The sequence below is a fragment of the Ursus maritimus genome, unplaced genomic scaffold, assembly GCF_017311325.1.
Source record: "Ursus maritimus isolate PB19 unplaced genomic scaffold, ASM1731132v1 scaffold_2, whole genome shotgun sequence".
Classification (NCBI taxonomy): Eukaryota; Metazoa; Chordata; class Mammalia; order Carnivora; family Ursidae; genus Ursus; species Ursus maritimus.
In genome coordinates, this window is record NW_024424452.1 from 93061368 (window position 1) to 93205546 (window position 144179).

Sequence of the window (144179 nt, forward strand, 5' to 3'; positions counted from 1 at the left end):
TTTTAAAGAGATTACTGGGTGGCAGTGTGAGGTTAGATGTGACAGCAGCGAAAGAGAAAAATAAAACAAGCTGTGTAGCAAAAAATGTAGGCCTTCAAACAGGGCAGTAGTGGGGAGTAGGGAGAGTTTGCAGGGATCAAGAAATTACTTGGAGGTCAAATTGGCAGTACCGGGTGGGTGACTGGATGGCGAAAGGGAGGGAGGAATCTAGAATAGTCTCCAGACTTCTGGCTTGGAGGATGAGGTCATCAGCTGGGGTAGAATAAATGGGAAGAGCCACGGATTGGCAGTGGTGGGGAGAGCCAGAAGATGGCCAGTTCTGAGGTGGACTTTAAAGTACCTTCGGGACTTCGAAGACGAGACGTGCAGCAGGTACTTGGATATTTGAGGCTGCAGCTTACGGCAGGTCAGGGGCAGAGACGCAGAGATGCTCCTGAGGAGGGAGCAGCACGGACGGAGGGGACCCTGAGTTTAAGAGTTGGCTGTGGGGTGCACTGGGAGGAACTGCTGTTTTCAGGGGGGCATCTGGCCCTCCTGACATTCATTTGCCTTCCCACCTCTCTTGGTACGTCTTTTCCCTCCGACCATTCCTTCTCCAAATGCTTTGCTGGCTCCTCTTCCTCCTTTCCTAAAATGTGGTGTTCCCAGGTGATTTCCCCACCTGGGCTCCCTCCTGTGCGTCCATCAAAGCTTTATCTCCGGTCCAGAATTCTTACGTAGAGTTAAGACCCATGTCTCCCACCACTTTCTAAGAGAAAAGAGGTAGTTAGACTGAGTGTCCAAGGAACCACACAAAGGGCGTGTGGCTCTCCGTTCTGTTTGCTTGCATACAAGACTGTCACTGTGACCTGGAAACTGGCTTTAACTATCTCCTGTCTCTCTGAAAAACCAAACTTGGACATCAGGGGTCAGAATTCAGATCTGTTCATATGCATTGATATGTACCCCACCTTTCCACCCTACTTTAATCCTGTACATACCTTTCTCGAGGTTTTTAACTTCCTTTTATGCCTAGTGTATTGTTTTCATTAGGAATTTAAATCAGACCAAGATAGAGATAAAAATTTAAATATTTCTGATATAGGGGTGCCTGGCTGGCTTAGTCGTAGAGCATGTGACTCTTGATCTTGGGGTTGTGAGTTCGAGCCCCATGTTGGGTGGAGAGATTACTTAAAAAATAAAATCTTTATATATTTCTGATATAGAATAAAAATACCTACTCTGATCATAAAAGAGGAAAAATAGTCTACATGGATCCACTTCTTTAAAACAAAAATCACAACTCTTATTTTGGAGAAAGGAGTGCTTTTTCCTCTGGAATACCTTGTTCCATGATCACTGTTTTAATGATGAAGGGACTCTGAGCTCGTAAGCAAACCATGCCACGACTGAAGCTTTTTATGTAGAGAAGCTGGTTAGAACACAAAACCAAACCAGTATTTTGATAAATTCACTTTAAAATGTTTTCCATACAAGCTCCTTCAAACTAGTGACAACAATATGAACTTCGACTCCCAAGGAGTTGGACCGGATTAAAAACACTGAAAACAAACACGCAGAACCAGGCGGTCTGGCTGTGTGATCGGCATTGGTGTGAGCTCAGTCTGTCGACCATCGGTTGTACCCGCGTTCACCAGGGGCTACGGTGTGGTTCTTTAGTATGTGTCCACTGTGAACTTACTTCTTTGACTTTAAGCCTTTGGCATGATTTCTGCACTATGAGTCTTCAGCATCTTGAAAATTTTCACCGAAGAGATTAAGGAAGTTCCCATTATTCCAGAAGCCACTGGTATGAAAATCATGTCTCTTCTATCAGATTCAACTGTTCAAATTTGTAAGGTTAATGGTCGTCACCTGAGGGAGCTGCATTAAGTGGCTCTCAGCCCATGGCACTTTGCCCTTACACACTCAAGGCAGCCAGCTTGAGTGTGAGTGAACACTCAGTTGCATAACAAGGAAGGAGGGCTTGGAAAACTGGGTACTTTTTTTGATCAGCTCAGGCTTAACAACAATCAGAAGGACTCATTTCGACTTATATAAACACCCTTGTATAGAGACCCACACAGATAGATGCATAAGAATAGAATCATCTCTGTTTTCACAAAGTACTTACAACTTTGATAAGAAAAGTCACAAGTTTATATAAATGCCCATTTTCATAACAATTTGTGAATTCAAAAGTTCTCTCAAAAAGAATAGGAGATACTGCTTTTCATAATCAGTTTGGGATGGGACTACTTTTGATACCATAGGACTAAAAATGGTGTTCTCCCTAGGTTTTAAATTTCTCTTATCCATGAATGACATTTTCTCCGTCACATGCTAAATTCTGCCCATCCTCCCATTAACTTACTATTATTACCAAAATACCTTAAAGCTAGATGTATACATATACAGGTACACATATATTTACTAAATTGACTCATGAAATTGTTACTATTTGACCTTCCCTGATGTATGAAAATAGTTTTCTTCACAGGGGTTGAACCTAATAAAATACAAACTTTAGTTGGATGGCTATATCCCCTTATACATACATATATATATGTATATACTTTATCTCTCTACACACACACACACACACACACACACACACACACACACACCACAATATTTCCTGTTTACTTCAACGGGAAGAATGAAAATCTTTCTCAATACACCAGTTCTAATGTGCTTGCTGACCACTAGTGATTTTTAATGAAAATATTTAGAGATATAGTAATTTCTACAAATTTAGCATTTGACCAAAAAAAGTCTGGTCCAAACTGGGCATATTGTCTTTGAAATCACAGTACCCTGCTATGTAATTGGGACAGCCTATCTTGAAAGATGGCTTTTGCAGGCTTACGGTTAGGTCTAGAATCAGCAGGCCAAATACTAAAATGCTGAAGCGTTTTCAATTCTTCCTGTGTGTCCTCAATAACATTTCACACAGTGCCTACCCTGAGACACTATGCCAAGCACCAGTAAAAGAGATAGGCCCCAGACCTTGCTTTCAAGAAACTTAACATCTTTTAAGAGATATAAAAATATAAATAATGAGAGGATAGTCTAAGTGTTTTAAGTTTCAAACTGGGACAGAGTAAGATGTAAAAAGAAGATAGCACTTGAGAAGTTTTACACTGACTTCAAACATCAGGGGCAAAAAGCCAGCTACAAATGTGTACTGAGCTCAAAGTCAGTCCATATGCTAATCACAGGTGTCCTCCTCCATGGTTCTGGACCCAACAAGCCCTTCATCACCCCAGACACAGGGACTAGAGGTCCTCTAGGTCAGTTAAATCCACAGCCACTTTCAGGAACACGGTGTCATCTTTAATGTAGGTGTTCTTGGCATTCTCCAAAGTGGAGTGGGCCACGAAGCGGGGGCAGCCAGACGCAATGTTCATCTCCCCATCAGGTCTTTTAAAGCTACTGCTGCTGGGGTCAGCCTTGAAGGTCTCCATGATGTGGTTCTTTTTACCACTCTGGTCCAAAAGCATCAGGGTCACCCTCTGCCTGAACGGCCACTGCAACAGGGAGTCGAACTCCCCTCGCATCACCACGAAGTACAGCGACAGGTGGGTCCCCTTCCCGGACCCATCCCCGTTCAGGTACGCTCTAGCACAGAGCCGGTAGCCGCACCGGCTGGTATAGAAAGGCTGGCTGAAGATGGACAGCGTGTGCCCGTCCAGCGCCTCCCTCTTCTTCATCTTATAGTCTGTCACCTTCCAGATGAGCTTTCCGTTATAGCAGGCCCCTTCCAGCAGCTTAAATCGCTCTTCGTTTTTATTCAGTTGGGCTTTATGGATATTAATGTGGGCATCGTGTTTGTTAGTCTCCCCTTCCAGAACAACTGCAAAGAAAAAAAAAAAAAAAGATTCCATAGGCCTTAGAGCTGTCTTTAGAATTTGCCCAAAGTGGAATTTTGATATCGGAACAGAACCAATAAAATTCTGACATCCTAAAAATGAACTGAATTCAATGTCCACCAATGGACCATTTGTATTAATAATTACTGACTCTCGTGTCTTGGCAAGAGTAGCACCAAGGAAACCCGAATGCGAACTCTTGAACTGAAACTGATCAAAGTGCAGGGAAGACACACGCATTGAACTAGTGTGCATTAGCAAGGTGAGCCCCATTATTTAATAACTGGAATGCTTTTAAAGAGCCAAACCTTTTATATTTTTCTGTACTTAAACAATGTTTATGCCACTTCTCTCTCTTCGCTTTCTCATTATCTTCCACTCTCCTTAAAATCCACCACTCCCTGTTTTCTGGAATTTCCTGGCCCATTTCCACCCCTTGCCTGTTCCAGCCCCTGCTCATCGCCCTCCATCACTTCTCCCCCCGAGTGGCCAATATCTCACGCTGTTCTGTTTCACAAATACCAGATTCGACCATTGTTTATCCTGGACAGCTGCTACTCTCCATTTGGCCAGACAACAGAATCATCAAAAGAGACAAGAGAATCATCAAAAGAGAAGTAAAATATGAGACATACCCAGTCTTTGATCATTGGTTTCTAACAGGGTAATTTTCTGTTTCACTGTATCAATCGCTTCCACCAAAGGCCTCAGGTCGAATTTATTTTGCTGCTGGTTGGCCGTTTGTAACAACTGGCGCACTTGAGTTTCTAGCCAAGCAGATTTGTCAATGTGACTGGCGAGAACCTTTCAGTACAACATGGATCATGACATCAAAAAAAATATATTGTTACTATCTTAGTAATTCACTGAGATTGAATTTTTTCGACTCAAACATTTCACATTTAATTAAACAATTAATGAGATGGAAAAGGGACAGTCCAGAAGAGAAAATTCGGTAAGGATCACAGAGAGATGACCCATCTAATAATATCTTCCTCCTCCTCCTCCCGATCCCAGCTCCTGTTCCAAGTCTTTGAACTTCTCTTCATCTGACTTTTACTCCTCCCTCAATTTCTCTCCATTTGGTTCTCTAACCTATCTTTATATTTCTGTTCTCCTGTTGTCTCTCCTCTTCCCTTACAACTTCCTTCTCAGGGGCTACTCTCCGGATCCACTCCTGCTCTGGTAGAAGACCGAGAATGAGCTGGGAGTTGGCCCACCGCTCTGGCCTGAGCACTAAGATGGTACAGAAGTGCCCTGAGGTAAGGCCTGAACTTTTGATTGCTCGCCTTAGATGGAAGAGATTAAATAAACCTAGGCCTATATTACTCCTCACCTTTACCCTTCAGTACCTTACCTCTGACAGGTTTCTGTTAGAAAAAGGTCAAAACTGAGATAGTAACATATGATGGATTTCCTTTTTTTCTTTCTTTCTTTCTTTCTTTCTTTCTTTCTTTCTTTCTTTCTTTCTCTCTCTCTCTCTCTTTCTTTCTTTCTTTCTCTTCCTTCCTTCCTTCCTTCCTTCCTTCCTTCCTTCCTTCCTTCCTTTCCTTTTTTTTTATGTCCTTTTTTTCTACACACACACACACACACACACACACACACACACACAGTATGCTGACCAAGTATGGAAATTATACGGCCTGCATTTTTCTGGGAGAGTCTACATTTCAAAAATACTACCCGTGCCACAGGTCTTAAAATCTTTTTCACTATAAATTTTGTAACTACAATAAAGACATAATTCATTAGAAATGTGTTTATGGTTATTTAACATTCATGATTTGCAAAGTAATTTTTGCTATAGTTTAGTGTTGCTTAAAGCATTTTCTTCCCAAGGGAATTAATAGTTTCACTTTGTTGACTGCAAAATGCAGAACTATAGATACTCTCAATGAAGCAGACATCAAGGGACTAATATTGGCCCAACATTAATTACAACCCCAATTGCCATATACTGTATAAAAGTATTGTATCAATATTAAATTTACTGACATTGTTAAATGTTGGGGTTATGTAAAAGAAGATTTTTATTCTTATGAAATACATACTGAAGTTTGTAGGGGTAAAGGGGCCTAATATATACAGCTTACTCTCAAATGGTTCGGAAAGAACACACACCCACACATACAGCACCAGTGAGATGGAGAGAGAGATGGGACAAAATACTGACAATGGGTGAATCTGGGTGAATACACAGGTATTTTTAAGCACTATCTTATTCTTGGAGCTTTTCTTTACATTTGAAATTCTCTCCACTGAAGAAGTTATAAGGAAAACCTTGGCTATGAGTAGAGAGGCCATTTCTCACCTGGATGTTTGAGAGGAAGCTTCCATTTTTGCCAAACAGCTGTGCAAACTGCTTGAACTCCTTTTCGAATTTCTTTACAGTTTCTGCTAGCTGCTGGATTTTACTTTCTTTCTGCTCTAGGCTCTTATATAAATCAGAAATCTAGTAACAGGAAGGTGAATGAGATCATTTAAATGCACGTATACAAGTTAAAATAATGTAAATATAGCCCTAGGAAAATATTGCAAGTTAGAAAACATTTCTAGAAAAATATATACATATATATATACATTTCTAGGAAAATATTTACCAGTAGGTTCCTATATAATATTTGCAGATACTTCAAAAAAACCAGATCCACAGATTTCTTGTCAGCCTTTTCTATACTTAACCTGCTACGAGGGTCCATCTAACCATTGTGATATCACTTGACTAAATTTACTGAACTGGTTCTCTTCATTCATTCAGCACGCACTGAGTAACAACCGCAGAGTACTGATCACCATACCATCATAGATACTATCTGCACCGTATCAGCAGTAACAGCTGAAATTTGCTGAATGTCTGTCATACCCTCATATTCATTAGCTCTTTTAATCCTCAAAGAACCCCATGAGTTGGGTGTGATTATCAGTCCCATTTCACAGACAAAGAAACAGAGGCAGAAAGCTTAAGTCACCTGCCCAGAACACAGCTAGCTTAGCAAGTGGTAGGCAAAACACGTTATGCTCTTCGAATCCGTAATGTATTTGAGGGAAGTAACCAAAAGCCTTCGTGTGAGCCTGGATCGCTCTTCTCTTATCCCCTCATCTGTTCAATCATCCATACTCAGCAACTTTAACTCCTGACACACAACAAAACAAACACGACTCTTACATCCACTTCTCATTTCATCTCATTTCATCTCAACACCTGTTTTAGCCTTCATTATTTCTCACTCGGGCTGGACCCACAGCTTCCCAACTGGTCCTACACCGTGCCTCGCACTCCCGCCAGAAGGGAAGCTCTTTGGGAACTGGGACGCGGGTCCCACAATCCACAGTAACCCCAGAACTGGCCTGGTGTCTGGCATGTGTGATAAATACTTGTTGAGTGACTGTATGAATGAATGATGCTCTCCCTTTCTTTAGTCTTGTTTTCCTCTAATTTATCCTCCATGCTGTAACCAGAGTAACATGAAGAGAGAAATCTGGTCTTGTCACCTCCCGCCTTCCTTAACCATCCTCAGTGGCCTTCTTTTACAGACCCTACAGGGCCCTGTGTGATCTGCCCCTGGCTACCTTCTCAGCCTCCTGCCCATCCACATCCCACGTGTGCCCAGCAAGACTACACTCTTCTATTGTCCCTTGGGTCCTGCTCTCTCAGATGCTTCCTTCTCCATCCAGAAACCAACAATTTTTCAGCTTCCACTCAAGGGCACTTTCTCTCAGAAATATCTCCTTACCAGTACCAACAACGTAGGTCCTCTCTCAAGTTCCAAGACCCCGACCTCGCTCTAGCATTTCACTTGCCCTCATTACTCTTACTGCTTCCTGGGGTTGTTTTGGTCTTTTTCCTCCACTCCATTGTTGAGGCTACATTTCACTCATTTCTCCAGCCCCAAAGCCTGGCACCCAGGGGACATTTGATACATGTTTTATAAATGTGCTCTCCGGCCCCAGAATCTTCCATTTAGACCCTGAGAGCTGACTTCCACCTNNNCAGACCTATCTCCCTGATCAAAAGCAAACCTCGGTGTCTCCTCTCCCCACCCTCTCCTCTGCTCTCCTCTGCTCCTGCTCCTGTTCCTTAGTGCCCATCTCAGGCAGTAACTGTCCTCTGCCTTCTCGACTTACAGCTTGCAGTCCCGACCTCTCTCAGTGCCCTCTCCATCCCCACAGACACAGCCTCGGCTGGCCTTCTCCAGCACCGCCGGCACCGCAGGCTCCAGTATCTTGCCTTCCCCTAATACTGAGCGGCTTGTCATGCTGGCGCTCTGCTAAGAGTTTAAACCGATTCCCTCATTTAAGCCTCACCACAACCCCATTTATGAATGAGGAAATGGGGAAAAGAGAGGTGAAGTAGCTTGTCCAAACCCATACATGGCAAGTGTGGAGCCAGGTCTTGAAACCAGGCGTTCCGGCTCCGGAGCCCTCAGCCATCCGTGGCCAGGCTCTCCGGCTACATCGTCTAGGTTAGCGCAACATCCTTCTGCCTTGTCCCCCCCCCCCCGCCCCCGTCTCTCACGCTCTCCTCTCCGTCTATCTGTCTTCTATGCTTCCACCAGCTGTCTTTTTTTTTTTAAGATTTTAAATTTTGTTTATTTATTTGAGAGAGAGAGAGAGCACGAGCAGGGTGAGGGGAAGGGGCAGAGGAAGAGGGAGAAGCAGACTCCCCACCGTGCTGGGAGCCCAATGTGGGGCTCGATCCCAGGACCTGGGATCATGACCTGAGCCGAAGGCAGACGCTGAACCGACTGAGTCACCCAGGTGCCCTGCGGTTGTCTTACTTTTTAAAGCCAAACAAACCATTAGCTGACCACGTACTGGTCTCCACCTGCCCCCAGTATCCCGAAGTTCACCTAATGCCACTTTGCTTTTATGAAAGACCTATGTTAGTACCTGTTTTCACTAACCAAAAGAAGTCAAAGAGGATTTTCGCTTTTATGAAATGGTGACTGCTTCTTTGCTTTACGCCCCTTCAGCTTATGAAAGGTTTCATAGGATCGTTCTACTTTCCCATAGTGGGGGAAACCTGTATTTTCCTATTTCAAAAACCTCCATTATTAGCTCCCTATTACTGACAAACATTAGTTCTATCTTTGGCCTTTAAATCCTTTCTGAAACAAGGCAGAATATGAATGAATAAAAAAAAATAATTGAATGTACAGTATCCACAACTTTTTAGCTTACATGGAAGGCGGTGGCAGTGTGGATCCAGCATACCATTCATCAGCTCTCCCCTGTCTCGCACTCAGCAGCCTCACCACCCCAAAACCCCTGTTCCTTGAACCGTCAGCCTCCCTCATGCCTCCCTGTCCTGGCAGGAGCTCTCCTCTTCTGAAACGTCCTCTTGCTACAACATTCAGGCTGACAAATCTCTTCCTTCAAAGCGAAGCTCACATGTGCTACCTTGAAGAGCCTTCCCCAACCCCCGCCGAGGAAGCTGCTGCAGCCTCTGTACCCCAGACTGAGCCCCAGCATGTCCCAGGGCACAGCAACGTCTCTCTTTGCATTTTCATACGTTCTTCAAGGGCAGAAGCCGTGTCCTCCTTCACTCAGAGCCCCTAGCAACTAACCTCCAACCTGACATATGGCAGGTGTTTGTTGAACGAATGAATGGCTGGGTGGATGAGGCGAGTGGTACAGAAAGAGCTTGGGAATGGTTACCAGGCAGCGTGCCCTCTACCAAAGTTACAGGTTAACTGGTCTTTCCAATTTTCTCCAGGATCTCACCTTGAAACTCATATACCTCCTTTAATATGGAACCAGACATCATACAATGGGTTTGAGAAGTCTGATCCTCTGAGATGTTCTAACAGAATAATTAACTTTTATAATAACTACTCAACAGAATCAGCACTTATTGAGGTCCATGACGAATATTCTGGGGATTGTGGCAGGCATTTGCACACACAATTTCACTTGATAATCCCAACTCAGTGAAATAAAGAGGTATGTAGGCATGTATCAGGCAGCAAAGCTTCTCCGACTTCTAAGACTTACTGCAAAATATATAAAACCCATAATGCCTAGAACAGATAATCAACTGTCGTTTCAGAGTAACACTGGTCTAATTCAAAAACATCAAACGCCTACTTATCACCTACCAGGTGCCAAATATTAACCAGAAGGCGTGTGGTTAGGCTGCAGAGAGGCAGTATGGTATTTCGTGCCGAGCACTGGACTGAGAATCAGGGGACATGGGTTTGAGGTTCCATTCTGCCACTTACAACTTACAAACACACCAGAATTTCTTTGAGCTTAGTCACTTCATCGGATGAATGAGAGGGTTGGACCCAAAGATCTCAAAGGCACCTTCCAGTTCTAATATTCTATAATCCTATGAGTCTGCCCGGCCGCTTAGTAGAAAAACACCTACCTCCAGTCGACTTGTACTGAAACAGAGGAGAATGTAAAAATACCAACAGTTACCAATCCCAGCAAGGGTGCTGCCTCCCTTTACACGTGAACCCTTGAATATTTACCTGTTCTTCTAACTGAAAGTTCTTTTCTAAAACCAGAAGCATGTGGTCCCGTAAGGCAGAATGCTCATGCTCCTGCAGGTTCCCCCGTTTATCCTTCAAAGGGAAGAGGAAAGGAAGTCAGGTTGTTGAAAGGCTTAAAAAATGAAGGTGGTGGTGGGATATTCCGCTAACGCAGAGCTGTAACAACTTTGCTTACTGGTCTAAAGGTGGGTTGTAGGGAAAAAGAGCCCCTCCTGGTCCCTTTTCCAGTTCCAGGATTTTAAGGTGCCCATGCGACCATTTTATTTTATTTTTTTCATTCTGAATTTCTTTTTTTTAAATGTTTTTTTATTATATTATGTTAGTCACCATACAGTATGCGACCATTTTAAGTCTGTCAAAATTCTCAAAGCGGATTTCCTTCTGTGCACTGGGAATCTAGGATTGTGGGGTTAAGTGTAGTTATCGTTTCTCAACTAGTCCCACATAAAACCTATCTCCTTGGTGGGTTAGCTTCAGATCAGGGTCAAGCCTAGTTGAGTTCTCTCTCCTACCAAGCACCCAATTCCATGCTGCCTTCTATCAAAGGCCAAAGGTACACAACCTGATGGTAATTCCATCCCACGCAAATTTGTTGCCCTCAAAATCAAATAATATGTTTGCAAGAATAAAGGGTCACTTCTTCCCTAATCATTAAAATACTGAATCACAAACTGCCTATATTACCAGTAAAAGCAAATGTTAGGTGTTCTGGGTGATCTGTGGACCTAAGCATACATTTATCATCAATTTCCCTTCAGTTTTGGATTGGTTCCTCTTCCAGAGAACAAATCTCATCCTCCGCTTTGGTACTGAGGAGAGTTCTAGTGGACGGCCCGACTGTGAAGATTTCTCTCAGAGCTGGAAAGCAATTCTGTATTTCATGCACTAAAATGGTAAACCCTATCTGTTTTACAGCCAAGATAATCACTGGCTTGGTATGTGAAAATGTATGGACTCTTCACTGATTTTTTTTAAAAGGCTTCTCACAATATACATTTTTTTTCAGATAGGTTTTTAAAATAAGAGAAATGTATGCTTATGTCAAACAAAACAGCAAGAAACAGAATGAAAAGCAAAAGTCCCCTTCCCTCCATCTCCACCCCCAATTCCCCAATCTCTCACTCACCAGACTCAGCAAAGATATATACACATTTTTAACTCAATGAGATCATAACCATATTCAATTTTTAAAAATATGTACCTTATTCTTTTTATCAGATGCATGGTATTCCCAAATATAAATATATACAATTATATAGTCAGCACTTTAGTGATGGGCTTTCAGGTTTTTAGCTTTTTGTTTCATTTTGCTATATAAACATCTTTGTGTGAGTGTGTTTGTATATGTGCGTAATCATTGCATACTTATAAAAGAGTGAGAAACTCCTAGCAATAGAGTTATAAGGTCAATGCGTGGATTCACTTTTTTTTTTTAATGAAGACATTTTTATTTTATTTATTTATTTTTTTAAGTAACCTGTATGCCCAGCATGGATGGGGCTTGAACTTACAACCCTGAGATCAAGAGTCATATGCTCCATTGACTGAGCCAGCCAAACACCCCTCACTTTTCATAAATATAACCAAACTGCCCTCAAAAAATTTGGGTATTATAAACTGTATTAATCTTCGTCAGTTTGATGGTGAAAGTTTTATTTCTTGTTATAATTTACATTTATTTAGGAGTGAGATGGAATGTCTTTTTTTTTTTTTTACATCTATTAGTCAATTGAATTTTTTTCTGGAACTACTCATATATTCCATTGCCTCTTTTCTATTAAGTTGGATAAACTATTTACATGTAACAGTTTTTATATATTAAGGAAAATACCCTTTTTGCCTTGTCATATACTGGAGATATTTACTTCCAGTTTGTGGTTTGCCATGTGACTTTATTTATGGTATTTTAAAAAATCATATAAAAGTTTCAAATAATTGTGGTTAAACATCAAAGTTATAGCTTCTGGTTTTGTGTTAGTCATCTAAGACCTTTATTTCAAGAATAAAAAAAAAATTCACTCAACTTTTCTTCTAGTATTTTTATGATCTTTTTAAAATAAACTTTTTATTTGGAGTAATTTTAGATGTACAGAAAGTGTGAAATAATACAGCGCATGATATATCTTAATGCGTAAAACTTTGATTCATTGAAATGTATTAAACTGAGGTAGGACTCAAACTTTCTTTTCTTCTCTTTTTAATTTATTTTATACAATTTATTGACTAATATTTTTAAGGTTTTTAATAGGTAATAAAATACACTTTAAAATATGATTTCAAATCAATTCTGTTTCAAAATACTTCGTGATAGACCAGGGGTACCAGAAAACCAACATTTATAATCATCAGAGGAATCACTCCAGAAAGTCTCAGAATCTGGTAGAGGCAGTGGAGTCCAAATTAGAGAAATTACCATGATGGTTAATTTTATGTCTCAGCTTAGCTGGGCTACGGTGCCCAGTTGTTCGGTCAACACTAATCTAGATGTTGCCATGAAGGTATTTTGTAGATATGATAAACGTTTACGATCAGTTGACTTTAAGTAAAGCAGATAACCCCCCATCGTTTGGTAGGGCTTCATTCGACCAGCTGAAGGCCTAGTGAGCAAAAAATAAGGTTTCCTGAAGAAGAAGCACTTTTCCTCAAGACTATCACACAGAAACTCCAGCCTGCTGGTCTACCCTGCAAATAATCCAATTCGCCAGACCTCTCAATCACATAAGCTAATTTCTTAAAATAAATTTCCATCTATGTATCTACATGTAGATATGTATCTCCTATTGATTCTGCTTCTCTGGAGAACCCTGACTAATAACATTGCCAGCCTTAAAGTTCTTCCAAAGTGAATGTCCTTCTGCATCCTGAATGGGATCAAAGAGTAAAATAAACCTGCTATATAAATTACACAGTGGAATGTAGAGGCAGAAACAAAAAGGCATCCCATACCTTTACAGCACAGCCATAGTGCTTAAAAGGACAGTCTTGTTCACCTTCAGGACACACAGCAAGGTGTTCATCCACCTATGAAACAGACGGCCTCATGCTACCGAAATTCATCACCAGTCTCCAGCTCCCTGAGAGAAGTGTAGCACGCAGGGAACCCCAGGGTGGCTTGGGAAGGAGGGAGGGAACAGAATGGGAAAAGCCATGCTGAGGCCTGGTGGAGAGAGAGCTACGGTAAAAACGGAGAAAAACTCTCAGGGAAAAGGGAAGGGGACACAGAGACGTGGTTATCGTGGGTGTTCTTTAAACCCTGGGCCTCAGCTGGTGGGATGTGATCAAACACACACCACATTGGTTACTAAACCTTTATCTTACATAAAATCTACTCAGAGAATCATTTACAGTTACCTCAGTTCTTGGAATAATCTGCAAACACTTGTTAGGACAAGATACTGGGTACTCGGGACACAAGTTTTCCTCATGATTCTGAAACAGAGAAAGGGTGATGAAACAGAGCCAATCTTTGCTTCCCAGGGTTCCTTTCTATGGCCTCAGAGTGCTGATGCATGTCTCTGGGGGTCTGTGTTGTGTGGCTTACCCTCTACAGGAAGGTACAGCCTAGTTCCAAAAAGGACTAAAGATGGCCACTTCCTTCCCATGAATTCAATTCAATTTTCCAACTATTCCAAAAGAAGGTCAGAGGGCACAGGACTCACAGAGGGCAGATTCTGGGAGACAGCAGTATGGCTCCTCCGGTACATGTAAAAGGTACCCCATGCTCTCTTTCTCTCCTATGACCTGCCACTCCAATTAGATCATAGCACCCTGAGGGCACAGTATCGTCACCTCTTTGTGACCCAGCACCCAGCATTGCTCCTTGCACACTCACACTCAGTAGGTGCTCAAACAATGCTTCTGCCAATGATAAATAAGTAGAATCCTACCAACAAGAAGGTTTTTAGCTTTTTACAGAACTTTCAGATAATTCTTTGGACCTATTTCTGTACAAAAATAAATTCAGGAATGTCCTGATTCAGTGTGACGGCTCACGTAGAATTTAGTCCCATAAAGACTATTCGTTGTTTGTTTGTTTGGGTTTTTTTACCTGTAGATTGATTACTACCACATCTTTTTTGCAATAAAGGCATTTTTCCTCTCGAAAATGGCAATGTGCACTCAAATGTTCTTTCAGATCTTTCCGAAGGACTAGCTCCTGACAGTTCTCATTAGAACACTGCACAGCTTGAAACAGGCACTGTTGGAGGTGGTCCTGCAACAGAAAAAACAGGCCAGTGGGCCCCACTAACCAGGGCAGTGGGAGGGGGAGCCAGCTGGAAGCCTGGAGAGGGAGAGAGGACACGGGGGGCGGGGTCAGCAGGGCAGACCGAGGCCGCGCCAGGCAGCCTTGTTTGATAGGAGTTAGGAGGACAGGGGCGATGGCTGGAGAAGGAAGCACGTTGAGTCTGTTTCAGATTATCTATTAGCTCAGATTCTCAGGTTAGTTCCTGAACATTTTCCTTAGGCTTGCGAATGATTTATCTGTTCTTCAAAGACATTTTTAATTTCTTTTTGCACCCCTGGCACCAAGTACTAATCTCTGCACAGCAGATGGCAAAAGCTAGGACGGAGGGGAAAGAGAGAAGAAAAGCAGGGCATGTCCTAAGTGCAGGAAGGAAGGGAAAGGATTGAAGAGAAGAAGGGGGGGAGGGAGTGGGAGCTGTTCCAGAGTGGTCAAGAAAAGCAGACGGAAGAAATACAGGATCCCAGGCCCAAGAGAAGCTGGGAATGGTCAGGCTGTGGTCAAAAAATGGGCTTCACCAGAATAGTGACAATGATGACATGGACAGTGCTCGTTCCAGTATCTTCTGGGTATAGACTTTTAAAAGCAGGAGGCATACATTAATAAAACCTCTGATCACTGCAAGTTATTGCGATGCTAACAAGTCATCAAAACCCTAGTGAGTCCATCCCCTGCGCGATCCCCTAAAACACAGCTGGCCTGTTACTTGTTTTGTAAATAAGTTTTTTCTGGAGAACAGCCACCCATCTACTTGTTTACATACCGTGGGGGGTCGGGGGTGCTGGTTTCCCTCTGAAAGGGAAGGGCTGAGTTGAGCAGTGGATAAAGAGACTGTATGGCCCGCAAAGCCTAAACATTTTACTAATTGGCTCTTGACAGAACAGTTTGCTGAGCCCTTTCCTACAGGAAAGAAAAAGCAACCAGTTTTTCTGCAGGAGATAAATAAATATTATAGCTACTCTCCTTTGCCTCTATTTATAAGAAACAAAGAGTGACCACTGAAATCCATATCTTCTCCAGAATTCGCTAATGCCACCCCTCCACTCTCACCAAAACAGTCAACACTCAACACGATTCCACTACCAGGGGGAACCTACACCTCACTATGCAAGCCAGGGTGCGGGTGGGGGGCAGGAACGAGGGGAAACACGGAAGAAACAGGTGAAAAGAAACCAGCCACTGTTCTCTGGAAGCTGATGATCTGGTCACAAAAGCTGATGGCTGGTCCATTTGAGCCTCATTTCCTGCTCAGGCTTCGTGACAACAAAGTTGGAAAAGAGGCTCTGCTCTAGGGCCTGGCTATAAAAACATAAGAAAGTTCTAGAAGGTTTGGTGAACCTCCAGAAAAGTCCTGGGGTTAACAGGGAAAGCGTTTACACGTTTAAAAGCTCAGTGCCTGGGGGGTTTGGAGGCAAGGGGGAGAAAAGGCTGAATCACCTGAAATGTGTTCCAAAATGTGTGGGTGGGAGAGGAAAATTTCAGCAGCCTCCAAGCCATTCTCTGGAAGCTAGAGACGCCTGCTTCTTATTCCTGCACAGTGTGATCTACCTGATATGGGCCTGCCATGGCAGAGCCCCACTGCCCTATTTCCAGTTTGGCATTTACCAAGCTTCCTGCTTCCCCAGCTGGATGGAAGAACCAGGTAGGGCAGTTTCATGTGAAAGTAACTCCCCTTCGCTCCCCCTACACCTCATGAGTTTGCAGCTCATACCAGTGCTTCACCTTTAAACCACATCCTAGCTCTGATCTGGTCTGCATTCTATGCTTCAGATCATAAACTAACAGGCCACAGCCCATAGCTTCTGGAACCACCCACCCACCACCTGCCAATACTTTCGGGCAGGGATCCTTGCAATCACGTCTTCCTGCAGACTGCCATGGCTCCCACCGTGGCTACCCCAAATCCTTCACAGTTCCCCACAAATGACATGTCCTTTTGCCCCACATGTCCCACATCTTCTCTTTTGGATCAATGACCCCTAACCCACAATTTAGGTCTAGCACAGATAGTACGCCCTCCATGTGTTCCAAACGAAATGGACCTCTTCGCTCGCACCTTAGCCTTTGGGGTGCTGTATGGTAGCCAACTATATTGCTAGACAGGAATTCTCTGAGAGCAACCCAATGAACCCCATACCACGCTTAGCCCAGGAACTGTCACATAAAGGTGTTCAGTACATGTCACTGGAAAAAATGACAAAGGCAAATATTGGTCATGAGTAATACCGACCTGGAATCGTCCCAGAATAATCTTGGCATTACATCCAGGAGCATTTTTGCAATACACATATAAATTGAGGACTTCCCTTTTGCAGCAGTTGTCTTTGAACACCTAAGAGAAAAGACATAATAGGTCTCATACACTTCAAAGCTTCAGAGCAATGTGAGTGAAACTATTATTAATTTGGTCTTCAAATACATCTCAAAAGTCAGGTGGAAACTTCCAGACAATGGTTGGAATGGAAATATCAGATTCAGCACCATAAAAGAAGAGGCTTTCTCAGATACATTTTTCCGACAGGCTACCCTAAACATTCAAGTCAGGAAATTCAATGCTCAATGCAGTAGGCTGCAGGAGAATCTCACAGTGACTTGACCTCGTACGCTCAAAGGTCAGAAGGTGGGCTGTGGAGGAGGGTGATGCTTTCAGCTTCCTGTCATAGTGTAAAAGTTTGTATTAGTCATCAGGTCATGTCACTGAGGCTGTGCTGACTTGCTATTTCAGTGCACACCAGGGGTTGGCAAACTTTCTCCATAAAGGGTCAGATAGTATTTTCAGCTTTGCAGGCCACGATGCAACCTTTTCTTTTGCAACTATTCAGCTCTGCTGTACACAATAGTTAAATTGACATATACGGCTGTGTTCCAATAAGGCATTATTAATGGACACTGAAATGTAAATTTTGTGTAATTTTCATGTGTTACAAAACATTATTCTTCTTCTGATTTTTAAAATAAGTTTTTGTTTTGAAATCGCTCAAAGACTCAAGAGAAGTTGCAAAAATAGTACAGAACTCCCGTGTACCCTTCTTTGGATTTTTTTCAATGATATACAGGAAAACCATTCTTAGCTCACAGGCCATACGAAAACAGGTGGCAGGCTGGATTTGTCCCAACAAATCTCATGTTGTAGTATGCCAACCCCTGATCGAGTGGGTGAGGCCCAGACAAACACAGCACTGTCCTCTGCTAGGCATTTGCAAAACACAACGTAAGAGCGTAGAGAAGGAGGGGTGCCTGGGTGGCTTCGTTGGTTATGCGTCTGCCTTCAGCTCAGGTCATGATCCCAGGGTCCTGGCATATGGAGTCCCATGGCTCTGCTCATCAGGGAGCCTGCTTCTCCCTCTCCCCGCCCCCCCACTCATGCTCTCTCTCTCTCTCTCTCTCTGACAAATAAATAAATAAAAAGTCTTGGAAAAAAAAAAGAGCATAGAGTAGGAGCTTATACATCAGACTAGGTGCTCAGGGAGATTCCTGGAGGGGGTGACGCTTAGACGCCCTGTAACAGAATTGTAAAGGAAGAAAACTGAGCTTAAAAGGAAGTTTTAAGGGTGGGGTGCCTGGGTGGCTCTGTTGGTTAAGCATCCAATTCTCGATTTCAGCTCAGGTCATAATCTCAGGGTTGTGAGATCGAGCTCCAGGTCAGGCTCTGCACTGAGTGTGGAGCCTGCCTAAGATTCTCTCTCTCCCTCCGCCCCTCTCCCCCACCAAAAGGAAGTTTTAAGGGAGAAAATCTTCAGATTAGGTAACAGTTTCTTAGATGCAACACTAAAGGAACAAGCAACCAAAACAAACAGAAGACAAGTAAGACCTCATCAAAATGAAAAGCTTTCATGCTTCAAAGGACACCACCAAGAGAGTGAAGAGACAACCCACAGAATGGGAGAGAAATATTTGCAAATCATATATCTGATAAGAGCCTTGTATCTAGAATATATTAAAGAGCTCTCAGAACTCATCAATAAAAGACAATTAATCCACTTAAAAATGGGCAAAGAAATTAAATAGGCATTTCTACCCGAAGATATACAAATGGACAAATACATGAAGAGATGCTCCATATCATTAGTCATCAGAGAAATGCAAATCAAAACAGGTACCCTCTGGAAAGACAATAATCAGGACAGTAGGGGTGCCTGTGTGGCTCAGTCGGTTAAAAGTCTGCCTTTGGCTCGGGTCATGATCCCAGGGTCCTGGGATTGAGCCCTGCATCGGGGCTCCCTGCTCAGTGGGGAGTCTGCTTCTCTCTCTCCCTCTCTCCCTCTGCCCCTGCTATGCTCTCTCTCTCTCTATCTCGCTTACTCTCTCTCAAATAAATAAATAAAATCTTTAAAAAATAATAATAATAATAAAGACGGACAGTAACAACTTTTGGCAAGGATCTAGAGACATTAGAACTCTCACACCCTGCTGGATAGAATGTAAAATGGTGCAGCTCCTTTGGAAAATAGTCTGACAGTTCCTCAGAATGTTACACGTACAGTGACCATTATGACCCTAAACAGAATTACCACATGACCCAGGAATCCCACTCCTGAGTGTATACCCAAGAAACACATACACTTTGAAGGCAAATTCAGTGGCAGATGAATTATATCTCAATAAAGCTATTGTTAGACATAATCATAATAGAAGGAAGTTTTAGAAATTGACGCGAAGAGAAAGTGAATTCCAAGAACCAGGATGTTTCATTTCTCCAAGCAACTCAGTACACCCGGAGCTGGTGTAGGAAGGGGGTACGGAGAGAGCAGAGGAGAAACTGGGCGGGGGGGGGAGGGGGCGTCAATAAAGCCCCAAACAAGCCTCTGAAACAACGATAGGAGTGGGGTTTGACCTGACCCCACAGCAGAAGAATGTGGACTCTAAGAAAGGGCCCCCTGTCCCGCTCTACTGCTCCAACCCCTCTGTCCAATTCAGCCCAGAACACTGGCTTCTCCATCACCCAGCAAACTACTAAACCAAAGTGGGGATTTTCTTACCTCCTGAGATCTGATAACCTCCTTATCTACAGGACAGAGTGGAACTGCATTTAATTCTCTGGCGAGAAAAATAAAAATAGAGCAGAATTAAGAGTTGACCTCAACAGCTCTTCCGAGAGCATCCCCAGCACTCCCGCCATGCTTGATCCCTTCGAGCTCCCCCTGAACAGGCCAGGCCCTGTCTTCCCTCCTGCGCTCCCTCCCCCAAGAAGGGTTGTATCTCTCCCCCGTGCCCTCATTGCAGCTTCAGCACCTCCCCAGTCTGCTGAAAAACTCCTGTTCATTCCCCAGGATGCAGGTCAAATAGTAAGTTCCCCAGACAGAGTTCGATGTCCTCTGCCAGGGCTTATCACCCTGTACCACAATCTGTCTCCTTCACTAGGCTGGAGCATTCTAGAGGGCAGAGACTGGGTCCTGTTCCACACTGGACCTCCAGCTCTTCCTCTCCGTGCCCTAGAGCTTAGTTTAATAAGATGCCTGGAACACACAGGTGCTGAATGGACAAACCCATGAATGAATGAGAATGTGCTGTAATAACCTCATTTTCAAGCTTGGTAGGAGACAGCTTGTTTACTGCCCTAAATAAGCCCCCAAAGCCTGCTTCCACATCTCTCCTGGTCTCCCCTTCTAAAGGGCAGGACCCAGGTTTTACAGTGCGCCCACTGAGGTGAGGATGTGACACCACCTCTGTCTTAAGGCAGGGAAAAGTCAGAGCAACTGTCACGAAGATCCTGTGAAAGTCGGGTCCTTCCCAACACAGACGGGGCGTCAAGGTTGGCGCTCCCGTGCAAGGCAGGCGTGGTCTACATTTTAAGAAAAGGTGATGTCGTGAGCCCCAAGTCATGTATAGAATTCTTGAATCATTACATTGCACACCTGAAACTAACAGAACACTGTATGTTCATTACACTTGATTTAAAAAAAAAAAGTTGGGGGGTAGGTGACTATCAATCAGTGAGTGGCAAAAAAAAAAAAAAAAAAAAAAGAACATGATTCCTCAGGCTCTCAGAGAAGGGCTTCCGGAGAGCCCCTCCTCGTGTCCATGGTTCTGTGGCCAACCACAGCAATTCCAAAGCTACCAAGCTGAGTGGCCGCTCTGGACACTTGGGTCCCAGGAACACCCCCGTCTGCTTGTGAGCAGAGCTGCGGGCCCTGCGCGCTCACCTCAGGGACAGGATGCAGTGCTGGCAGAAGCGGTGCCCGCAGCCCGTCTGGTGGGGGTTGTGCAGCACGGAGTGGCAGAAGGCACACTTGTAGCGCTCTTCTAATGGCTCCACAAACCGGTACTCTGTGTCGGGCTCAAAGTCCAAGGAGATGGAGTTGCCGGAATTCTGGCGGATGAAACCACACGGGACACCTCCTTGCTCCTCAGAATAAGCCATTCTGCGGGGGTGGGGGGAGGGGAGTCAGGAGAAGAGAAGGAAAATTGAGTGTGCAGAGACCAAAACCACTGTTTCCTAATTAGTGCACATCACCCCCGTGGCCATTTCATGAGGACTTGGTAACAAACAGTAACAACCTCCGGCCACTGGAGGGCTCCTGCACAGGGGAGATGTCTTTGGGGTGCTCAGGCAGGAGGCTGGACCAGAACACTTCTTTTTTTTTTAAAAGATTTTGTTTATTTATTCGACAGAGATAGAGACAGCCAGCGAGAGAGGGAACACAAGCAGGGGGAGTGGGAGAGGAAGAAGCAGGCTCCCAGCGGAGGAGCCTGATGTGGGGCTCGATCCCAGAACTCTGGGATCACGCCCTGAGCCGAAGGCAGACGCTTAACTGCTGTGCCACCCAGGCGCCCCTGGACCAGAACACTTCTAGCAAGATTTTATGAGACTTCGGACTTTTGCCCATCGGCCTCTTACAGGATGCTAAATTATCCTGTCAGTGTGGCCAGGTGTTAACTACATTCTAAGCAGACTCTTGTATGCAATTTTCTTCCACTGAGTTGAGAGAATGGAAACAAACGTTTTGTTAACATTTTTTGGAAGCACCTTGTATACCAATACACTTCTTGCAATATATATAGATACATCACCACCATCAAACCCCATCATTTCTCACCTGAACTAAATAAGCACGTTAACTGCTTTCCCCTCCAATCCATTCTCCATGGTATAGCCAGGGCAACATTTTCAAAATGCAAGTGTGATTGAAGGTTACCTCCCCTCATTGTTCAGTGGCTTCCCAGGTTCTTAGGGGAAAGTCCACAATGCTAAGAGAGCGATGAGACTGTATCCTCTCCACCCAGCAGCACCCCAGAGCTCTCCTCCCCTCGCTTTCTGCACTCGAGCCATACAGGCTTTCTTTTCATTCTTCTAATACATCAAGCTGTCTCCTGCCACAGGGCCTTTGCATAAGCTATTGCCTCTACATAGAATGCTTCCCCTAGCCTCTTCCAGTCTTCTTCACTTCACATTCATGATTCAGATTTCAAATGTCATATCCTCAGGTAAGCTTTCTCTTCCCCACTCCCCTTCCTCCACCCCATTGAACAGCAGAACACCCACTCATGCCTATGAAGCATGCATGGCCTCTAGGGAGTGGCTGAGGGATAATGGTAGGTGGGTGGCAGGGGTGGGGGTTGGGGGGATGGAGTGGTGTTTCACTCTATAATCCTTTTGAATTTTTGAACATGAATATAGTACCCGTTCAAAAATAAACAAGTACACAAAAACAAAAACTAAACATCCACTGTTATATCTATCATAGAACCAGATTCGGAACTCTGATTTTAAATTAGACATGCGTTTGTGTATTTGATCTATAACTGTGTGCTTCAGTGACACACAAATCCCATCTGGTCTTACTCATTGTTGCTTCTCTAGCCCTCAGCTCCGAGCCAAGCATGGAGAACAAATCAACTATTTGTTGAATTAATCTGATTGAATGGACTCTGACAAATCTGCAACAGGACGGCTCTAACTAGTGTTGCCTGTTAACACAGTGATTCTTTACTTTCTTATAAGGAAGGACTTTCCCCATCTTTGAAATCTGATGAAAAGTCTAGACCTTCTCCGCATAAAACAGCACAGACACCTGATCTCTGGACCTCCCCAGACCCTCTGAAGTTTCCCCAGGTTAACAACAGCCCTGCCTCCCCAGTAGGAATGCTGTTGCTTTGGGCACACGGCCAGGAGTGGTGTTTTCAGGGTGTCTGGCAAGTGGCTAAAGGATGGGAGGCAATCGAGTGTGGTCCCTGGCAGTGACATCCTTCCACGTGGTTAGGGAACAGGAAGCCTTGGCCTTCAGGCTTGCTTGCTTTGGCTTGTGCTTGGGATCCCTCAAGAATCTCCTGCAGCTGATGAGGTCAGCTGGGCCTGAGAGCAGCTGCGTGGCCTGACAGTGCAGGCGGGAGATGGGCACCATCCAGCCCCCAGCCCCGCTCGTGTCAGCTGCCGACCTCCCCCAGTGCTGGAGAGGGCTGACTCTGGGGTGCGGCTGCAAACTGGAGCAGAGAAAGCAACTGGCCTCTTTCAGCAAAGAAAGCTTTCTCTCTGGAGGAGACCCGCGGAACAGGGGATTTTTTTTTTTTTTAATCCCAGGGTTTGAGACTGAAGCCCCCCCTTTTCCTCTCTGCATATGTTTCCTGAAGAACATCAAGGTGGGTAGGTGAATAGTACAAGATGTGATTGCTCCCCTTCCAACCTGGTTTACTCTTGAGAGTGAACGAGTCTTAACTGTGAAGACGAAGAGGCACCGCACTTGACTCACACGCCAATCCTAATACCCAAGACTCACCTTTCTCTCAGAGAAACAGAAACACCAACTCCAAACCTCCTTCATCGGCCCTGGCTTCTCTGGTCCCAAGGGATGACAACGATTCATGTTGACGCCCCTCTAGGATTCTCTCTGAGACCAGGCTCATGTCTCTGTCACACAGCATCTAAATTTAGACTCTCAGAGATATGTCCTAACGCAACAGGCTTGCTCAGCTCCTAAAACAGGGCAGTAAAATGTTCCCTTCTGCTACATTCGATCCTCTTTCCTAACAAAAGAATTTAATACATTCATCTGTGTATCCATCTTTCTCTACAACAGCAGTTGTCAAACTTTTTGGTCTCAGGACACCCCCGTCCCTTTACACTCTTAAAAAAAAGAGGACCCAGAGACCCAGAATAGCCAACACGAAATTGAAGGAGTAGAACAAAATTGGAGGATTGACACAACCCTACTTCAAGTCTTACTACGAAGCTATAATAACCAAGATAGTGTAGTAGTGGTGAAAGAACAGACAGATGACTGGAACAGAATAGGGAACCCCAAAGTAGACCCGCATCAATATAGTTGACTGATCTTTGACAAAGAAGCAAAGGCAATACAATGGAGCAAGGACAGGTTTTCCACCAGTGGTGCTGGAACAACCGGACATCCATGCAAAAAAAAAAAGATGACTCTAGACCTAGACTTTCCACCCTTAAAAACCTAACTCGAAATGGATCATAGCCCTAAATGTAAAATGCAAAGCCATTAAACTCCCAGAAGACCACATGGGAGAAACTCTAGATGACCTGGGGTATGGCAACGACTTTTTAGAGACAGCACCAAAGGCACAGCACGAACCATGAAAGAAAGAATTCGTAAACTGGACTTCATGAAAATTAAAACATTCTGCTCTGCAAAAAGACACTGTCAAGAGACAGACTGGGAGGAAATATTTTCAAAAGACACATCTGATAAAGGACAGTTGCCCAAAATACACCCCATCAGAGAAGATAGGCAGAGGGCAAATAAGCATATGAAAAGCTGCTCCCCATCCTATGTTGTCAGGAAGATACAAATAAAAACGAGATACCACTATTTACCTACTTGAATGGCCCAAATCCCCAACACTGATGATCCCAAATATCAGAGGATGTGGAGGGACAGGAACCCTCACTCACTGTGGGTGGGAATGCAACACTTGGGAAGACAGCCTGGCAGTTTCTTACTAAACATTTCTTACCATCCAGGAATCCCTCCTTGGTATTTACCCATGGGAGTTGCAAACCTATGTCCACATAAAACCCTGCACACAGATGTTTATAGGAGCTTTATTCATAACAGCCAAAACTTAGAAGCAATCGAGATGTCCAACAGCAGGTGAATGGATAAACTGTACAACCTGACAACGGGACAGTCTTCAGCACTAATAAAAAATGAGCTATCAAGCCATGAAAAGGTGTAAAGGAATCTTAAATGCATATTACTTAGTGAAAGAAGCCAATCTGAAGAGCCTACATACTGTACAGGTTCAACTATAGGACATTCTGAAAAAGGCAAAATGATGGAGGCAGTAAAAAGATCAGTGGTTGCCAGGAATTAGGATGGAGGTAGGGAGAGATGAATGGGTGGCGCATGGAGGATTTTTAGGACAGTGAAAATACTCGGTATGATACTATAACGGTAGATACATGTCATTATACATTTGTCCTAAGCAACACCTTATCTGCCTAAAGACAGATCCTCCAAATGGAACTCAATAATTATAAACCACCTCTCCAGGAGTCTCATCAACCAGGAAAGAGTGGCCAGAAGAAACTAGAAGGTGACACCCCGACAAACTTGGTCACAAACTATCACATCTCCCACCTAATCTTCTAAGGGCTCATTTATCTCTCCTAAAAATCATTCCCTCTTCCCTAAGAGGCCTACTTCCCTCTCCCCTCCCCCTCTTAGGATGGTATTCAAGCCTGAATCCCAAGCCACCTCAGAGAGCTACTCATTTTCCCCTGGGTATCTCCCACGCATACATGAATTATAGATGTTAATAAACTTGTTTGTTTTTCTCTTGCTAATCTGTCTTTTATCACAGAGGTCTCAGCTAAGAACGCTTCCCCAAAATGGAATCAATTCAATGTATTCACAGATATGACAGAGTCCCAATAATACGACCATAAAGGTTGCTGTTTCTTTGTCTAACAAACATATTTCTTTAATTAATTGAACATTTCCAGCTAGTACTCTGTCATTCCTAGGCAGCTATTTAGTGGAAATAAATAAGAGTTCCATTTTATTAAAATCTTTCCCCTTTGGGTATAATAGCTTATGTAACAGGAAGAGTAAAAAGAGTTCAGTTCTTGCAAATAAGAAAAGAAAGTCATTGAAATTATTATCAGAGCCCGTATATCTGCCTTATTCCTGCCACTGATGGCACTCACAGTGCGGTCCTCCTGCTGAAAAGTTACTGACTCAAACCTGAAAAGACAAGAGACCTACAATATGCTCCCCAAGGGTTCTTATTGAGTTTCTTATAAACGTCATTTTTTAGCTTCATAAATTGCTGCCTCTTTTCGTTGAGAATTTTCTAAGAATTCCAAAGGAAAGCTGTGGATGTCAAGATTTAAGTTCTTTACTTACAAATTTCTTCTGATTCACTTTTGGGGAACACATAATGAACACTCTAACATCTGAAGCAACAAGAGCTTAGGCTTTAGTTACTATAAAAAAGGCACATGTCTAGCAGAATTCAGTCTCAGGTTTTAAAAAAAAAAGGTAGATCCTTGTCTGTCCGTCTGTCCGTACTCCTTCCATAGGATCCCAAACACCTTGTTTAGATTAATGAAGGTTTGGAAAACTTGGGAATGTTTTTATAAATCATTTTATACTTTGTGGGGAGTTTTTTTTTTTTTTTGAAAGATTTATTTATTTTGAGAGAGAGAGCTTGAGTGTGGGATTGGGGGGGAAGGGGCAGAAGGAGAGAGAGAATCTCAAGCAGACTCCCTGCAGAGCATGGAGCACCCCCACAAACCTGAGATCACACCCTGAGATCCCGACCCGAGCCAAAAACCAAGAGTCAGAAGCTCAACTGACTGAGCCACCCAGGCGCCCCAATCATTTTATACTTTGTAAGACATAAGCCCAGAAATTATGCCTCCAGAGCTTTCAAGATCTGATTCTTGGGAGTTACTTGTTACTACAGATGAAGTTCCAGAGTGAAAATGGCACAGGGCCAGAGACCTGGGCTCCATCCCTGCTCTGCTGCTCACCACCCAGGCAACCTTGAACAAGACACCCCCCACAGCTCCCTCATTTGTCCAGCCCTCATGGACTCAGCATGCATGTGTCCTGGATTGGGTCCCAAGAGTGCAGAGATCTGTTATATTACATCTGCCGTGGAGGGTCTCCAGGGCAAGTAGAGGCAATTAGACACAAGAATGATGCATTATAATTCCCTGGAGGCAGGTACCACAAAAAAAACCTGTCTGAGCCCAGGTGAGGGGTAGCTAACACTTTCTGAGGTGTCTGTGTGGATTGTACAGAGAAGAGAATGTCTCGCTGGTTATGAAGAAAGTATCCCTTCTCCTTTCCCAATGAAGGAGATACAAGAATTTCCCATAGGATATCATAAAAGTTCTGGAATAATTAATAATTAAATGTAGATCAAGGGGAATGAAGGGAACATGCCAGTCATTTGCCTGTTTGCTCTCAGACTCCCTGCTCTCCTGCCCTGGCCTGCATCACGAGGTGGGGTGAGGGTTGACCCCCACAAACTCTGTTTTCTGGGCTCCCTGGCTTTTGGCTAGGTTCAGCCAATAAGAGACACTGTTAAGAGACTGAAGGGTGGCAGGAAGGGAGAAGCCAGAATATTTCTCTCCCATCCCTTGGTGCTGGGTAGCATCTCCACAGTGACTGGGTCTCCTCTATGGCTTTGGTCGCCAACAGATGGCCCCTGGCTCTGTGGACTAGCTCCCGCCAGGTGGGCCAAGGGTGGTCCACAGCTCCTAGGCTCTAGAGGGTTGGGCAGCCTCCCGCCAGGACTCATCTCTGAGTTGCTTCATCCTGAGTCTTATGTTTAGCTTCCCAGCTTTGCCATCACCTGTGTAAGCTGATACCTGTGTAACTAAAAACCTGTCAGAAACCACTGAAAAGGTCTCCGTGAGATATACGTGTGGAGAGAGAGGGGAGGAGCATCACATGAAGAGCCCTGAGTGAATGCCACAGCCAGGAATTCCAAATTTTACCTCATGTTTTCGATGATTTTAGGGATGCTAAACATACGGGACAGGCCCAGGCACGGAGTTTAGGAGAGAGGCTAATACAACAGACCAAAGGAGGATGACAATGGCCTGATCTAAGGCAGAGGCAGAGAGAAGTCATGTTTGTGAGGCATTTCGGAGGTAAAAATGCAGGAATTTAGAAATGGGTTCAGTGGAAGGGCTGAAGGAGAGGACAGTGGAGGATGAATCCCAGGTTCGCTTGGAAGACTGAGTAATTGATGACACCAATGGGAGAGGATGAAGGAGAGAAGGAAAGAAGCAAGGGTGTGGGTAGGGAACATATCGAGGTTGGGGTCCCTTAGGGACAGTCTTAAGGGAGTGGGGGTGAGCCAGACGAGCTGACATCTAACATCTCTTCCAGAATAAATGATATGATTTCTAGGAATGGCCACATTTCTTTTTTTATCAATAACCTTTTTAAAATTACCCAAGGCATTAAAAAATTGTTTGACTTTACAAATAATTCGGTTGTCATTTTAGTGACGGCATTTGACATAATAGATTTAGATCTATGCCAGGAATGTAAGATCTGGAGACAGAAGACACCCCAGAGAGACAGCAATGGAAAAATTCCTTGAAGCCAGTACTGAAGTCTGCCCTTCCCACTCACGCCTGTGGCTACAGAGCAGCCCTTGTTTACTCCCTACTTGGGATTTAACTGGTGCCGCTTCCCCCAAAGTAACTGCCATTCAGCCTTGTGTGACATTCTACCCCTTTCTAGGTCCAAGATCCCTCCTACTAATGACTTCTAGGGTCCAGGGGCTGTTGGTAGGTGTACAGAGGTGCCTGGGAAGGGTTTGAGAGGCTTACAGTGTTCCCCCAAGTCTCCTTTGTAAGGGAAGGTCCTGACAGCTGCAGTCAAGAGAGGCTGCTTTCTCTGACAGGTGGGACTGACAGGGTCAGGTGACAAGGAGGGGGCACAAAGGCTGGCCAGGAGCCCCAGGACAGTCCTTGAGCTGTGGGCAATGGAGGGGCAACCCCGCACTGGCCAATGAAAGCTACCAATCCCAGGATGGGCTGCTAGAAGGCAAACTGCCCTTTTCTCAGCTCCATTCAGGCCTCACCAGAAGCATAAGGAGCCAACCCCTGATTGATGCTCGCATTTGGCAACGGGAGGGGGAGGTGCAAGAATGCTTTTCCCCAGACCCACCTGAGAGCCAACAAAGGGTCCTGGGCTGAAATTTAAGGAGGAGAGATGTACTGAGTGATGAGGAAAAGTTAAAATGTCAAATCCCAAGAGGCAGTGACCCAAGGAGACTCTGGAATCTGTGCCCTGGCTCCGACAGCCCGGTGCCCATCTGCTAGAAGGACAGGCAGTTCCCGCTCTCAGTCACCTGGCCCTTGAATTCTGAGATTCCGCTCTTCCAGGAAGAACAGTTACTACCAGGAAAGTGAAAAGAAGAAGAAGAAGGGGAGGAGGAGGAGGAGGGGGAGACAGCAGAAGAGGAAGAAGACACTTTATTTAGTACGTTATCCGCATGGCATGAGGGAGAAGTGAGATACATTTAAAGTGGTTACCAAAACCTCAGTCTTCAATGGCCCAGAAAGATCTTTCCTTGGAAGACGAAACCCCTTAAGACAACTCCTAGGCCTCTGGTCCAACCCTTGACCTTCTCTTCTTCTCTACCGTTTCCATAGCTTTTAACACAACAACAATATGACTACTATGTGACCTCTGGGAGAAACTGGTTTTATTTTCACTAACCTTTAGCCATGTAGGTTAGACAAAGAGGAAGGGCCTTGGAGAAACGCAGAAGTAATGAGGCCATTTTCCATCAGGCGTAATGTGGGAGGGAGACCATGCGGCCCGACAGTATGTGACGACAGCTTACCGATGACCCACTGCCTATCCACGGGATGGCTGGCTTTGGTGTTGCTGAGGCAGAGGTAAGGGTGTATCTTCTTTTTCTTTTCTTTTCCTTATACTTGCCCAGGAAAGGGTTTTCTTGGATACAGGATGAATGATGTGGGTAAGATTGTAATTCCTTTAAAGAGAAGTGTGATTTCTTTCCAAGCTGTCAGGAAACCCCTGGTTCCCCATTTTCCTGGGAGTGCAGCAAAGCACTGCTGGTGAGAAGAGGGTTCCAGGGCTGAAGGGCATCCCTGCACCCCTCGTGGTGTGCCACCCCCATTGCCCTCAACAGCTATCTCACCTACGGGGAAACCTCAGAGCCCATCTTGAGCCCACCTGGCTCCAAGTGATGCTGGATCAGACCTTTTAGATTGGCTCTCAGAACTTAAGAACAAGAGAAAAAAAAAGAGAGAGAGAGAGAGAGAGAATACTGCTGATCTTCCCGCACAAAAGCTTCCTCTTTGGGAAGCTTCGACTCCAGTCTTTCGGCCGCCAGCCTCAGCTGTCCCAGTCCTCCCTGCTGTCCGGGGTCAGCTCCTTGGCGAGCTCCTCAGGGAGGGGCTGTCCTCATTGGTCTCCAGATCCTCAGAGCCAGCCTCAGGCCCGGCCTACAGCACTCAGTCAGCGTTCGCTAAATAGGGGAACTCTAGGATTAATGTGAGGCCTTCCTGAAAAGGGGCTGTTGGAAGGAGGGCCACGAAGACAACCTAGGGCAAATATGAATGAGGCAGACAGACGGCAAGGGGACGATATGAAAAGATGTGAAGGGAACTAAGGGCTGGAATTGGATGTGGGTCAGGATTACATTCAGTGAGGCTATGTCTAGGCTCAGAGCCAGCTAATTTACGTGCACAGTCTTGTTTTAATCCTGATGGCAACCCGATGATGGATACATCATTAGTATCCCCAGTTTGTTGAAGGAGGAAACTTGGAGATTTCCCATGGCCAGGAAGCAGTGGAGGCCCTCAGGGGAGAAAGAGGTGCTGGGGTTCCTCTCTGCTTCTCCAAAGCCTGCCAAGAGGAAGTGCGGGATGTTGGCCACCGCCATGGACTCCGGAGTTGACCTGCCTTGGCACAAATCCTGATTCTATCCCTGAATAGCTGTATGATCTCAGGCAAGTTGGTCAGTCTCTATGCTTCTCAGTTTCTTCATCTATAAAATAGTGATAATGATAATAGTAGTTACCTCAGAGAATCTTTGAAGATTATATAATATGATACATCAAGGGTCAGCCAACCCACCACTTGTTTTTGTAAATAAAGTTTTATCAGAACACAGTCACGTTCATTTGTTTACATATCATCTATGGTTGTTTTGTATTGTTTTGTTTTGTTTTTTGCTACCACAGCTGAGTTGAGCAGTTGTGCCACAGGCCATATGGCCCAGAGCCTAAAATATTTACTTTCTGGTTCTTTACAGAAAAAGTTTGCTGACCCCCCCCCCCATGCATGAAGAGCTTATAATGGTGGTACACAGGAACTGCTAGGAGGGCTATGATGATGATGATGATGATGATGAAGAAGCATTTGCCTCAGAGCCCCTCCATCAATGTCCCCCACTCCGAGGATAACCCTGTGGGGCACTGTATCAGGCTCAGGGGGCCAGGGAAGAACAAGAGAGAGAGGGTCCAAGCCTGCTCCTGCGGGGCTTACAACCTAATGGAGGAGACAAGGGAGTAACAACAAAGGAGGCAGTTACAAACTGTGATAAGTTCTCTGAAGGAAATAAACAGGATGTTGAGATAAAGAAACGGAAGCAGCCACTGTTGACAGGAAGGCCTCATGGAGGAGGTGATACTTGAACGGCAAGGGGAGGATGAGAAGGAGCAAGTGTGAGGAGTAGCAGGACGGACGCTGCAGGTGGAGGGACAGCAAGGGTAACAGTCGGGTCTGGGAAAGGCCTTGCCATATTTGAGAAACACCGAGGAGGCCTGCGTTGCCTAATGTCAGGGACAAGAGAAAGAACAGCAGGAGACAGGCCAGGAGCCAGATCACATGGGCCTGGTCGCCCACAGGAAAGAGTCCGGGTTTGTTCTAAGAACAAAGCAACGGGAAGCAGCATGAGTATTTTAGGGAACTAATGGCAGTGTCTGCTTTGGAGCCTAAAAAGGCCACTCCAGATGCTGCACGGAGAACGGACCGTGAAGGCAGCGGGAGAGCAGTCAGGAGGCTGATGGAGCGGAGACACTGCGGCAGTCGGGGGGAGAGCACAGACCTGGACTGTGGTGGTGGCAGGGAAATGGAGCAGTCCAGTGACTGAATATGAGGCTTGGAGGCAGGGAGGACTGGAGGCTGATGCCAGGATTGGGCCTCAACACCTCGGTGGAGGTGGTGCTGTTCTCTGAGATGGGGAAGAACGATGGCAAAGGGAGGGTAGTCGGGAGTCATTTGGGACCATAGGGAGAGAGCCTAGTCCCTTTTCCTGAAGATACCCCTTCAGGTAGGAGATAATGACCTCAGCCCCCCACCCCCACCCCAGGGCAACTTGCCTAAATATTCCCCTTTCCTTCCTATGTTCTTTTCATGCTTGTATATGTTCCCTCACTCACTGGTTTGCTATGCATGCACTTTGCTTTTTCTGCATCCCTATATTCCTACCCCCACTCCCCTGTCCGGGCCCAGAAGCGATAGCGATGAGTAGGAGTTCTGATCAGAGTTGCGTCCTGAGAGCCCGCCCACTGTCCCCTCCGCTACAGTCAGCAGCCCCATCAAGGCTCGAGTCACACCATTCCCTTGTGGGTGGGCACAGCACCTCGCTGACTCATCTTCACTCAGATGCATAAATTGTACCTCCTCCCATGATTTCCCCAGATACCAGCCCCTCCCCAACACAAAGTGCTGCTCCCCGTCATCAGGGACCTGCCTTTCTCATTTCTCTATCTCCTCCTCCAAACACATTCTCCTCCTCCCTTCACCCAATGCATTATTCTGAATTCATGGTTACACTGGACTATCTCCCACTGAAGTTCATTCATTCAATCACTTCTTGTAAATCATTCCTCTGCTGAGGACCTATCACACGCAGACACTGATGGGGAAACAGGAATGCAGCGCTGTGGGCCCGGATTCCTCACACCCCCACCCCCACCCCGCCACGGGCTGTGGGCAGTGGGCTTCGGCCCAGCAGCACCTGCACCGGGCACTTCGCCCCCTCCCCTGCCCTTTCATTGCTGGCTCCAGAGCAGTGCCTGTAGACCTGTGTCCCTCCGAGGAACCCATGGGCACCTCCCTGCAGCCTGGCCTGCTCTCCCAGTTCTCTGTACCCTACCCTTGAACAAGCTGGGGGGCCTGAATCATCTCGTGTTGGGTGGGCGAGGGGAGTGCCCTAGGTAGTTTGGAAAAGCATATTATATTAGTTTGATGACCTAAACTGAATCACACAATCAGACTCACCAATTAGTCTGCCCTTTATGTGGCATTTGGTACTTCCTCCTTGAAACCCCCTGATCCCTGGGTCCTGGGGACACTGTGCTGTGTGGCCTTCTCCCACCCCTGACCACACTTCTGTGGGGCTCCCTGCGGGACTCCCCTGAGATTGGGTCAGCCTCTGTCCCTCATTCTTGCCAAACTCCCACCTCTCCCCATGGGAAAGGCTGCCTCATCCCAACCGGATTTCTTTCCAAATGTGGGGGAGGATCCCTACTTCATCACATCCTGGGGCGTCATCTGAGCCTTACGGTTTTCTCACCTTCTCCCTTCCCAACCACCCTACCTTCTCACATACATGGGGAGATGAAGACTCCAGGGGCCCGGCCAGCAGAGCCAGTGGCAGTTTGGAGACACAGCCAATAGACAACGGTTGAGAGGCTGAGACTGGGCTTGGAATTCAGAAGCTTTTGCCCAGCCCCACCGTCCATGGCCTACGGGGGGTCTGCGGAAAGGGGAGAGACCTGAGACCTCCCTAGACCGGATGCACAACAGACAAGCCAAGGTGGATTCAGAAGCCTTGGCCTGACCTTCCGGCAACATCGTTCTAGCCGCGCCTCATCTCTCACATGAGCTCGTGCACAGCTGTCTCTGGGCCAAGTCACATCTCCAAAGCTGACCACAGACGTGTGACACACTGGCCAGTGCCTCAGAGCTGGGAGAGACTGTGGCTGGGGCAGGAGTTGATGTTCTGTAAGGAGCAATCCCCTCCTGACCAGCGGCGAGGCCAGCTGTGGCCCGGGCCCAGGGAGAAAGCGGATGGGACTAGAGGTGGCCCTCTCATCCCGGCTCTATACTGTGGCAGTATAGCCTAGAAGCTTCCTGAGGTCTGCTACTCCAGGTGTACCCCAGATGCCCAGTGCACACATGGGTAGGCATCCTTGAGTTGTCACAGAACTCTCTAGCCCCTCACACAACCCTGGACGTCGGGTTCTTGGGATCAGGACGGCAGAAGAGGGACAGAAGGAAGGGAGCCCGGGGGGTGGCGCAAGAGAAAGAGAAAGAATTTGAAAGAATGGCTTTCCCTGCAACAACTGAGCCAGTCAGTTGTACAAGGGCTTAAGAGATCAGCAAGCCAAGGGTGTCACAGCTTTTAAAGAACAGCGACACTCATTAAACCAAATCTCACGCAGAGACATCGGTAAATAAAAAAGTGTATGGAGGAACTATTTTGGTGGAAACAAGGCCTGTTTGGGTTTCCTACGACCTATACCCCCTCTGGCAACTTCTCTGGGTAGTTTTAAGGGGTTCCACAGCTTGATTTTTCAAGATAATAATACTAACACTACCACTCACACACTTAGCAGTTTGTTCACACACATCTCACCCAGCCCTCACACTAACCCTGTGGCAATATTATCGTCACCTTTCTGATGGCGTCTGTACCTGGGGCCCGAGCTGTCAAGCCACTTGCCCCAAATCACACAGCTAGCACATGGCGGAGCAGGAATTCAATCTAGGCTTCCCAACTCCAAGTCCAGTGCTCTTTGCTCTGTGTCATGGCTAAAGGGAAATGTACCACATTCCACCCGACACCAAGACCGAGGTCTGGGTGAGAGGCAGTGCAGCCTAGAGACCAGCTCTGGAATCAGACCTTGGGGTTCAATTCCTTCTGCCATCCACTTACCTGGGTCATCTCTTCCTCATCGAGAAAATGGGACAATAATAGTTAGGATTAAATATGTTAATTCATGTAAATCACTAGCACACAGGGCCTGATGCATAAATAAGCACCATCCTTCACTCCTAGTCAGCATTTATTCAGTGCCTGTTGTATGCAGAGGCCCATGCCTCATTCTACTGTGAGAGGGGGAGGGAGGAGGAGCGGGGGAGGACCCCAAGTTACCAGACAGTTCCCATCTCCCAGACGGTTCCAGCCCTACATGCAAAGTACAACCACCGTATGCCCTAAGAGCGCGCCCTAGAGCATGGTACAGATGCTGGCTTGGACAGCTTACCCCAGGGAAACAGACCTCCGTTTGGGGAGCCTCCCTGTCGCAACATTTTAGCCTACCCTATAATGTATTTCAGAATTGGGATCTCTCAGTAGTAGCTAGAAGTCTGCTTGTTAAGCAAGTTTCTGGGCTAGATTCTGTAGCAGGTTACCATGTGAGCCGCACAGAGCTGGACCCTTGGGCCAGCTCCTAGACCATTCCTCCTCCTCCCCACTGGCTGCTCCTCATTTCCCCATTGCTCAGAGGACCCAGGCTGGTGCTGGACCTCTTTCTCTTCTCTCTACGCTCATTTTCCTGGTGAGCTCATCTTGGCTCCCGCCTTAGATGGCATCCGAGGCTGACAAGTGCCCCGATTTCTATCTGCAGTCTGGACCTCTCCTCATTCCAGCTGCCTGGTCCACACCTCCACGTTCGTTCACCAGACACCTCAACAGTAACACAGCCGAGCCCACCCGACCTGCTCCTGCATGGCCTTCGTCCACCTCAGGAAAATGGTGCCACCGAACACCCTACTGCTTGGATCAAAACTTTGGAGTCGCCCTTGGCTCTTCTTACTCTGCACCCCACCACACAGATCCTCCCAGCTCTTCTTCCAAACACCTCAAACTGCCGCTCCTCACTTTCGGCACAACCACTCTGCTCTAAGCCGGCATCGTCTCCCCACTGGAAACAGCATTAATCTCTTAGCTAGCCTCCTGCCTCTGCCCTTCCCGGTACAGCCCAGTCACACCCCAGCAGCCAGAGCCACCTGTCTAAAAACAGAAGTCGGATATGCCACTCCTTTGCTCTCAGGGTGAAAGCCAGTGTTCTTCGAGTCCTGCATGACCTGGCCTGCTACTCAGTTTCTAGCACTCTCCTCCTGTTCACACACTCGAGCCACACTGACCTCGCTTCTTCTTAACCAGTGCAAGAGGCTTTATTTGCTGTCTGTCCCCCCGGCGCCCGAATGGCTTGTCCCCCCACTTCAGGTATCTGCTCAAATGCTACCTCTCGAGTGAGGCCTTCATCGACGGCCCGCTTGGAGACCCCACCTCCCTGACTACACACCCCCTCCCTTGAGGCATTTTTCTCCAAAGTGCTTACAACCAGAGGCATGTTACAGGTTTACTTCCTTACCGCTGAGCCTTCCCAGCCAGGATGCAAGCTCCGTGGGGGCAGAGGGGTTTCTTCTGTTTGCTGAGGCCCTGACGCTCGGAACAGTGCACGTGATAGGTACACCACAGACCCTGACGGAAAGACCACACGGCTCCCTCACGGTGTTCTGCAGGGAGCGGGAGAGCTTCAGCTCCCACCTACCCTGCTTCCCAAGGCCTAAATCTTCTCATCTCCGCTGTTTGTAAGTCTTGAAATCCCACCCGTTCCAGCTAGACGGGGCAAAGCTGGCTAATAATGCTGGTCAACCTGGAGAGGGGCACTCAGGGTCAGGAGGGGAGGGTCCAGCCAGACGGGGCTGGAAAAGCCGAGTTTGAGCCTTGCTCCTGACTCCTACTAACGTGAACCAGCCCCTGGTGAGGGGTCACAGCGGGAGCCAGGTACCGGGGAAGGAGGGGAAGATGCCAAGAAGGATTTTTAAAGGTTGACAGGCCAATATTTCAATCAATAAACATGGATGGGGCCCTCACCCAGGTGTCTCGCAAGGTGCTAGAGAGCTGACATCACATTTGCCAGGGTCCTTTTCTGGAGGCTTCATCATGCGGACAGGTAACAGGGTTTGAGGCCAGGTTTTCCTTTTCAACTTATTCTCTTGTTTTCAGTATCTATTTCAAACCTTTCTCTTCTCCACAGACCTTGACCACGCCCCCCTACGCCTGCCCCCTCCCCCTCTCACCCAGAAACTTCACTTCCTACTGCACAGAAAAAAATAGAAATCTTCAGACCAGAACGACCTCCACTTCCTGCCACCAGACCTGCGTGTCTCCCTGCACAGGGGCCCCCTTGCTCTGCCCTCTCCCTCCCAGGGGGTGTGTTAGAGGTGACCTCTGAATTAGGCCAACCTCTCCACCTATCCTGAACTCCTGCCTTCTCTGGGGGACTTGACTTGACATCCATTGTCTCCCACCCCACCTTCTTCATTGCCAACTTCTCCCTGTCAGTTGGCTCCTTCCATCAGCTCTCACACAGGTCTCTCCAGAGATCAAAGCAACACTAAAAATCCTCACTCTCATATTTCTTGAAAGTTCTAACTCTCTCCTTCCTCTCATAGCCCAACTTCTTCATTTACCCTCACCCAGTGGAGTGACCGTCTCCACTGGCCTTTCTTCACTCCAGTCCTCAGCCCACTCTGGCCTGGCTCACATCCTCACCAAGCCACCCAAAGCAGTGATGGCTGGGTCACTAATGCCAATGGTCCATTTTCAGTTTTCATCTTCCTGGCTTCTCAGCAATGTCTGACATTGTTGTCCCCCAATCCCTCCTCCAAACACACATTCTCCCTTCAGCTTCCCTGAAACCACACTGTCCAACACCAGAGACAATGTACGAACTAACAGCGGCCAGGCGTCTCTCTCTCCCCACCCTGGACCTCCACTGCATCTAGACTCACATTCCGGCTGCCTACCCAGCGCCTCCTTCTGACTGTCATGCAGGCACTCCAAAGCCAACACATCCCCTCTCTGAAGTTGCTCTGTCTCCAGAGCTCCCTCGTAGTGAAGACCCACTCTTTCTTTATCTTCCTGCTGTCACCAGACAACTGGCATCATCCGGGCAATGCCTTCCCTCTCCCCACCCCCATCCTATCAGTCACGGAGGCCCCCCGAGTGTACCTGATGGGTCCATTCCACCTTCTTCTCTCTACCACCCTCACGACCAACGCCCTGATTCAAGCTGCCATCCCTGTCAGCTGGGCCCCCGCACAGCCTCCGACAACTCGTCTCCTTCACCCACTCGCTCCTGCGAGCATTTTTCACACAGAGCCGAGCTGAGCTTCTGAAAACACCAAGCTGCGTCACTCACACAATCTTTTTTGCGGCCTCCCAATCCTCTTAATGTCCTCAAGCCCTAGCACATGCTGCAGCGGTCCTGCCCCCATCCCCAGTGTCATCTGGGAGCCCCCTCCTTCCCCACCCCTTGCTCTCCATCCTCCCCAGCCCCCTCGCCGCTCCCCCTACACGCTGCAGACCCGCCCCATGCAGCCCGCACCCCGCAGGCTCTCTCCCTCTGCTCCAGCTGCGGTCTCTGCTGGGGACAGCCTGTCCGCCCTCGCCTCCCTCTCGCTGAGCGAACCCCCTCCCGAGGCCCAGCTGAAGCGCCTCATACCCAGCTAGGGCATCACGAGCCTCCTCGGCCAGGTTAGGTCCCCTCTTCCTCCGGGCGTGCTAGTCACCACCCTGTGCCTCGCCTCACCCTTCACAGCACTGCCGGTGACCGCGGGCCGTTTATTATGTAATTACCGGTTCGGTATTAAGCTGCACCAGCAAACAGAAAGCAGGGCCTCGGCCGGGCCTTTGTCAAGGTGCTGGCACAGAGCAAGCGCTCGGTATCTGAGTGAATGAACAGCTGCCCCTTCGGGTGCCTGCAACGTGCTAGAAGCTTTACATGGGTCGTTCCCACTTGGCACAGCAACCCAATGAGGTACGAGCGCTAGTCTTAGTAGTCGTGCTCCCGTTCTACCGATTAGGATTATAGAAACGTGTCCAAGGTGACACGGGTGGTAAGTGCTGGCTAAACCCCAGGCTGGTCTCCCCTCAAAGCCACTACACCACGCTTCCCTCTGAGCTCCCACGGGCTCACTCAGCACCGGACACACGGGAGGAGCTCGACCAAGAGGGACAGATGGAGTCACCCACTATGTCATCTCTTTGGTCCTCACAGTCACCCTTGAGGCCTACAAAGAAGAATTATAATTCCCCTTTTCCAAATGAGGAAAGAAAACGGAGTCTAGGGGTTCAGACGGTCACCAGAGGTAGGTGGCCATGCTGGGCTGGTCCTAGGTCTCCTGGCTTCTCTCTGGAGTGATTTTCTCCACAGCATAACCATAGCTAGGCACGGATGGGTGGAAGTATGCAGGGAAGCCATGCAGAAAAGAGGTAACATAGCAGGCTTGAGATTGCCATCCTTAGAAAGTTCTGCTTCTAAGGATGGCCCTTGGTTAACATCTTGGAGGGTGGATTTGTGGCAGGTGCCTCTGACTGGTTCGGGTGGTGCACTGGGCCCAAACTGTTTTTGCAAGCAATGCGGTTGTTGCTGAGCACTTGTTTTTCTTCTGGAAGTCTGGAATTTTGGTATAAGTTAGGCAGGGGATGCCTACATAACCCATCCTCAATAAATACCCTGGGCACTGAGTCTCTAATGAGGTTCCCCGATAGACAACATTTCACACGTTGTCACAATTCAGTGCCGGAGGAATTACGTGATCCTATGTGACGTTGTTGGTGGGGAGGACTCTTGGAGCCTGCGCCTGGCTTCCTCTGGACTTCTCCCCGTGTGCCTTTTTCATTTACTGATCTTACTTTACATCCTTCCACTGTAACGAATCATAGCTGTGTGACTATATGCTGAGTCCTGTGAGTCCTCATAGAATATCAAGGAACCTGGGTATGGTTTTGGGGAGGCATTCCTAACAAGAGATGAATTTGAGTTTTCTTTGAAAAGGGGCATGAATTAGTCTATTAAAACAGGAGGAATTCTAGGCAGAAGAAATGATGTGAAGAAAGTTAGGAACAGGTAAGTCAGATGGAGAAGACCCTACAGCCGTACGACACAGCCAAGCAGAGTTGACATTGAGAGAATCGAGCATTACGGCTGTGGGGTGGAAGAGACGGGCACTAGAGAAGTCCCACTTGTTCTAACGACCCAGCATCAGTGAAGGGAACCACTTGAAATCACACAGATGGACTTACTGTCAAGGAAGGACTGAAAGAATTTAGTGTCTGGCTGTCCACAGCGAATATCCACGGAATTGGACATTTCTCAGAAAGGTCTCCAGAAGTACCACTGAGCAGTTGAAGCAACAGCCTAAATTATTGGCTTTTCAAATAAACCACCTCAATATGAGGAAGTCAGTCTGCACCAGAATAATCTACTTCCCATCCATAAAGGGCAACTATTCACTCCTTCCTTATCCCTTCGAAACGCCTTTGCCCACAGTCCAGTATCCCCTCCCATCCCTCCTGTCCACTTCTCACTCTTCAGGAGGGCTTCCTGGAATAACCCCACTCAACTGTCGAATCGCTTCTTTTATTCTGCAACTCCGTAGCACTGAAGCCTTCACTTTATGTTAACTCGTTTGCCTTTAACCCAGGGCAGCATGGTAAGTTTTCCTAGGTTGGATCATAGGTATCTGCCCAGCCTCTTCCTCAGAATCTTCATGTCATGATGGCAGAAGAGGGACTTTCACGACTGTTTGGCTTCACCCCACCCACTTGCCTCCATCCTCTAGCATCAAGGGCCCCTCTAACGGAAGGCTCTGCATACAGCCTGGCTGTTCCAAGCCACCCCCCTTGTAGGGGAGCATGGAAAGGGCTCTGGCTGGTAGCTTTGTACCCAGTCACCTTCACTCCATGCTCTGCTCTGACGCGCAGCTGGCTCCCACTAAAGGAACGGCTCTGCTCCTGTAATCAAGCCAGTGCCTGTATTTTGCTTTCCAAATCCATTCTGTTTCTTCTGCTGGGTCCCTGGTTCACCTCCCTACCCAGCACTGTTTTCCCTCCAAGATGGCAGCTGCTCTGCCCACAGATTATTCTAAAGACTGGAATCCTGTCCCTGAAACCTACTCCCTGGGGCCGGGCCCCCATTATCTGCTGCTGTCTGCCCTCCTCTCTGGCGTCTGCCTGCCAAGGGCTTGTCCCAGCTTCTCCCCACCATGCCCTCCCCCGTCCCAGCTCACCTGTCCCCCGGAGACTGAGGTCTGCCTGGTCTAGAGATTGCAAAGTGACAGCACCAGGCTAGTTTAAAGGATGGTCCACCCTGGCACTTGGCAGTTCTTTCGTTTGTCTGTTTTTAATTTAAATTTGAATGCCTTTAGGCTAGACACACATTTTGCACCTCCCCAGAGACCCCACAACTCCCTACTGCTATGACACACATGGAACAAGAAAACCAGCTTTACTGAGTACCCACCAGATGCCAGGCTCTGTGTACATATTGGCTCATTGAATCCTTCCACCAGCCTCAAGCGAGCGACATTACTATCTCTCTGTGGAAACACTGAGGCTCCTGGAAGTTGGGCAACTTGCCCAGATCATACAACTACAACCAGCAAGCCATAAATTCAGATTAGAACCCAGATCTCCCAGCTTCTGCAAGTCCACACGATTTCCACTATGCATTACGCCCCCTCTGCTGCGGGCGTAAGAGGATACAGGAGGAGGGCAGGGCAGCGAGTAAATGCACGATTGAGGTAGTACAGGAAAGAGGTCGAGTGGATGTGAACTCAGGTAGCAGCCCTGGTGCCCAGAACCGGCTGGAGGAGACAGGCCAGACATTACCGTGGGAGAACAGTGGTGTCTGCACGGGTTAGGGAGACCTCAGAACTTCTTTCTCTTCAGACGGCTTGGGACAGGTGTCTAAGCGGCTCCTGAAACATCATGGTGAAGATTTTGTGTGTCACAAATCAAACTGGCCAGGAAGAGAGCTGGGGGAGAGACAGAAACCTTTCCTCAAGGGTGCTGGTTTAAACCTTGGGAGGTCAGGAGGGCTCGAGGGAGAGGAGCGCAGGGGATAGAGGGCGAGCCTGAGGACACAGCCTGGGCCTCATACCAGCACTTGCAGGGCAGAGGGAGGATGAGAAGCTTGAGGTCAAGGAAGGGAGTGTCAGTGGGGCCAGGGGGGCACCCTCCAAGGAGATGGGCAACAGCTGCACAGCAGGCTGGCGACTGAGGATTACCAGGCCCCAGAAACCCTCAGGCAATCTGAGCAGCAGGCCAGGTGCATGGCGCTGAGTGAGGAACACAGCCTAAGTACAAGTGTTGGCTGCTCTTTCCAGAAGCTTCTCAGTGAAAGGGAGAGAAGAGGGGGTGCAGAAACATGGGTTTTTCCTGTTTAACAGAGGCTGAGTTAGTGGAGCAGGGGAAGAAGTCAGTGGTCAGGAAACAATGGAGGGAACCTGTCAGAGGGAGCAGAAGGCTGAATCTGGGGTGTAGGTGGAGAAGGTGTTCTCCCGTGGGTCAGGAGAGTACCTTTTCCCTGAGAGAAAACAGGCCACGGGGGAAATCCCAGGGATGTTCTAAACTGGTGAGCAGAGAAGCCGGTGAAGCGTGTGTCCAGCCATGAGGCACGGGGAGCTGCTGAGAGAGAGATGGGTCCCCCTTCCCTGCTCACACCCCCCGGGGAAGGGCGCTCCACGGGCTCCATGATTCAATGCGGGGCCACAGACCCTGCAGGTGCATGCGAACGTCCCCTGCTCTTGCTGCCACCCGATCTGAGCGCGCACCACCACCTGCCTCCTGATAACAACAAGCAGATTCATCCCCGTCGCTGCAAATGGATTTTGAATTTTTCTGTCAGGACGGATGAGTATTTTCACTTTTATTTCCTCTCGGGTCCTCCAGCCCACTTCCTCACAAGACAGGGCCTGCCGGGGGCCATGCGGATCCACTGCTGTCCGACCCTCCAAATAAAGCTCTCCTCTGGGCAAAGCAACAAACTCAGTGGGGCCTAACGCTGGCCTCAGCCGTGGCGGGAACCTCCAACCCTGGGGATCACTTCTGCCCCTGGGACATGTTCTCCTTTCCCCCAACACACACACAGACACCCGCATAGCTCTGCTGAGGGGAGGACTCCTGCCCCAAAGGAGCCTCAGAAAAAGCCACCACCCGGGCAGAAAAAGCTCTTCAGAGACTGGGTCTGCCAGTGCTTCCGCTTCCCTGGGTCTATTAGCTCTGAAAGACCCCGGATCAGTGACGGAGGTGTCAGGCAGCCTTTGACGAATGCCTTTCTGGTTCCCTTCTGCTCCTCCCACCCAGAATCCTGACTTCCTCTAGCTGAAATAACCCAAGAGCACAGGACTTGGAGGCGAAAGACTTGGGCTGGGGTCCTGGCTGGTCCCTACATCCCGTGAGAGCTTCCCAGTCACTTCCGAGCCCCAGCTTTGCAACCAGCTAAGTGGAAGGAACAGCACCTGCCTCTCCCTTCTCTCAGGGAGGCAGGGAGAGGTTAACCAGGTGAGAAAGGCTATTTTCAAACTGCCCAGGGCTCAGCCTGTCTAGAGCCCCACCCAGCACAGGTTCCCCAGCCATCAGCCCCTAGCAGCTCAGAGCCCGAGGGAGACACATCCCCAATGAATCCAGTGCAGACATTTGCTTAGGCCTACTCTATGCCAGATTCCTGGACGTAAACAAGAATAGACACAGGTCTTGCCCCCCAGTTCACTCGGCTGGGCAGAGCTAACGGGGCGGGCATCTGTTCACGCAGTGGCCAAGGCAGAGTCACCAGAACCTGGTCCGTGTCGCTGGGAATAGACCAGACACGCATCATCAGAGTCCAGGCTGAGGAGGAGGTGGGCAGACTTAGCTCTCTGAGAAACCAGGGTGGGGGCCTGGAACCAGATACCTGGCCCAGCACGGGAGCCTAAATAAAGGGTTACTACACTAGTGCTTCGCCCTCACCGTCTGGGAGATGTGGACAATAATCCTGCGCTGGCCTCACTCACTAGGATATCATGGAGGACAACATGAGAATGGCAATGAGAAAATGCTTTAAAAAGGAAAGAGCTTTATAAAGATGGAATTATTTTTTTTCTTCAGGGTCCTCCGCAGTGAAGCTGAGATAATCCCTGAGGGTCTGTTTGTGTAAACGCTGGTGAGCCTTTCCCATGGCTAGCCTAACAGGCCTGACTCAGAGGCATCCAGCTCCCTCGCTCTGCAAATCATCCCCTACTGAAATATCCCTCTCACTGCACTTGGTACTTTCAGCGGATGGGGCCTCCTCTCCTTTCCCTATTCTTCCCACTGCCCTGCCACCCAGGGCCAATGGGTACCAGGTGATGGCTGGCTGACAGATGGAAACACTGCCCAGCCTCCTCCCACTGCCACAGACCTCAGCCCAAAGCCCAGAGGACCTGAGAAAATAACCTCCTCCATCACCGCCTGTCCAGCAGGACATCCAGAGGCTGGCTCAGATAGGAGACTTTCTTCTGCTTCTGTCTAGGGCTGGGGGAGGGAGAGTCCAGGATCTGAGTGCCTACCCATTCCTCAGGGTTCAAAACAAAACAATAACAAACACAACAAAGAGTTGACAGGGGCTCGGTATTTTATGCTTCCGTCTCATATCCATCTTTCCTGCAGCAATGCCTGTCCTGTGCAAACAGCAGAACTGGGGGGAGGAGTGTTCAGAGGCTAGGTTTTCACCCAGACGATCCAGTGCTAACGCCGTCTCGCTGGCCAGGTGAGGAGGGCAGAGCAGCCAGAGGCACTGTGGATTTGAGAGGTCGCACCCGGCCCTTCCGGCCTCAAGCTCTCACGCCCTGAACAGGTTCTATTCCCAGAAGTACTTCAGTGTCTTTGCATTTTGTCTTCCAGAGCCCTTTTAAAATGCAAACGCCCCTGGAGGGAGAAACCGTATTCCGCTGGCCCCAGCCACACAGCACCTGGGCCCGATAAATATTTACTGAATTAGATTGGTTACGCGGGGCCTGTCCTCACAGGACGCGGGTCGGAGCGCAGGGCTGAGAAGGGTGGGGCTGCAGGGACCGCCTGGGCAGGGAGCCACGCCTCCTTCCGCGAGCTCGAGCAGCCCCGCCAGCCACGGCGAGATAACGTGAGTTAGGAGAAAGTAAATCTGAAACAGCCAAATATGGAAACTCTGCAGGAGGGGGCAGAACCAGCCGAGAAAGTCGGCAGCGGCGGAGCGGCGCAGCGGAGTGAACCACAGGAGCGCGGCCCCAGCGCTCACTGACAATTCTCAGAACTGCCAAAACCCTGCAGGGCAGGAACAAGGGGGAGGCAATCTGGTCTGGAAAACCCAGATTCCACCAATTCTCTGGGTGTCCCTGGGCAACTCACTTCAACTCCCCGAACCTTGGTTTCCTCCAAGACCCCTCTGAGCTCAGCTTAGGGTGTGTGTGCGCAGTGTTGTGTTTTGTCTCGTGTTGTGTTTCTAAATGAGCACGCTCCATCGAACAGTTTGTGGAGGTTTCCATTCATTCTAATATTCCAGTTTCATTCCGGAGGGCTCTGGTTGGAGAAGTTCTGCAGAAGTGGAGGGGGTGCTTAAGGGTACGGAGGGAGAGCCTAGGGTTTGCAGTGCGTGTGTACCGGGCTCGCCTGAACCCCCAGCCCCCACAACCCGCTAAGTCCCCCAACCTGAACCTGGTCCATCCAATCCACAGCCGCGCTCTGGAGCAGCTCCCCAGCTCGGGACCCCCAGTTGCGTCCACACCACACCCTTCCTCTGCTAAGAAAACCCGCTCCGAGCTGCGGAGCCCAGCTGTCTCCCGAACCCCCTACAGCACCTCCTCGCCCGCAGCAGCGGCCACCTGCCCCGCGGGCTGGCCCGGCCGCGTCGCACTCACCCCCCGCGCCCTCCCGGCGCTGGTCGGAGCCCCGGTCGGGGGACTCGCTGACGCGAGCAGGGCGGAGGCCCGGGGCCCCAGCGGCCGGGCGCGGGGCACGGGGAGGAGGCTGCGGGTCTCTTGCCGCTGCGGCGCTTTCGGTTTCAAAGCAAACGGGACAGGCCAAAAAGCGCTCCTCGGTCCCCTCACTCAAGCCCTGCAGCCGGGTGGCTGATCGCCGCTGCCACCGCCGGGGCGGCGACCTGCCGGGACTCACATGTGGCTCCGCGCGGGGGGTCCGTCGGCGCGGGTCCGCAGGCGCGCGGCTACTCCAGGAAGGGGCCGGCGGCGAGGCGGGGGCGAGGCTCTCAGCCCCCGAGCCCGGCCTGCTGAGCCCGGCCGGGGAAGGAAGGAGGGCGGGCCCGGGACCGGGAGGGGAGGGGCCTGGGGCGGGGCCCGCGAGCGGTCTGGGCGAGGGGCGCAGGCCGGGGGGTGGGGTGGGGGGAAGGGCGGACGCGCGGTAAAGTGCTGGGTAGAACGCTGAGCGACAGTTACTGAGCAGTTAGAAATCTAACCCACCCTCACTAGAATCACAAGTACTTACAAACAAAAAGCATCTCAGATTTTCCTCAAATGCCTCTGAACTGCACACATCTTACCCCTCAACCTGGGACAACCAAGCTCAGCCAACCCTTTTTCATGCTTTGACCCCATTAGCTCAAGGTCTCAGGTCTGGTTCCAATCAGTCCTTCCTCATCTTCCTTAGCAGGAGCGCAGATTTGCCAGCCCTCCTCCTTGCTGCTGGTCTAGCAATCCCTTAGAGATGTCGAGGTCGCCCTTGGACCAAGGGCTTCCCAAACATCTCTTTGGATCTTCAAAACAACCTTGCGAAGTAGGCCTGGTCCTCCTCATTTCACCTATGAGCTATTTGAGGTCCAGAGAAGTGACCTGAAGTGATGTGCCGGAAGCTGGACCCTCAGCAAGTGCTGTAGCTACAATTTGATCCTGGTTCTCCCGAGTCTGAAACACAGGACTCCCTTACAATACCCCTCTCCATGAGCATGTGTTCTGAATGATATTTGTCGTCTAATAAATCTCCTCTGCGGGGCAACTGGGGGGCTCAGTTGGTTAAGCATCTGCCTTCGGGTCAGGTCATGATCTCAGGGTGCTGGGATCAGGTCCCCCATTCAGCTCCTTGCTTAGCGGGAAGCCTGCTTTTCCCTCTGCTTGCTGCTCCCCCTGCTTGTGCTCTCTCTGACAAAGAAATAAAATCTTAAATATATATGTGTATATATATATATATATACACACACACACACACACACATATATGTGTATATATAAATCTCCTCTGTGAAGGTTGATGGGGCATGAAGAGCATGGACTTTGGAATGAAATAGACCAGAACTCCAATCCTAGCTTCCTCACTTTCCGTTAGGCAAACTCGGGCAAGTTATTTGACTGCCTTGAGCTTTAATTACTCATCAGTAAAAGGGGAGAATTAGTGAAATGCACAACCCAGATATGCAGAGGAGCCAGGCAGGAATCAGACATGCTCTGGGCTCCTGGTACTGTCATTGACTGTGATTCAATGGCCTCTCCCCGCCCTCCTCTCCATCAACTGAATAAAGCAACCAATTTGTCCCTAGAATCATTTCAGAGTTTTAAGGATAATGAAATCAGATTCTGGGACAGATAGTGGATCTTTAATCATGGGCTGCATGACTTCAGGGCTAGGAATCTAAGTCAGGAGGTAGAGGAATTTTCGACAGGTATTAGTTGAAATTAAAGGACATTTCTCAGCTCCTCATGTTGATTGCAGAATCCTGGGCAAGGTGTCTGGAAGAATGGAGAAGACAGACCCTGGGAATAAACAGGTCTGATGGAAGAGACATGATCCCTTTCCTCGAGCATCTTTAAGATGGATAGGAAGGACAGGATGTAAATGTACATATGAAATCAATATTAAATACTTGCAGAGGATAGCTAACATTTATTGTCTTATTATACACCAGGTACTGCGCTCAGTGCTTTATTCCTATTAACCCATTTAATCATCAGCCCTATTTTATAGATGAGAAAACTTGTCTCTTGAACAATTTTCCCCAAACTGCGAAATCCTTAGTTTGGAAAGATGGGATTTCAACCTGAGAAGTCTGGCGCTATTAGCCATCACACCACCGTGACCCTCAAAGAAATGGTTGGTGTAAATTCAAACAAAACAACTTTAAGAAGGTGACAAATTTTAGCAATTTTAGTGTTCTGAAAATATTTGCAATGTTATGAACAGAATGGTCTTCAAACTAAATTCATCTATAAAAATAAGGGCAAGATTAGACTATACATTAAATTTTTACACAACAGAAAAGGCCTCAACTTTTTATCTGTCTCCTATAAACACCCTAAGTTTACCCTCAAACTTCAAAGAGACGTGGCTTTCAGCTGTTTCATTTGCTGAATAAATTAATAGGGGAAGAGATTGCAGCCCGGGCTGTCAAAGGAAGATTGTGCAGATGGAGCGGGGAGGGCGCCACCTACTGGAAAAGCAGATGGATGTATCACCTTCCTCGTGCTGCCCTTCTGTGACAGGACCAATTAATACAGGCAGTTAGGAGCGCAGTAAAATGTCACATCTTCCATCACCTAGATGTCAGTGAGATCAGACAAAAAGCAAAAATCTTCTTGGGGCTTAGCGTGCACCTTTAACTTCCGTTGTAAGTCACAATGGAAAGTCTTTGCCTGTAATGGAACCACATATGGAAAGTATGATAGAGCAGCAAAACCTACCAGTGCTGAGGACATAGAATGCTCACTTGCTAAGTATGTTCTGCACTGAGACGATAAATGAATGAATACCTGTGGGTTTTCCGTATTTAAATTCTTGACCCAGTGATATGTGGTCCCTTTGCTTTCATCAAATAATCTTTAACCCAGCTCCGCCTGTGAGTAGGCTGACCACCACAAGAAAAGAGGCAAACGGTGCTGGAGGCAAGGAGCTTCTCCCAGGACAGGTGCAATTAAAAAAAAAAAAGACTCGTTTTCCAAAGACTCTTTTTTCCAACGGTATATCCATTGTATGGGTGTACCACAGTTTATTTATCCATTCACCTAATGAAGGGCATCTTGGTTTTTTCCAATTATGAACTGGAGTTAATTGGAAATTATGAATAAGGCTGCTATTAATTTGTATGCTGGTTTTGGTGGAAAATACATCTCCATATAGTCTGTATTTGTTCCAGAAGATCCCTCACTCATTATACACGTTCCGCTTTCCCCTTCTCTGTTCATAGTTTGTGTGATCATCAGCCTTTTTGTTGGAGAAATTAGATTTTTATTGTTTTAAATGTAGGCCTGCTGTCCTCACTGTATGTTTGGCTAAATGTGGATTTTGTCCATTTTGATAGTTCCTTTAATAAGATTCACACATGCAATTCCCATCAGTGCTTGGAAAAAAACATTTTAACATGTTAACTCTGCATAGTCAATGTAGGGCATTAAAAACTATATTTTAAGGTTATTATTTAGCTTTAGGAACCATGAAGTAAGATCATGGGTTTGATTGGCACAATCTGGTTTTGTTAGACTTTGTAATTGGTCAGTAACAAGGAAACCATTTATTCAGTATTTCTTTCTTTCCTCTCTTTCTTTCTCTTCCTTCCTTCCTTCCTTCCTTCCTCTCTCTCTCTCTTTCTTTCTTTTTGAGAATGTTGCCTACTCTATATGGAGAGATTGTATTTATTTTGTTAAAGATTTATTTATTTCTTTTAGAAAGAGAGAGAGCGAGAGCGGGGGGTGGGGCAGAGGGAGAGAAACTCAAGCAGACCCAGCACTGAGTGAGGAGCCCGATCTCAGGACCCTGAGATCAGGACCCTGAGATCACAACGTGAGCTGAAACCAAGAGCTGGGTTCTTGACAGACTGAGCCACCCAGGCGCCCCAATACGGAGAGATTTTAAACAACGCTCTTAGCTCTTATAACCTTGGTTAGCCACATCCTCTGTTGCACAGAAAACAGGACAGAAGCATTAAGAAGGAAAGGCATAAGCTCAGGAAAGGGCTTATCCTGGGAAAAGCTGACTAAGTTCAAATGTCCTTGACTCCCACACGTAGTCTATGACCTTGCTCCTTTATCCTGAGAAACACGCACAAGTCTCAGCAGGCACAACGAGGGCCTGTCATTATGATACACCGTCCTGAGGCTGCTGCATCCATTGCACACACTTTAGTTACGTATTTTTTCCCTCTTTTAAACATGTTTACTGTTATACCCTCAATACCACAAAATCCACCCAATCAATGAATTTTAGTAAATGCAGACAGTTATGCAACCTTAACCAAAATAAAACTTTAGAACAAACCCATCACCCTGTGTGTCCTTTTACAGTCCATCCCTACACCGAGTCCTGGACTCGGGCAAGAGCAGATCTGCTGTTTCTATAGTTGTGCATTTTCTGAAATATTTATATGAATAACTACATACTATTTTGTGTCAGTTGACATAATGTTTTTGTGGGTCATTCAGTTTGTTGCATATATCAATAGTTTCTCCCTTTTTATTGCTGATTGGTACACCATTGTATGGATACTCCGCATTTTTTTACCTGTTCACCAGCTTATAGACATTGGGATTATTTCCAGTATTGGGTTATTATGAATAATGCTGCCATGAACATTAAAATACAAATTTTTGTATGGACATACATTTTCACTTCTCTTTAGGTAGATACCTAGGAGAAAAATTACTGGGTCGTGTTGTATATGAACATTTAATCTGTTGGAAATTGCCAGTTTTCCAAAGTGGCTGTATCACTGCATATTACATTTCTACCAGCCATATGAGAAGTTCCCAGTTTCTCCACAACCCTGGCAACAGTTGGTATTGCCAGTCTTTTTAATAGTAGCCGTTCTAGTTGGTGTTATAGGTGCCTCATTGTGGCTTTACTTTGCGTTTTCCTTATGACTAATGATGTGACATTTTCCTTATACTCCTTTGTCATTTGTCCTTTGCATGACTTCTCTATCCAAATGTCTGTCCAAATTTTCTGCCCATTCTAATTGTTTTTTGTTGTTTTTGTCCTCTTATTATTGACTTGTTAAGAGATCTTATTACTAGATTCTTAAGAGTTCATTATATGTCTGGATACAAATCTTTTTTTTTATGACTTTATTTTTATTTATTTGACAGAGAGAGACAGCCAGCAAGAGAGGGAACACAAACAGGGGGAGTGGGAGAGGAAGAAGCAGGCTTCCAGTGGAGAAGCCTGATGTGGGGCTCGATCCCAGAACACTGGGATCACGCCCTGAGCCGAAGGCAGACGCTTAACGACTGAGCCACCCAGGTGCCCCTGGATACAAATCTTTAATCAGATATATATCTGTAAATGTTTCCCCCTTGTCAATAACTTGCCTTATTTTCTTAGTTGCATCTTTTGAAAAGATGTTTTTAAACTTTGAAGAAATCCAAATTATCAATTTTTTCCTGTTATTTATCATTCTTTTGATGATGTATTTTATTCCAGGAATTCATAGTTTCAGTTCTGACCTCCAGGCCTATGATCCATTTCAATCTGATTTTTGTGGACAGTGTGAGGTAAGGATCAAGGTTTTTTTGTTTTGGGGGTTCTTTTTGGCATGCAGATATCCTATCCTTTCTGCCATTGAACTCCCGTTGCACATTCATTGAAAGTCAATTAACCATGTAGTGTGAGTGTACTTCTGGAGTCTATTCTGTTCCACTGTCTATATGTCCATCTTTACACCCTTTATAACAAGTAATCAGTTAGTGCAAGTCCCCAGTTTTGTTTTGTTTTTTAAAGATTGTATTTATTTGAGAGAGAGAGCATGAGTGAGGCGAAGGGCAGAGGGAGGGGGAGAGAGAGAGAGAGAGGGAGAGAGAGAGAGATATCTCCAGCAGACACTCCCCTGGGCAGGGAGCCCGATGCAGGGCTCCATCCCAAGACCCCGGGATCATGACCTGAGCAGAAAGCAGAGGCTTACCACACTGAGCCATCCAGGCACCCCTGGTTTTGTTTCCAAAATTGTTTTAGTTAGTCTAAGTTTCAGGTTGGCATTTGTTTTTTGTAAATGAAGTTTTATTGACATATAGCCATGTCTGTTGATTTATATATTTTCTAAAGCTATTTTGTACTACGTGGGTAGAGATGAGTAGTTGCAACAGGTGTGGACTGTAAAGCCTAAAATATTCTGTCTGGCCATTTATAGAAAAGTTTGCTGACCCCTGGTCTAGGTCTTCAGCATTGCTACATAAATTTTGGAAATAGCCTGTCAATTTGTGCAAAACAATCCTGCTAAGATTTTGATAGAGATTGGGTTGAATCTATAAATTAATTTGAGGAGAATTACCATCTTAACAATATTAAGGCTTCCAATCCATAAACATGGTATATCCCTCCATTTGTTTAGGTCTTCTTTAATTTACCTCAGCAGTATTTTATAGATTTTAGTGAACTGGTCTTTCACATTTTTATTAAATTTATTCCTAAATATTTTATTCTTTTTGATACTATTGTGAATAAAATTGTTTTCTCAATTCCATTTTCAGATAATTCATTCCTACTATATATTCAGTCGATTCTAGATTGATCTTGTATCCCATGACCTTCTTAAACTCACTTATTATTCTAGTAGGTTTTTGGAGGTTTATTAGTATTTTTTACATGCAAGATCATGTCATCCACAAATAAAGACAATTTTTGTTCTTTCCCATCTGTATGCCTTTATTTTTCTCACCTTTTTGCTTTGCTAGAATGCCCAGTTAAATGTTGAAGTTGTGAAAACAGACACCCTTCCCTTGGTTTCAATCCTTGGGAAAAGCATTCAGTTAAGTATGGCATTATTTATGGGCTTCCTGTAGATGCCCTTTATCAGGTTGAAGAAATTATCTTATATTTCTGTTTTCTGAGAGTTTTTATCATGAATGGGTGTAGATTTTGTCAAATGTCTTTTCTGTGTCTACTGACATGACTGTCTTTTCCTTTTATTTTATTAATGTGATATACTGCAACGATTCTCATCAGAGGGTGATTTTGCTCCCTGGGGAACATTTGCTAATGGCTGGAGACATTTATGATTGTCAGTCTGGGGCTGGGGGAGAGGAGGGTACTGGCATCACATGCAGAGGCTGAGGATTCTGCTATACATCGTACAATGCATAACAAAGAATTATCTAGCCCAAAATGTCAATAGTGCTGAGGTTGAGAAACCCCACACTATTGACAGAAAGAAATCAACCTTAGCTGATTTCTGTTAAACCAAACTTGCATTCCTGGGATAAACACCACTGGGTTATGCTGTGGAATTCTTTCTGGATGCTACTATCTTCCTAAGGACTTTTACATCTCTGTTCACTAGAGATATTAATCTGAAGTTTTCTTATCTTCATTTCGCTTTGAATCAGAGTATTAATGCTCTCATGGAATGAGTAGGAAAGTGTTCTTTCCTCCTGTATTTTCCAAGTTTGTGTAGGTTTGGTATTATTTATTTAAGGATTTAATAGAATTCACCAGTAAAGCTATCTGGGACAAGACTTCTGTGTGTGTGAAGATTTTAAGTTACAAATTCAGTTTCTTTACTTGATTCAGATTTTCTATTTCTTTTTGAGACAGTTTTGGTAAGAATTTGTCCATTTCATAAACATCACCCAATTTATTGGCATAAAGTAGTCATAATATTCCTTTACAAATTATTTTAATTTTTGCAGGTTACACAATGTTGACCCCTCTTCCAGTCTAGATTTTGGTAATTTATCTGCTTTTTATTCTTGATCTAAAAAATTTTCTAATAGATTTTCAATTGTTGATCTTTTTGAGAAGCTACTACTGGTTTCAGATTTTTCTCTATTGTTTTCTAATCTATTTCATTTATTTTTCAACTATGATCTTTATTTCTTCTCTTCTGCTTGAGTTTACTTTCTTCCCCCTAGCTTTTAAAGCGGAAAGCTTAGATCATTTAAATCTTTCTTCCTAATATATTTAAAGCTAGAAATTTCCTTCTAGGCACCACTTTGCAGCATCCAGATTTTTATATACTGTGTTTTTACTTATTTTCAGTTCAAGATAGTTTCTAATTTCTCTTGTAATTTATTTTCTGACCCATAGTTTAGAAATGTGTTTAATTTTAATATTTGGGAATGACAGATTACTGTAGCTGATTCCTAATTCCATTGTATTCAGAGGACGTAACTCCAGAAGATTTGAATGCTTCTCCACATATTAAAACTTGTTCCTGGCACAGAATATGGTCTATCTTGGAAACATTTCACGTGTATTCTGTTGTTGGGTGGAATGATCTTTGAATTTCAATTAGAGGTAAAGGTGATTGATAGTGTTGTTCAAGTCTTCTATATTCTTACTCACTTTTGGTTTTCATGTTCTATCAATTTTTGAGACATGGGTATTGAAATTATGGACTTTAATGGTTGGATTTGCCTACTTCTTGCATTTCTCAGGGATCCTCTTGATGATGTGGAACCTTTATCATTATTAAATGACCACCTGTGTCTTTGATAACAATCTTTGCTTTGAAATCCTTGACATGTTATTATCTAGTCACTCCAATTTTCTTTTGTTAAGATGGTATATATTCATCTATTGTATTGGTTTTCTACTGCTGCATAACGAGTACTACTCCTAAATTCAGCAGTTCAAAGCAACACTCATTAATTCAGGTCCTGTAGTAAGAAATCAGGGGCACAGCTGGGCTGAGTTCTCTGCTTCACGGTCTCTCAAAGAAAGGCTGGAGTGTAACCAGAGAATGCAATAGTCTACTAACAACAGAAATCACAATCTTTTAATCTAACCACAGAAGTGACATCATCACCTTTGCCATATCCTATTGGTCAGAAGCAAGTCACTACATTCAGCCCACATGTAAGGGCATGAATACCAGGAAGCAGGAATTTTGGGGGGCCTGCCCCCATCTCTGTCTCTAATCTGAGGTTATTATGGGACATTTCTGAGGATGTTTTCCTGTGCTTTTGCTTTCATGGAGTTGAGAGGTTCTTCAGTCGTTAGGTTTTGTCATAAATCTGTTTCCATCTGCTGGTGGCACCTCCCCTGGCCTTCCCACACCGTTAAGGGCTATTTTATTTTTTGTTGTCATTTCAGTAAGATTTTGGAAGGGAAGAAAAATAAACTGGGGCTCATGATGTGAAGTAACTTGTTGAATGGGGTTGGAAAAGTCACCATAGTACAAGGAGGACTCTTGTATATACAAGCCAAGTGACAAGCCCCTCAATGGCTGTTTTCAAACTCTGTTTTGGAAAAGCAACAACATATGAACAAAAATGGTGTTAGGAATAAAGGCTTCTTGAAGCCAAACCCTACCAATCATGAAAGCTGTTCTGGGCTGTAAGCTAGATAGCTCAAGAGATAAAACTTTTGGGGGCGTCTGGGTGGCACAGTGGTTAAGCATCTGCCTTCGGCTCAGGGCATGATCCCGGTGTTCTGGGATCGAGCCCCACATCAGGCTCCTCCACTAAGAGCCTGCTTCTTCCTCTCCCACTCCCCCTGCTTATGCTCCCTCTCTTGCTGGCTGTCTCTGTCAAATAAATTAAAAAAAAAAATCTTAAAAAAAAAAAAGAGATAAAACTTTTGTTGTGATATTATTCAAGACCTCCTTAGCTACGGTAACTATACCCTGTATGTTTAAATAAGATTAAATAATACAGAATAAAAATTTAACCTTTCTTAAAATAATCCAGAGAAAAAAGACATTATATAAAGCATTCTGGGAGGTTAACCTTTATGCCATTTACATTGTGAAGACTGCTCCTAGATCTCTCTAGTTCTCATTCCTAGCCTCTTCTCAAGAGACTCTGCTCACCCAAATTCTAGTTTTAGGATTCTAAAGTTTAAGTTACCATATTGTAAATACCTATTCCCTTATCAATAAGCAACAGTCTAGCCACATGGCCTTTCAGATACAAACTCACACATCCAGGAGCATTCCTTTTAATATTTTACTCCCAAACTCCACTGCTACTGAAATTTATTGCTACAGAACATTCCTTCATTAAGGTAAAATTATGATACAGACTTACATTGGGAGGGGTCATTTGTGACCTACTTTGTCCTAAGAGAAGGTAGGTTACATACCCCCATTAATGCTGTCAGAACATGTCATTTCTTAGAGACATTTCATACCACATGGTTTCTCAAGCTTGATTATTGGATTCTTTCTGTATTCACTTACTCTGTTATCTTCCTATGAATATCTATAATGAATGCCTAGGTTAAAAAACTAAAACAAACATGTTAATTTTTCTTGTGTTTTCTTATAGTTACAATGTATTCATCATTTATTGTGGGGAAACACAAAGAGAAAGACAGATCCTCCTTTGAGGTCTAAGTCAGATTAATAGTTGTTTTGAGGAGACCTTCATACCCTAGTGTTAAGTGATCAGCCATAATTAATGTGTCTGAGTAAATCTTTTGATAGCAGGAAGAAATATTAAAATAGTACAACACATTTACTAACTAAACTCAGTACTTTCACCAAAAAACTTGGCAATATTAATATTTTTAAAAATCATGACTGACACTTTTTTTGCTTATTCCCTATATCTATTCCTAAAAAGAACGCTGGCCTATATTAAGACAGAATTTTACATTCTTTCATCTTTATTCTACATTGTATTTTACTCAATTGTAGGATTATTGATTAAGGAAAAGTTCTGATCAAAACTTACCTTTACCTCCATCCATATTACACTGGAATTAAAGAATATAGAAAAAATATTTTTTCATTGATATTACCAGGCGTATCAACAGTGTGATTTATTTTTAGTTATGTAATGAAAAAAATACTTGGGTGTAGATTTTTCAAAAATGATAACCTTGACATTATGAAATGGTCATTAAAATATTTCTAGATTTTGCTTTTTTATAAAAATCAATATTTAGAATTTCACAGTGAAGAGGTCCTAAATTCTTCATACAACATGAAATTATATAAAAATAGAAGACATAGACATCTTTAACTCTTTAATCCTTTGATTAAGCAGCAAGCATATCACTCTTCCAGGCCAAACACTGCTTAAACAAAAAAGAAAATTAATGACGTGCAAAATATTTACAAAATATGCAAAGCACACAATAAGACATCTCACTATATACATGTGTCATATTACTAACGAAGCTCAGATTTTTCTACTGTGTGCTCTAGTGTACGTAAATCAAATCACAGCACATCCCTCAGATACAGCATCTTGGCCCATGGCTGGGATAGAACAGATTTTTAAATGAATCATAATGTACTCAACAGCTGGACAGATGCTGGTGCTGACCAACTTGACTGACATGTCCCACACACTGTATACTGAAGGTCTACTGACAAGAGACAAGACAATAAAAGCCGTATAGTATGCACATATGCAAGACAATCTAAGTACTTTAAAAAAATGCTTTAGATATTTTCTTTTGATATATAACTGCCCACCCCCACCCCCCGTGGCTTTTAAAGTAAAAATAAGTATAAATTTTTGAATATTAAGAATTTTGAATCAGATTTTTATCTAGTTACAATCCAGGGGCAGGGACTATTTAAGATGATCCAATGAGAAAGACAAGACACACTCTGGAAAAAGTTTGTGTGAGAACTTAAGGTCCTTATGAAGAGAAGTGGTCTAAACTTCAAAATTAAAACTAATCAATGAATTTAAATCTAATAGCTCCTTAAGGCTTTAGAGCCAATGGCAGGGGCTATTTTTCCAATATTGGGAATATATGACTTCTCAAAACATAAATCAAGGGCTTTAGATGTTGACTATTTCGTAAAGTAGTTCTAGATATGATGAGAATATAAATGTGCAAACATTTAGCCTTAAGTTCCACTAGTACAATTATCTAAGTGATCTGTCCCTTTGCACAAGTCATGATTCCAATATGAAATCACTGTATCAAAAATATTAGTAACACATTGTTGAAATACTATTACTTGTAAAATATTCTTTGTAGGTGCTTAATGATTTATGTGTTAAGACTTGAAATGTTTTTGCTTCTTTATAAAAAAGGGGTCTCAGCATTTTAAGTTAACAGCACAATTGTGACAATATACTGATACATCTTTAGATAACACAGAACAAATTCTTAAATTTATTTTATGAAATATTGTTGATGATTTAACCCTAAACCAAACCCACAAGCACAGGTCGGCTGCAAGGAATACACAAATGTATCCAAATAGTACAATAGAGATTTATCAAGAAAACATCCTTTATATTAAATGCAGACCATATTAATAAGTATGAGGGCAATTTTAAGTCAGAACCTAAACACAAAAAGGGTATTGTAAATAAATGCTTCCATAACCACTATCTCCACGTAACTGACAAAATATAATTCTCTTCTAAAGTCCCCAAATATAGGCAACTACTAGTTAAAAGCAGATAGCATTTAGAAACATTTTTTTTTTAAATCAAAATTAACTCCATTTTCAAGGAACTTAAAGACAATGTACTTCAACAAATTAAGTTCTCATTTGTATGTAAAATTATTATTCTGATCCTCTTATTACTGACAGATGACAGGTCAATGACCTTTAAGCAAGGACTTTGCACTAGGACCCTAAACTGTATGTTAAAGGGTTAGTAGGTTCAGTACATTCTTTGTGGTTTCATATAATTGCTTTGCAATTGATTAAATTGCTTTCTTTTAAAGGAATATATTAAAATTCCTTTAGAAAAAAAAGCAAGATTTTTTGAAAAAAGGGATATGCACTATAATTTCTTAAATATGCATTAAATGAACATATGTCAAAATCTGAAATGCAGGCTATTTATTCTTGCACTCCTAACATAGGAAAATGTTGTTAAAAATTAAATTAAGGAAGAAAGAAAAAAAGTCAAACATCCTTAAGAAACTTAAGGAGTTTTCACAATTCCTAAGTCAATATTTCTGTACTAGGAGCCTTGACTATGAAGAGGCAGAAATATAAAGAATCTCAATAAAATAAATACAGTAAAAACAAAACAAAAAAACCTTGGTATATAGAATACTTAACCTTTTTTTTTCTTTTATGAGATCATGTCGCTGAATGTATACTCTAGAAAGGAGGCTAACTGTAGGCTTTTTGTTGTATAACATTTAGTTCGGTTACACGAACCAAAAAATTTCCTAGACATCCACTTATGCTAGCCCACTGCCACAGACCTAGTTCGCAGCCTCAGTATCTAGGAGGGACTGTTTTCTCCTCTTTTGCATCAGTCTGATGAGCATTGGTATAATGATGGGGTGAAGAGTTACTGTAGCTCTGTCCAATTTAATTTTAGTGCAGTGAGGACTGTGAATCTGTCTGAATTCCGATAAGTGACGGTGGCTGTTGACCACCAACCGTGGACAACACTGGTCTTGGGTTTAGACGGGGTGGCATAGAATTAGCAGGGCGAATGAGAGGTGGTGGAGGCTGATTTAAAGTTGGTCGGGGCTGGAGGAACCGGGCCTGCTGCTGGAGTGGAGGAGGCTGCCGGTGAAGAGCAGGGGCAGCAGGCAGTGTTGGACGAAGAAGTGGTGGAGGCTGGTTCAGAGTGGCAATGGGGGCTGTTGGTGTTGGAGTGGATGATGGGGCAGGAGGTGATGGACCCAGAGTCCGAGGAGCCTGTGGGGTCTGTGCCTAGAGGTGAGGAAACAAAAATACATGTATGAGATGAGAGTTCCTAATGAACTTAATACAATATAGTTTGGGCTGTCACAGGAAAAACAAAACAAATCAAAACAAAACAAAAACGTAACACCAGTGTTTTTTGGAAGCAAAAGCTTCTTTTATTTTAAACAAAACAAAACAAAAAACCAAAAACTGAAAAAGCAACGAAGCTACCAAACAGGCATCTTTATTAGTAACAGCTTAACACTGGAAATAAAAATAAGACTATGAAAGAACAATACACTCTCCATTCTTCTAGGATCAGAACTTAGCATGTCATTAGGACTTAAGAGTCACGAGAGAGGCACCACTGAGTCAGTGCACTGTCAACCTTTCATGCTCATTTAGCTAGTCCTCTGACAAATTAACCTTACAGAACACCACACAAAATGATGATTCCTCAACTCATATTAGCTCAAATTCCATACACAAACACACCTCCTCTTCTTCATCAGTGCTCTTCCCTGATGGCACATTAGAAGCACTTTTTGTCTCCTCCCCTAAAGTAGAAGCATCACCATTAGAAGCCTGGGTTCCTTGTTCTGCTTCCCACTCCTGCAATACCTCCTCTAAGTTAAACCGACGCCTGTAGTTTACAAAGAAGTTCTTCACTTGGCCAACAGTCTTGTTGCCAATTACATCTGCAATAGCTTGAAAATCTTTACCATATTTGCGGACACCTGGAAGGCAAAGTAAATAATACACCTGTGAAGGATCAATAAGGAGAGCTGTGTGTACTATACATCATGCACACACAAAAGATACCAGCAATGAAAATCCTTTCTCATACACTCTGCTCATTTCTCAATTCTGAGTAGAGACTCAGATATCAGGGTCACAGATGAGAACTATTAATTATGTCATTTCAGTGAGCCAGCACTTGCCTTCAACTGAACAATCAGAAACTTACCATTTTTTACATACTCAGTTATTTTCTCCAATCCTCTCTTGAACTCTCAAATACAGTCCATTTATTGTAAAGCATTGAATTCTTTGTTCCATCCTCAATTCCACATTCATTTATTTCCCTAGTAGCCAGTCACCTAAATTTGAGCAACACCGTTTGTAAACAAAACTGGATGGGAATGAGCCATCTCTTTTATCCCCTCAACGGACTGAGTGAGTAGTCGACTTTAAGAGTTCCCCCATTAAGAAAAGCATTATAATTTGGTCTAAATACCAGCTTCAATAGGATTACTTGCCTAATCTCACCAGGGTACCAATGAATAGAAATAAGAATTGAAACATAAAAAAGAGAATCATCACAATGTGATGGGTAAAAAAAAGAGAAGCTATTTTTCAGAGTTGGTTGGATTTCAACTCATCTAACAGTTCCAAAGACTGTGTGTGTGGAGGACTCTTCCCTAGCTGTACTTTACAGCCTACAGAATACGGTTACAGCAGTGACTACGTGTAGAGTACTTGCTGTGCTTACCATCACTACCTTAAATTTAAGAAGGACTGTACATTCAGTTACTTGAGAACCTAACTTTTTGTAATGAAAATTTTATTGTAATGAAAGATAATATTTGATTTATGGACTTGAGATAGTCAATTATACTACAGAATTTGGAATGACTTCATATAATCAGATGGATAATAAAGTGCTCTTAAGGGAATTCTAAAAGGACGTTCACTGACTCATCATTTAACTCAAAATATAAAAGGTGTCAAAAACTCTGATTTTACAATTTCATAACTATTGTTTAAAATACCGGAAAACAGTCACTCATTAATTACAGATGAAAAAAGAGAAAACAATGATACTTATGATATTAAAGTCTATAATGTAACCTAAGCAATCAGAATCATGGGAATTTAAATAAATTCAACATGTATACAATCACAGATGAGATAATAATATAAGGGTATGTCAACACCTCAAGAGAAATGCTAGATTCATTCTTAAGGATATCTACTGGTACGATCTACCCAATTACCTAAAAGCACCATCACGATACGACAAAATTCTTGTTTTTAATTTCTGCCTTTATTTTGTATGGAGAACTTGGGAATGAGCATCTCTCGCTTAAATTCAACTAGCCAGGCTTGACTCTAGGGGGAGTGCCTTATCTTAAAGAGCATTTTGGGCAGGTTTGACATGATTAAGCTATAATGATTTTTAATATAGAGTTTGGGGTCTGTAAACTGTGCTCATTTGCTTTGTTCTCAGGAAAGACATATGCATGACAATAAATTATGACACTTAATATTAATTACAGTATTTAGCAACATAAGTTCTCTTTAAATCCATGAGCTAATTTCCAATTCAAACTCTGTAACTGAGTAAAAATTCTAAGGGTGACACTGAGGGTTTATTTGGCAATAAAAACCCACCATTATTTAATACTAGGAATTATTGCTATCTATTCAGGTACTTCTCTACCACTTATACTTTGGAAAATAACAACTCATTTGAGATTGCTGCACTGAAAAATAACTCCTATTTAGTAATCAGACACAGAGTTCTACTGATGTACTAATTTTTACAAGGGGCATTTAATTTACATTCTAGAAATGACCAAATCTATTGAACACTTGAGTTTGGAAATGAAAACTTTAAATAAATCTAAGACTAGTTCTTCTGTATCGTAGCAAGAAGTCACATTAAGACTATCTGACTCCAAATATGAAGGTATTACAATCCTCAGAACACCTATTTGTTTAGCAAAATATATTCCAAAACCTACCAGTAAGTTGTCCCCACGTCTGATTCCATTTTATAACTGTCCCTTTTTTTGATTTTCCATTTTATTTTCTCTTGCTCAAGGGACTTTACCTTGTCACCAACATTGTTGGACTTCCCGAATTACAGACCCCCAAACCAAAACTACTTCCTGTAGGAGGCTTGGTTTTCCCATACACTCTGGATGTCAAGGACTTTTTCTAAGTCGCCTAGGTTCTGAGTCACCCAGTATGTTTATCATTAACTCAGGTATGCCATATAGACTACTCTGTAAAATCTTAAGGCTCAGACCACACTGCAGACTTTTGTAGTATGGTTGAGGATCCCACTCGTGTCCTGAGAACAAGTGGGCCTTCGGGGATGTTAATGCGCTCAGCCTGAAGGATGGCTGGGCACGGTCTGGAATAGCTAGTGTTTCTTGGCAGTCCTTTCTGGACAACGGCAGTCTCATTCGTTTGCCCCGGTGTGTTGTGACAAATTTCATAATTTTTTTCTGTATGCCATGATGTGAGAAAAGTTGGGAGGTACCGTCCTGTGAAATATAATGCTCAGTGCACAGGAAGTGCTCAGGAAATAGATTGGCTTTTCTTCCCCAAACCACAAGAATCGCATATAGCTAACTTCTTTAACACCTTCACATTTCCCATGATGCTAGTTCAACGGCATATTTTGGTTAGAAGGTGGAATTCTTAAGTCTATACTGTGGCTGGTAACTATGTAAATGCTAGTGAAACACAAACTGAAGACTTACTGGAACAGCTCCTTCAGAAGAATCCAGCTAGGCTTCTGGAGGAAAACCTAGCAGGGGTAGCAATGCAGAGCAACTAACTTTAACAACCCAGGACATCAGAGCTACTTCAGTTCCAATTTGTACCTGGAAGAAGGGTGGTCCACTCTTTTTTTCACAATTTATAGTAAGTAAGGACATCTGATTGCTTTATCAGCAAGGGAATCAAACACTGATTAAATCTCTCTCACTTCCTGAAGATGTAAAAGGGTTATTAGGTCCATCTGAATCATGGTTTTAAATTAAACTTCTCACCTTGGGGCAAAAGGTCAGTTTTTAAGGTCAGCAGAATGAAATTTTAGAAAATCCTAGAAGAGGTAAATTGCAAATTTCCCAGGAAGAGGGAAAAAAGTGTTTTCAGTCAAATTTTGAAAGTTACAGTCAAACAACTTGCCTACCTATGCTGGCAGATGATACCTTATAATCTTCAACAGACACTTCTGAAGTTTTGTTTGGGAATTAATATAAAAATATAACTATCATCATATTTTATAAAAGCCCACATTTTCCAAACAGTATTTTTCGTTCTGCCCAACAAAAACACATATTCATATTTTTTAAAATTTGGCTAGTAAGACTATAACTTCAGGAGCATTTGTGGTGTTGTGTTTTCCAACTCCGGACATGAAACTATAGGTGTCCTCCCCCCCACCCCGAGATAGAAGGGACATCATGAATCTGCTTTTGGTATGTTTAAGATGTTATCTTTAAAATCTGATTTTGGGCTACCCAGAAAAAAAAGTCAAAACATTATAGTGGCAAGCTGCTCCTAGGTGTAAAATTTGGGGGGGATATTGTTTCTTGCTTCTTATAACAATATCTCTAAAAGTGAGCATGTACTTAGTATAACCAGAAAATATAGTTTTGAAATAAGAACATAGTGACATCTAGAAACTCCAAGGATGTGGTTCTTTCCTATCAATAAGAGATTAATTTTAAACTCAAACAATTTGAGAACTTGCATTTCCTTCAACCTCCTGTAAATCTCTTCAAGAATTCATTTTTAAAGTTAAAAAAAAAAAAAAAGACATCAACAGCAGTGGGACCGTGAATGGTGCATCTAGGTGAGGACTACAAGTCAAAATCATATATTCTCATTCTAATATCTAGCCTTTCTCTTCCGAGTCTTGTGTTCCCATCATCCTTGTTATAAGTTAAATTCCACCACAAAGATGCTGGAAATTTTGAATCATGAGTTATCTGAAGCGAGTGAATCAGAGGGCTGACAATTATACTTTTGGTTCTCCATTCTTATGATACCTGTTATAATAGAAGAAACTCTCTAAAGCAAATGAGTGTCTTTTAAATGGAAAAATACGAATCTCCTGATCTCCATTTCCTTTTGCTCATTCATGTACTGGGTTACAATCCATATATTTTAATCAAGTGCCAAATTGCTTTCTCCCCTCCTTTAGGAACCATTCTAGCTTTTTTCTTAATGTATGGGATAAAATTAGAAAGAAGACAATTTCTAGGCTTGCAACCTAAAAATGAATGAAATGTATAAGCTACAGGAAGAGAAGGTAAAATTTAACTGTGAAAGCATAATGACTTGAATGTAGTTCTGTCATTTCCCGTTTTATGAGAAGGCAGACAATAAGAAAAAAAAATAAAATAAACATTAAAGCTGATATCTTGATAAAACTGGAAAAGTTTCTTGTTGTTTACCCTAAAATAGCACTAATATTTTAGCTGGGGAATACATTATTTTTTAGCACTAATATGAAATAAATGCATTTAAGAGAAGGCCTGAAATAAATATTGTACACCAGGCTTCCGCCCCTCTACACTTTGAAGAGTCAATGTTTTCTACTATCATTTAAATGTATTATTATTATTATTTTTAAAACAGCTAATAATTGTTCCATCTTACATGAAAAAAATACACCCAGAATCTAATTCTCTTCTTAATTCTTGCTAAATAAGAAATGTTTATCATATGAATATCAAGACTGACCTAAAAGCATTACAAATTAGAAAAAATATTTATATATGTATCACACAAGCTATAAACAGGGATATTTTCATTCACACAAATTGTGAAGACTATAATTAATATCCTAACTAATCTGTTATAATAGAAAACTCAGCTACTTAAGGCTGGCACAGATTACAGAAAGTATAGAAATACCATTTTTAACAAGTACTTTTTAGAGAGAGGTTTAAATTAGCCACATTTGTAACATCCTACCTGAGGACTCTTGAAAGAATGTTAATGAAGTTATAACATAGCTAGAACTAAAATTTAGAACTAAAATTAATATAATAAAGTGATAGATTACACAAGTATAAACATTCTTGTTTGGTCTGAGCATGATTTCCCCCCTTCCAAATAAGGCAGAAAGAAGGAAAAATAGTTTATTATTTATTTAAATAGTCATTATTTAAGTGGTAGTATTTAGTTAACAACAGTATTAAGTAGACGGGAAAAAAAGTGGGAAATATGTATTTAAGCCCTAGGAAATGATCCTAATATATGTATGCGGTTTTAAAAAAGTTACAATAAAAAAGTTAATTAACAGTAGAATAATAAGTCTCACTAATGACACTAGAGTTTATATTTCTCTCTGCAGGTCACTCTAATAGTCAATTATGAGCAAGATTTAAAAAGGCATTTAACAAATGAGTGTTAAATCAAAATACATACACAAAATGTCTTAAATATAAAGTGCTTAGAAACTAAAATATTAGTATCAAAACTTACATGATTTATTATTTTATAAAACTGAAACAGTCATAATAATATCATATAAAGGTTTATCACAAATAAAGATTAAAAAGAAGAAAAACAAAAGAACTGCCCGCTAAGACAGGTATTTCTGGACAGCAAACTGCATGTTAAAATAAAAACTGCAGTTATGTACCTTAACCACACTGAGATTCAGGTACATGTGACATTACTGTAGGATTATACCGTTTATAAGACACGCTTCTGAGCATTATATAAACGTGTGGGCTCATTAGCAAAAATGGTGCCTTTTAGTCTTCCCTATTTTGGATACAAATAGCTATATTGTTTTATTTTATGTAACGAACCCCCCTCCCAGAAGAGAAAAACAAAAAACCCTAAAAAACCCAAAGTGAAACAAAAATCCCACATATAGAGTTAAAATAAAGACATTAACTTATCAAGAAAGTGCCTTCAAAATCCCAACAACATGCGTATTTCTGTACAAACTGCTGCATTAGTATAATTTAAGAATTACTTTTTAAATGTGCATAAGAATACTGAATATATCTCAGCAGAGAGGAAATGTTTGACTATATCCATAAATATTCTTTTAATATTTATAAACTGAGATAATATACAGCTCAAACTATACATGTAAATCCTGCCATTGTCCCTTCCCTTGAATGCAGCTCAGCATATCTGACCCAGGCATAGGATTCCATGGTAGTGCTGCAGAACATCAAATCCTAAACATATTTCCCTAAGTGAGTCTCTCCAGAAAATCCTTTCACTGGGATAATTTTCATATTAGAGTACAGGATTAATAACTAACCTTTAAGTAAATGAAATACTGGAAATCAGGGTTAAATTCTACAGGACACACACACACACACACACACACACACACACACAGATGGATAGAAACACAGGTTTTACGTCAATAAAAGCAATGCTTCCCCAAATAACTATGTTAGAGCTATAAGTCATAGATCTAAATCAATATGAAACAGCCCCTGAAAATACTAGTTGTTTTGTTTTGTTTTTTAGTAACATGGAGCCTGACTCACGACCCTAGTCTCATGCTCTACCGACTAGGCCAGCCAGGCGCTCCTACTCATTTTGTAATCTAAATTTTAAACAGTTTCTAATTTAAAAATAGCTGTTATTGAACATTATAAACTAATTAAACTTTGTTCTGCCTCATTCAGAAACTTAGCTCCACAATTACAGATGCGCTAAATGCATAGCCAGCACCCTGCCTCCATAGGATCAAGTATTTATTCTGTTTATGAAATGACTGTTTTGTGCTGTATAGGCAAAGAGAAGGCTGACATCATCCTGATGGCACCGTCCTGTGACATTTTCTAATCACACTGGCAGGGTAATTCTTACTCACTCTAGTCCAAACTGCAGAGTCATCTAGTAATCAAATTATTCTCACATGCAAATGATACCTGCACATCCTTTTTGAGTTAAATATGTTCTCTATGTTTGAATAATTAGAATATTTTTCAAAGTATACTTATATGTTTCGCAGGGGCCCAACTCTCTTATAGTAGTTAACCTAGATAAAAAAAAGCTATTAGTACTCAACACAAAGAGGGCTCAGCCAGGAAAAACCAAATTGTAGACCAAACTTGTAATTACACAATCAGTCCTGCAGATAGTTTACCTTGAACGGAAAAGAAAAAAAAAAAAAAACCTACAACACTGAATTAAAAATACACAGTTTGCCCTTCCTTAAGTAATTCAAACCTGAGAAAATCCAAGTTTATAACACTACAAATTTGCCCATGGGCATTCATAATACAAAGAGTGCTCTGCCATATAATTCAACAAAGGATTCTTATAAACAGTGCATTTAAAAATGCTATATGTATATTTTTCAATGTATCTCTTAACTCTCTCTTTTATTATTTATATAGTATATATGTGTATTTTTAAAGTCGGATTTCTAAGCATTCAGTGGCATATCTCTTAAGTTATGGTACACTGAAAGTTAAGTGTATCATTAATATTTTCAGTACCTGACATTTATCAGAGAAACACTATTATACAGAATAATTGGAAAAACCAGAAACATGTAAGAGTTTATGCTTTTAATGATGAAGTATCAATGACTAATATAGTAAGAATGAACCCAACTGCAGGAAAACTGAAGCAAAGGCACAGAGAGACCACATGACTTGTTCAAGCTTGTCACCACCATCATTGTTAAGGCTGAGAATGTGTTACTTGCTGTACAGGACCCAAAATGCATACAGGCTCGGTAAAGTCACATCCACAAGAACAAAACAGAATTCCTGGTTTTCAGGACTTTGTGGTAAACGCAAGAGCCCTTTCTTGATCCATTTCTAAAGGAAGGGAAGAACTATGGTAGTCACCTTTCATGACAAGTTAAATAATTAACAACAATAACTGCTTATCTTTAATATACCTTGCACTGCTAGAAGCTGCTCCTCTGTGGTCCAACGGGCATTAATTTTCTGATTTGACTACAAAATTAAAGAGAAGTTTCCTAATGAGGATATGAAGACAGACATTTTTCCAAAGTGCTTATTTTTGTTTAACTTTTCACCAAATCACAGACATGAGATTACTAAAACTCTGATTTACGAAGATTCTGTTTTTATAAGGATTAAAAAATATATTTTGAGTTACCTTTTACCCACACAAAAAGATAATGAAAGGGAAATGTACCAATATGGGAGAATGAACAACATTCACATTTATACTCTAGTCAGAGGCATTAAAACTGAGAATATCTATTAGTCATTCATTTTCCAACTACAATGTTCCTATCACACATGGCAAGTGTTAATTTTAGCCTAGTTTTAAGCATTTAAGAGACTTTATCTTCTTTAGAGAGGATCTGTGACTTGCTCTAAAATTTCTTCTCTTCACGTTTAAATTAAACCTAACCTTACTCCACCAAAACCAGTGTTATAAATTAATACAGAACTGTAGATCAGGCCTAATTCCTAAAATATTGATTTAAATTTCTGAAGCAGAAAGTGACCCACTGTTAAGAATAGATTTTTTCTCCCTAAGACCTCCCCACATTTCTCCCAATATTTTTGTTGAAAAAAAAATCCTAAGTTTAGGACTTTTATTATGGCAAAACTACAATACTGAACACCGAATCAAATTTCATTACTGTATACCCACTGATTAGTGCAAGAACTGCTGGCAGTATAAGGAGGGACAGCAATAAGTATATACCAGCCTACAGAGGTTTACAGAAGAAACTGCCCAGATAAACTGGCCTGGTGTAATACATGGATAGGCTGGGCAAAACAGAAAAAAGGCCTCCTTTGAGAACAAGTGTTTAGGTCTTATGTCACTTGTGGTCTTAGCAATAAAAGTTTCTACAGTACACAGAGGTTCTGGGAATATCTACTTTCTCACCATGAGTGAAGAGGTATACAAAGTAAGCATTCAGAAGAAAGAATAAAACAAAAATTCAAAATTAGAAAAATATTATCAGAGAAGAAAGGAAATGTTTTTAAAGAGACTGAATAAAGGAGGAAAAAACCTAAAGCAAAAGCACTGAACACCAGATGATAAGATTAAGAAGAGACCAAGGCAAGGGCAGGCAGACAGTGGATAAGCCTCAAGGTCAGGATACTGGCAATGAATCAAAAGAACATTAAAAAGGTAAAGAAAAAGAATGGGCCATAGACTATATATAAAGAAGCAGTAACAAGAGAAGGCAAACCATGGTTTAAAAAGTGAAAAAAAGGAAAGAAAAGGAAAAAGGAGATGACAGAAGAAAAACTTGAAATTCAAAATCCATCTTCCCCAAAAAGAGGATGAACATGAACGGAATAGGAGCTAATATCTGAGTTAAAACCCAGGCAGTCTGATGCCACCTTCGCTGTGAAAGGTAGATACTAGAACCTTATTAAAACAGGTCCAAATATTTCAGAATAAATGGTAAAAAATAAAGGGCTGACTTGCAACTTAATCTGAAGTATGAAACTAAAACTTATGAAAATTAGTTATTTAAAAAAATAGTTAATGATTTTGCTTATATGTTTTTATTTCTGGCATGTCTTTGCTGAACATACACTGGCATGTCTTTGCTGAACATACACTGGCATTTGAAATTACAACATGAGCACAGAGTGGGTCATTTTTGTTTGAAGACCTCAACAATTCTTTCAAGGGCCTTCCTTAATTCTGTTACTCAAATTCTTTTTTGAAATGCCTATGAGTCATCACCCTTTTTTCTTCAATTGTTAACTCTGCTAAATACCCATCTGTCAACAATTTTGCAAGAGATTAAAGCCATTCTCTTGTACTTTCATAGACTTCAGAAGTTTTGCATCTTTTGCAAGGTTTAAAATTTGGTTTGTGCTGTATTTGCATTACATTAGCAAGAAAGTAAGAGAGAAGGATGCTGGTGTGATGGGTGGGAAAGGTAACAGCTAGAGTTAATTAGCTAGAATTAATTAGGGATAGCTCGGGAGCAGAGCCTAATTTTATAAGTTCATTAGCAAATATTCTGTTGTTTGGCAACTTTTGCTTCTCCATGAATCCTGTAGATTAATGAGCATTTGGATACTGAAGATCTCCTGTAATACTACACGGCAAATTGTTTTGAGGACTAAATTTAGAATAAGTGTAAAATATATACATGTATATATACATACATATATATGTAAAATTTATATATGTTTAGAACATATACAAAAAACACCTGGCACAGTGCCTGAGCAAACAGAATTTGAAGTTGATCAACTGATGTTTGTTAAACCTGAAAGGCAGAAACTGGAAGAAAAGTTATCATTAATGGAAAGGGAACAAAAAATAAAGTAGCATGCACTATGAAAACTTATTTTGGCTTATAAGCAAATCAGGAGATAGGATAAACACAAATAGCTATAAATAAAATTAAAAGTTCAGAGTATACTGTGGATTCAAAGATGAGAGGAAAAAGTCACAACGAATAGAACAGGGAAGGCCAGCTGGAGGGGCTAGACACTGAGGTGGGTTAAAGAACAGGGTAAGTTTCTGAAAGGCAAAGATCAGAAGACACACCATGCATAGGCAACAACAGGATCAACAATTAGGAAGAAGTGATAAATACGCCTGGAAAGTTGGTGGTATTTAAACTAAAATATGGTAAGGACCACTTTTGGAAGGGCAGTAAATATCAAGATTAATGAGTTCACACTAAATTTAATAGGCAATAGGTTTTTTGGGGGAGGGAACAGAGGGAGAGGAGTAGGGTTCTAATCAGATTAAGACTTTAAGCCTGGAGAGCTGGGAGAAGGGTGGTGCCATTAAGGACCTAAGAAGTTATGAAATGCTGATTGGGGAGGAAGAGGAAGGCAAGACTAAGATGATGACTGTAACTTGGGATTCACTGACAATGAGGTATTAAGCAGGACATTCAGGTGGAGCTCAGGATCCACTTGAGGCTAAAACAGATTCATCTATGCAAACACAGCTTTTAAGGGTCTGGAAAATGTTTATGAGGGAAAACAATGGAGTCACATCCTACTCAGATGTAAGGTTCTAAAATCTGCCTCTGAATTTAAAACAAAAAGATTTTTATTTTAAATTCCAAATTACTATTGAAATGCTCTTACAAAGGTGGTCATGGAGATAGGCACACAATCTCTCAATAAGCCCACACGGCCAGATATTCCTCCAGCACTGAAATGGACCACTATTTTTTCAGTTAATCCTAGATGAAGCTTTGGTTGAAATTTAGGGTAGTACTGAATAAAAAAACATAAATACATATTTAAATACTAGAATTTCAAATCAAGGAGACTGCTTGCACAGGAGGCCTGTGGAAGCTAAAGCCTTCTAAAGAAATAGTGAATTCACAGTTCCAGCCCCAGTGAATTCACAGTTCCAGCCCCTAACTGCTTACTCTGCGGGACTTCAGGCAGGATTGCCAGCTCTCCTCTACTTGCTATTACTAAACATACTCCTTTTCACTTGGCTAAGTATCTTGGCTGAGTTTGTGTCATTTAAATGTACATATGATGCAATTTTAGTATAGTGAAGTGATGAGCTTGTATGATGTTTCCAAAGAGAAGAGAAGTGAATTTTGAGGAAAAAAACTTGGAGAATGCTTGTATTTACAAAAGGAAAATTACAGCTAAAAAGGGAACGTAATAGTTACAAAAGACATCACCTCTCAAAAGTTAAAGGAAGAGAGGTTGTCATCTATGTCAAGGCTCAGAAAAAGGCAAGAAAAATGAGTTAGAGCCATGGAATTTGATCATTAGCAGCAGTGTTAGCCTTTAAGCAGTAGCTTCAGTGGAAAAACGCAGGGAGGAGGGCTGAAACTGCATTGAATGAGTCTGTATGACAAAACGGAAGCAGTGGAAGAAAGGGAAGACTGAAGGAGAAACAGGGTCAAAAATTTTTAAATACACAAGATTCCTTCAAGTTATTGATTTTTCTATTCTCTTTTAAACCCAAGAAACTTTTGCAGAGATTTGTTTAACTTAAGGAAAGGACAACTAGATTATATCTAGGAATCTAAAATTGTGTAGTAGTTATGGTTAGTTAGGTAGTACCACTGAATGTTCAGTACCAGAACATTCTTCTACAGCAAATCCCAGACGGAAATATAGTTGTTTTTAAAATAATGAAATGTTAATCTAAACGAAAATAATCCAATATGTAATGGTCATAAAACTAATAATATGAAAGACCCCAAAGAGGCTTCTAGAACAATCTATGACATCCTTCGTGAATTCGGTATCTTCACGCTTCCTTTCCCTACTAAATTAGTCCTCGCATCTTTCCCATTTTTGTCAGTAGTAGATTCATACTATCTTTGAACTGAAAGTATTAGAAAAGGACACCAAGTTAAACCTTTCACCCAATGCTGAAAATTCCAATCTACATCCATAATGAAAGACAGTCACCCACCTATGCATGAAAACATCAATAGATGGGGAAATTTCTAGCTTTAAAAAGCACTCCTTTTTTAAGTTTCTTCTTTCCTGGTTTCATTAATCTCCTTGTCCCACCTTCCTACCTCCAACCAAAACAAATCAAAGGATACCCACAGGCCACCACTCCCCCAACACTCTTACATACTTTCAAATCGATACATTATTTTCTATTTTGCAATGTTTTTTGGATTTATCACTTGCTGTCCACTCCTACAACTAATACCTGACCATACCCAAAACGCCTTTTACCATTTACTTTATCACTCACATGCTTAGTATTTTAACAGCTATAAAGTTTCCAACTTAGCCTATATACTACTACCAGGATAACCTTCCTAAAATTAAAAACTCCCATTACATTCTTCTTATATTGAAGAAACTACAGGGTCTTCCCTTTTGACCTAATTTAAAAGGCAAACTTCTCTTCGTAGCTCTCAGACTCTTCTACTCTAGCCCTTGCCCACTGATCTCTATTACAAAGAAGTCCCNNNTGAACTCAACCCTGTTAACATCTCTCTCATATACCACATTCACTCGTCCCCTGCGTCCAAATTTGCTTTCCTAAGGAGACAATATGTTTCATGAGAGAAAACTGTTTTACACTTTCACTAAATTCTCAATAGTAATCAGAATGCCCGTTGACTGATTTTTTTCCCTCACAGGATTTATACATATTTTGAATGTACTGTTCAATACCAAACCATTGTTCATATTATTCCCTTTGCCTGCACTTTTTGTATGTGCAAAACTCCTACTCATCCTTCAAACTTCAGCTGAAACGTCACCTGTCAGGAAGTCTTCCCTGATTATCCTAGCAAGAATGAGGAATTACCACTTGTTTTCCTGTAGCTTTTTACTTATAAATCTATCACACAACTTTAACCAGCTTGTCTTATGACATCTAGACTGTGTTTTATTTTTTAAGGCAGATGGAAAAATCCATCACACATTTCCCACAGTGCCTAAAACAGTGCTTTACATGAAATAAGTGATCAATAAATACTTATGGGAGTGAATAAATTTTCTTCAACAAATTTTTTCCTAAGTGAAAATAACAAATACAACCAAATGAGTAAGTAAAGCATCTTAGTAACTGTTTACTTCCAGATGAGTTACATCACTTAGTAGCCTATTGTTCTAATGGTTAATGAAATTCTTTTATTACATATTAGGTAGAAATTCTATTATCTAACCTAAAGAAAAGGTGACAGATCACATGATTTTTCAAGGTCTTTACTAAGACTGCTAATCTAGTATTTTGAAATAGGTGTATTCTGGGTGTTCTTCCCTGCAAAGCAACAGAAATAATATGATAAATATAAATATATCCTCAGTGTTTTCTAGATAATAAACACTACATACATTTTTCAGGTCATAGGAGTTCAATAAACCAACCTCAAAGTAATAATCAAACTTCATGGTATAGATGGTAGAGTGTTAAGATTCTGCTTGTTTCATTTTGATCATTATTTTTACAAAAACCCAAAAAATATAAATGTCTGATAACTTCTAACCCCCAAACTGCATTTAAATGTGAAAATCAAAATATAATTTTGCTATTAAATGAAAACTTTCAAAAGTAAGAGGGAGCAGGATATGAACCTAGGACTCTAAATGGATTCTAAGATTGTGAAATATGGCCAAAATTTCACTATTTACTAGATGTGACGTTGATCAAGCCAGTTAACCTCTCTGAGGCCCAAATTTGTCATATAAAATAGTAGTTGCTACATCTACTTCTTGGGATTTATGGGAGCATCATATGAAAATAAACTTATAAACGTTACTGCACTTTCGTGTAGTACTTTATGTTATGTTAATGAGTGAAGCTATCCTTCCATTTTCTGGAAAATTTGAGGTTAGAATCATTGTTTCCTTGAAATTTGGTAGACTTTTTCTGTAAAACCATCTGGGCTCGGTATTTTCTTATGAAAAAAATGTTAACTGTTACTTCATTTTATTTAATGACTATACATTTATCAGTTTTTCCTTCTTCTTAAGACAATTTTGGTAAGATATATTTTCCTATAATTTTTTTTTTTTTAAAGATTTTATTTATTTATTTGACAGAGAGAGAGACAGTCAGCGAGAGAGGGAATACAAGCAGGGGGAGTGGGAGAGGAAGAAGCAAGCTCCCAGCGGAGCAGGGAGCCCAATGCAGGGCTCAATCCCAGGACCCTGGGATCACACCCTGAGCCGAAGGCAGACGCTTAACGACTGAGCCACCCAGGCGCCCCTTTCCTACAAATTTCTAAGTTTTATTTAAATTTTCTAATTTATTGACATAAAGTTCTTTATGGTAATAAAGTTCTTTATGGTATTCCGCTATTTTTAATATCTGCTATAATTTTTTAAAGTTAATTTTTTAAGTTATGAAATTATAGGCATTTCAAACTTTTGGCTTTTATGAATTTTAATGCATAATTAAATATGAAATTAAAATAATTGTAATATGAAATTTAAAACAATTTTTGTTACAATAATATAAAGTAATATTCTTTGTATTACTATCTTTAAATAAACAAAAATGTCACTCAAATGTTTGTCATTTTACCTGTGGGTTTGGAATGAGATATTATATTAGTTTATATATATTTCATTCTTTCCCATTATCTAACCTTCTTAAAAGAGTTCTTTCAAAACAAACAAACAAACAAAAGAACAATTTTATTCCCAATGACTCTTCCTTTCTGAAAGATTCTAATGAGTGAGACAGAATATGGTGCATTCGTTCTGAAGCACTGCCCCCTGGCTCTTCTGCCCTCTCCCCCACCCCTCACACATATTTCATTTGTAGATATTTCAGGCAACTTGTGATGGGGGGCGGGGGGCATCCCATTAGGACCAAATAAGGATGATTTGATTATTAAATACAGAGAAAGGCAGGTCCAGGATATGAAGCACGGCATAGGAGTCTTAAAAAAAAGAGACAAGAGAAGATTTGTAATAGAAGCTTTTGTGAAAAGACTTGATTGGACTTTATGGGCATTTAAATACTCCTATAATTATCACAAATATCAAATATGTATTAGGTTTCAGAGGAAAGAGAAGAAAGACTTGAGAAAATGGTTAATCTCTATCTTGTTTTTAGATTTCACATTTTCAGGGATAGGAGTACAAGAATGTTAATTAAGTCCACATACTAAAATCCTAATTAAAAATCTGAGTCAAAAGATAAATACCTTAAAATAAAAAATTGTTAAAATTGCTAAATGAGCTCCTTTTCTTATGTTCTTTCTCTTGTTGTGTTACCAATTCACATACGTAGGAAAAGGCTTTGAGCAAACACTCCTGCAGACCCAGAAATGTACTGGCTTCTCATCAATTACTTTCTATTTTCACATGCACTGGGCCTACCTGTATAGCTGTTTTTCCCTACTTACTTTGCTTGATATGAATTGCTAACGGCAGGAAAGAAATGACTTCACCTAAATTGTTAGCCAAGTCTCAAAAGACTATCTAAATGACAAAACAGAAACATGACAAATTACCCACGCTATGACATCTTCAAAGTATTAACAACACATGCGACCAAAATAGTAAATACTGGATAGATAACTCAAGGAATAAGGTTTCACCATACTTAGTCACATATATTCTTCAATAACATACCTCAGGAGGTTTGAATTCTTCAATTCCGCCTTCCATTTTCTGTTTAAGTGCACTGTTTACTTGCTTAGCATTCTGAACCTTCAACAAAAAAACCCGAAGTATGAATGAGATCACGTACTTAAGTAAATGTATGAGTATTCAACAAATGAAAAGGATATATACCAAAACCTTCTTAAATTTTATTTTAGGAGGACAGACACTTAATTACATTTTACCACACTTGGGGCCATTCAACTAATATCCACGTCAATTACTATATATATATCTACTAATTAACTAATTATATATGTAACTAATATATCTCTAGTATGCTAATAAGCAGTCTACAAATCATAGTATCTGAGTATCTTTTAACAATGTCTCTTATAAGACAAATGGTATACAGAGGAATTAAATTCCATCAATATTGCTCATTACCATAATGTTTTGATAAAAATAACAATTATTCCAATAAGAATAATAATGATGAGAGTGGATAACATTAGGTGTTTATTAGGTTAAGCATCATTGTTGGTGCTTCACATGTAATAAATCACTTAATTTTCACAACTACTTTGTTAAGTAAGTATAATCAGTTCTGCTATAACCTGACATACCTATTCTCAAAAATCACCCTACTAGGCCAAATCGAACAATAAAAACCACAGGACTTATGGGAAAACAGAGCCTGGGACTCAACACTGAAAAACTTTATCAATGACACATTAAAAAAAAGACAGGAACCTCATAAAAATGATAGCAGATTTACACATTCTAAATAATAAAGAAATTTACAAATGCTACAATAAAGATGGTACTTTACCTTGGAAAAGACCTAAGGTTGCTTATACAAGTGTCAAATAGTTGCAGCTTGTGAGTTACTGGGAAGTGGTAGAAGGAAGGTTATTTGAAATCAGATGAAAAATTTTAACACCAGATACGGATGTGTGTGGTTCGTAACATACAGTCAATTGAGGGAGCTGGTACACACCTGAAGTGTTTGGATATGTACTCAGCTAGGTCAGTTTTCCACTCATAAAAATCAAATATAAGCAAATGCAAAATTCACATTATACTCAAATTGTTCTCTAGTATATCAATCGTGTTGGAACAAATTCATGTTTTCAAAATAAGCATTATAGCAGAACTGACTCTACTTTTACTGTAACCATTTTACAGATGAGGAAGGCAGGGCACAGAGAAGGCAGGAAACTTTGCCTACGCTACAGAGAGAGGAGGCAGAACCTGAATCTGAACCATGCCAAGTTTTTAACTACTATTCTACTAGCAATGTTATTAACCTTTACCTAGAATATTAAGGATTCGAATTTTTGTTTGTTCATTTGTCTACTTTTTTTTCTTGGTTTGCTATTTTTTTTCCAGTATACTCAATTAAATATTTATAAAGTGATTTGAGAAATTTTTTCTCAGAGATCTTAACACAGCTAAAATATAAAAATCTAGGTTTATTCAAATGTAGTTAGTCGGTCAACCATGTTAGATACACAAAGATAGAATGTAAAAATGTAAATTCTCAGTCTTTAAGGATTTCATAGATTAGTGGGGAGATAAATAAATATAAAAGTATGATAAACGCTAAAACACCTAAACTAAACTTGGAGGAAGAGAGAAAAGAGAGCAAGTATTTTGTATTCATGTTAACAGGCGTGGGTAATGGGGAAAATAGGGTAAATTTTCCAAAGGAGATGACATCTAAATTTTGTTTCAAAGGATTAGTAAGAGAAATACACAGGTAGGCAAGGTTGGGCAGGAAATGCCTTCCAGGCAGAATAGCACGTAGGAAGAAGAGGAAAAGCAGTTAGGCTGGGACAGAACAGAGAATTTGAATTCTGCCTAAAGACTGAGGAAACCTAAAGAATTTTTAAAAATATTTTATTTATTTATTAAGAGAGAGAGCGCACACGCCTGCAGAGGGGAGCAGAGGGAGAGGGACAAGCAGATTCAGTGTTGCATATGGAGCTGATGTGGGCCTCAATCTCACAACCCTGCGACCATGATCTGAGCTGAAATCAAGAGTCAGACGCTTAACTGACTGAGCCACCCAGGTGCCTCAACCTAAAGAATTTTTAAGCAAGGAAGCAATGTAACCATATTTGCCTTTTATAAAAGAACAATAATTCCAGTAGTAATTTGTAGAATGGAATGGAATGAAGAAGGAAAAAATTAATGTAACAATCCCAATGAGAAACATAGAGGACTTCAATTAAAACAGTAGGAATGAAGTAATCACGGTGGTGGCACACAGATGGATAAAAGAAATAACCTGGAAACAAAAATTAAGATGTGTTTGTAAACACGTGATGGGGAGAATTAGGGAGAAGGAAGAATCAAGGATAACTCTGGCCACTGGCTTGAGTACCTGAGTGTATGTGGTGTTAATCACTGTGATAGGGAATGCAAAGGAGGAACAGGTAACTAGGGCAGGTGTGAGAGAAGTCAGTTTGGACACTGTCTTCATATGAGATGTGTCTGGAATATAAAAATAGTAGAATTTATAAACCCAAGAGTGCAAATCTTTACTATGTCACACATCAAATGACTAACCAAGAAAGGAGTTTAAAGCTTTAAAAAAGGTCCTTTATAATAAAAATAGGCTAGAAGTCAAGTTGTAGTGTTAAGGATAGAATATGAGTACAGGCAACTGAGTACATCTTACTCCCTTGTTGTTTAAAAAATTTTTGAGCAATTTAAAAAATTTTAACCCTATGTTTACAAAAAAAAAATCATTCATACATCAAACTGGGTTTTCTGGGATTTTAATACATTAAAATGACATCATCCAATCTAACTCATGTACTACTTTCAGAGACAATGCAACTGGAAATATTTTTGCCATTCTAGTGGGTATTTCTAAAAAGCAAATGCCTATGGACGTTCCTGCATCTTCAAAAGAAAAAGGAAAGAAACAGACCACAGTTCTCCAAGGCTGGCTATTTTTCCCACACTGCAGAAAAACAATTAAAAATCATCTTCAAGAGTTTCAATATGTACTGTACACAGCTTTCGCTTCTTCAGTCTGCTCGCTGACTTCTTAGACTGCTTGGTTAGAAGACTCTTCTCACTGCTGGTTAACTGCTATTGGTACTTGATAGGTTCTATGTTCTGAACTCCTGTAAAGAACCTTACAAGCTATTTCATGTAATTTAATTTTGTGCTGAATAGTCTTCAAAGGACTTTATAAATAATGTAACATTTTAAATGAGTCTCCAATTCACTTGTCTTTCTACCATATTATTGCTTTCTCCAACTTTATCTACAAATTCCAGGTAGATTCTAGAGGAACCCGAAGACTGGCACTCTTCCTATAAAGCCAATGACCATATAAGAAAGAAGCCCTTGAACATGAGAAAGAATTCGTAAATTTCAAAGATCATGCCTACCAAAGGCCAACCAACAAGGACTACAAATACACCACCCAGGAAAAACCCTACAGCTTTCATTTTAGGTTTTTGGAAGAAGAATCTGAATCTTCTTCATAAACCAATTACAAAAGCCAACCCAGCTACAAAGAAAACATTACCAACAGCCAATAGTGCTTTGTCAAATCAGAGAATCATTCCAAAGGAGAGGAAAAACACTCAATATCCTGTTAATCCCATTCCAATTTTCTGGGTGTCCATTAAGATCATGGCTACAAGGGTGAAGGCAGTGGCGACAGAATGTCAGGGCGCCCAGGTCACGAAGCAAAGTCAGGAGAAAAGAAGCTGGGAAGCAGACAAGGCAAGAGCCGCCACATCTTCTGGAAAGATGCAGCCATCCCTACCCTAGCTTCAAGACCACTTGAAACCTTTTTAAAGATAGCTTTTTCCAGTGGTAGAACTGGGATGGTGTATGGGGCAGAAATTACACTGGGAAGGGTCAGAGAATATGTGATGGTAAGAAAGCAGAGGAAGGGGCGCCTGGGTGGCACAGCGGTTAAGCATCTGCCTTTGGCTCAGGGCGTGAGCCCAGCGTTATGGGATCGAGCCCCACATCAGGCTCCTCTGCTAGGAGCCTGTTTCTTCCTCTCCCACTCCCCCTGCCTGTGTTCCCTCTCTTGCTGGCTGTCTCTATCTCTGTCAAATAAATAAACAAAATCTTAAAAAAAAAAAAAAAAAAGCAGAGGAAGCTAATATGGTAGATATTTGTTCAAGAAGTTTGTTGGAGGGGCGCCTGGGTGGCACAGCGGTTAAGCATCTGCCTTCGGCTCAGGGCGTGATCCCGGCGTTCTGGGATCGAGCCCCACATCAGGCTCCTCTGCTATGAGCCTGCTTCTTCCTCTCCCACTCCCCCTGCTTGTGTTCCCTCTCTCGCTGGCTGTCTCTATCTCTGTTGAATAAATAAATAAAATCTTTTTAAAAAAAAGAAGTTTGTTGGAGAAAAAAGAGAAATATAAGAGCAGTTTGGGTGAATAACCAGGGTCACGAGATAGAGAAATCTGAATGTTTGGGATAGAGAAAAACTATCTTGCTCCCACACTAAACCGCTGCCAAGGTTCTTACATTTTATATAAAGTGGTACAATATTAATTCTAGGGATAACATTGTAATACCTAAGCAAGGATGATATGGTAGGCTGAGGATGCAAACCATAATCCCTAGAGCAACTACTAAAATAAAAAATGCAAAGAGATGTAGTTGAAAAATATAAATAAGACGATGTTACACCTCTCTTTAAAATCCTTCAGTGGTTTCTTAACTCATGATGAATTTTAGATTTAACATGACCTTCTGATCAATTCTTGTCTACCTCTGCTGTAACTTGCTAAAGGCAAGTAGAAATTAACGAAGAGCTTTAAAATGAATGATTTTGATCACACCAGTATTTTAAGAAGATAACATGGACAACAATGTGTAGCACAGAGCTGCAGTGAAAGTGGACAGCAAGGAGAATTCACAAGACAGTTATGGTCAGATAAGTGGTTGTAAGGACCTGAACGAAGGTAGTAGTGATGGGATTAAAAGTGAGGGGACTGATTTAAAGAAAATTTTTCTGATAAACTTACACAACTAGGTTACCATTTGGATTTGTGTATACTGGGGGATGTGATAATGGCAAGGGATAAAATGAAGAGGATTCTCATGTTTCAACAGACAGGCGACAGAGAAAAACCATCTTTTAGGGGTTAGATGAGATGCCTAGCAGGTAGCTAGAGGTATAGCAATACAAAGCTTGGGAGAAAAGTCACAGCCTGAGAAGCAGATTCAGAAGTCACTGGTATATAGTGTAAGATTGCTTGATACAGACCAAGAAAGTACACACTGAGAAGAGTTACTAGGTCTGAAGGATAGGGAAAACAACAGAAACCAAGACAGAGAGGAAAAGATGACTGAGAAAGGCCAGAAACCTAAGAACAACCATTAACTGAGTATTTACTATGTGCTAGGCACTGTTGTAAGAACTTCTCATCTTATCCTGTTTAATTCCTTCCAAGCATCATATTATTATCCATATTTCAAGATGAGAAAGCTGAGTTAAGAAGTTAACCAGCACCCCCGAGGTTACACAGAAACTAAATGATGTAGCTAGGGTTAAAATTTACGTTCAGTGACCCTAGATCCTGACTCTTAACCATGATTAACCTGATTATGATGATGACATATTTATAATACCACGGCAGCTACTACTTATAATAATGATGAGGATGAGGAAAGCAGCCATTATTCACTAAGCACTCAAAATGTGCCAGACACAACTCAACAATCTGCAAGTAACATCTCAACTAACTCCTAAGAACCTGTAAGAGAAGTATGATTATCTTATCCTCAATTTCACAGATATAAAACTGAAGCTCAGAGAAATTCTATTATTTCCCAATATCACAGAGCTAACTGGAAACAATGCTGGGATTCAAATTTAGAATAGGTGGAGGCATCTTTGAATTTGGAAACAAGGTAAATTTTAAAGAGTAGAGCTTATGTAAGTGGGTAGCTGAGAAAATCTGTACAAAACTTAGTTTACTGAGGTTTTAAAAGTGGATGAACAGAATAGACAGACTCATCAAAAATATGATTTTTATAGAATACCTGACGTTTTAAAGAGATCAGCTCCATGTCCAGTTGCCGCAGGATGGTGTTGGCTGCATTGGGACTACAGGAAACAGCTACTACGTCTTCCTGGGTTAAATACATGCCCTTAGGTGGACGGCACTTAGAACGCTGAGAATGATGGCGGTGTTGTAAACTCTGATACTCTCTCCTTCCAAGTCCAATCTTGCTAGTTTGGACAGGTTGTTCAGTATTACCCTAGAAGAATAAAGATAGAAGAATAGGTCATTTGGTTTTCATGCATGTATAAACCGAAGAAAGTCTATTACTGGAAGTATCTGCTACACTAAGCACACCTAAAAAATACTTCTAACCAATTACATTATGTACAAGTACACACACACACAGACACACACGCAGCACTCATCAACTGGGGGAAAATACGCAAACAACATAATGTGGCCTTGACTAAGCCACTCAATAAGATGTTTGGTTTCTAGCCCAGATGACTATGAACAAACGAAAAAGTAAGTTGGACTCTATAAACTATTCTTGTTTGCTTCAAGATGGAATATATTTTCCTTCAGCGATAAAGGGCCTTAAAAAAAAAAAAAGCTGTAACTTATTAAGTTCCAGGAAAATTAAAAAGGGACAAATTAGGAATTATGACAAGTGGCAGATAACACTTCATTCTCACTTTAGAGTTGTTGAAAGAGAACTATGCCTCTGAAGATTAAAAGGGACACAGAATTATCTTAATCTTGACCTTTCTAAACTCTAAATCTATTTATCTGTGAATAAAATAAAAAGTGAATTTGTATTTTGAAAGAGGTTAGGACAGCTCGAATAATAAGGACCATGAACTCTTAAGTAGGATTTCATTATTACTTGCAATATTCTTAAAGTGTGATATAAAAATACAATGTTATTCCGTGCTTCTGAGACAGGAATCCATTTGAAATAGTGCCCATTAGGTTGAAGGGCAACCTAATTTCAACTGATTAGATTTAATGCTCAATTCTTTAGAGAAGGAACTCTGAGTAAAAGTCATGAAACAACTGTATAATGAAGCATAATCCACTTCACTGCTTAACTCCTAACTCAAAGCAATACATGGCAAACTTGATGTTCAAGGAAATTCCTCCCAGTGTAGTACTCCTAAAATTGCTGGACCAACTATTTTTTTGAAACATCTTTAAAAATTTAATTCTGAGGTGGCAGGGAAGTGAAAAAATTCCTCAGAAATCAGAAATAATGTGAAAGCAGCAATCTAAGGGTATAAGTGAATATGCAGGAGCTGGCATATGCCTAAGGCCCAGGCTTCAATGGACAATAGGTGTAGGTCACAGGAGACAAAGCCAGACCCCTGGGAGGGGACCCATTATTGCGCAAAGTAGAAAAAAATGCTCCAGTCCTGCTGAGGAAGAGGATGATTTGAGAGAGATATGCCTATCTTATCCTTAGCTGAATGAAAAGCAAAGATACCCAAAAAAGTCTTCCCTGAGAATCCCTAATCACAGGCCTACATTAAAGCTGGTTTGGGGATTAAATTTATATGAACTGTCTGGCCTGAAAAATCCCAGATCAGAAACTTAAATTGTCTCAGGTTGGTAGGGCCTTCAGACACTTAGCAAAAGCAAATGCAAAGTGTCTCTAGAAGAATGCGTTTTAAACCCAGGTCTCAAAAATTTTCCACAAGTATGTTCCAAGGAAAATGAGTTCCCAACCACAAACTGCTAAACAAGCCCTATGAGTGAGAGACAGCAGAAGCAAACAATAGAATTAGAACAGCAAAGAGTGCAGATACTAGAATTACTGAATAAAGGGAATAAGATAAATGTGTTACAAGTGCATAAAGAGATAAACAACAGATTTGAAAATACGGAATATTCTTTTAGGAGTCTATCAAAACTGACTAAGCAGATATGCAAAAGAACCGAATAACACATCTAGAAATTAAAAAAATACTATAATTAAGATTAGAAACTCAGTGGATGGGTTACTTAGCAGATTAGAAAGAGCTCAAAAGAAGAGTAGTGACTTAGAACATACATACGATAAAAATTACCACAATGCAGCACAGAAATATGGAAAGACAAAAAGATGGAAAATGAGTGGTTAAGAGACATGTGGAACTCCATTAGGTTTCTTAAAAGGATTCCCAAAAGAAAGAATAGATAGAATAAGGAAGACAATATTCAAAGAGGCAACAAATGAGAATTTTACAGAACTTAAATAGGACTCAAGAAGTACGATGAATCCAAAACAAATTAAAAAAAAAAATCCACAGTCAGATACATTAAAGTGAAACACCACTAAAGACAAAGAAGAGACCATAAAAGCAGAGAAAGAGAAAAGACAAATTACCTCCAAAGGAATGATAATTAGCCTGGCAGCAGACTTTTCTGCAGGAATGGCAGAAATCAGAAGCAGTAGAATATTATCTTCAAATAATAGCTGTAAACCTACGAGTCTAACCCCAGCAAAACCACGGTTTCAAGAACAAGGGAGAAAGAGACATTTTGGACACACCAAAACCAACTATTTATAAGTAACAGACTCTCACTAAATTAACTTGTACAAGATATACTTCAGGAAAAGGGGAAATGATTTTTAAAGAAAGGTCTAAGATTCAAGAAAGAATGATGAGTAAATTTTAAACATATACATAAATAAATACAAAAAAACAATGACTATATGTTTGAGAGATTTTAAAAAACAAGATGTGGGGCGCCTGGGTGGCGCAGTCGTTAAGCGTCTGCCTTCAGGTCAGGGCGTGATCCCGGCGTTCTGGGATCGAGCCCCACATCAGGCTCCTCCGTTGGGAGCCTGCTTCTTCCTCTCCCACTCCCCCTGCTTGTGTTCCCTCTCTCGCTGGCTGTCTCTCTCTCTGTCAAATAAATAAATAAAATCTTAAAAAAAAAAAAAAAAAAACCAAGATGTAACTAAAATTGGATAAAAACAGCATATAAACCAGGAGGGTAGAGAATCAAGTGAAAGCATTCTAAGGGCCAATATTAATCAGAAAATCATTTAAAAAACCCCAACATTAGACTTTAAGTTAAATACGCAGGAAAAATTTCCAGGGTACACAATAAGAATAGAAATATAGAAACATCCCAAACTTGCAGAGAATAAAAAAGTGGAACTGGAGATGATGGAGTCTTAATGCAAAAAAAAAAAAAAAAAAAAGGAAGAAGAAGAAGAAAAAAGAAAAAAGCAAGCCATGAAGGAGGGGAAACTAGAAAAAGCAAGTCAAATAAAAGTAAAAAAAAAGAACAAAAATATACATAGATCAGTGATCATGACTGATGTAAAGAGACTAAACTCTCCAGATAAATTATAAAATCCTACCAATATGCTCCTCATAAAGACACACACTTAAATTGAAATACTGAAGGAAAATAATAAAGATATATCAGGCAAATACTTAATAAAAGAAAGATGGCAGTTATATCAGACAAAATAATTTTAAAAGCAGAAGACATTACAAAATATGTAAAAATTTTTGAGACCTGGGGTTTGAAGTGCATTCTTCTAGAGACAAGTATTGATAAAAGGTTCAATTCAGCAGCAAAATAAAACAATTCTAGACCTCAATTCTATGCACCTAATAACAACAGCTTTGAAATATAAAGCGTGTCACTTCTCAGTTAATTGATCAGATAAGCAGATAATAATAACCACACTAGCAAGGCAAGCAGTAAGAGAACACAGAATTCAGGCACAGAACTGACAAGGTACAATTAATAGACACAGAATCCTATAACTAAAAGAGTATTATTTTCTTCTCAAACACACATGGAAAAACATTTATAAAAATTCTGTATTCTAGGCTTGGAGGTTTCAAAACATGTCATCAAAATCCTCAACATTCCAGCCATTGAGAAGTGGGATCTATATCCCCTCCAATTAATTCTGGACCAATTTCAGCAACTCACTTACAACCCACAGAATGCAACAGAAGTGATGCTGAATAACTTCCAAGGCTAGGCCAGAAGAGGCTGGGTAGTTTCCACTCAGTGCTTTTGGAATGAATGCTTTGGAGAAAACCAACCCATGGTAAGAAGCCAGATTACTCATGGACCACCAGGCTAGAGAGGAATGCCAGCTGGCAGCTAGCATATCAACTACTAGTCATGTAAGTGAGCTGAAAACCTTCAATTTATTCTAGTTGATATTGAAACATAAAAACCATTCTAAAATTAGGAATAAGGTAAAAATATTTGTTATCATAACTTCTCTTCAACATTATAAAGGTGAATCTCACCAGTTCAGGAAGGGAAGAAATAAAAAGTATGTAAGAATTGAAAAGAAAACTATTATTTTCAGATAACATAAATCTCTTCATAGGAAATCTACAAATAAATTACACAAAGGTTTCTTTTCTCCCAATACGTAGATCTCCACTTCTCTTCTATAATGTAGATTCAATGGAATATCTATTAGGGCTTCTTAAAAACCACAACCAAGCAGTGGGACTTATCCTACTTATCAAGACTTATAGGCTATCAAGGCTTAGTCAAGGCTTAGTCAAGTCAAGGCTATCAGACTTATCATAAAGCTACAGCAATTAAGACATTGTAGGACTGACAAGAGAAGAACAGACAATCACGGATATATAAAACCTCATATATGATAAAGCTGACATTGCAGACCCATTGAAAGAGATGAACTCACTTCTGTATTAGGAAACAAAAATAAAAATGGAATTCTACCTCACAACACAAACAAACCTTAATTACTGACAGATCAAGGACTTAAGTGTAAAAAGCAAAACTTTAAAGCTTAAATGTGAAAATATAAAAGAACACTGACATTTGACTCTGTACATGCTTCTGATGTAACAGCTGTTCATCAAAAGCATGTAAAGAGGGGCGCCTGGGTGGCACAGCGGTTAAGCGTCTGCCTTCGGCTCAGGGCGTGATCTCGGCGTCACGGGATCGAGCCCCACATCAGGCTCCTCCGCTATGAGCCTGCTTCTTCCTCTCCCACTCCCCCTGCTTGTGTTCCCTCTCTCGCTGACTGTCTCTATCTCTGTCGAATAAATAAATAAAATCTTTAAAAAAAAAAAAAAGCATGTAAAGAGAGTAAAAAGATAAACACAAACTGCTAAAAGCTGTTGCAACACATTTAACTAAGGGATTAGTATCCAGAATGCATAAAGATTTTAATAAGAAAAAAAATTTATACATTCAGTCTTTAAGAAAAAGACAAAAACAACCCCACAGGAAAGGAGGTAAAAAATAAACAAAAATAGCAATTTTTTTTTAAAAAGACACAATAATAGACAATAAACAAATGGAAAAATATTCAGGCTCATTAGTAATCTGATGAAATTTCGAACACAATGATACCATTTCATATTACCAGATCTGTAACATTTTAAAAGTCTGATTACATCAAGCGTTGGCAAAGAAGTGGATAGTAGTACCCTCATGGCCCAACAGAAGTACAAATGACCCATGAACAATGCAGGGGTGGGGATACTGACCTTCCCTGCAATCAAAACCCTGTGTACAACCTTTTTTTTTTTTTTTAAAGATTTATTTATTTATTTATGTGACAGAGGGAGAGACAGAGAGAGAGCACAAGCAGGGGGAGCGGGAGAGGGAGAAGCAGACTCCCCACTGAGCAGGGAGCCTGATGTGGGGCTCGATCCCAGGACCCTGGGATCATGACCTGAGCCAAAGGCAGTCACTTAACCAACTGAGTCACCCAGGCGCCCCTGGTACAACATCTGACCCCTCAAAAACTTCATTACTAATAGCCTACTGTTGACCAGAAGCCTTACTGACAACACAATCGATCAACACATTTTTTGTATGTAGTATATATACCATATTTTTACAATAAACTTAGCTAGAAAAAAGAAAACGTTATGAAGAAAATCTTAAGGAAAAGAAAATAAATCTACAGTACTGTATTAATTGAAAACATCTGCATGAAAGCGGACCTATGCAGTCCAAATGTGTGTTGTAAGGTCCACTTGACTAGGTAACGGCAAAGATGAACATGGTTATAACCCTAGAGTAATTCCATTCCGAATACTTCTCGGGTATTATTTACTCAGTAAGTCACTGGTGGCATTTTGGTGGAACAAATCTGTGCTGTGCATTTCAGGAGAGTTGGCGTGACTTTCCCACCAAATGCCACTGTAATAATGAAAAACCCGTCCACAATTTCTAAATGCCCCTTATGGGGACAATACTAAACCTACTAAACCTGAGAGGCACTATTCCAGAGGAATTCTTATATATGTGTATTCAGGATATATTCTTATCAGTATTGTGTACAATAATAATAAACTGGAAATGATGTCCATTGATAAGAAATGGGTAAGTTGTGGGGGCGCCTGGGTGGCACAGTCCTTAAGCATCTGCCTTTGGCTCAGGGCGTGATCCCAGCGTTCTGGGATTGAGCCCCACATCAGGCTTCTCCTCTGGGAGCCTGCTTCTTCCTCTCCCACTCCCCCTGCTTGTGTTCCCTCTCTTGCTGGCTGTCTCTCTCTGTCAAATAAATAAATAAAATATTAAAAAAAAAAAAAAGAAATGGGTAAGTTGTGGCATATGCATACAATGGAACACTGTAATACAGTGATGAAAATGAATTGCAAAAACATGTTGGACAACAACAACAAAATGCAAGTAGATAAAAAATATGTATAATGATTCCATTTAAATCAAGTTTGAAATGGACAAAACTCAATGACAGTTGGTCGGAGATACATACATATGTGATAAAACTATAAAAAAAGGAAGTGAATAATTGATACAATTCAGGATCGGGTTCCCTTTTCAGGATAGAGGTTCTCTCTGGAGAGAAGAGAGAGGGGTACAATGAAGGAAACATACACACAGGACTTCTTGTTTCTTAAGCTCAGTGATGGAGATGCTGGTTGTTTGTTTTATTCTTTTAAACTCTACATACTCCATGATAATATATAGTCCACAATTTTTAAAAGTTTATTAAAAGCCTTCTATATAATGTGTCAATAACATGCAGAAGCAGGTATGCAGACCTGTGTTAAAGGCAATAATACATTATCATTCCTGCCTGTGTCCCTATCATTTGTGAAAGAGCAGAGGAGTGAATGAAGCTGCTGACATATACTACCTGTCCTGAACCACAACCTGGAGGATTCCTATTAGCATTTTTTTTTCAAGATTATGTTTATTTATTTATTTGAGAGAGAGAGAGAGATAGAAATAGAGGGCACAAGTGGGGGTGGGGGGCAGAGGGAGAAGCAGACTCCCCACTGAGCAGGAAGCCAGTCACCGTGGGGCTCGATTCCAGGACCCTGGGATCATGACCTGAGCTGAAGGCAGCCACTTAACTGACTGAACCACCCAGGCATCCCCCTTTTAACATTTTTTAATGTATACTTTCCTTATGCTAATAGTATGAGATCGCAGGCAAACAAAAGGGAAAGTGTGTATGTATCATCTCACATAGCTGGACAGAATAGTTATTATACATACATAAATTCTCTAGATAACTCAAATCCCTAATCTCTTACATTTGTACAGTAAATAACAAGTTTATAATGTGTATTCTCATTCATTATAATAAATTTGACCAAATGCTTACTATATTTCAGGCCCTGTAGATAGATACGATTCTTGCTCTTAAAGAGCCTACCACAAAGGGATAGGCAGGCAAAATAGGGGACCCCAATGAGTATTTTAATAGATTTAAAGAAAAATAAGGAGTTGGTCAATTCAAGAGAAAGCACAGGAGAGATTTCATAAAGAAGTTACATCTTACAGAGTTATGAGGAATTTCCTAGGCATATTTAGGAAGAAAGAGAATTCCAGAAAAAAAGAACCAACATAACCACAGGACAAAAGCGAGGGAACTAAAACACTTTTCTAAAACACTGTTAGTAATTTGAAATATGTGGGGTGGGGTGGGGAATGCCTTACTAGAGAGCTCTGGGTTTTATCCTAATCCTACATACAAAGCCATGGGAGGGTTACAAGCAGTAAATATGGTTTTAAAAAGATTGCTTTGGCAACAGGGTTAAAGAACAGACTGGAAGGGGTGGTGTGGAGAGTCTGGAAGCCAGGAGGGAAAACAGAAAATTCCAGTAATTCAGAGAAGAGATGATAACCTAAAAGTAAGGCAGTTGCATAGAACATAAAGGACAAAATTTACAGCTATTTGAGAGAAACAATTAAAAACAATGATAAAACGAACAGAATTGAGAAAATATAGAATAGTATAGTATAAAATAATAACAGAGAAAGAAAAAAGTCACTAAAATTGAGACAGAACAGTTAAAAAAGTAGACAAAGGGCACCCAGGTGGCTCAGTTGGTTAAGTGTCTGCCTCCAGCTCAGGTCATGATTCTGGAGTCCTGGGATCGAGTCCCAGATCCCAACATTGGGCTCCCTGCTCAGCGGGGAGTCTGCTTCTTCCTCAGGCCCTCGCCTCCAGCTCGTGCTCTCGCTCTCAAATAAATAAATAAAAGCTTTTAAAAAAATTAAAAAGTAGACAAGAATCACAGAACCACCTGAAACCAAGATTGTACTGTATGTTAACTAACTAGAATTTAAATAAAATCTGAAAAATAAAAAGAAACTTGGCCACTGGGGGGGAAAAGAATCATAGAATTGTGCTACAAAAAAAAGAAGAGATTTTCAGGAAGAAGGAAGGGTCAGTAACTTGAAATGATATAGAATGCACGAGTAGAATATAATGAACAATCAATCCATCATTGGATGTGGGAGTTAGGTTGACCTGTCAGCTGTTTCAGTGAAAAGACCGAAGACGCCCGAATGAAGTAAAGTCAAAAGCGAAGTAGTAGGAATGAGTAGAGTTTTTTCTAGACTGCTAGATATTTCTCTACCAGCTACACTTTTACACAGAAGATGTGAGCATAATTTGGGCTGCAGTGAAAAGGTTAGAGAGGGATAACTGATGGAAAAAGTCGTAGTTGTGACACGAAGGGACAGACAGGATCAAACCAGGGAAGGGACATTTGTTACTGTGAGAGAGAGGCATTGAGGCAGACTTCATTCAGCAAATGTTCCTCAGTATCATTTCATATTAATAGATTTATAAGATTTTTAAAAGTCTGATCATATCAAATATTGGCAAGGAGGTAGACAGTAAGCACTGTGTAAAGTGCTTACAAGAGGTACAACGTAACTCATCCCTGACTTCAAGAAGTGTACAGCCTAGTGGGCAAAACAGTAATTTTAATTGTTCTAAAAACATGCTCAGATGAAAAGGGTAGTAACAGAGGTCAGGGAGAAGGGCTGGAATTTAAGGGAGTTCCTGCTTGATATTTTCTCTGTGAAGTTATCAGCCAAGTTTTTGGGGGGAGTGGAGAGACAGTAGATGATGTGTAGAAAGGGATGCATGTTCAAAATACCTGCTTAAATAATGAATAGAACAACAGCACCTTTCATTCAAGATTTACTATGTATTGGGTACTGTAAGAAGTGCTTCTGTATATATTACCTCTTTGATTCCCAAACAATCCTATTATTTTCATTTTACCAAGGGAAAACACTGAGGCTTAGAGGTTAAACACTGAGAGGCATAAGGACTGCACTGAGATCTGAAACCATATTTTCTAAGTGGCAACAATTTACAGGATTGTGCCATTTTCTTCTGCTGTGCCTCTCAGACCAAGAATAGCAACAGACCCAGCATTGTGGGTTCATAGGGTTAGGGAAGGTATAGAAGAGGATAGGGAAATTGGGAGTTAAAGATACTGGGAAGAGAACAATAAAATGTCATTGGTGAAGAGTTTAAGATGACAACAAGGGACAAGAATGGGGCAATGGCATTGAGGTATGTCGGTCATTAAATAGGAGCAAGTTACGTTCTGTCTCCCAATTTTGATCTTCGCTATTCCACAGCTGTCTCTAGCTCACAAGCCTTTACCCTTCAATATTTGGTCTATTTTTTACAATTATGTGATTCCTTGCCTGTGTAAATGAGTATGTATATCAATTTAGCCTTTTCCTAGTGATTTTAAGTCATCATGATTATCATCATTTCGAGGAACAGGAGTGCTTTTCTAGTTGGGGATTCTCCCATCTCTTCCTTTGAGGCAGCTTTTATTTTCACTCCTGTCAGTATACCGCTACACAGAGTGCCCCAACTTATGATGGTTCCGGTTACAATTTTTCAACTCTACGATGGTATTCACAGGTATTCAACAGAAACTGTACTTTGAATTTTCTTCTTTTTCCAAGCTAGCAATATACGGTAAAATGCTCTCTCATGAAGCTGGGCGGTGGCAGTGAGCTGCAACTCCCAGTCGGCCATGCGAATGCGAGAACAACTGATACACTGACAACCACTGTGGATATTTACCACCATTCTGTGTTTCACTTTCAGCACAGTATTCAATTACATGAAATACTCAACACTTTATTATAAAATAGGCTCTGTGTTAGATGATTTTGCCCAACTACAGGCTAACGTATGTTCTGAGCATGTTTAAGGTAGGCTAGGCTAAGTGATGATGTTTGCTAGATTAGGTATATTAAATGCATTTCTGACTTACAATATTTTCAGTTTACGATGAGTTTACTAGGATGTAACCCCACTATAAGCTGAGGAAGATCTAATTTCTGATTTGCTAAAATATGGAACAAAACAAGTGTTTTTAAGAAAAATTGGGTGATAAAGCTTAATTTTAATTGTATTATACTCAAGACTGTATGTTTTGATGTGATGATGTTTGCTAGATTAGGTATATTAAATGCATTTCTGACTTACAATATTTTCAGTTTACGATGAGTTTACTAGGATGTAACCCCACTGTAAGTTGAGGAAGATCTAATTTCTGATTTGCTAAAATATGGAACAAAACAAGTGTTTTTAAGAAAAATTGGGTGATAAAGCTTAATTTTAATTGTATTATACTCAAGACTGTATTATCTGAGGGTGGTTTTCTTTCTTTTCTCTGGGGCAGGGCTTTCATACTTCTAAGTGGATGAGATAACCCCACAATTATTTTAACTACTGGCTAACTGGGAGTTCTAGATACTACTTTTTTTCCCCAAAAACCTCTAGCACTGAAATTTAGTACTTCCTAAACCATGATATAAAAATGTTTTTCTTAACATGAAGTACGATTCATTCTTTTTTGCATGGATTTGTAGAACAATTACAAGGACTCTAATGATCATCATTACCTCTTTCTTGGCTTCTTTTTTTGGATCATAATCACTATCATTTCCATCCATTGGGTGTGTTTCTTCCACATCATCATCACTGAGAAGAAACAAAGATTAGTACATTTAAGTCCCTTTTTATTCTATTCCGGGGCTCTTATCAAATTACAGTATACCTTGCTAATAATTTCACTAGACATTCCCCAACAAAACAAGAGTTGTCCTTGGGAAGATGACCTTCTATAATTTAGATTTCTGTGGTGTTCAGAAACATTTATCTTTTTGGGTATATAGAACCATGTTAGCAAACATGTCTACCTAAAAAATAGAGACCCAATAGGAAAGATATTTAGAGAGAATACCATTTGGGAAAGAGAACACATATATGAATTTGATATAATACTTATTATTTCATTTCTCCAGTTGGAAGATAAAGACAAACACCAATAAGCAAAATGATTTTATACCACCAGAAAGATATAGCTACAATAATGGGGACTTCAGTTACTCAGGTAATTGTACTCAGGCAATTATGGAAAGAGCATGTTCTAGAGAATATATTTCTTAATGTATTCTAAACATATGTATTGCATATATCAATACTAAAAGGAAGCACTTGCAAGTACAGTTAAACACAGCTCAAATATATCTCAGTTGTAGTGTTTGCTGGCTATGATTAACAGTTAAAGAGTTAAAAAAAAAGTCCTTACTATTAAGATTTGTGATCATTCCTCCTGCCAGAGACGAAACATGAATGTAAAGTTAGGAAGTATTTACAATGTGTTGTGATAATTTTTCTGCCTTAGGAAATGTAAGCAATCCAATACAGTGTCCCTAACAATATAACTATATAAAGGAATCCAACCTACCTGTCGCCCTGATTATGTCTATTGGCTAGTTTACGAGCCTGACGATCCATCAAGCTTGTCCTGGATCGAGTTTTTTTCCAGGAATAGTAATATTTTACAAGGCTAGCAATTGTCTTATCTGGAAGCTTGAAAAAGAAAGTCATGTTAATATCAGCAAGTTTAATTCACAAACTCCGATTAACAGAATGAGTAATATTTCTGATATTCTTTGATCCTTAAAGGCATAGATGAAAAATATTTTCATGAGTACATTTACGAATTACAGAACTAAAAACTACTGTTACAGTCATAGTAATCCACCACACCTATGTCACTGACATTTCTGAATGAATACTCCTATTTTTTCTGAGAGGAAAGGGGAGACAAGAATGTCACAAACATGGTAACAATGCACCCAGATGTCCCCAACACAATGTTAGCATTTGGTATTTGTTTTTCTGAAAGAGTTACTCTTTTCTTCCCATCTCTGTAAGTTGAAATTTTAAAACTGATAATTAACATACCTGAAAATTCACCAGTTTAAAATGTACAATTCAGTGGTTTCTATCATAGTCATTAAGTTATGCAACCATAACTATTTAATTCCAGACATTTTCATAACTTCAAAAAAAAAAACATTAGTAGTCATCCTCTGGTCTTCCTTACCCCAGTCTCTGGCAACAAGTAATCTACTTTCCATCTCTATGGATTTGTCTATTCTGGACATTTCATATAAATGGGATCATATACTATGTGACCTTTTATGGCTGGCTTTTGTCACTTAGCATCATGTTTTCAAGAAAAGCTATTCAATTTTCAACAATGAATTTTCTGAATCATTTGTCTTAAATCCAGGTTTTAAGATGATAAAGAATACAATCAGACTTTAGCTACCAAATAAACTCTCTGGGTATTAAAATGACTAATCATCATGCGCTGATATGTCATACTGGCAAACAAGGACACATACTCCCAATCAAAGGCTCTCTTCAATTATGGAACACACTTAGATATATTTGCAAACATTATCTAATTTTTATCCATTCAGGTTAAAAGATTCTAATGCAGCAACTTCTCAGGTTTATATTCTTTTGACACAATACTAAAAATTTAAAAACTAGAAGTAAGGAGTTTTTCTTCTTAAAAACAACAGTACCTGTACAATATTGAAATACAGAATTTTAAAAAATTGATTTTCATATCCAAAGGAATATAAATTAGAAAATGTTAAAAATGAAACATTTAAAATTAAATTGAAATTATGATTTTTTTCCCTAAAACAAGCACATTTAATACACATATATTTAAGTCATAACGAAACATAAAAACGATGAAATAGCACATAACTGTCATGAGGTAGAGTGGTTATTGAAAATAGGGTATATATAAATATATAGGTACTTTAAATATCAAATATTTTTAAATATTAAAATTAGAACGAAAACTTTTTTGTATTTAATAACTGGGAAGTGTTTAATAATAGCGTATCTTTCAGGTATGAATTACAGTAAAACCAAAATTACCATACCATTTGCTGAATCCTGTGAAAGCTCTTCCCATGAAAACTAAAGGCTTGTTCAAACAGGACTTTATCTTCCACTGTCCACTCATCCGGAAAGGGAGTGAAATTAGGGAGATCAGCAAGGGACTTCTCAATGTTATGTTTATGCCAGAATAACATGCCAAGTGCCTTTGAAGAGAAATCATTCCCCTTTGGTTTTAATGGACTTATGTTCCATCACACTTAAGAGAGTTAAACACAAATTAGGTTAAAATCTTAAGCCCATGACTTCAACTGAAAATACACTCACAGTTTAGACCTTTTAATCAGGAATGCCCAAGTAGTAGACCTCACTTACTTATTTCTTTTACATCAGGGCCTCAGAACAGTGAATGTTCTTACATACCACATTTGCTGCATAACCTAGGAACAACAGTGAGCTGAAGAGAGTGACTATAATTACTAAAGCAGGTTTGTAGACTTGTATCAAGACTGACCCACATTTACTCATTTGTCAATGTGTAGAGAAAAACATGCTAAAAAGAAAAATATCCAGTAAATACTTGAAGAAAACTATCAATCATAACACCAAACTAGAAGTGCTCAGTTGAAACTGAGTAGAGAAATATTTAAGTGTTAACCTTTTAGAAGTATATACCAATGGGCTGAACAGTTCCAAGGAGTACCTCAATTGCAACCTTAATAATATTTACCACATATATCTTTTAAAGTTCTTTATTATCATAATGCACACAAAGAATTATTATGAGGCATATTAATAACTTCAATGACTTTATTACCAAATCATAGGAAAGCCCAAAATGGGTAATTTCTAACCTTCCACAACTTTCCCTTCTATTGTTAAGTAAGTCTTAGGTCTTCATCTTTACTATAAGGTATTGAGTATCAAATTTCACTTCTTTTTTTTTTTAAGATTTTATTTATTCGACAGTGTTAGAGACAGCCAGCGAGAGAGGGAACACAAGCAGGGGGAGTGGGAGAGGAAGAAGCAGGCTCATAGCGGAGGAGCCCGATGTGGGGTTCGATCCCATAACGCCGGGATCACGCCCTGAGCCAAAGGCAGACGCTTAACCGCTGTGCCACCCAGGCGCCCCCAAATTTCACTTTTTAAGAAGAGAGATAGCAGCTTTTTAGATACTGCATTTTAAAATTAATTTCTATACTCTGGTAATACTCCTTTAAAATGAACATGAAAATGAACATTATTACGTTTTGAAGGATTAATGTCTCAAATATTAAACAGAAAGTCAAGAATACAAAACAAAATAATCAAAGGCTTCAAAATTCACAAAGAAAGTTAACGATGTTTAGATAAACATCTCAATTTCTAGAAATGACTTTGTATTATTTAACCACGGTACTGACCATAAAGTTAGCTCTTAATAATCCAGATTATAGATATTTCATTTATTTTACTATTAATTTTGATAAAGGCTGATCTAGTAATTAGTTGAAAAGAGATTTAAGAATCTCTATTTCCTTTTTATTTTTTCATGTTCTTCATTCCTTCATTACAAGGGAAAATGAACCATTTGCCCCATATAGATCTCCTTTTAAAGTTATCTAATAAAAAAAAAGCCCCCCAAAATAAATTTTAAAATTAAATTTAAAAAAGGCCCTTCATAAATTGTTTCATTCAAAATTGGGAAGTCAAATATTTCTTTAAATAAAAAGTTTAACCTCTAAGTCTTTCAGGTTAAAAGGTCACAGAGAATTACTTATACTAAAAAAAAAAAAAAATTCCTTTTGGTAAGCGTTTGCCAGAATAATCTAAAAGCTTTCAGAACTCAAAGCAGAGTAAGAAATAGAGGTATTGAGAGAAATGTTCAAGCCCTTGAGATGAACAATGTTTATAAAAGCAAAATCCATAATTCTGAAAGGTCAGACTTTGCTAGGACTTTTGTGGTACCTATAAAATTGGTTGAACTGCACTTTCTTAGGATAGAAACAACCAAGAGATGTCCTTTGGATTTGGTAAAGATTGAGGAAAGCTTTAATATTAAAATGTTACTCTACATACCTGTTCCACATTGTAGCCATGTTTCTCCTTTGCAATTGCAATATATTCATCCACTGCAATGAAACAATGTTATATAATTAATTATTCTTATTTACTTTGTGTGCTTAGGTGTACTTTTTTTTTTTTAAACAAAGCAAAATGAAAATATTATATTCCAGGGCTTTTTCCAGGGAAAAGTCCTCTTCCATAAATGTTACAAAAAAAGACTTCTATGAACAGGATCAGAAGCTTCCTTGATTTAAAATTTTACTTAGTATGATTTATCTGTAAGATTGTATAGCATATATTTATTAAATTCAATGACATTATATAATTATTTTCATATACAAAAAAGAGCAATCTGTATATAGCCAATAGAACCTAATTACAGTGTAAAATATTAGATAATTTCTTCATTTTTGTTTCAGTCTTTATTTGAAGGGACTTAGCTGTTTCAGCCCCATGTCATAGTAAGAGTTGGCCCAAAGCCTCTACCTTCCCACTTTTCACTGCTGTACAAAGGATGGTTTGTCTATGTATGGTTTTGCCAGCTATACGTAATAACATGTTCATGCTTTGGTAGCCCTAAATTTTCTTCAGCTCTTCCTGCAAGCTATACAGAAGATGTCTGAATATTCCATTTTCATTCATCTTCCATATGTAATCAAGCCAATAGAATTACTTAGATAAGCACAGCTTCAATGATGAGGTACCAGCTATTTCAAGGCCTCACTGCTGAGATGTCTGCCATTTCAGTCAGCAGGACTGTTTTATGTGAAATCCACAGTCACTCCTGTTTGATCCTTTTTTAAGGATCAAACAGTGTGTGTGTGTGTATGTATATTATATGAAATATGAAATAAAATTCTCTTTAAGCATATTTGGAGAAGCAGAGGTTAAGAATTCTGATCCCAGAACAGCTAGTCTACCAGGGCTTGGTTCTCAGCCTTATTGCTAGTTTTTTCACTATAAGCAATTAACTCTTCCTTTTTGTACCTTACTTTCCTCACTCTAAAACAGTACCTTCTTCCTGGGATTAAATGAGCTAACATATATCGAGTGTTTAGAATAACACCTGGCACATTTAAGGCACTTTATATGAGTTTGCTATTATTATTAGTCAATATAAGATAATTTAATATATAAAAATGATACTGTAACAATAATGCTATTAGAATAACAACTATTTTTTATGGATGCTATTATAGTTCCCTAAGACTGTAAACTTTTGCAGAAAGTCCAAATACTGTATTTTGTTTAGAACTTAAATACATAGCACTTAAACACAAGACAGGTCTAAATATATGCTGTTAAACTTTAACAAAAATGTCTTACAGTCCTATAAATAGAAGGCTAAACAATACCAGCCAATCTGTGGTTTCCAACCTTGGTTACGCATCAGATTCAGTGGGGGAGCTTTATAAAAGTAAGTTCAGGAGCACCTGGATGGCTCCATTGGAAGACAGTGCAACCCTTGATCTCGGGTCATGAGTTCAAGCCCCATGTAGAGTATATACATTATTTAAAAATAGAATCTTAAAAAATAAATAAATAAATAAAATAAAAAATAAAAAGTAAGTCCAGAATCCACCCCTAAAGATTCTGATTTAATTGGTTTGTGATAGAGACCAGACATCAGTACCACCTTTTATAAGTTCCCCCAAGGGGGGCGCCTGGGTGGCTCAGTCGTTAAGCATCTGCCTTCAGCTCAGGGCATGATCCCAGGGTCCTGCGATCAAGCCCCGCATCAGGCTCTCTGCTCTGCTGGGAGCCTGCTTCTTCTTCTCCCACTCCCCCTGCTTGTGTTCCCTCTCTCGCTGGCTGTCTCTCTCTCTGTCAAATAAATAAATAAAATCTTAAAAAAAAAAAAAAAAAGTTCCCCCAAGTGATTCCAACGCACAGCCAGGGTTGAAAACCACTGCCTGAGATCTTCGGTCTAGGATATTTTTCATGGACACCACACAATCAGGATATGCTGGCTTTCTGAATTTTGTTTTCCACCTTGTTAAGAAATGCACCATTGTACAAAACAGTGCTAGGACAGCAAAAGCCAGTGATACCCTGATGCTCAGTTTATGAATGAAAACCTTTGCCTGTAATGAGAACTGAACCAGAGAAACCTGATAATCTCCCTCAGGTTTCTTAGTATACAGTCCCAGGCCAAATGTACAATTTTGTGTTTTCTGTTAAGAATGCCTCAAGGGCATGTAATTCCTAGATTACCAGCTAGACTTTTTGCTGGTATTCCAAAACTGTCAAATAGGAAGAATTATCAGGTATGCAGCATAATACTCAATTTTCAATTTTTAGTTCTCTTATTGCATCAATAAGTATGCTGAGACTTACTACGCACATGATATACAGGACATCGTTAATTTTCATGGGACTAAATAAACCATTACGGGACATCTTTAAAATTTAGTAAATATTTTTAAAAGACAAGCTTATTTTACAGCTGCAAGAACAGCTGTGCAGTGGTTTTTTGTCTGTTTTAACAAATTCAATGATAACTAAATGGAGGGGTGGGGATCTTAGTTTTGTTACCTGCACGTTTCCTATATCTGATGTGCCGCAAAGGATCAGGTCCGCTACATCACATTGAAGTCTAAAGCCACACCATGATTCAAGAAGTGCATGGTCAATGATCCAGAAGGTCTCCGTCCAGAAATGGGGAGCTCAAAGATGACCTGATTGATGGCTGCTGAAGTCAGTTCCTTCCCCTTTCCTCTTTAAAATGGTAATGATAGTGGGCTCTCTGAAGTTTGAAGGCATTTCTTTACAGCTCCATATACTGAGGAAAAGCCTGTGCAGATGTCTACATAGTAACTCCCTCCCCTGCTTGAGGATTTAAGCAGCAATGCCATCAGATCCTAGGTATTTTCAGTCTTCTGGGCCTGACACAAATTGGAATGATCAACCCACTATCTTTCAAAAGGAAAAACATTCTAATATAACAACCTCCATCAAAAAACAAAACAAAACAAAGACAAACTGTTTTCTTATGAGAATCCAAGTGACCCAAAACAAATATAAGTTGCATTTTCAATTGGTTGATAGATCCCTATTGACATAAACATTCAATTTCAGAAGACTTACATTTGGCATCTGGGATACTGTGATACGGAGACCACACAAGCATTCCTCCATTGTCTTTATCTGTGTACTTTGTAGCACCTGGGGAAAAAATTCATTACTTTGAATATGATGGATTTTATGTACATTTAAAGTAAGTATAAACAAAGTAAGCTTTATTTCTATTTTTGTACAGTACCTGCAAGAGGATAAAGGAACAAAATACGAGGAAACAGAGAAGAAAAGCAGATTTACATTAAATACAGTTAAGTATTTCATTTATGGAATTGAAGAAAATTTCACAATGACTGAAATTAACCCCTTTTATGAAAAAGAAAGACTGTCTTAAATACACTATATAGCCCTACTTCTTGACAGGTAATAAACCTTAACCTTCTAAACACTATTTGGGAGGCAATAAAAATTTTGTCTTTTAAAATTAGAGAATACCTCAGGTGATAAGTTATTTCTGTTTTGCCCCATATCTAAATGGGCCAAGATTACCATCATTTAAAAATACTTGTATCTGGTTTTTATTTACTCTTATTCCTTGTGAGTCTGCCAACTATTCCTTTAGCATTAATTTCATTTATTACAGTTTATATTTATAAAATTATGTGCTCTGTGTAAGAGGTCAAAAACAAAAGTCAAAAAATGTAGAAGTTAATAATGCTGTTTTTCTTAAAGTAATCAGAGTCGACCTCTAATGTAGAAGCACACTATTACGGTTGCTTATTTCTAATCTGTTATAATATAAAAAGTCAGAAAAATCAAGCTCTATTAAAACTACATTAAGGATAGAATGAATGAAAGCCTGACACAGCTGTCCCAGTGCCAAGTACGTGCCCGTGGGTTCTGTCTTTTAATTACTCGGTGGTCTCTTTCTGGCTTCTTTCTAATTCCTAGGTGCATTCAAGTTAATTAAAACTATCAAGAAATGAAGCATTGTTGCCACCTACTTACTTTAAGACTTGTCTATGACCATATCATAATTGACTTTTATGAGGTATTGATAGCCGCCAACAAATGGCAAGAATTTCAAAAATTATTCACATAAAACATTAACAGAATTCTGTGGTTAAACTGTAATCATTCATAAAGTTATAAGATATTTGGGATAAAGAACATTCACTTCCAGGGGTAAAGGAACTACTAGTATAATCTCAATCTAGAGAAGTTATCTATCCAGGAACAACCTAATATAGTTCCGTAGTTTTTAATTTTTGGACAATCATTACACATCACTACTGCATATTCAATCAACAAATTATAGAAAATGATACATTGTTAGTGAAAATATGAAGCTAAAATTGTTTAAAAATTGTATGTGTTTTACTATAAGGAAAAATTAAGGATGGAGAAAAGAGAAATGAGAAAATAGTACCAAAGTATTAGAAAAATCGTATTTACAAAATGAATCTAAAGCAAAACCTACAGCATTTTGTCGTATCTTTAATAAAGATGGCAAAAAGCTGAAAGTTTAAGAAAACACAAAGTAGAAGTACATTATCTAAAATTTATATTCAATGAAAACAAATTTCAAGTTTTTTTAAAAACTTCAAAAAAATATATATTAAATTTCTAACCACATAAAATATAAACACAAAAGCAAAATTGGCAGCCACTCAATGGAAATAAAGACATATTCAAGTTGGTCAGAAGTCTTTATCTAATGCTATTCCTAGTGAGTATTCTAATCTTCAAATCAACATGGAATGATTCTTTTTCACAATGGATTATAACAATAAGATAATTTATTTTTTTTTAAAGATTTTATTTATTTATTTGACAGAGATAGAGACAGCCAGTGAGAGAGGGAACACAAGCAGGGGGAGTGGGAGAGGAAGAAGCAGGCCCATAGCGGAAGAGCCTGATGTGGGGCTCGATCCCATAACGCTGGGATCACGCCCTCAGCCGAAGGCAGACGCTCAACTGCTGTGCCACCCAGGCGCCCCAACAATAAGATAATTTAAATCCTACTTAATAGAGTAAGGATTGCAACAAAGAAAGGTTTCCATTAAGTCTCAAGTCTTAAGAGCGTACCATGCTTAATATTTAAACATATTTCCTGCATCTGATTCTTGCATTACAGAAAATCTTAATACCTTCACAAAATGTCTCTTCTTACACAGATATAAACTATTTCTTGTATTTTCCCCCATGAAGAGTAACAGTTAAGTTTTCCAAAAAAATTCTTAGGACTACAATTAAGGGCTTGATCTGACAAAAATTGACATCCAAGCTGTGGGGACTAACAGCTCTTCTAATATGGGGGTGGGGGGTGCTAATAGGGAGAGTAATTGTGTCTGGTAGCAGAGAATGCCTAATTAGGCATTTCACAATGTTCCTTTTTTTTTTTTTTTAACATTTATTTATTTGAGGGAGAGAAAGACAGCGAGAGAGAACATGAGTGGGAGGCGGGGTGAGGGAGCAGCAGATTCCCCGCTGAGCAGGAAGCCCCAAGCGAGGCTCAATCCCAGGACCCCAGGATCATGACCTGAGCTGAAGGCAGATGCTTAACTGAGCCACCCAGGCACCCCCACAATGTTCTCTTCCTAACCTTGAACTAAACTCTTACCATTTTCAATCACGTATGTGTCAACTAGGCCCAAGAGATGACTGATGCTCACAGGAAATGAAATATTTTAATATAATGGTTAAGAGTGTAACCATTATAAAGCTAGACTAATTCGAATCCAAGCACTGCCATTCCCTAGCTTTGCCATCTTAGGGAAATTTACCTATGTTGTCCATGCCTCAGTTTAATTCTTTAAAAACATGGATGATGAGGGGTGCCCCGGTGGCTTAGTCGGTTAAGTGGCTGACTATGGATTTCAGCTCAGGTAAGGATCTCAGGATCCTGGGATCCAGGCCCCATACTGAGCCCCCACACTGGGCTTCCCACTCAGTGGGGAGTCTGCTTGAGGATTCTCTCTCTCCCTTTCCCTCTGTTCCCTCCCCCCCACCCCCACTTGCACGCTCTCTAAAATTAAATAAATCTTAAAAAAAAAGGGATGATGAGAGTACTTCACAGTATTAAAAAATTAAATGAATGGGGGCGCCTGAGTGGCACAGCGGTTGAGCGTCTGCCTTCGGCTCAGGGCGTGATCCCGGCGTTATGGGATCGAGCCCCACATCAGGCTCTTCCGCTATGAGCCTGCTTCTTCCTCTCCCACTCCCCCTGACTGTGTTCCCTCTCTCGCTGGCTGTCTCTCTGTCGAATGAATGAATAAAATCTTTAAAAAAAAAAAAAAAAAATTTAAATGAATGTATGCAAAGTACCTGGCATACAGTAAGCATTACCTACACATTATTATTACTAGTATATGCTCACTGAAAGCCATTCTTGTTCCCTTTTATCTCTACTCTGAAAAGACTTGTCATCTTATCAAATAATAACACAAATGAATAAAACCTCATGGGGCTCTAACACAAACAGCTGATGCCTTCTCTCACTAATCCCTTGAAAATGAGATTGGATAGTTGAAATGACCCTTTTGTTTCTCTAACAACTCAGACCTGACTTCTCTCCTATAAAAAGAGAAAGTAACTTGTATTATTAAATCAATGTACCCCTCAGGATGCTTTGCATCCAATAAAGTTTTATCCTTTCCATTATAAAAGTTGAAAAAATATCTAAAGGACATAAACTCAGTATTTATTTTGCTTTTATGTGTAACAATATTTAACATTATATCTCAAAACTATCTGATACTCAGAAATAATACTGAAGGAATGCCTGGGTGGCTCAGCTGCTTAAGCCTCTGCTTTTGGCTCAGGTCATGATCCCAGGGTCCTGGGGTCAAGTCCCACATCAGCAGGGAGCCTGCTTCTCCCTTTTTGGCCCCCTGCTGTGCGCTCTCTCTGACAAATAAATAAATAAAATCTTAAAAAAAAAGAAGTAATACTGAAAATCAAGCTTGCCTCACCAACAAAATAATCCAGTTTAGAAGTATTCTATCTTCCAAACAGATTAAAAAAACAAACCAAATCCTAGATAGCAAGCTACCATCATTTTAAAAGACTATATAGTAGCATGACAGTTCTGAAAACAAAATTAAACAATTTTTTAAAGTATGAAATGAAACACTTAAAAGTTTAATAACTGCAGTTGGTAAAGTACATTTATGAGACCAATTGGGGAAAAACAACAACTGAAAAACAAAAGTATAATTTTGATAAGCTAGGATTTTTACATGAAGAGCAATTTTCAAAATACGTACAAAAATAAAAATCTACTTCTTCTTAGTTTAAGACATTTAGAATAAGGATTTTGATGAAAATCATAGGACAAATATTCTATATAAATAATTTAAGTACTGAGAATATTATGACACACCAAATATTTTTTTAAAAATTCTCCTATTTATGAACTCGGCTCTCACTTACATATATAATTCACTACCTTCAAACTGGGATAAATAACAACTTTCCAAAGGGTATGTAAGCATAGGTAAGTTTTATGGGAATCAATTTTCAGAAACGTTAGCTTCCCCGTGTGCTCTTTCCCAAGACAATCTGCCTGAGAATTCACCTGCAGCTTAAATGTATATGCTCATTCTAATTCTAACCTCCTTCACAAATGCCCTCCTCTGTCTTACAAAAAAAAAAAAAGAAAGAGGCAGTTCTCTTACCCCATCCCACATCCGACAAGAGAACATTGCCTAAAATTTTAAGACCTCGACATTGTCAAACAAAGGGTGTCAGCAAGGCTCTCCTTTACTGAAGGCATCATAGCTATTACAATTTCAATCAATTATAAGTTAATTGTAATAACTCAAACCACAAGAGACTTAACACTTAGAGCCTTATGTTCACAAGAATACATATTACAGTGGTAGAGAAACTGGATAGGTGATCAATAAAGCACTTTCAAGCACAAAAATATAAAATTCCGCGGGGGAAAATGCATGGAAATGATTTCAAAGATAAAAAGGAAAAATGTAAACTTTCAGACTATTTGCCTATTCACACTTTTTATAAAATAGATACTATCATATTACTGTAGTACTTATATTTAACTGGATGCATTTAAAATAAGGAATAATGGCTTTATTTCAGAGTGCTAATATTTTCAATACACTGGAGATTATGCTTTTCAACTACTTAAACACAGCAACAAGTGATAGATGTCAAAAATATGCGAGAAAATTTTTTTGAAAATTCTTTTATGAATATACAAGCAAAACATTTTGAAGACCATTGCTTTATAGACTTTAATTTTCACCTAATCTTATGATATAGTTAACATCATCTCCCTGTCACAAATGAGAAAATAAAGGCATGGATACATCAGGTAGTTCGTCAAGGTCACTACACCCGTAGCTAAAAGGCATATGGGAAGAGGTGAGACTCAATCACCACACGAAACTGCTCCTTCCTTGATATACAAATAGTCAGGAGGCACTAAATAAAGTCGGGAAGTGAAAAATCTGAAGAAGAAAAAGGCACCTAAGAAAATAATCAAACCCAGTTAGTAAATTTTTATAAAGGCATTCTCATCAATGGTGTTAACATAAACTGTTCCTAAACTTATATTCAGTAATTCCAATTTAAATCACAATTCTTTTCATACTTTCTAAAATACTTATTTTAGTAAGTCATTCTCTGCTTGATTTCTATCATCACTATTAAAAATGTCCTACACACACAAATCCTCTTTAATTTTCCTATATTCTGATCATAATAATCTTGGTACCTAAGAAATTGTACTTCCAAATAAGTTGGTTACAGGTGAATAATCTCCATGAAGGTAGACTGAATGGTTTACGAGACTAAAGATAAATGTATGAGAAAAAGAAAAGGAGAAAGAGGAACTGACCATTTCTCAATTTCCATCATTAATAAATATCTCTTTTCCTTTTATCTTTCCCAAGGAAATATGTTTAATTTCTTACCAAATTATATTGAATTGATGTGAAGTAGAAACTTCACACAACAGCACAACACTTAGAATAAAAGAGAGCAATGGCACTATGTTGAAAAGCATAGAGGTTCAATATTTACTTTTAAAAAGTGTCTAACAACTGATAATCTACATTTGCTTGACAAGATTTGCTTATGATGGCTATAGGAAAGCCTATTCAGGTTTAAGTGATAACTGGTTTTACTTGTGTCCTAGGATTCAGTATTCTTCTGCAGATTATTAGGGAGAAAATTTATAGATGAATTTTTAAAATGTGACATATATTCCTATCCTAATAAAGAGTATCAATTATAATCTAAATAAATAACTTGAAAATGACTTTAAAAAATATAATAATTCAGTGATTTTTTCCCCACAAATATTCTGCTTAGGTTCAAAATAATAATTAAAAAAATGATGATCAAGTAAACTGGATAACTCAAACTGGCTATATGAAACTACCTGAAGCATTCTGCACTTTTAATGAATTATTTTTCAAATTTTGAAATATATTCCAATCTATCATGAAATGAAAACCAAAACAAACAAAACAAAACATAAAAACCTTTACAGTGATCTAGATCATGGCATATATAAATTTGTTTCAGCAAGAAGTCTGGTTTTTAGACACAGGACTTCCTAATCAACCTGCATACAGTTGTCTATAAAATATAAACCTACCAAATGGAACAAAAAGATATGTTTATTAACTTATGAAATAACTAATAGCTAATTATTTACTAATTTACTAATTGTAACTAATAAGTAGTTACAAATAACTAATTTGTAAATCAGTTTATCATTTCCCACAAAAGCAGAGTACCAGTGAATGCCCAAAATCACAAAGGTACAAATGTATGCAGAATCATTCTTCTTAATTATGAAATTTGATCTTTACTGAATAACTGCCATATGCCCAATCATGTATTCCTGATAAGAATTCCATGAAACATTTTTTTTTTTTTCCATTTTACAGCTAGGGAAACTAAGGATCAGAGAAGGTCACTGACTTGCTCAGAGCACAAAAATAAAATAGCTGGGAACTGAATTCAGTCTATCTTAAGCCAAAGCATGCTTTTTCCAAGTATCAAGTTAATACCTGAGGCAACATAGTAATGTGAAAGTGTTATTCACCTACTAGCTGCATCAATAAACAAAATTAGTTTCACAGAACATTTAAAATTATTTGAAGACCACCAGTACACACACCTGATAGTTTTTGAATAAAATGTATTAACAGCTATGTCATTTATAAGGACACCCACATCTAACGAGTATTCGTATCATTGCTTTTACCTACTGAAAAACAGACTGCACTGACAATCCTTTTAACATTCATTATTTTACCCTCCCCCTCGGGACAGGAGATGCCACCTAAAACTCTTTATTTTGCATTGTTGTAATGGGCAGGGGATGGATGATAATACCCATCTATACCCTATAATGAAGTAAAGAAGCTATCCCTCACCCCTCAAAAAAAAAAAAAACCCACAAGAAAGCCGTTATTAATATCTAATACAGAATTCAAAAGTCCGACACAATGTTATTATGAGTGGGCAATGGGCAAAAAACTGGCCAACTGTAAGGGAGAAAGGAAAAAAAAGAGCTCCTTCAAAGTCTGCCCAAAGACTGAACTGAAGAGGGTCTGGGGTGGGGAGAAGGAAACACGCTCCACTCCGGGAGGCTCCAGCAAGGGCGCCTCCATATGCGGAACTCTCGCCCAATCCCCGTCCAGGCTGAAATCCCGTGACCGCCAGAGAGCCTGTTTGGAGAAAAGTAGACAGGGAGCCCGCAAGCTGGGTTGGCAGAGGACGCTGGAACCTGGCTGCTCGGGGAGAAAATGTCTCCTTGGCAGCTGCAGCCACTGTCCTGTGGTCTGACTTCCTAGGGCTGGCTGGAGGGCGAGGTGTGCCTCTGGCTTCTCCCCACCCCCTTCCCCCATCCCTTTCTCTCCGCGGCTCCTACAGTCCGCAGAGCTGTCGCGACCAAAGCTACACCACCTAGCTAAAAAGAAAGAAAAAAGAAAATCCCGTGTGCGCGCGGGTCGGCCAGGGCTCGCCCTCGGCTTCGGCCGATGACAGCAGCCCCGGCATCCGCCGCCCTTGCGGAGCGCGGCCCTCCGCTCCCGGGGGCCGACGGTGTGGCAAATTGACATTTGCATGGTTCTTCCACACGCAGCCCGCACGCCCTCTCCTCCAGCCCTCGGCCCAGCAGCCGCTCCTTCCCCAGCCTCGGACCCCCGAATCCGCCGAGGGCCGCCTCCCTCTGCTCTCCCCGACCTCGCCCCGGGCTCATGGGGACAGAAAGGCGATGCCACCAGCGGGCAAGTGGCCTCCGAAGGAACCATGTTAACCTTGCAATGCACACATCTGCCCACACGCCCTGTGTCACAGCCCTGCCAAGCCTGACATCCTCCCCGCCAGATGCCTGCCCATCCCAGCCCCGCATCCCCTCCCAACAGCACACCCGGACCCCTACCCCGGCCGCCCCTCTACCCCTTCCACCCTAAACCATTCCCGAAAAAGGGGAGACAGGATTTTGCTTAAGCAAATATATCTACCTGGATCAAATTCAGGGATCCGAGCTTGGTATTCAGCTCCGACTCTCATCCCAACATCTGCAAAGCAATGCCAAAAAGAAAAAAAAAGAAAAAGAAAAAAGAAAAAAAAGAAAAGAAAGAGAAGAAAAAAAGAAAAAGGAAGAAACACTTAATAAAATATAAAAATTGCTGGAGGGAGGAAAGAAGCGGCGGGTGGATGGGAAGATATTAACTCCGGGCACTCCGGGAGATGGCAGCGGATGGGGGCGGGGAGCGAGGGGGGGGGCGAGGGCGGAGGATTGGTCGAGGGCGGAGGGACGGGGGTCGCGGGGGGTGCTGCTGCACTGCACCGGGAGTTCGAGGCTACCGCAGCGCCCGGGCTCCGAGGGGAGGGCGGGAGCGCGGCGAGGGGAGGGGGCTGGGGGAGGGGAGGAGGGAGGGGGGCAGGCGGGCTGGCGGGGAGGAGTTCGAGGCTACCACCGTGCTCGTCGTCGCTGCTGCAGCCGCTCTCGGGCTCGGAGTAGTGCAGCCCGCCGTTGGTGGACGAGGCGCCGCCGCCGCCGCCGCCCGCCGGGCTCTTGGCGCTGCCGTTGGCCGATCGGTTCTTCCCCAGTAACTCGGGCCCTTTCTCCATCATGCCGGGCATGGTAGAAGAGGGGAGGGGGAAAGGTGAGGGAAAGCGGTAGGCGTCAGGGTGAAGGGGGAGATGGCTTACGAGTGCGGGCGGGAGGGAGAGGAGGAGGAGGAGGAGACGGCGGCGGCGGAGTAGGAGGAGGAGGAGGGTGTTAATATGGAGCCGCCATAACCGCCCCGGTCCGGCAGTAGCGCAGTCGCCTCACAACAACCCGCCCCGGCCCCGCCTCTCTCCCCTCCTCCCTCCGCCCGCCCGGCGCAGTCCCGGGCGCCCCTGTCGGCCGCGCCGCGCTCTACGCCGCCGCCGGTATCACTCCGCCCCGCAGGGAGGTTCCGGCCGCCGGGCGGGGAGGGGCGAGGGGGGGGAGGCGGAGGGGAAGAGGGGGAGGGGCGGGGAAGCCCCGCTCGCTGGCAGCCTGGGCAACCCCAACCGAGCTAATAAAATCTCCGTAGAAGCGCGACCGCCTCTCCGGCTTCCTTCCTAGGGGGCGCTCGGGCGCGCGGGCGGAGGCGAACACGAGGGCGTGGGACTCTTTGCCCTCTCAGGGCGGAAGGAACGCGCCCAGCCTGAGAAAGGGCCGGCGCGACCCGAGGCGCTGGAGTCAGGGGAGCGGCCCCCCTCTCTCGGAAGGGGTTGCGGGTCGGGGCGGCCGGGCGGGTCTCGGCGGGAACACGGCCCGCCTTGAGATCCTGCGGCGGTTCGACTGTTCGGTTTCGCGGCTCCTCCGCCGGCGTCGAGCTGGTGTCGCGCGCTTGCCCGCGGTGCCGCGGGGCAGTCGGACTGTGTGACGGGGAGCCCTTCGAGTTCCAGGGTCGGCGGGCCAGAGTAGCAGACGCGGTCATGATTATCTGGACGCTGCGGTTTGGGTGTCTGAATCCCAGAACTGGGGCCTGACTCCCTAGAGGGTTTGAGGGTGCCGAGATGAGTTTCCAGTGCTGAGCAATGCAGCTGTATTTTGCTAAAAGGTGTTTTGTTAAAAACCTTTCCCCCGTTTTCTCACCTTTTCTTTATTTTTATCCATTTTTCGCCTTTACTGTTACGTTAGTTAGGAAGTGGGTGTTGTCAGTGGTGAAATAAAATTACGATCGGGGCCTTGTCCAGTGGTGCTTACTCAGTCGGCGCTGACCCGTGGTCAGGGCTTGGAGCAGAGCTGTAGGGAGGGCGGAGTCCCCGAGTAGAGGTGAGGCAAGAGCTGCATTCTGGCAGGATTTCCAGCCTGGCGGGCTCTGTGCTCTGTAATGCTTTTCTGAATTGCAGTAGACAGAAGGAATAGGGAACTGCCTATTTCGTTCACCAGATTTGAGGATGTCTGCTTTGTGCCAGCCTGCCTGGCATTGGGAGCTATTTATGATTTTCTTTATTATTTATTTATTGTTTTTGCTCAGCAACAAGAATTAAGGACTTCCTGTGAACATCTAGTATGCAAATGAATGCAAAACAGTATTTGTGGTCCATAGATAAGGTATTCTCCGAACACTTAAAGATTGTCCTGTATGAATTCTATTATAGGTCAATGCGGAGTGGATCAAAGCAGAAATAAGCCTCTCTGGCCAGAGCAAGACTTCACTGAAAGCAGTAACATACCTAAAGCAGGAATGTCTGGATCAGGAATTGATTGAGAAAAAAAAAAAAAAAACCTGGGAAGTAAATATTTGGCAAGATTCCTGTCTAAAGGGGAAAGTCTCCTGAGCAGGTACAAAACCTATCTTGTTCTGATAGTGGATGTAGTTTGATCTATCGAAGCTTGATATGATTCCATTAGATCATACAACTAAACCTTTTATTCTTTTCTTTCTCTCAACAAATATAGTTCTGAATATTATTTTAATTCCCATATAGTTTTTGTGCAATGAGAGAATATCCTGGGCAAATGAAACAAATAGCCATTTCCTATGACAGATACATTTTTGATTGTAGATTAATACATTGGTATTTTCATTTTCACACACAAGCTTCTAATAAGCATGATTCAGCATCTCTGGTCCTATAATGCAAAGGCCAGACCCTGAACTAAGTGAATTCACGAAAGATAAATGTTGCTCTGAGTCCTTTGGGCCAGCATGCTTTCTAACTTCCCAACTTTGCAACACTTTCCACCATCTTTTCTACTGAAAGGAATTCCTGCATAAAGATCAGGGATTAAAACATTGCGAAGATTTGGGGACTTTTGTAACATTTCTAATGATTAGTAAAACCCTTAAGGAAGATTCCACACTTTTCTTGAGTACAACGAAGAGGACAGAACAAGGAAGAATGCATTCTACTCTTGGGAGAAGAACCTCAGGGATGGGATCTTTTTTTTGTGAAAGAAAACATCTGAAGCTGGCCTGGTTCTGAAGAATAGGCCTTAAAATGATTTCCCAACAGTTAATAAGAACAGTATTAAAAAAAAAAAGGGAAAACCTAAGAAGAAAATCTTGGGGATGTCTATAAGGGGTTAGAGGAAAAGAATCTGGTCAAGGAAGAAGAATGCTCGGGGTGCCTGGGCGGCTCAGTCATTAAGCGTCTGCCTTCAGCTCAGGGCGTGATCCCGGCGTTCTGGGATCGAGCCCCACATCAGGTTCTCCGCTGGAAGCCTGCTTCTTCCTCTCCCACTCCCCTTGGTTGTGTTCCCTCTCTCGCTGGCTGTCTCTATCTCTGTCAAATGAATAAATAAAATCTTTAAGAAAAAAAAAAAAAAGGAAGAAGAAAGCTTTAAGAAAGGGTTAATAAATAATGTCCAGTGATGCAGAGTCATGAGACAGGTTTGAGAAAAGGTCTCTGGATTTGTTAACTAGAACAATATTTGTTATTTTGTTTGTTTGCTTTTTTACTGTATTAAACTTTTCCTATTTTCATTGTAGTTTAAATTTGGAATACATCTCATAGTTCTAAAATCAAATGATATAAGAGGAAATACTTCACTATTGTACTGGACATCCCAGTGACAAAAAGGCAAGGAATAAAATGTATAAAGATTTTTTGTTTTGTTTTGTTTTTATTAGAGCAAGAGAGAGAGAGCATGAGTTGGGGGAGGGCAGAGGGAGAGAGAGAGAAGCAGACTCCTTGCTGAGCAGGGAACCTGACTCTGTGCTTGATCTCAGGACCCCGAGATCACGACTTGAGCTGAAGGCAGACACTTACTTGGCTGAGCCACCCAGGTGCCTCCAAAATGTATAAGGATTGGAAAGAAATACATAAATTTGTTATTTGGAGAAAGCATGATAGTCTGTATATAAAATTATAATCTATAAACCTTTAGTATTAGTAATGAATTTAGCAAGTTGCTGGATACAGTCAGTATATAAAGATCAATTAAGTTTTAAAATACCAGAACTAAACAGTTAGAAAGTGAATTTTTAAAAATGATAACATGTGAATGCATCAAAAATATCGAATACCTAATGTTTTAGCTTCTGACGGCTGTAACAAATTACCACAAATTCAGTGGCTTAAAACAAACTCCTGTCATACTTCTGGAGAAGTCTGAAATCAAGGTGTCAGCAGGGCTGCACTCCCTACAGAGGCTTTAGGGAGAATCTGTTCCCGCCTTTTCCAGTTTCTGGTGTCTGTTAGCATTCCTTGGTTTGAAGCCTCATCACCCCAATCTCTACCTCCATCTTCACATTGCCTTCTCTTCTGTGTGTGATGAATTTTCCTCTTCCTCTATTATATAAAGACACTGATAACAATAGGATCCATCTGGATAATCTAGGATTATTTCCTTGTCTCAAGAGCCTTAACTTAATCACATCTGCAAAGACCCTTCTTCCAAATAGGGTAACATTTATAGGTTCCAGGAATTAGGACCTGATATGGGAGCACCATCTAACACATGGCACCTAGGAATAAATCTTAATGAAAGGTTATAAGAACTCTATACTAAAAATTATGTTATTCAAAGAAATCAGAGAAGACCCAAGTAACTGGTCAGATACAGTATGCTCATGGATTGGAAGATTCAATATTGTAACAATGTCAGCCTCCCCAGTTGATCAGTAGATTTAGTCTAATCCCTATTAGAATCCTAGCAGATTGTGTGTGTGTCATTTGACAAGCTGAAATTTAAATGGAAATTCAGAAGATCAAGAAGAGTCAAGACAATCTGGAGGAAGAACAAAGTTGGAGGACTTATACTATCGGGTGTTAGAAAGGAGACCAATGGAACTGAATAGAACTCATTTGAACATTTTATTTATGTGAAGGTGACACTGTACTAATGTGGAGAAAACAATGGATGCTTTAATAAATGTTGCTGGATCAACTGAATGTCTGTGGAAAACAAAAAACCTTGATTCGTACTCATACTAAAAACAAAAGCAAAACAAAACCCTAAATAGATTGTGGACCTAAAAGTAAAAGGTAAAGCAATAGTGCTTTTAGAAAATACCATGGTTTGGGGCGCCTGGGTAGCGCAGTCGTTAAGCATCTGCCTTCGGCTCAGGGCGTGATCCCAGCGTTCTGGGATTGAGCCCCACATCAGGCTTCTCCTCTGGGAGCCTGCTTCTTCCTCTCCCACTCCCCCTGCTTGTGTTCCCTCTCTCGCTGGCTCTCTCTCTCTCTCTGTCAAATAAATAAATAAAATCTAAAAAAAAAAAAAATTGGTTATTTTAGATGAAATTGAATGTGGCAAAGAAATCAATTAGAAGACTGTTCAGAATTAGTTAAGAAATTATGAGGTTTAAGTTATGGCAGTGGTAGCAAGAATAGAATTGGAGACAGATGCAGATAAATAGGAGGCAAAATTAGCAAAATTTGGGGATTGATTGAATATGGAAAGGAAGAGGGAATGGAGGAGTCTAAGCTGATGCCAGGATTTTGGCTTGACTGTCTGGGTGGATTGTGTCAACACAGAGTTGGTGAATAATGACCTACCAATTTGAGGGACAAGGAGAATGAATTTATTTCCAGATATGTTGGGTTTTCAACAGGGAGATATCAGCATGCATTTGGATATATAACTAAGATCAAGAGTGCAGAGAGGGCTTTGTTGCCAATTGATTGTAGCTAACTAAAGTCATAAGACCTAAGTAGATCACGCAAGAAGAGGATGTAAAATTAGAAGTATAATGAGCTGAGAATGAAAAGCAGATGAACACCAACATTGAAGGGCCATACAGAGGAAAAGAAATGCGTAAAAGAGACTGAGCACAAATAGAGAAAGAAATAAGAAGACAATTAAGGAGAGTGTAACTTCCTGAAACCAAAGGTATGGAGAGATCTAAAGAGAAAGGATCTCCAGGACAGCAGAGATGTCAGTAAATTAAAGATAAGACACCAGTATGTACAATGCTTTGGCAAGTAAGAGAACATGAATGATCTTGGAAAGACCACTTTTACTAGGATCATGGACCAAAGAACCGAACTGCAGTGGATTGAGAAGTGAAGAAATCCTTTAAGGAAAGGGGAACAACAATATGAACCTACTCCAGAAAAGTACTCATATGGATAAGAAAAGGAAAAAATGGAACTAAGTATCTTAGAGCAATGTAGCTCTAGAGTTAGAGGCGAGAGTATGTATATATGTAATATCTCAAAAGTTGAAGTACCAAGTGTGGTTATTTCTCCCCTATTAACAGATGGATGTATACAGCTGGAACTTTATGTTAAGGAAAAGAGAGAACAAAGTTTATCTAAGTCTGTGTACGTAGTAGGTGTTTAATAAATGTTTGCTGAATTGAACAAAACCAACATCCAGACCGTAGCAGTATGTATGTATTTCCTTTCTAACACACATAAATAACTACAGAATGTTTCTGAAAGAGTATAGAAGAAACTGTTTACTGCTGGGGAGGGGGTGTCACTGTCTGAGATGGAAGGGGGATTTTATGTCATGTATTCCATTCACAGTTGGTCTCTTTTGCCATGTGTACGTATTACTGTTTTGAGGAAATAAATGTTTAAAGAATCAATAGACAAAACACAGATAAGTATAATTTTAAAAATAATGTAGAAGTTCCACCTACTAGAAGTTGAGAAGTAGAACGGAAGAGGAAAGATGGAAAGATTATAGGGGTATTATTCTCGTTTGACAAAAGAAAAAAAATTTAAGCAGGGCAGGAATTGTGGGTTACACCTTAATTCACCACTACGCTAGGCACACAGGAAGGACCTTAACAGATGTCCTATTTTATTCATATCATCCAGGCTCATAATGATTTTCTTTATGACAACAATTTTGCTGAAAAGCTTATTGATTTGCTTTTTGGTTCTCCTTCATTATTACATTAAAAGTGTCTGTCTCAGATGTTTAACTCCAAAACAGTAAAGTGATGCTGTGCAACATTGAGCCCAGGCTGGTGGGAAGGCCCAAACATGTTTACAACAGTGAGGAGCTTCGTGTTTTTGTTTGTTTTGTTTTTTTTAGAGCCACTGATCCCCAAGGTGGGGTGGGGGTGGGATCATATAATTTTAGAGGTCTGGCAATGCCCGTCCCCCATAGCTACCATTTCTGAAACTGGTCTTCCAACTTCCTTTAAAACAGATAATAGAGATAGGAAACTACAACACAAAGTAGATCATTTCATTTTTTAAGTTTAAGTCTTAGAAAACCTCTTCTTTTTCTTCTTCTTTCTTCTTTTTTTTTTTTTTTGTACCCAAAGTTCATCTACATCTGAGAGAAACCCCAAATAACTGTCTTAAACAAAATGAAAATGTATTTTTCATGTAAAAGATATCCAGAAGTAGGCAGTCCTGGCCTAAATGACAACTGCAGTGAAAGTGTCAGGGATCCAGGCTCCTTTTATTTTAGCTCTTCACTGTTCCTAGAGTGTCACTTTTGCCCTTGTGATCCAAGATGGTGGTTAGAATGCCAGTCATCATGACCACGCTCCAAGTTAGAGGAAGAAAGGCAGAAGGCCACAGCCCTTCTCTTTAAGGAGATTTTCTGGAAGTGTAGCATACCATTTATGTTGATGTATCGAGGTTCAGAACTTAGTCACATGGCCCACTAACTTCAAAGGAGACTGGGAAATGTCAAAGTGCTCCACTAAAAATCAAGGTTCCATTGCTAAGGATGAAGGAGGAAATGAGTACTGAAAGGCAGCTAGCAAGCTCTGTCACACTGGTCATTTAAGTATTTGAAAAGAACAGGGGTGCCTGGGTGGCTTGGTCAAACATCTGACTTTGGCTCAGGTCATGATCCCAGCATCCTGCGACTGAGTCCACCTTTGAACCCCATGTGGAGTGGGGGTGGAGCCCCCCATCCAGCTCCAGGTCCAGCTCCCTGCTCATCGGAAAGTCTGCTTCTCCCTCCCCCTCTGCCTGCTGCTCCCCCCAGCTTGTGCTCTCTTTCTCTCTCAAATAAATAAATAAAATCATTTTATAAAATAAAATAAGCTTTCTTTTTTTTTTTTTTAAAGATTTTATTTATTTATTTGACAGAGATAGACAGCCAGTGAGAGAGGGAACACAAGCAGGGGGAGTGGGAGAGGAAGAAGCAGGCTCATAGTGGAGGAGCCTGATGTGGGGCTCGAACCCAGAACGCTGGGATCATGCCCTGAGCCGAAGGCAGATGCTTAACCACTGCGCTACCCAGGCGCCCCTAAAATAAGCTTTCTTGGCAACAACTGCCCATGTTACTAAGTCTGGAGTCATCTCTATTCTCTGGGTCTTTCACATTTGTTATTGTTTAGCCTGTGCCTCCATTTAGACTCCAGCAGGTTTTTAATTTTCTTTTTTTAACCCCTCCCCTCCTAAGCAAAGGAATATAAATGTATTGTCATTTAATTTCACCTGGTTTGTTTTAGCTTATCTAAACCTTTTGAGAACTTTTTGAATTCCAACTTTCCTACTTAACACATGACTTAGCTGTGGGCATTTGCACCTCTGATAAAAAGTATCTCGCTTAAGGAACAGAAACAGTGTCTTAATTTATATTCTAAGCATTGGGTACAATCCCTGTGTATAGGTGATTCTCAATATTTGTTTAGTGAGTGAATTCTGCAGTTAAAAGTAAAGGACATTTTCTTGAAGAGTTGGTTTTTTTTTTTTTTTTAAATTCTGGAATTGTTTATGAAAGGAGACTATGAAATCTCCCTGTCTTTTATTTATTTATTTTAAAGATTGTATTTATTTTATGACAGAGCACAAGCTGGGGGGAGCAGCAGGCAGAGGGGGAGGGAGAAGCAGACTCCCTGCTGAGCAAGGAGCCCCACCCGGGACTCATCCCAAGATCCCGGGATCATGACCTGAGCCAAAGGCAGACACTTAACCAACTGAGCCACCCAGGGGCCCTAGGAGAATCATATTTGAACACGTATCCTGACTTTTAAAACTGGGAAGGTGATTTAAACAGTTTTGCTCAATTTCTAGATCATACAAATACGATTTTGTGATGATTTACTTGGCTATATTTAAAAAAAGGAAAAGACTAGACAGTGACAAGTTTCAAGTTAACTGTGCCCCCAATACATAGTATCCTTTCCTAACTCATTTCTTTCCCTCAGTTTTATAAATTACAAAATAGAATTCATAAATCATTTTTTTTTTAAGTTGAAAAAGGCATTTAAAGAACATATTCATTAGAGTCAGTCTAGGATCCAAATTCTGAGGTAATCTGAAGATTTGGGCATAAGATTAGATATGCCAGTCTCTGAAATGGAAACAAACTAACACTAAATCCATTTGTGGCAATAATCCTAGAAAGTAACTTGAAAATGTTTTAGAAAAACTGCTGCTCATGAAATTAAGAGTTCCTAATATATATTCGTGTAGACTGGAGATTGTAATAAAAATATGTGTAGAATCATCTATAAATTTGGTTTTTAGACATTAATCACACACACACACACACACACACACACACACACGCCAGTCACTGGCGTATAGTAAATATTCAGATTTTAATTATTATTATTAAATGTATAGATTAGAAATAAAGTTGAAGAAAGAGAAAGAGACCAAGGAGATGGCACCAGAAATCTATACAATGGTCCTTTACTTAGAATAAAATAATCCTAGAAATAATACAAAGAAACAGGTTTCCTGAAGAATCTCAACTGGCTATACACAGGATTTTTAAAAAAGTAACTGTTGCTAACTGTGCTATGTTTTGTCCCCCTTTCCCTCTGGCTACAGGGTCTCTTAGCTACATCTTGATCTAATTTCATTACGTTTGGTTATCAGAATAATGTGATTCTCTTTAGCATGGGCCATATTTTTGGCTCTTGGGGCTTGCAGTAGGTATAGGACCCTTATTGCTATTAAGTCTCTCTGTCTCTCTCTCTTTCTCCCATACACTCATGCACACATCTCATTTCTCATCTCTCAGCTCTATTTTCTCTGGGTTTACCTTAATTCTCTAATACTTCAGGAAGCCACTCCTAGACATGAAGTTCCTTTAAGCCTCATTAAATAACACGGGATGAAGGAGAAACGTGGTGCTTTAACCCAGTGCAATACACATTATATTGTCAACCCAACACAGACATGCATAAATGTGTATCAGTCAGCTATTTCTGCATAATAACAACCAGAACATCTCAGGGGGATACAACACTAAGCATTTATTTTCACTCACGGGTGTGTGTTGGTTAGGGTCAGCTGATCTATGCTGGATTCAGCTGGGTTTCTTGGCTGATCTTGGCAGGGCTAGCTTGTGTCTGGATTGGTTGGTGGTTAGCTGACACAGGCTTCTCTTACTCAGGGGAGGGTCAGCCTTTTTGTTCTATTAGATTTTCAACTGACTGGACAAGGCCCACCCACATTAGAGAGAGCAATATGTTTAACTCACCTAAGGATTTAAATGTTAATGTCATCCAAAAACACCTTCAAAGAAACACTCAAAATAATATTTGACCAAATATCTGAACATCTTATGGATCAGTCAAGTTAATACATAAAATTAACCATCACAGTCTCTTAATGCTTTGCTTCCCTAGAATAGTTATCATCACCAATCTACCTCTCAGATTACTCCTTCCCCACCCTCCCTGGAAGAAATGCATTGTAACACTCTTGTTTCTGGAAGATAGGCCATATTTATCTTGTAGTTTTGTGAACTTCCAGTCCACCACTGAATACCCTCTTTGGGGTTTAATACCTCACTGTAGATAATACTGTTTTACATAAAAGTATTGAAGTAATTGGATTTTTTTTTCTACAAACACACACATAAAGTTGTTTCAAATTCCTGTAGAAAAGAATGGAATATAAATATACATACATTGTTTTTGCCAACTAAATGTTTTACATATTTAACTACTTTTCTTATAAAGTGAAAGCTGTCTTTTAAGGTCTTAAATTGTTGGGTTTTCAGACTAACTCAGTCTTATCTTTTTTTTTTTTCTTCCCATTTTATTAATAAACCAGAAAAGTCTTCCCTAGTTCTTAAGTTTTTTCTGTTTTTTCACATTTCTTAGTTTGAAGAAGCAAAGAAGTCATAGACTATATTTGATGAATCCAGAGACTTTAAAATTCATTCTGTCATTATTCCACATACATTTACCCATCATAATTTTGAGATATTTGGAACACAGAGCTGCATAATGCATAGTCCATAGCTTTAAGGGGCTCATAACCATATGAGAGAGAAAGAGAATTATCAAAAACAGTCCTGGAGTTAGGGGCTCTCTTTGTCTAGTAACATGCCCCATGTTTCTCCATTTTATAGGTGGAGAAATAGGTGCAAAAATCTATAACTGGTTGGGCAAATTGTAATGAATTGGTAACCCAGTAAGAGAGAAAACACCAAGGTGACACCCACTCTAATAAATTTGTACCTGGGTCTGAGCCCGGCTCCAGAGAATCAAGCCACTGGACAAACTGCCACCCTAGCAACTGACTGGCACCAGCTCAATATAACTTGCCATATCTCCCGACAATCCTGTCTTTTTAAAAAGATTTTATTTATTTATTTGAGAGAGAGAGCAAGAGAGAGTGAGCAGGGGCAGAGGGAGAAGGAGAAGCAGAACCCCCACTGAGCAGGGAACCCACTGTGGGACTCCATCCTAGAACCCTGGGATCATGACCTGAGCCAAAGGCAGACGCTTAACCGACTGAGCCACCCAGGTGCCCCACAATCCTGTCTTTTAAAGTCAGCTCATTTTCTCCTTCTCAAAAAGGGCTATTTCAGATATTCTTTGTTTTCATTTCTTTAACCCTACTATTCACCTCTCTTTATTTTCATAGATAACCTTTCTTCTAACTTTAACCCCCTCCCCCAACCATAAGCTATTAAACACTCTGCCACCAAATTGTAGTCCAAGCCTCTACCTCCCCTTCCCTTCCACAGGTCAGTGTAGAGATCTTAGGGAAGTTCAGTCTCACATTTCCCTTACGCTGCCCACTCAGTTCTCTTCTAGGCACCTAGTCAGCTTTGTGGCACTGTTCTTAGTACTGCTGGTCACTTAGAGGAAATCTGGGACATGGCATCCTTCAGGGAAGACGGGCCTGGAATAGACTACCACTCCAGTTTACCCAGGATCACCAGTTAGACTGTGCAAATACCCATGAATCTCTTCACAATTTTAAAAGTGGAATTACAATGTGGGATAGAAAAGGCTAAAGCTCTGCACTGAATGGGCTTCTCCCTGAATCCAAAGGAAAACTATAGCAAACACCATCAACATTCTGCTTCATATCCTCTTGGCCTTCTTAAGTTCTCTGTGAAGACGGTTTCCACACACTCAAGCCCCCATGTCTCCTTCCTTTGCTTGAAGGCTCTCTTCAGCCCCATGGGAGTTTGTTGTGCTATAGGCAGGTGCAACACACAAGTGTGGAGGGGGAGTTATACCCATGGGGGCAATCTTCAACCAACAGGGGCTGGGGTGGGTAAATAAATGCCCCAGCCTCCTCACCGCCAGACAATTCTTTGGTGTTGCACATGGTTTCTCAGAAGATCCTCAATGGGATTGAGCCCTAGTTGCCTACTCATTGACAATGGAAAACCGTTTATTACTAACCCACTCAACCCCACTCAATAAGGCACAGTTGGTGGCTTTTCTCCCTTTTCTGTCTCACTTTTCCCATGTCTTCTTCTGCCCTTCTTAGAATCACCTCACAAATAAATCTTCTGTACCCAAAGCCTTACACTCAAAGTCTACTTTTTGAAGAAGCCCAAACTAAGATATTGAACAACTTAGGTTTTTAAAAAAGGGAGTCCCTTCACTGGAGTCACCCCTAGTCTCTCTACTGACTATGCGGCTTTCAGATTTGTTCCTGTATCAGACACCTCTTGTGAGCCATTTCAGAGTGGTTTAGCCTCACTTACCTTTTACTCCAACTACTGCTGTGGCAACTAGTTCTCTGCATAGTCTCGTAGCTTCCTCTAGGTGCAATCTGGCAATACCTCACCTCAGGCCCATGGAGCTTAACTCTCACTCTCCAACTGGGGTTTGTCTGTTGACTCCATAGTGAAGAACACTGTGGAAACTAACTGTAGTGCTCGTGTTTATGCAACTCAGGAGTACTAGGGCTCATGCCTTTGGGGGAAAACTTTGAGCAGTGGGGGATGGGATCCAAATCATAAATACTACCCCCCTTTTATCTCTAATTAATAGTCTGGAGATGTATTTCAGACAACTCCTTGGCAGTCCCCTGGATCCCACAGCCAGTCACCCACTGTGGTGTCCAAATTAGTAATGCATCTTTGAGTGGTCTTGCATCTTTCCTGCTCCCCCACATCCCTTGATCCTGCTTCCTGGTTCATACTCCTCTATAGGAAATGTATATTTAAACCTTTGTTTCAGGCTCTGTTTCCTGGTAAACTAGCCTAGGATAGTACCTTTCTTCTTCTCAGCCTCATTTTTAAATTGTTCCCTGTGAAAGTTTTACCAAACTTTGGTAAACCAAGGATGGGAGTAACTCCCTGGATCCATACTTCTTGCCTCATTAGTACAATTCTGTAAACTTGTATCATTCAATCTGAAATGATGCCCTGTAGTTTTAGAGGCTGGTCAGGGATGTCAGGTGCCACAGATTTTTTTTTCTTTTTTCTTTTTGTTTTGGTGTATAGCTATGGGGAGATTTGACACACCTGCTCTCATCGTGTGTCCAAAATAGTCTGTTAGGCTAGGTTAGGTTAGGACTTCTGAGTTGGGTCCTCTCTTTGATGTGACTATCAATGTGAACTGGACAACTGTTGCTCTACTGCTGTATCTGATGAGACAAACATGAATACACCATTGTGGTAGGCACTATCCAAAGTGGCTTCTGGTGATCTGTGCTCCTGATAGTCACTCCTTTGTATAATCCCCTCCTCTTGAGTGTCAGTGGGACCCAGTGACTCGGTTCTAACAAACAATACAGCAAAAGTGATGGGGCTGTCACTTCCAAGATTAGGTTAGAAAGGACTGTGACTTCCTTCTTGCTCACACTTTCTCTCTGGTTCTCATTAGTTCACTCTGATGAAGCTAGCTGCTACGTTTTGAAAAGCCCACATGGCAAGCCCACATGGCAAGGAACCGAGGGAGGCCTCTAGGCAACAGTCTGCAAAGAACTGAGGCCTTCTGTGCAATAGCCCACAAGAAACTAAATCCTGCTGACAACCAGGTGAGTGAGCTTGGAAACACATTCTTCCTTCAGCTGATCTTTGAGATGACTACAGTCCCCAACTTATGATGGTTTTACTTACAATTTTTTCACTTTACAATGGTGTGGAAGCAATATGTACACATTCAGTAGAAACTATACTTCGAATTTTTAATTTTAATCTTTTCCAGACCTAGCAATATGTAGTACGATGCCTTTTCATGATACTGGGCAGTGGCAGTAAGCCGAAGCTCCCAGTCAGCCAAGCGATCACAAGGGTAGACAACCAGTGCACTTATAACCATTCTTACCTACACAACCATGCTGTTTTTCACTTTCAGTACAGTACTTGATAAATTACATGATCTGTTCAACACTTTATTATAAAATAGGCTTTGTGCTGGATGATGTTGCCCAACTCTAGGCTAATGTACGTGTTCTGAACACATTTTAAGATAGGCTAAGCTATGACGTTTGGTAGGTTGGGTGTATTAAATGCACGTTTGACATAACAGTATTTTAAATTTACAATAGATTTATTGGGATGTGATCCCATTGTAGTCAAGGAAGATCTGTAGAGCCCAACATCTTGATGGTAGCCTTGTGAGAGACCCTGACCCAGAAGACTCAGCTAAGCCATGCTGTGATTCCTGACCCACATAAAATGTGAGATAATAATAATTGTATTAATAATATATTTTCTAAAGCAAACATTAATTCTCTGGGAACAGTAAATCTAAAGACATAAGAAGAGCATATTTTCTGATTACATGTGATTTGAAATGGGCTGCCTTCCACAACCCATTCCCCTTGGAATCAACTAGTTATTTTAAATTGTGTTTAGTTCCTTTTATACTTTCTCTTTTGGCCTTCAAATATAATAAAGGAGCTATAAGAGTTCCTACCTTAGTTAACTCAAGACCACTGAAATGATGGTTTTAAGTGTTTTCCTTCAAGATAAAGAAGATTCCATCCGGATTTTATGGTTGCATGACCACCTCTTTCTCTCTTTAAAGCATTTATTCTGCAAACATTAATTGAGAACCTCCTACTGTGTGTACCAAGTCCTCTGCCTGAGGTTGGGGTTACAAGGATTAACTAAACTTGGTCTTTAGTGAGGAAGTCTAACAAATTCGCAAAGTCATTAAATGCAGTAGGATAAGTCTCAGTCGCTTTGGAAACACAGGGTGGGGATTCTGTAAGATTTTTGGTAGAACGTGATTTCTAATTTGAGACCTGAACAAGTGGTAGATGGCCTGATGGAGTAAATGGAAGGAAGTCTCTGGTAAGAGAGGAACAGTATGTGCAAAGCCTTGGAGCCTTAATCATTGGGTTATACTATATCACTTTTTCTGTGTTTTTAATGTCTCCCTTTCCATTTGGCATCTTCTTCATGGCCTTTAAACATCTTAATATTTCTTAGATTCAAAAACAATGAAAAAGAAGATGGCAGAGTAGGAGGACTCTAAGCTCATCTGGTTCCACAGATAACAACTAGATAACACTCACACCAGCAAATAACCCAGAAAATAACGTGAAGACAGGCAGAATAAACTCCACAACTAAATGTAGAGAAGAGGCCCCATTGAAGAGGGAAGGAAGGGCAGAGACACAGTCAAAAGCTAAATGGACCTGCAGGACTGTCCATGGGAGGGAGGGATACCACGGGCATGGAAAAGGGAGAGAAACAGACCCTTAGACAGATAAGCCTGTACAGGAAGATGAATTCCCATAACATTTGGCTTTGAAAACCAGAGGGGCCTAATGTGAGTTCTTACAACCAGCAGGACTTAAAACCTGGAATTTTAAAACCAATGGGCTTGGCTTTGGGAGAGCCAGAAGGACAAAAGGAAACTGAGTCCCCATCCTTCAAGAGATAACACCAAAAAACAGCCAACAGATACAGCATAATAGAAGCAGTTTGCAAAATGCCTGGGGCATCCAGGGGGGAGAGTAGTTTACTCATCTCAGAGCATGTTCCAAAGCAACAGAGGTCTTTGGAAGACTTCTCCAGAATAAAGGAATTGGCAGGCACCATTTCCCTCCCTTGCTCCCAGCATAAACACATGACCACCTGCTGGAACCAGCCCATTGCTGATACTACCTAACTTGCTAACACTGCCTCCCCATGTCCCCTTTCCCAGAGCTGCAGGGCCACTTGCACAGAGGACCAGTGGCCCAAACCTTGTTAACACCACTGCATTGCTGCCCTGCCCAATACTCCCCTCCTCCACATTTTGCAGATCCACTCCCTCCAAAATGCTCTTGGCTGGAGCTTATCCTTGGTGGTGCCACAGGCCTGGCAATGTGCAAGCCGCCCCTTTAGTGCCCAGCACCTCTCCAAAATGACTCCTGTCCTGAGAGAGGGGAAGATAACCACACATACCAGTCAGACGGAGGCACCAGCAGTGGGCTGAAGGCAGACAGCTGGTATGACTGCAGGCCTCACACACCAATGAAAGCTTTCCTGGGGACAACACGGGGAAAGTGCCCTGCAGTTTGGTGCTACTGCATCTTTGGCAAACACCTGGTCTGACTCAACTCAAACCTAAGGCAGCCCCAGACTGGCCCACTAACATCACAGGGACCAAACACTACCTACAACAGGCAGAGAGCCACTGCAGAGGACCTAACTGAAGGAAAAAGTAGCTCGTCCACAACGGGAGGGCACATGCAACACACATAGGAAACACACCCAAAGGACTAGATTCCAGTGAACAGGCAACATTGTTCAGGGCACCACAGGAACTCTTCATAAGATCACTACTTTCAAGAGCAGGAGATATAGTTGACTTTGCCAACACAGGGAAACACAGAATTAGACACAATGAAGAGACAAACAATATGTCCCAAATGAAAGAACAGGACAAAAATCAAGAACAGCAGAAGACTGAAGCAAAATGGAGATAAGTAATATGCCTGATGCAGAATTTAAAATTATGATCCTAAAGATAATCACTGAACTTGAGGAAAGAGTGTGGACATCAGCAAGACCCTTAACAAAGAGATAAAAAAGAACCAATCAGAGATGAAGAATACCATAAGTGAATTAAAAATATACTAGATGGAATAAATAGTAGACTAGAGGAAGCAGAAGAACAAATCAGACCTGGAGGGCAAAGTAATGGAAAGTAATCAAGATGAGCTGGTGAGAAAAAATTATGCAAAATGAGAATAGACTTAAGGAATTCAGTGACACCATCAAGTGTAATAATATTCGTATTACAGGGATCCCAGAAGGAGAAGACAGAGAAAAGAGGGCACAAAATTTATTTGAAAAAATAATAGCTGAAAACTTCTTGAATTTGGGGAAGGAAACAAATCCAGATCCAGAAGGCACAGAGATTACCCAAAAAAGTCAACTGAAGGAGGTCCACACCAAGACACATAGTAATTAACATGGCAAAAAGTAATGGTAAAGAGAAAGTTTTAGAAGCAGCAAGAGGGGAAAAAAAAAAAAAGTTACATACAGGGGAAACCCCATAAGGCTATCAGCTGATTTTTCAGCAGAAATGTTGCAGGCCAGAAGAGAATGGCATGAAATATTCAAAGTGCTGAAAGGGAAAAATCTGCAGCCAAGAATAGTCTATCCAGCAAGGCTTCATTCAGAATAGAAGAAGTAAAGAGTTTCCCTGACAAACAAAAGTTAATGGAATTCATGACCACTAAATCAGCCCTACAAGAAAGGAAAAAGGAGGCTCTGAGTGGAAAGGAAAGGCCATAAGCAAGAGTAAGGAAAGTAGGAAACATGAAAGCAGAAAAAATAAGTATATCTGTAAAAATCGGTCAAAAGACTCACAGAATAAAAGGATGTAAAGTACAACATCACATACCTAAAACACGGGGAGGAGACATGTAAAGAATGGGTTTAACCTTAAGTGGCCATCAACTTAAATTAGACAGCTATATGCAGAATAGTAACCACAAATCAAAAACCAGTAATAGATATGCAAAAAATAATGAGAACAGGATCCAAGTATAACACTAAAGAAAGCCAACTAATCCTGAGAGAAAAGAACAAGGGAAGAAAGGAACAGAGAAAGACTATAAAATAACCATAAAAATGTAACAAAATGGCAATAAATACATACCAATCAATAATTATTTTGAATGCAAATGGACTAAACGCTCCAATCAAAAGACGTAGAATGACAGAATGGATAAAAAACAAGAACCATCTACATGCTGCCTACAAGAGACTCATTCCAGACCTAAAGACACATGCAGATTGAAAGTGAAAGATGAAGCATTTTTCATGCAAATGGATGTGAAAAGAAGCTGGGGTAGCAATTCTTATATCGGAAAAAATAGACTTTAACACAAAGACAGTAACAAAATACAAAGAAGGACACTATATAATAATAAAGAGAACAATCCAACAAGAAGATACAATAATAGTAAATATTTCTGCACCCAACATAGGAGCACCCAAATATTTAAAGCAGTTAAAAACAAACATAAAGAAAGTAATCAATAGTAATACAGTAATAGCAGGGAACTTTAACACCCCACTTACATCAACAGACAGATCATGCAAACAGAAAAACACATTGAACCAGATGGATCTAACATATATATTCAGAATATTCCATCCTAAAACAGCAGAATACACATTCTTTTCGAGTGTACATTGAACATTCTCTAGACTAGATCACATATTAGGCCACAAAATAAACCTCAACAAATTCAAAAAGATCAAAGTCATACCATGCATCTTTTCTGATCATAATACTATAAAACTAGAAATCAACCACAAGAAAAAAATCTAGAAAGAACCCAAAACATGGAGGTTAAATAACATGCTACTAAACAATGAATAAGTGGCGCCTGGGTGGCTCAGTTGGTTAAGCGTCTGCCTTAGGCTCAGGTCATGATCCCAGGGTCCTGGGATTGAGCCCCTGATCAGGCTCCTTGCTCAGTGGGGAGTCTGCTTCTCCCTCTGCCCTTCTCCTGCTCATTTTCTCTTTCTCTGGAAATAAATGAATAAAATCTTAAAAAAAAAAAAAAAGCAGCGAATGGGTCAACCAAGAAATCAAAGAGGAAATTAAAAATTCCATGGAGACAAATGAAAATGAAAACACAATGGTCCAAAATCTCCGATATGCAGCAAAAGTGGTTCTAAGAGGAATGTTTATAGCAATACAGGCCTACCTCAAAAAGCAAGAAAGATCTCAAATAAACAACCTAATCTTACACCTAAAGGAGCTAGAAAAGAAGAGCAAACAAAGCCCAAACCCAGCAAAAGGAAGAAATTAATAAAGCTTAGAGCAGAAATAAATGATATAGAAACTAAAAAACCAAACCAAAACAACAACAACAAAAAAGAAACTAAAAAACAACAGAACACATCAATGAAACCAGGAGCTGATCCTTTGAAAAGATCAACAAAATTGATAAACTTTTAGCCAGACTCATCGAGAGAGAGAGAGCGAGAGAGAGAGAGAGAGGGAACTCAAAACAAAATCAGAAATGAAAGAGGAGAAATAACAACTGACATCACAGAAATACAAAGGATTGTAAGAGCATATTATGAAAAATTATATACCAACAAATTGTGCAACCCCGAAGAAATGGATAAATTCCTAGAAACATATAACCTCCCAAAACTGAATCAGTAAGAAAAAGAAAATTTGAACAGACTGATGACCAGCAATGAAATTGAATCAGTAGTAAAAAAACTTTCAACAAATGAAAGTCCAGGATCAGACAGCTTCACAGGTGAATTCTACCAAACTTACTTACTTAATTTATTTATTTTAGATTTTATTTATTTATTTATTTATTTATTTATTTATTTATTTGAGAGAGAGAAAGAGAGAAAGAGAAAGAGAGAGAATGATTGGGGGGAGGGGCAGAGGGACAAGCAGACTCCCTGCTGAGCACAGAGCTCAATGTGGGGCTTATTTCCAGGACCCTGAGATCATGACCAGAGCTGAAGCCAGAAGCTTAACCAACTGAGCTACCCAGGTGTCCCTCTACCAAACATTTAAAGAAGAGTTAATACCTAATTCTTTTCAAAGTATTCCAAAAAATAGAAGAGGAGGGAAAACTTTCAAATTCGTTCTATGAGACCAGCATTACCCTGATACCAAAACCAGGTAAAGACATTACAAAAAAAAAAAAAAAAGAGAGAGAGAACTACAGGCCAACATCTCTAATGAACATAGATGCAAAAATCCTCAACAAAATATTAGGAAACCAAATCCAACAATGCATTAAAAAATGATCCACCAAGATCAAGTGGGATTTATCTTTGGAATGCAAGTGTGGTTCTGTAGTTGCAAATCAATCCATGGTACATCACATCAATAAGGGAAGAATAAAAACCATATGATCATTTCAGTAGATGCAGAAAAAGCATTTGACAAAGTACAGCATCCATTTATGATAAAACCCTCAACAATGTAGGTTTAGAGGGAATATACCTCAACGTAATGAAGGCCATATATGAAAAACCCACAGCTAACATCATACCCAATGGTGAAAAACTCTCACTGAGAATTTTTCACCTGAATTCAGGAACAAGACAAGAATGTCCACTCTCACCATTTTTATTCAAGATAGTACTGGAAGTCCTAGGCACACAGTCAGACAAGAAAAGGCAATAAAAGGCATCCAAATTGATAAGGAAGAAGTAAAACTTTCCCTATTTACAGATGATATGATACTATATATAGAAAATCCTAAAGACTCCACCAAAAACCTACTAGAACTGATAAATGAATTCAGTAAGGATGCAGGATACAAAATCAATGTACAGAAGTCTGTTCCATTTATATACACTAATAATGAAGCAGCAGAAAGAGAAATTAAGAAAACAATCCCATTTACAATCGTACCAAAAATAATAAAATACCTGAAAATAAACTTAACCAAGAAAATGAAAGCAAAGATATTCCATGCTCATGGATTGGAAGAAAAAATATTGTTAAAATATTCATACTACCCAAAGCAATCTACACATCTAATGCAATCCCTATCAAAATACCAATAGCATTTTTCACAGAACTAGAACAAACAATCCTAAAATTTGTGTGGAACCACAAAAGACCCCAAATAGCCAAAACAATCTTGAAAAAGAAAAGCATAGCTGGAGGTATCACAATTCCAGATTTCAAGTTATACTAAAAAGGTGTAGTAACCAAAACAGTATGGTACTGGCACAAAAATAGACACATAGATCAATAGAATAGGATAGAAAGCCCAGAAATAAACCCACAATTATTTAGTCAATTAATCTTTGACAAAGGAGGCAAGAATATGCAATGGAAAAATGACTGGACAGCTACATGCAAAAGAATGAAACTGGACCACTTTCTCATAACATCCACACACACACACACAAAAACTCAAAATGGATTAAGGAACTAAATGTAAGAGCTAAAACTATAAAAATCCTATAAGAAAGCACAGGAATAATTTCTCTGACATCAACCATAGCAACATTTTTCTAGATATGTCTCCTGAGGTAAGGGAAACAAAAGCAAAAATAAACTGTTGGAACTACGTAAAAATAGAAACCTCTGTACAGCAAGGGAAACAGTCAACAAAACTAAAAGACATCCTACTGAATGGGAAAAGATATTTCCAAATGACATATCCAATAAAGGGTTAGTATTCAAAATATATAAAGAACTTGTATAAGTCAACACCCAAAATCAAATAATTTAATTTAAAAATGGACAGAAGACATGAACAGACATTTCTCCAAAGAAGACACAGATGGCCAACAGACACACGAAAAGTGCTCAATATCATCAGGGAAATGCAAATCAAAACTACAATGAAATATTACCTCACACCTGTCAAAATGACTAAAATCTAAAATACAAGAAATAGCAAGTGTTTGTGATGATGTGTAGAGAAAGGAAATCTCGTGCACTGTTGGTGGGAATGAAAACTGGTGCAGCCACTGTAGAAAATTGTATGGAGTTACCTCAAAAAATTAAAAATAGAACTACCCTATTATCCAGTCAACACACTATCGAGTATTTGCTCAAAGAATACGAAAACACTAATTTCGAAAGGATATATGCACTCTTATGTTTATTGCAGCTTTATTTACAAATTATGGAAGCAGCTCAAGTATCCCTAGATAGATGAATGGATAAGGAAGATGTGGCACATATATGCAATGGAATATTATTCATCCATAAGGAATGAAATCTTGTCATTTGCAACAACATGGGTAGAGCTAGAGAGTATAATGCTTAGGGAGCTAAGTCAGTCAGAGAAAGACAAATACTGTATGATATCACTCATGTGTGGAATTTAAGAAACAAAACAAACAAAGGGAAAAAAAGAAGAGAGAGAGAGAGACAAATCAAGAAACAGGCTCTTAACTATGGAGAACAAACTGATGGTTACCAAAGGGGAGGGGGTGGGGGATGGATGAAATAGATGATGGGGCTTAAGGAGGGCAATTGCTGTGATGAGCACTGGTAATGTATGGAAGTGTTGAATCACTATATTGTACACCTGAGACTCATATAACACTGCATGTTAACTAACCAGAATTAAAATAAAAACTTGAAAAAATGGAAAAACTTATTGTTATTATGTTCTTATGTAACCTGTTTGGTGAATGGCTTAGTCATGATCAAATTAGATAATGTGTATGGAAGCGACACGGAAGCTGTGAAATGCTACAGAGAAAAATCTATCTTTTTAAAAAATCTTTTAAAAGATTTCATTTATTTATTTGAGAGACAGAGAGAACGAGCAGTGGGGAGGGGCAGAGGGAGAGAGAGAGAGAGAGAGGGAGAGGGAGAAAAGCAGACTCCCTGCTGAGCAGGGAGCCTGATGCTGGGCTCACAGGACCTGGAGATCATGAAGGCAGATGCTTAACTGAGCCACCCAGGCGCCCCCAGAAGAATCTATCTAAGAGCTATAGTTAAAGAACTGAAATTTCTTCTTCTCTTCCCCAAAGAGATTTACTTAATGGGATTGCATTTCCAACCACACAAATTCTTGAGAATGTTTTTGGAAAATCTACTAAACTGCAGTCAGAAACAGAACCCCACACTGAACCTTTACATCTACTGTATCCTTATACCAAGCCAGAACAGAGTTTGCAGGCCTGCATCATGCTGCCCTAGGTCTGATTTAGATTTCTAGTTTTTTTTTCCCTAAGATTTTATTTATTTATTTATTTGTCAGAGAGAGAGAGAGAGAGGGCACGCGTGCACTCACACAAGCAGGGGGATCAGCAGGCAGAGGGAGAAACAGGCTCCGCACTGAGCAGGGATCATGACCTGAGCCGAAGGCAGATGCTTAACCAACTGAGCCACACAAGTGTCCCCAGATTTCTAGTTTTTAGTGAGGTGGACTATTCTTTGCTGATTGGCATCTTCCTCATTGTAGCATTAAGCTCAACCACGCAAGCTTTGTCTTTGAAAGCACCCAAAAAATAGCTTCAAAATTATTTTAAATAATAGAGAATATTTAGCCCTTCCTTCTCACCACCAAGAAAAATACGGCAAGTTTTCTCATTTATATCCAAATGTGAATGACTGCTTTACTACTCACCAGCAAAAACTGATTCCGGTTCTCAGAAACCCACTATCTACAGGCTTCTAAGTAGCTTGTTCATAGTTGGAACTTAAAAAGGTTATGTTATAGTTACTCAGTTACTTCAAAATTCCTTTTCTATACTATATAAGATGCTACTAAGCTTTTAGCAACAATAAATTTTATTTTATTTATTTTATTTTTTCTTATGGGAAGCTAGGCAAAACTACCAAGGAAGTATTAAAACCCATAAAATTATTATTATTGAGAACAATCACTTGATATTATGTGGCCACAAAGACATTAAGCCATATTCCACATTTCTACAAAGTCCCCTGAAGTATGGCACAGTCCTATAATCAATGTTATATGAGTAAATTTATTTTAAAATCTTAGTGGATTTGAAACATATAAAATAATAATACATTTTAAATGAGGTCAGAAGATTTTCTGAAGTTTTCCCCCAAATTTTTTTGAGGGTAACTTTCTTGGCCAATATGAGAATTTATGAGGCCCTGATAATTTGTCTTAAAATATATTTTATAAAAAATTTTAGGCTCTTTAGAAAGAGAAATTGCTTTGAAATGCTAATTACCCCGACCCCTCCTTGGTTTCTATTGCATTTGTCATCTTATTATCTTAAGACATGTTGGTAAAAAGCTGATATGGAAGGGCTTTGAAACAAGAAGAAAGTCTTTCCAGCCTTGAATTAAGGTAATTTTAAGTATCAAATCTGCAGACATCCAGGGGTTGTTCAAGAACAAAGCTTCATCTGTCGCCTGTTCTTATGCATTTTAATGTACTGTACACTAAGACTCAAGAAAAAAAAGGTTTAACAAGCTTCTGACTTTTGATTGAAACTCTTTTGCAGGGTCTTTCACAAAAACATTTTATAACCCAGAGAGTTAAGTAAGGATTTTTGAATTTTTAAAATATTATTATTATTATTGATTATTAATTTTTTTAGAAGAGTGAGCCAGGCTTTGAAAAGCATTCTTCTAGAAACCTAAAGCTTTGCTGATTGCTTCCAGGTTTTGATATATTTCTGAGGCTAACAGGTTACCACAGTAGGGGGCATCAAAGAGATGGTAAGTTTGCACCTAGAAAATAATTCTATTTTTGTATTGAAATTGAATTTGCCTTTATAGATAGAATAAATTTACATTTCAAATAGCAAAGGAAATTCTGCAAAGGACTCCTACAACATCCAGACCCAAGTTATCTATAGTCTACCACCTTCAGTAACTTCTTTGCCAATTATCCTGGATCTGCAGAGAAATTCTTATAAGGGCATTTTAAACACCATGAGGAATGCATGATTAACTTTTATAGAAAAGCAATCTAGAATATAAGAACTATAGGTTATTTGTCCAAAATGCCTTTTTTTTGAAAAGCAGGGACTGTGGGGTCATCAAGATAAATAGAAACCTAGTAAACAGAAATGGGAGATACTGTGAGTGACAGGAATTCAAGCTGAGTGAGGTGTGCCCAAAGCCCAGGGTTCTACTTGGTGGCCAGATGGTGGTGGGGAGATGCCCTTTCACCCTACCCAGGTGAGCCAGGTGCCTGTCATCCTCAAAGAGGCTGTCAAGATTAAATTTACCTGTCACTCTTCCCTGTTTTCATTAATCAACATTTAAGTTTCCTGTCCTTGACCTAGTCTTAAACTTTGCTTCCTACCTGTTTCCAAATCATTTCACTGCATTTCTAGGAACTTCTAGTCCACAGATTAAACAAATCCTCTGATTATCTCAAGCTATGACTGAGAACTCACCTTCAAATCTTGCCTTAACTGAAACCTGATTCTCTGCTGGAGATAACCTCCTCCATGGGCATTTCCAATAGTGGCTATTCTTACACGCAGTTATAAAGGAAGACATTTTATCAATGGGACCCCCTCCTTCTGGCAAATATTTAAAGGTCGCCTCTTCCCTGATTCTCTTAGCACGCATAGCCTGACCCTGCTCAGCACTATCTATGAGGTTCAGCTAGCCTACCAGAAGGGTGTATTCACTCCTTCCTCCTCTTCCCCCTCCCCCTCCACCCCCTACTGTTCTTCCTCTTTTTTCTCCTCCTTCTTGTCTTGTCCTTGTTCTTGTCCTTGTTCTGCTGCTGCTGCTTCTGCTTCTTCTGCCTTTTCTGTTTCTTCTTTTGGCTGCCAAGAGGCATGTAGTTCTTGGTGAGTACATTTAATTGGTAAAGTTTTAGTAAGTTTAAATGATGTTTAATAAGAAAAGTTCATATTTTGATCTTCACATCACCTTTCATTTTTGACAATATAAAAAAGTTTTTTATATTAAACTGTGAGTATGTAGGAGAAAGGAAACAATTTTTAAAATGTTTCTTTTTGTATGTTAATCAACTACCTTATGGATTTTTCTTTTTTTGGTTTATATATTATTTGCCTGGAGTTAATTGTTTTCTTAAGTACTATTCAGTGAAGGCTTGTACAATTATTGATGGATTTAGGCTGTCTTTTCCAAGTTTTGCTCCCTAAATCAGACTCTTTAACCCCTTTGAGTTGCCATGCTACCATGCTGATGTGACAATTACTTAAAGAAGCATTTTCGGGTCCTTGGAGGGATTCTGATCAATGCTTTCTCTGAGATCTGGCAAAAGTATTTTACTTCCTTTTGCAACAAAGACATGTAATATTGTTTATAATAAGTTTGAAAAGATTACTTGAATGGAGGCTGCCTATTCTCACATTTCCATAGGGAAAGGTCCTGGAGCAACCAACATTCTTCTAGCACAATGTTCTAGACCTTTTCTTTTTCTTTTTTTTTTTTTAAGGTTTTATTTGTTATTTATTTATTTTTGTTTTATTTTTTAAAAAGATTTTATTTATTTATTTGACAGAGAGAGACAGCCAGCGAGAGAGGGAACACAAGCAGGGGAGTGGGAGAGGAAGAAGCAGGCTCCTAGCAGAGGAGCCTGATGTGGGACTCAATCCCAGAACGCTGGGATCACACCCTGAGCCGAAGACAGATGCTTGACTGACTGAGCCACCCAGGCACTCCTCTAGACCTTTTCTTTCCCGTCCTTATGTGGCAATCCTACTTTCTTTGGAATTGATACTCTGACTATCCTCACTGCTGGTATCTTCACATCTGGAGGTTATTACCCTCATTCTTGAAGATTTTGGCTCCTGTCTTCTCTTCTTAACACCGGCTCTCATCCTAGATGCTCTATCCAATACCAAAGCCTCAAAGTTCTTTGATAGCTTTGACCCCATTAACCCATCCCTCCAATTTATTTTAGCAAATTACTTGCCCCTTGGAATGACTTCACATTTATCATAGCTGTGGGAAGAAAGGAAAGTGCAGTAGACTGAAATTTTTGTGGGCCCTAATGAACCATGCTAGTATTTATGACCTGTATACCTTCTTGCCTTGACTCTGAGCTGACTGTATGACCCGCATGGAACAATTACATCAGTTCCAGTCCTAAAGCTTAAGAGGTCCTGAGAGCTCTCACTTTGCACTCTTGGAGAAGCCATCTGCCATGCTGTAAGTAGCTCAAACTAACCTTTTGGAGAGACCATATAGAGTATAATTAGGGCCCTGGGAAACAGCCCCAGCTCAGCTAAAACCCAGCACCATGTGAGCAGTGTTATTTTGGACCGTTTAGCACCCCAGGACCCCAGGAGATACCTGTGAAGTAGAATAACCACCTGGTCAATCCATACCTTGTAAGAAATAATAATCTGTTATGATTTTAAGCCTCTAAATTTTGTGGGTAGTTTGTTATGAAGCAGCAGATAATGGAAACACAAAGTATTTTCTCTCCCCACATTCCCATCCTGGGCCATAGAGGAGGAACATATATGGCCTCTCTTCTAGTCCCTTGGGTGTAATTCCCAAGAGTGGCTAATATAATTGTGAAGATTTTTCCCATAGCTAGTTGAATAGTGTTCCTCCCCAAAATTTGTGTCCTTCCAAAAACCTCAGAATTTAGGCATATGGTAATTAGTTAAGGATTTTGGAGCAAATCATCTTGGATTTAGAGTAGGCTCTAAATCTAATGACTATTATTTTTATATTAGAAAGGAGAGGAAGATTTGGACACACAGAGACACAAAGGAGACAATGTGAAGATGGAGACAGAGATTGGAATAATGGGTCTACAAACCAAGGACTGCTAGGAGCCACCAGAAGCTGGAAGAAGCAAGAGTGTTTCCCTCCTAGAAATGTTGGCATCTTGATTTTGGATTTCTCTCTGTCAGTACTGTGAGAGAATAGATTTCTGTTGTTTTAAGCCACCCAGTTTGTGGTAATTTGTTATAGTAGGCCTACAAAATGAATATGTTGACATTCACTGTTGGGTGAAATCATTGCATTGAAAGGAAATGGGTGACCACAATTCTTGAATCCATCTGTACCTGGATGGACGCAACAGGCCCAAATCCTTAATCCATGCATCTGATTAGAAAAGTGGACTTAGAGTCTCTTCTGCAAACCCTGTCGTATCTCTGACTCGCAGGAACTTTTTCCTTCCCAGTGCTACTTCAGATGGTTAAGTGTGTCTACCTGTTCTCTGCCAATCCAGGATCCTCCTATCTCTTTTGATATAAGGTAGTTCAGTTCAACTGTAGTGTTTCCAATTAGCACCAGACAGCAACTAACTTACTTTTGAAAAATGTTAGTGCTGCCAAGGGACCTAATTATAGACAAGGGACATATGTTAAGGGACATAATTTAAGAGTTTGTAGGGCAGTTTGCACAGGATAAATCCAGCATAATATTTGTATTCACCCCACATTATGCAACTTGCTTTGCCAATGAACTATGAGCTGAAGTAACATGTATCCCCTCAAAAGTAGAAGCTTTGAGAACTACATGTGAATCATCATAATATCTTTTTCCTGTTTTTGCATTCATAGAATCACATGTCAAGATGACTTCCATCAGCACTGGTCCTTGAATGTCTATAATGAATAAATTTCCCTTAGTGCTCTCTCTATAGTAAATATGTAGTGTGAATGAGAAGCAATGTTTTTTTTTTTTAATTACTGAGATTTTCAGATTGTTTGTTGCCTCAGCATAACCTGGCCTATCCTGTCTATTTCAAACAATATCAGTAAATTCAGTGAGCATCTCAAATTATACTCTTCTTTTCTTGTTCTAACACCTTCAGAATTCATTTTCACACTTACTCTCTAGATTTCTGCACAGTCTAAGATAGCAAAATCTTATAATTATTAGGAACTGTAATCCTTCTCTTCTTGTTTTAAATTTGCAGTTAGCTCTCAGGGGATCTCTGGGGGTGCCAGATACTGTCTAATGCAAACTCAGCATCATCCCTGCCCTTATAAGGATTCCCCTGCATTACAGTGGCCAGAAGTCTGGAACCTACATTTCCCAGATTCCCTTGTCATCAGGGTTTTGGTTTTGATTCTTCCAATAAGAGTTATTCCTGCTAGATTTTGGAAGGTGGAAGACAGCAGAAATCATTATTGCTCAATCTTAACAGGCAGGCATGTAGTCTTCAAAGACATCAGGCGTGAGATTTTCCAGTGGTTTCTAGGCTTTCTACTGAGCACGATCTGTTTTGGTGCAACAGGCTGTTGAGATCATTGGTGGCAGTTTCCTGTGATTCCTGAAACTTTGATTTCCAGATATAACTGATGACTTTCCCTGTCCATCGCTCTCTTCAGCACTTCCAAAGGTTTTTTAAACATCTAATCCCTTTTACTAAATATTTTCCTGCCTGAAAAGCAGTGGCTTCCGTTTTCCTGACCATAGACTTACAGACTATGGTCTGACTCTAGTTATTATTTAGGCATAGACACCAATCAAACAGAGCAGATCCCAAACTAATCAAAATAGATTCTAGTTACAAACAACCAGTTCAGCTTCACTGGTGGTACCAGCCGAATGTCAGCTCTGGTTAAGGAATTGGAGAGAAGTGTATATGAGAGAGGCATGAAATACATTGCTCTCCTTTCAGACAAGTCTTCACAGTTTAAAGTAACAGCTTCATCTGATAGGTAAGAGGTAGCTGCGTTGCTAGTGTGGTGTAATCAATATGTATGATCTTTGTCCCGAGTATCCAGCGCAGAGTTCCTAAGACACTTGGAATTTCTTGAGTGATAGGATCGTCTTTTATCACTCATTAAGAAGTCCTTTTGAGCACATTTGAGTTTATGCTAATGAGACAACTTAGGGTGGGGCCCCCAGATAACCTTGGGATGGAGCTGGTCACCAGAAAGACCAAGTGATTGGAGTATTGGAACTTTCAGACCCACCCACTGACCTCCAGGAAGGGGAAGGGAAAGGCAGCTATAGATAAAGTGCTGTAAAAACTAGTGAACAATAAGAGTTGATGAACTTCTGGGTTGACAAATGCCTGGAAATGGGGGAAAGTGGAGAGCCCAAACAGCAAGGAAGCTCTGCACCCTTCCCACAAACCTTGCTCTATGCATCTCTTCCATCTGGCTGTTCCTGAGTTCTATCCTTTTATAATAACTGGTAATTCAGTAAGGACAATGTTTCTCTGAGTTCTTTGAGCCACTCTAGTAAATTAATCAAACCCAAAATGAGGGTTGTGGGAACCTCCAATCTATCGCTGGTTGGTCAGAAGCACAGGAACATGGACTTCCAATTGGCATCTGAAGTGGGGGCCATTCTAGTGGGACTCAGCCCTTAATCTGCGGGATCTGATGGTATCTCCAGGTAGACAGTGTCAGAATTGAGTTAAATTTGTGGGACACCAATTCATTAAAAACTAAAGATTGCTTTCTGTTGGATAAAAACAACATTATTCCAGTAAGAGAGATTCGATGGGAGTGGGAACTGAAGGTGTTCCAAATCATTTTATATACTCCAATTCTAATTACTGGATCCCAGTCTTTCTTGATCAGTGCCCTTTCTTGCACACCAGACAGATAACAGCAAGACTGTAGATTTAATGGTCCTGTAATTCAGTAAGTTTGGAGGTCAGACTTTGAATTTATTTTTCAGCTATCTCAATGTTTTGGTATTAGAAAAGCAGATATGTTAGCAAAATCTAGAAAGTCCACAGGTTTCAGACTGTGACATAAGTAAAAAATTTAGGAATCTGAACATTCTCTTACTTTAAGCTTTCTGGGGCCATTAGAAAAGCTACCCTATGTCATAGTCCTTGAATTCCTCATAATTTTTCTGTGTCCTATGGCAATAGCCATTTAATTGCCAATGCCTTCAAAAAGCACTTGATTTCAGATAGTCATGACAGGTGGTAATTTAATTAGCTCTTTGGAGACTATGTTCCATGGACTATCACTTAATACTAACTGAGTTTTCTACACCTTCAGATTCAATCATTCCTTATAACTAACCCATGTATCACCTCTTCTTTCCCCTGAAGGTATATTGCCTACAACTGTATCTTTTCAATATCTCTGTCATATCCTCAGTTGCAAGTTTCAGAAACTGGAAGTTCTAAGAAAAGGAATATATTGAAACTATGTCAGGTGGCTCACAACATCACTAGATATGCTAGAGAACCAGGCTAAAGAGATTGGTGCAAGGCATCCCAGACACCTGCATCCAGGATCATATCAGTCATCACTGACCACTGGGCACTTCAACTTGTGCCACCACCAAACTTGCATCTTGTGGTCCAAGATGACCCTTCCAGCTCATTTCATCACATATACATTTAGATAAGCAGGAAGGAATACGACGAAGTAGAGGGATAGCCCTTTCCTTCAAAGCAAGTTCTGGAAATGGAACACATAACTTCTGTTCATATCCCATTCATCAGAATGTCACATGACCATACCCAGCAAAAAAAAGAAAAGTACCATGAAAAGTGATTTCCTCTGGGAAACACCATATGTCCAGCTAAAATTTTGAGGTCTTATTACTCCAGAAAGAAGGGAAGAATACATAGCAAAGGACAATTTTCTCTACCAAGGTAACTTTGTGGAAATAAGAGTACACAAAGAAGTATTCTAGCCAAATGAAATTTGTAGCAGAATAAAATTTCAAAATCAAAAAGACATGAAACATAATAAAGTCTAGTGTTTAATTCAGTAAAGCATGTGTATAAGTCAAAATGATGCTGGTTATATGGCTAAGAACTATAATGAAATTGTTAAGAAAGGACTCTTTATTTTATTTTTAATTTTTTTAGAGAGAGAGCAAGAGCATGTGCACAAGCTTGAGTGGGGTATGGGGAGAGGGGAAAGGCAGAGGGAGGGGAAGAGCAATAATCTTAGGCAGACTCCATGCTTAACACAGAGCCAGTGCAGGGCTCAATCTCACAACCCTGAGATCATGACCTGAGCCAAAACCAAGAGTCGCATGCTTAACCAACCGAGCCACCCAGGACCCTAAAAAGGACTCTTTAAATAGAAAAGCCATATCCCTGATTATCCTTTACTTAGGGTTATCACTTGTTAATATGAAATATATGATTTTTTTTCCTTATAAAAATGAACTAAGGGTCTCTTCAGAGAACAGGTGAGAGACAAAGTTATTTTTGAATTTCGTATTAACAGAGAAATATAAATACAAATGCTTATAAAGGTTTAAAAGAAACTATTAGAGAGTTTTTTGTTAAACTCAATATTGCCAGAAGGAGTAAAGAGAACAGTGAAAACAGGCAATTCATCAAAATAAAGGAAAGGGGCAGGGAGGAAAACAATAAGAATACATAATAAACATTATGAGTTTATTAAGGAGTCTCAGCTTTTGGGACGGTAGGTAAAGTGAAATGATTAAGCTTGGGGGCACTGAGATCAGATTTAATGGTTTCACCACTTACCAGCTGTATGACTAAGACAAATTGCTTAAACTCTCTGGGCTTCAACTTCTTTTCTTTATAAAGGGAACATTGCCTCATGGAGGTTGTTGTGAGGTTTAAACAGAGTTACTATATGTAAAGTGCTTAATACAGTGCCTAGCACTTGGGAAGTGCTCAAACAATGTTAGTTATTGTGGTAGACTGTGACACTGGTAGCCTGTAGTTAACCATATTTCCTGGTATTTGAGTCCTTGTACAACCCCCTCCCACACTGACCCTAGGCTTTGCCCTGTGACTTGCTTTGGCCAATGGGAAATTTGTAAGCATGATGCAGGCAGAGGCTTCACAGATGCTTTACATCTTGGGCTCCCTCACAGCTGTGATGCTGTGATGAAGTTCAGACTGTCTTGTTGGAAAGTAAGGTCACATGAACAGACCCTGCAGGATGAAATACCACCTGGAGGAGAACTGAGGCACCAGGCCAAGCCCCTGCTGAATGCAACAATGTGTGCCCTCATTGGACGCTATGTAGAGTAGAACAGCCCAGTTGACCTGTAGAGTCATGAGAAATAATCATTATTATTTTAAACTACTGTCTTGGGGTGATTTGTTATATAGCAATGGATAACTAAACTGGTTACTATTCTCAAGATGAAAACATTTTTCTTTTTTTTCCTAATAATCCCCCATTTGTGTTATATCAACTGCCCTCCCCCCTGGGTGAGGAGGGGAGGACCGGTGCTGGATGAGATTCCTGTCTTCTGTTGTCACTGCTTCTCTGGTGATGTGAACTGGCTGTGCTTCATGCCCTCTGTTCACGGGTGTCCAAAAGCTGGCCTTTTCATGGAACATGAGTGATTTCTTCAGGGTGCCCAAAGAAAGAGCCACATACCACACCCCATTGCATATTCCTTGAGAGCAAGATCTGACTCATGGTTGACTTATTTTCCCTCCCTCATTTCTACAAAGTTGCCCCACAGGCACCTTCCCCTGGCTTCCCTTAGCCCAAATAAGAGAAAACGTGCAGAACAGATAGCTCAAGCCCACCCATTTCTGGCTATTTCCAATGCTTTTATTTTATATTTATTCTTGAAAAATAGTGTTGTTAATTCTATTTATCTCTCACATCTATTTTTGTTATCAATACCATGTATTTTAATTCTACATATATTTTAACCTCAACAAGATATTTTCATTGTTTAGTCAACATTCATTTAGTTTTAACCATATATCTACCCTTTCTTTTTTCACTATACCTTGTATTACTGAGCTTAAATCAGGGATCAGTTTCTTTGCCTGAGGAACTGTTTCAGTGTTACTTTTGGTGTAGGTCTACTGGCATTAAATTCCCCCAAGTTTTTATGTGTCTGAAATTGTCTTTATTTCACCTTTACTTTTGAAAGATATTTTAACTGGATGTAACTTTCTGGGTTGACTGTTACTTTCTTGCTTAAATTTGAAATTTTTTTTCCATTGTCTTCTGACTTCCATATTTTCTTTTGAGGAGTCAGCTATCAGTTTTTATTGTTACTCCTGTAAAATTATGCATCTCTCCCTTTTCCTCTGCTTTAAGGTTTATTCCTTTTTCTTTAATTTTTAACAATTTTACTCTGATGTGTCTAGATATTATTTTCCTTACATTTGTTCTACTTGAGGTTTTTCAAGCTTTTTGGATTGGTGGCTTATTGTTTTTTCACCAATTTTGGAAAATTCTCGGACAGTATCTTTTCAAATACAATTTTGCCCATTCACTTTCTCCTTTCCTTTGGGATTGCATATTTTGATTGTTTTACCATGCCTTACGAGTCCATTTTATAATTCTCTTTATTTTCCATTCTTTTTATCTGCTTTAATCTGTATAATTTCTTTTGACCTATTTTCCAGTTCACTAATCATCTCTTCTGTTGTGTCTAATTTGTTTTAAATCCTACATATTGAGTACTTCATTTCTGAAACTTTATTTTTAATTTCTAGGATTTCTACTTGATTTATTTTTACATGTCTTCAGGTCTCTAATAAAATTCTCCATATTTTCACTTGTTTTCTGCATCATTCCCTTGATATTTTTGAATATATTAAGTTATTTTAACTTATAAGACTGACAACTTCAAAAAAAGATTCATCTGAGTATCTATTTCTACTGTCTTTTTTTATTTTGCTTTTTAATCATTTGGTTCAGTACATTTTTATTTAATACTGGACATTGTGTATGAAACTTTCTGAGGCATTGGATGATGTTATCCTCCTTCAAAGAGGATTAAATTTTCTTCTTGCCCTCATTTAAGTAGAGCAGGCTTTGAGATGGTTGGAGGCTGGGCTTAAAGCTTTATTAGGGATGGTATATTACTGCTGTAGCCTTTATTTATTTATTTATTTTAATATTTTATTTATTTATTTGACAGAGAGAGACAGCCTGCGAGAGAGGGAACACAAGCAGGTGGAGTGGGAGAGGAAGAAGCAGGCTCCCAGCAGAGGAGCCTGACATGGGGCTAGATCCCAGGACTCCGGGATCACGCCCTGAGCCGAAGGCAGATGCTTAACGACTGCGCCACCCAGGCGCCCCGACTGCTGTAGCCTTTAAACTAGGGTATAGTCATTCAGAAATCTCTACTTGAAAACTGACATATTGTCCAGAATTCCTTCTCCATTTTGGGCTCTGAACTCCTATTTTTGTCTGTTTAGCCACATATGACTGCCTTAATCTCTGTATATCTTTTAAACACCTTAAAAAATTTGAGGGGGGTGTGTGTGTGTTTGTTTTGTTTTGGGTTTTGTTGTTGTTGTTTATTTCTTTTGTTTACGGTTCTTCTTCCTTACCTCATTACCCAAAGACTTAGGATTCAGAGAAATTCTTTGAGGCAAAATCTTTGTGGAATGTTATATTCATTTCTCTGTGATTCTCTTCTCTCTGAGGTCCTGGCTGCTGTACTTGTTTTGAATGCTAATTTTTGTCTTTCTGTCCTCATCAGATCGCTAAAAGCTGTCGACCACTGTTTTATGCTGTGTCCCTATCTCCCAGTTAGGAAATGGCAAATTCCCTGAGGGGAAAATTGGTGGAGAATGTCTGGTTTATTCCAGTTTGTTTCCCTTGCCTCTATAATCTTGACTTTCCTGGCCTGGCTACTTGGCTGCTTTTCAGTATCTTTAAATGACTGACTTTTTGTTTTTGTATTTTATGTAGCTTTATAGTTGTTCTTTTTAAGAGCTTCTCTTAAAAATCTTAATGTTAGACTTAAAAAGTAAAAGTCTAAAGCCTCTACAGCCTTTTAAGGTTAAAAAATCCATAACATTTCCAACTGCTACCTTTTAGACTCTTTAAGTTTTTA

General features: G+C 40.8%; 2 protein-coding genes, 2 long non-coding RNA genes and 1 pseudogene across 11 annotated transcripts; 1 reads left to right on the forward strand and 4 right to left on the reverse strand.

Moving 5' to 3' along the window:
- Positions 1 to 1960: 1960 nt before the first annotated feature.
- Positions 1961 to 45611, reverse strand: TRAF5 (TNF receptor associated factor 5). 5 transcript variants are annotated; one of them, XM_040636370.1, is made up of 11 exons: positions 45480 to 45611; positions 20735 to 20953; positions 19571 to 19628; positions 16822 to 16923; positions 14397 to 14561; positions 13700 to 13777; positions 13295 to 13369; positions 10328 to 10420; positions 6163 to 6303; positions 4487 to 4655; positions 1961 to 3835 (listed from the first exon to the last, which is right to left on the reverse strand). In XM_040636370.1, exons 2-11 carry the CDS (start codon positions 20950 to 20952, stop codon positions 3258 to 3260), a joined length of 1677 nt encoding a protein of 558 aa, XP_040492304.1. In that variant the 5' UTR covers position 20953; positions 45480 to 45611; the 3' UTR covers positions 1961 to 3257. The 5 variants fall into 5 exon arrangements, with proteins under 5 accessions (XP_040492304.1, XP_040492306.1, XP_008699401.1 ...); XM_040636372.1 differs by lacking the exon at positions 45480 to 45611 and adding an exon at positions 45224 to 45242; XM_008701179.2 differs by lacking the exon at positions 45480 to 45611 and adding an exon at positions 38032 to 38050.
- Positions 29467 to 36384, reverse strand: LOC121104030. Its single transcript, XR_005836401.1, has 2 exons — positions 35893 to 36384; positions 29467 to 30548 (listed from the first exon to the last, which is right to left on the reverse strand). It is a non-coding gene; the product is annotated as an uncharacterized LOC121104030 (long non-coding RNA).
- Positions 45612 to 56190: 10579 nt separating the features above from the next.
- Positions 56191 to 109380, reverse strand: RCOR3 (REST corepressor 3). 4 transcript variants are annotated; one of them, XM_040636375.1, is made up of 12 exons: positions 109011 to 109380; positions 108552 to 108608; positions 100111 to 100188; positions 97036 to 97088; positions 95022 to 95183; positions 93515 to 93639; positions 92667 to 92745; positions 81547 to 81765; positions 75542 to 75619; positions 67441 to 67498; positions 59298 to 59539; positions 56191 to 58829 (listed from the first exon to the last, which is right to left on the reverse strand). In XM_040636375.1, the coding sequence occupies exons 1-12, from the start codon at positions 109174 to 109176 to the stop codon at positions 58485 to 58487; spliced, it is 1662 nt and encodes a 553-aa protein (XP_040492309.1). In that variant the 5' UTR covers positions 109177 to 109380; the 3' UTR covers positions 56191 to 58484. The 4 variants fall into 4 exon arrangements, with proteins under 4 accessions (XP_040492309.1, XP_040492308.1, XP_040492310.1 ...); XM_040636374.1 differs by having other exon boundaries at positions 109008 to 109380; XM_040636376.1 differs by lacking the exon at positions 59298 to 59539.
- LOC121104031 lies at positions 76901 to 79455 on the reverse strand (annotated as a pseudogene).
- A 25689-nt stretch (positions 109381 to 135069) lies between the features above and the next one.
- Positions 135070 to 136384, forward strand: LOC121104032. Its single transcript, XR_005836402.1, has 2 exons — positions 135070 to 135632; positions 136169 to 136384. It is a non-coding gene; the product is annotated as an uncharacterized LOC121104032 (long non-coding RNA).
- The last annotated feature ends 7795 nt before the right edge of the window (positions 136385 to 144179 follow it).

Excerpts from the sequence above, each read along its gene's own strand:
- TRAF5 (XM_008701178.2), bottom strand. The coding sequence starts at position 36,469 with ATGATGAAGCCTCCAGAAAAGGACCCTGGCAAATGTGATGTCAGCTCT. Across the intron at positions 6,304-10,327 it reads ACTTTCAGTTAGAAGAACAG|ATTTCTGATTTATATAAGAG; the intron begins GTAAATATTCAA and ends TCCTGTTACTAG. Across the intron at positions 3,836-4,486 it reads AACCAATGATCAAAGACTGG|TTGTTCTGGAAGGGGAGACT; the intron begins GTATGTCTCATA and ends TTTTCTTTGCAG.
- RCOR3 (XM_040636374.1), bottom strand. The coding sequence starts at position 109,176 with ATGCCCGGCATGATGGAGAAAGGGCCCGAGTTACTGGGGAAGAACCGA. Across the intron at positions 108,609-109,007 it reads CAGCGACGACGAGCACGGTG|ATGTTGGGATGAGAGTCGGA; the intron begins GTAGCCTCGAAC and ends ATTGCTTTGCAG. Across the intron at positions 81,766-92,666 it reads AAAAAGAAGCCAAGAAAGAG|GGTAATACTGAACAACCTGT; the intron begins GTAATGATGATC and ends TTATTCTTCTAG.